Raw genomic sequence first — 144,179 nt, 5'->3', positions numbered from 1 at the left:
GGTTTTGTTGTTGTTTTTTTGCAGGGGGGAGAGAATAGCAACCACCAGCCCCCGGGAGAAGCACATGCTTTTCACTTTTTTTATAATACTATTTTATGTAAACCACTTGGAGAATTGCCAAATGGGGGCTGGGAAGAAAGTAAAGAGCAGCTGGGAGTTTGATCTATTGGGATTCAATAGCAATTTGTTGCCATTATGCCTCCATTTTTATTTCTGGAGATTTAACTGCTCAAAATAGGCAGAGATAAGAAACCTAAATAAATAAAACACATAAACACACAAACACTATGAAGTCTGGATTCAGATGATCTAAACTTTCCCACACTTCAGGGGAATGCAGATCCAAGTTTTGTTTAACCTTCATAAACAACTGAAGGCCAGGGGTGCAATTTCAGATTTATTTCCCCTTCCATAGCAAGGGTGAGAGTTTAGGCTCAGCAAGGGCTAAAGGCCCTTTCTTGAAGATGAATGTGAATGAATGAATGAATAAATAAATAAATAACCAGAAGAAGTGCAATTATTTGCGGTGTTTAATTATTCCCAAGCAACTTGATCAACTCAAAGAAGAGTGGAGAAAGTGGATAGAGAAAAGTTCTTCTCCCTCTCTCATAATACTAGAATTCGTGGACATTCAAAGAAGCTGAATGTTGGAAGATTCAGGACAGACAAAAGGAAGTACTTCTTTACTCAGCGAATAGTTAAACTATGGAATTTGCTCCCACAAGATGCAGTAATGGCCACCAGCTTGGATGGCTTTAAAAGAAGATTAGACAAATTCATGGAGGACAGGGCTATCAATGGCTACTAGCCATGATGGCTGTGCTGTGCCACCCTAGTCAGAGGCAGCATGCTTCTGAAAACCAGTTGCCGGAAGCCTCAGGAGGGGAGAGTGTTCTTGCACCCGGGTCGTGCTTGCGGGCTTCCCCCAGGCACCTGGTTGGCCACTGTGAGAACAGGATGCTGGACTAGATGGGCCACTGGCCTGATCCAGCAGGCTCTTCGTATGTTCTTATGTTCTTATGTTTTTTAAGCAACAAAATCCAACATGCACAGATAGGGCTGTCCAGACTCAAATGAGTACAGCACCACCTACCGAATCTCCATCGGTGCCAATAGAACGTTCCTCCTCCTCCTCTCTCCCCACCTCAGCACAGGCATACAGGCATGGACACACAAATTCCACATGACCATGACCCAGAATGGAAGGCAGCCCACACTTCCTATTTCCCCAATCCAGCAATGACTTTGTGGAAGCTGAAAAGCATGAAATCAGTTCTCTTCCAGGTCCCTGAGTTGGAGATGGGCAATGAGGGCTTCATGGCAATCCCTCCTTGGTGGTGTCCATGCAGGGCAGGCATATAGGCCTATGTAATTATCTATGAATAAGCCTTCAAGCTATGATTCAAAGAAGTGGACAACTAATTATGCGTACCTGTGACAGTTATGGGGTTGTGCTTCTCAAAAGAAGCCCCCATTCTACATACATGAGGAAATAATTTCATGAAGGGTTTTTTTTTTTCAAAAACAGCATGGAGCTCTGCTGTACAAAGAACAGAAAAGCAAACAATTCTACTGGATGTGCCCAAGTTAATTCTTCACATCCCAGGAGGTTAGCTGCTCCTGAATATGTGGCCCCAAACCCAGGACAATGTGTGGGGCAACTTTCACCCCCTCTCCCATACCATTACACAAATAAGACTCCTCTTTATGTTATTTGCAGTGTTTATATGCCAACTCTCATTTAAATTATACTAAAGCAGCACTGAACACACTATGATTTTACAACTGTCCAAGACAAGAAAAGAAAAATCTGCTGAGAATTGTGACTGATGCATTCTACAAAAAATGAAACCCAAAGTATTACATAATAAGAAGTATAACTATTATTAATAATCAAACTCATTGGATTAGGAATATAATACACCAGGTGCTTAAGATCAGAATTTACATTTCCATATTTTACAGAAATATTTGATTCTAAACAATAAATACTTTTCTTTAAAACCTTTCTGAGCTGCTTGAATTTATGTGACATTTAACCGCTCCGTATTAAAGGCAGGGAAGCCAAATTATCCATTTGACTTCAGTTCAAGGACAATGTACTTTGCTTGATCCAAATTAAACTTCCAAAGAATGTGATGGCTAAACAAACTAAACATGAAAGGTACCAAGGATGGCAACAGATTCTTACTGGAATGATGGGAATGGGAAGACTAAGAATGGAGGCAGGAAGGGTAGAAAAGAATCAATATTACTTTCAAGCAATAAAAGCTAATAAACCATTGAATCCCACCTGTAGGCTTTCAATGGCTGGATAAGGTGGTTTATCTTTGGTCCCTGCATGCTTTTCTTCAGCTTTTGCCAATCTACACGTAACCAAGAACAGCCAAAAGGTGAGCCCTTGTTGGCTGTTATCAACAGAAGCCACTGAAGTTGTTTGGCTCTGTGGAAGGAAGTCAGTACCATGCAGATACATGCTGTAATCCTATCCCCAGTAGCTCACAGAATATCTTGCAACACCTCCTGCTTTGATACATTTGGCATTTTTACACCTTTTTCAGAACCTTCCTGGTGGAGTTTCTCTTCCTAGTACATGTAATGAATGTGCCTGAGGAGACCTCCCACATCTGAATCACCACCACCAGTGCTTCCCAGATAGGTAAGTTACATTGAAAGAGGAGGAGCAAGTGGCAGGAGGCAGGAGAGATGGATTCAGGAGAAGGGGTTTGGAGGGACCAGGTAGTGAATGATATACAGATGTTGCACCGGTCAGAAAATGATCCATGTTGTTTCTGATATTTAGGGAAATAACTTTTCAAGCCAATAAAAAGTGAATGAGAGCAAGATAGCTTATCTCTAATACAGTCAACCAACTTAGTAAGTGGCAAGGTTTTCTACCATAGTTTTGTATAGTCATCGTTGTTGTTGCTATGTGCCTTCAAGTCAATTACGACTTATGGAGACTGTATGAATCAGTGACCTCCAACAGCATCTCTCATGAACCACCCTGTTCAGATCTTGTAAGTTCAGGTCTGTGGCTTCCTTTATGGAATCAATCCATCTCTTTTTTGGCCTTCTTCTTTTTCTACTCCCTGCTGTTTTTCCCAGCATTATTGTCTTTTCTAGTGAATCAGGTCTTCTCATTATGTGTCCAAAGTATGATAACCTCAGTTTCATCATTTTAGCTTCTAGTGACAGTTCTGGTTTAATTTGTTCTAACACCCAAGTATTTGTCTTTTTCACAGACCATGGTATGCGCAAAGCTCTCCTCCAGCACCACATTTCGAATGAGTTGATTTTTCTCTTATCTGCCTTTTTCACTGTCCAACTTTCACATCCATCCATAGAGATCGGGAATACCATGGTCCGAATGATCCTGACTTTGGTGTTCAGTGATACATCTTGGCATTTGAGGACCTTGTCTAGTTCTCTGACAGCTGCCCTCCCCAGTCCTAACCTTCTTCTGATTTCTTGACTATTGTCTCCATTTTGGTTAATGACTGTGCCGAGGTATTGATAATCCTTGACAAGTTCAATGTTCTCATTGTCAACTGTAAAGTTGCATAAATCTTCTGTTGTCAGTACTTTAGTCTTTTTGAGGTTCAGCTGTAGTCCTGCTTTTGTGCTTTCCTCTTGAACTTTCATCAGCATTCGTTTCAAATCATTACTGGTTTCTGCTAAGAGTATGATATCGTCTGCATATCTTAAATTATTGATATTTCTCCCTCCAATTTTTACACCTCCTTCATCTTGGTCCAATCCCATTTTCTGTATGATATGTTCTGCATACAGATTAAACAAATAGGGTGGTAAAATACATCCCTGTCTCACACCCTTTCCGATGGGGAACCAATTGGTTTCTCCATATTCTGTCCTTACAGTAGCCTCTTGTGCAGAGTATAGGTTGCGCATCAGGACAATCAGATGCTGTGGCACCCCCATTTCTTTTAAAGCATTCCATAGTTTTTCATGATCTACACAGTCAAAGGCTTTGCTGTAATCTATAAAGCACAGGGTGATTTTCTTCTGAAATTCCTTGCTCCGTTCCATTATCCAACGTATGTTTGTGATATGCTGTCTGGTGCCTCTTCCCTTTCTAAATCCAGCTTGAGTAAAATATCTTGTTGTTGTTTCTTAGAGTGTGGATGCCCTATCAAGCAGTAAAGTTTTCTTTTACCACTTAGACATCTAAATTAGTAATATACGGCAGGTGACACCCCCTAGGATAAATAGTGATGTGAGTGAGGAATGCCTTCAGAGCCCCTCCCACTTGTATGGTCAGCTTTGCAAGGCCATCCATTTTCCTTACATGGGGGAAAGGGTTGTGCTTCTCCTGAGTATGTCCTCCAAATTCCAAACCCCTTCTGGCAGAGCTTCTTTCTGCTTCCTAGGACTCAGTCTCACAGGTTTTCTGGTTCTGGCCTGCTGTTGGCCTTCTCCACAACTCAACACAGGAAGTATTCCTCCCATAAGGCCTGATCTCACACCCCTTCCATGCTTTTCCCTGTGAGAACTGCCAAAATAGCTCTCCAGTGGCGTCTTGCTTGAAAATCTTAGGTGGCATTGACTCATTCATTCACTCCTTAAATTCTTCCTTCAGTGGACCTAGAGTTCTTTCTGTGACAAAAACAGGCTGCCTACTCTGCCACAGAAAAGCCTTCCCTGTTCCTTCTCTCCTTACAACAAGCTCTGTAACTCTTTAAATGGGACTGTTAGAACTGATTATTTCCCTAAATAAAGAATCAGAAAGCAATAAAACTTTGCATCAGTACATGGAGAGATAGGTCTTCAGCCCATTGCAATAGAACAATGTTATGAAGGGTGAAGCCACAGCAACCTCAGAATACAGCAAAGCCACTCCTGACTTTAGCACACATTGGGGGTAGGTGGGAAAGGGCAACAGGTAGGTTTGTCTGTGTTCCCCCAAAACTGCAAAAAGCTTTTGGTATCTTACAAGCTAACAAATGCCTTCTGGCATAAGCTTTTGTAGTTTACAGTCCACCTCATCAGATGCTTGAAATACATATATACTTGAAGTACATGCTGTTGTTGTTGTTATGTGCCTTCAAGTCAATTACGTCTTACGGCAACCCTATGAATCAGCGACCTCCAAGAGCATCTGTCATGAACCACCCTGCTCAGATCTTGTAAGTTCAGCTCTGTGGCTTCCTTTATGGAATCAATCCATCCCTTGTTTGGCCTTCCTCTTTTTCTACTCCTGAAGTACATATACAGGTACATATATATATGGCTGGGTTGGGGGGTTATAAAAGTGAGATTAGAAGGGCATGAAATACAGAAAAGTACTGTTGGTGATAATTACATTGACCAGTCACCAAAAATAAAATAAAAAGCAGTAGTTGATAACATAGACATCCTGGCATTGGTAAGCCAATTAACAAATTATGAAGTTGCTTACCAGTGCCAAGATGTCTGTATTAACTACTTGTTTTTATGTATGTATTTTGTGCCACTGTTAATTAGGTACTTGTTACTTTTCTACATTGCATTTCCTTCTGACCTCACTGTTTACAATTCTCACCCCCACCCCACTTCACACATCTGATGAAGTGGACTCAAGTAATGTTTTCAGCAGCTTTGCAGTAATAGTTTCATTTGAACGGTTCATTCCACAACAGAATTTGCAGAGAACATTCATTTACTCACAGGGAGAATCTTGATTCCCCTTACTCAGAGCAACTTTTTAATAAATGAAAGAGTTTCTCTTTTCTGGTTGATTTCAGATCCACAAAGGACCTGAATGGAATAGTTTGGAGCTTCTTACATGTGTTTTGTGGATTTCAGAACTCAAGGAACAAGAGGATTGCTTTCATGAACTTTCCCTTGAACTTCGGTCACACAGTTCCTCATAATTTAAGACCTTGATTGCTTAGATTAAATTGGAACATTCTGTTTATATCCGTACAGTGCAATGCTAAACAAAAAGCAAACTTGTATGAAAGCACTCGGATTCCAAAGAGAAATAAAACAGGCCCTAGGTTTGACTTGATTGTAGTGCAAGGGCAAACAGCTTTGAATGCTCAGAAACAGCTTGGTCTCTTCAAACTGACCAAATGCTCTTGTGCAAGTGAAACACAGCACATATGTGCTGCATTTTTTCCTCTGCAAGATACTTGCATTTCTGATTGAACTTCCTTTTTGTATATCTTTTTGGATTACCTTCTGATGGTGTCAGAGTATGCAAGGCTAAGAGCTGGTTTAAACTGTCAGCAGAAACAAATTGTAAGTCTTTTCCTGGGCTGTACCACTTCAGGCTGCTGCAGGGAAAGCTGAGGGTTTGAATGATCTCCCGTGGATAGTTCTCCTTGTACATTTTTTAAAAACAGTATGCAGGACAGAAAGAAGGATCTAGCCTAACTTTTCTCTCTGATGTGCTGGTTTTCTAATCAAAGGAAGCCACTGCCACCCTTCTCTGAACAGCATTCAAATATGCAACTCCTATCCTTGTCATCCAAAGTAGTGCAGTCCAGAAGTTTTGCAGTTTAAACCTGCTTAAGGTATAAATTGGCCCTGAGCTACACAGAACTGTTTCAGAGGGCAGAAGAGAATATGGAGTTCTAATCAATTTAAACAAAGGAAGGACTAGTAATAACTGAAGATGAGATCATGCTCCCAGTTATCTCACATTAATCTAACAAATACACACTGGCTTAACTATCAAAGGCTTCTATGCAAAACAGTGGAATTGCAGTTCCAAGAATCACCATGATGGAATCACCATGATGGCCAACTCTGCAACTTAGTTCTTCTAGTATCTTTAATATTAAAGAAGAAGGACTTTTGGCTTGTGAAACTTATCATGCTAAAGTGCTGCAGGGGTTTGAAAAGCTCACCTATCAACATTTCCTCATCTATATTTCTACTACTACTACTACTACTACTACTACTACTACTACTACTACTACTGTTGACATTGTTACAAAAATAAACCCAAGCACCTCACAGAATAAAAATCAGTCAGTGGGGTCCCCTCATTAAGGACAGGTGGGGTACTGCCCACCCTTAGCTTGGAAAAGTTACTTTTTTGAACTACAACTCCCATCAGCCCAATCCAGTGGCCATGCTGGCTGGGGCTGATGGGAGTTGTAGTTCAAAAAAGTAACTTTTCCAAGCTCACCCTCATTACCCTAATCACCCTAAACCTCCAAACCTACAGCCCAGTTCCTTCTCTGTTTCTTACATTCATATTCAATACAGTACCTCACATGGACTTGTTTCTATCCACCCTCTGTTCTGGCCAATCATCTCTGGATAGCACAGCCAAGCACAATCATTGCTGTGGTCAGCAGGAGGAATCCCTCAGAAACATATTGGAAGTTCCATAGCATTAGGGCAGGGCTATGAAGAGCCTCCCCAATGCATTTCAATCTGAGCCAAGCAGATTCATGCATCTGAGTTCACGTTGCTGTTCCCTTGCTATTGCAAGCAGCAGGCTAAAGCAGCAGGAAATGCAAGTCTTTCTCTGCAGCTAGCCTTTGAAAGCAGCAGCAAAATTTCTGTGTGAATTCAGTTCGGTATTTGATTGTGCAGAGTAGGTGGGTGGGTATATGTTGCTGCTTGGGGAGAAAGGGAAAAACACAGAGTGGCGTGGGTGGGTATGCTTTGGTCCTGGTGGGCTTTTTGCTGACTGTTGGAGGGAGAGGAGGAGGATGGCAGGGGGGGGTTGGCCATGGTCCTGGCCCTCATGGACCTTTTGCTGACTGTTGGAGAGGGAGAGAAAGGAGGAGGAGGAGGAGGAGGAGGGAAAAGCAGAACCTAAATGGATCGCTCTGGGGGGGATAATTGATGTTTTGCATCTAACTGGATGTAGCTTGAAAGAAAAGAGTGGCCACTGTGTTGTCTGTGTGTAGGCAGGCAGAAGGAGAGTTGTTAAAAAGGGTTTCTACAGTTGTTCATAGCTGAGTGGGAATGTTCCAAATCCTAGTCCAGTGCTCTAACCATTGCATTTATACATTTATAAATGCTCATTTTGTTTTATCGATAATTTTATTGTCTCTTGTGGACCCCTTCTAAACCAAAGTAAGGAGCTTTTCAGTTTCTTTAGGTTCTATTTGTATAATGGCAGTGTTTAAGCATCCACTGAATCTTTCAATGCAGGAGGATGGGAAGAAAACTAGACATTGACCACACCCTTGTGACCTTGTTGGCCACGCCCTTGTGACCTTGTTGGCCACACCCCTGTGCCCTCATAGCATCCCCACCAGTTTTAGAGGGCACCAGCCACCACTGAAATCAGTAAAACTCAATACAGCAGTAAATACAAAACACAAAAAATAGAAAGAGCAGCAGAGAAAATAATAAAGGAAATCACTTCCCAGAAAGGAATAAACACACATAGCAGCAGTGGTGGTGGCTGGTACCCATTGGGACTGGTGGGGCAGAAGGCAGGGAGCCCAATAGCAGGTGGAGCCAGAGCCAAAGGGAAGCAGAGCCATCCCCTGGACAGGTTGTAAGTAAGAAAGCAGGAGAGTGGGGGCTAGCTGAGGGCAGAATGAGGTTGGTGGGGCAGCACCCTATATGCTGCTAAGGACCAGCCTCCACTGAGCAGCAGCATCCAGTAATAGATCACACCAAACAACAACATTACACTTAAGCATCAGACTAAATTTGACAAACCATGTCAGCCAAAAGCTTTCTGGAAGGGCCCAGTTTGGCCTAGCACCTACAACAGTGTAACTTGTGGGCCCTACTCCTAGTGGACATCAGCTGGGCTTCAGTTAGCATGCACCTGGAGCAAGGCCCTGGATGTATGTTGGAGCTTGTATGAAAGAAGATGTCTTTAAGTTGTTTACAGTACTGCACACTTAATTCTGAAAAAATGGCCATGACTTAAAAGGTGAACAAAAGTCTCAGCATCCTCACAAAACTAGCTTTCAGGTTCACCTACAGGAAGCTATAAAAATTCATGTTTCTTATTTAGGAATGTGGTCACAATCCTATGCCGAAGAAGATACACCTCTTTACTTTGGCCTTTGACACCTGAGATATAGATTTTTAGGACCCAGCCTAGTTTTGTGATTGTAAGTTGTTTTAAATTTTTAAACATGTTTTTTAAATTGTTGTAACTTGCCCTGGGACCTCAGGGTGAAGGGTGGGTAATAAATTTGATGATGATGATGATGATGATGTACTTTTAGGACTTATTTCTGAAAAAACGTGTAGAGACTGAGCTCTATGATTCTTAGTATGGCACATACTCTTCACTGATGCCTAATACTACACCAAATTTGGGAGTCGTGTATTAAGTGGCTATCTATCCATGTAACTCATTTTTGTACTGGGCACATGCTATTCTGGAAACTCACACTGCTTCTGAAACAGCTGGCACCCAACACACCTTGAGAATGCATTACAGAATCTTCTGTGCTGGGCTGCCTCTGTCATTAGGCAGAGTGAAGCAACAACTTAGATGGGAGATTTGGGGTGCCCTTGGATGGTAAAATGGTCAGATATTCTGTTTATTATTATGATTTAATGTGGGATAGGATGCCGTTTGGATTTCTTCTTTCAGGCACCAACATGTCTTGAGGCTAGGGATGGGTAAGAAATTCAATTCAGTTCACATCTCAAGCCGAATATGTGAAATTCACCCTTTCCAAAACAAAATGAAACCCGAAACACAGCCATCTTTCAAAATTTGCATTTATTCAAATTTTGTGATGCAGTTCACCAACTGAATAAAGCTTACAAAAATACATATGTTATGGGAAAGTGTGGTTAAAAATGCATTATATGACCAGAAATGGCTTTCAAAAATGTGTACATTACTCAAAACTCCCTACAAAAATGTGTTTATTAGGTGAAATTCACACTAAAATGCTGGAGAATTTTCATGAGGATTTTTTAAACAAAATCGCAAATTGCTGCAGAAATGTGGAGAACTGAATTTATGATTGGAAAGATGAGAAACTGACAGAACCAAAATTGACAGATCTTTCCATCCCTACTTGAAGTAGCCTGGGTTTGTGGAGAATTTTTTCTGTTTGCATAGGTCAAGCATAGGAAAACCATTTCGAGCCTGAGGGCTGCATTCCCTCATCAGCAGTTTTCAAAAGGCCACATGCCAGAGTGGGGCAGGGCCAGAACAAAAGAGATGCGGATCCTATCACCTTGGTACAGTAGAACACCCTCTCCCAACCTTTGGGTCCCCAGATGTCGCTGGACTACAGTTCCCATAATGTCTGGCCGTTGGCCATGCTGGCTGGGGCTGTTGGGTGTTGCAGTCCAGCAACATCTGGAGACCCAAACTTTGGGAGTGGTTGAAGAGGTTATATCCTAGCCATGCAAAAGTCACACCCATCTCTCTATCCAAGCATCATCACAGTTCAATGACACCTTTTAGCCAGGCGAAAGCACTCAAAAAGGGCACAGACCAAAGCTAATGAAGGGTGTGGCCTGGGGAGAGTTCTGGAGGTTGAATAGGGAGGACTGGAGGGCCACATTTTGCCCCAGGCCTGAGGTTCTCCTTCCCTGCCATAGGTAAACTTTGCCTCCACCTATGGCAGACTGATTTTGCCTTCGCACAGTGTCAGAGGATTTATTTAGTAGGTGTCTTCCAAGTCCAGTTTAAGAACATAAGAACATAAGAAGTGCCTGCTGGATCAGGCCAGTGGCCCATCTAGTCCAGCATCCTGTTCTCACAGTGGCCAACCAGGTGCCTGGGGGAAGCCCGCAAGCAGGACCCGAGTGCAAGAACACTCTCCCCTCGTGAGGCTTCCGGCAACTGGTTTTCAGAGCATGCTGCCTCTGACTAGGGTGGCAGAGCACAGCCATCACGGCTAGTAGCCATTGATAGCCCTGTCCTCCGTGAATTTGTCTAATCTTCTTTTAAAGCCATCCAAGCTGGTGGCCATTACTGCATCTTGTGGGAGCAAATTCCATAGTTTAACTATGCGCTGAGTAAAGAAGTACTTCCTTTTGTCTGTCCTGAATCTTCCAACATTCAGCTTCTTTGAATGTTCACGAGTTCTAGCATTATGAGAGAGGGAGAAGAACTTTTCTCTATCCACTTTCTCAATGCCATGCATAATTTTATACACTTCTATCATGTCTCCTCTGACCCGCCTTTTCTCTAAACTAAAAAGCCCCAAATGCTGCAACCTTTCCTTGTAAGGGAGTCGCTCCATCCCCTTGATCATTCTGGTTGCCCTCTTCTGAACCTTTTCCAACTCTATAATATCCCTTTTGAGATGAGGCGACCAGAACTGTACACAGTATTCCGAATGCGGCCGCACCATAGATTTATACAACGGCATTATGATATCGGCTGTTTTATTTTCAATACCTTTCCGAATTATCGCTAGCATGGAATTTGCCTTTTTCACAGCTGCCGCACACTGGGTCGACATTTTCATCGTGCTGTCCACTACAACCCCGAGGTCTCTCTCCTGGTCGGTCACCGCCAGTTCAGACCCCATGAGCGTATATGTGAAGTTCAGATTTTTTGCTCCAATATGCATAATATTACACTTGTTTGGAATAAGTAGCTGCAGAAAATGTTAAACCCAGCACTTCAGACGCACATCGCACTTTAAACATTTGTGGGGAAGAGATGCAACTAAAGAATCCGAGATATTGTTCAATGCATTCTAAGCCATTACAACAATCTGTATGGTTAGACCAAAAATGTATATGTATACATGTATGTAATATACATGTTATAAAGGCTAAAAGCTGTGGCTACCTACAATTTGAATCTAACAGTGTGCCCCCTGGGGGCAAGATTGTGAAAGGGGTCAGTGCAACTGCTTGACATGGAGCTCAGGCAAAAGATGCAGAGCTTGCTCATGCAACTGCTTTCCAAAGGTGTAGAAATGCAAAGGGTTAAGGCGAAACTGGCCCTCCTTTGTTGTCTTAATATATGGCAGATACTTGATATCTGGCCACTAGTATCGGCTAGTACTACTGAAAGGCATAAGGGAACTTGGTTTCTCCAACAGACGTTCACCCAATAAAGGCTATCATTTTACCCACTTTGTCCCTCTAAAAGCTAATACTGCCTGTAGCTATCAAATGTCCCTGCAAACATTAGGACAAACTGTGTGTGAGCCATAAAAGGAATGAAATATGAACATATGTTCCTTCAAAAAACATACTTTTGAGCAGCTAATTCATCCTCCCTACTACAATAGAAGGAAAGTGTTTAATACATTACATATATTCAGTTATTCCCCAATGGTATAAAATACAACCAAAGGGAGGGAGCAGAGCTCCAAGAATCTCATATATTCCTAAAACGTAATATCTATCTGATAAAAACTTTACAGACGCCCATGGAATAGAATAGCAAACGGTAAAAGCAAATGACACCAACGAGAAATACTGTCTAGCTTTACCCACTTGGGAGGAGAAGACATTAACAATTTATAGAGTGATCCCCAAATCATTGACTTGAAAGTTGTCCCATTGGGGATATCCTGTTGGGATTCCTTCTGTCCCTTTAAATCCCTACTCAAAGCCTACTTTCTCTGCAACATCTTTTGTGTAGCCACAATGTGTTATCTTTTCTATGTATTTCACTCCCTAACCCATTCGTATTACTCCTTCATTAGGCCCCAGCCTTTCAGTTCATCTTTGTCCCATCTTACATGGGGAGGGCACATTCATGCAATTATTAAGGGTCTTGGGTGCTCTGTTACAGGGATGTGTGAGTTTGTCAGTTTCAGTTTCTCATTTTTCCAGTCTTAAGGTCAGTTCTTCACATTTTCACATCCGTTTGCTAACTATATATTTTTTAAAAGTCATGAAAGTTCTTCACATTTTAGTGCAATTTTCTCCTAATATGCTCATGTTTGTATGTGACTTTGTCTAATATACACATTTTTGCAAAGCAATTTTCCATATTACAACTCAGTTTTGTAAGTTATTTCTGCTAATATTGCATTTTTATGCACACTTTACCCTAAGATATGCATTTTTGTACTCGTTACTTGGCTGGGGAACTACAATGCAAAATTGGGAATAGTGTGTATTTTGAAGGATGGCTGTGTTTTGGTTTGCATATTGTTTGCCTTTCAATGCAGCATATTGCAGGCAGCATATTGGATCTGCATAGCACTATATATGCATATACAACAACCTTCAGGCTGTGACGTTCCCAAGCTAGTCCACAACTAGACTGGCAGGGATGAATGGGTTGAGAGGCAAGAAGAGGGTCCTAGAAAAATATGTCTGTCATCTCACATAACTAAGCCATGCTGAACTCAACCAGAAGTGAGCGGCCACCATCTTATATAGTAATTCCTTTAAAAATATATTGGGGATGGAGCAGTGTCATATCTGTCACAGCAGTGGCAGAACTGAACCTATGTGATGTAATGGGCAGTGTCAGGCTTTTACCTGGGAGGCTTGAGTCCAATGACGATCATGGGGCAGCATTTATATAACAAACAAGGGGTAAATGTTTGATCTTGCAGGTGAGACTGCTCAACTGTGTTGCTGTTGCTCCATAGCTTTAGGACTTCACCCAAAAGGCAGTTAATGTGACAATGTTAAATAAAGGGACAAGACAAAGGGCACATTTAGTATGGGGTGCTTTTTTTGTACAAGCCCCATTGAAATGAATAGGAGCTATGCCACAGTCATACTGGGAGCTCCTGATCAATTCATTGGACTTTGCACTGGAAAACTCATTTAGAAAGTCTTACTGTGCAATCACCATTGCATTGGGGTGGGACCTCACAGTGCCCTCATGTACACATAACACTATGGCTTTGTACCATAGGAAGAACTGTAGTTCAGTGGTAGAGCATCTGCCTTGCATGCAGAAGGTCCCAGGCTCAATCCCTGGCATCTCCAGGTAGGGCTGGGAGAGATTCCCTGCCTGAAACCCTGAAGAGCTGCTGCCAGTCTGTGTAGACAATACTAAGCTACCTGGACCAATGGTCTGACTCAGCATAAAGCAGTTCCCTGTGTACCAACAAGCAAATGTGTGGGTTCCTAGTGAGGAGATAACAGCCGATTTGTTCATCCCCAGTTGTTTTGCTGCTCTGCTAAGCTGTCCTTTAGCTCTCCCATGCCAACCACAAGCCATAAACTATAGGATAAAACTTGGTTACAGCTTGTGGTTTGTCTGGGGAGACCTAAACCACAAGCCCAGGTTCAGATGACATACTAAGCCAAACTATGCCTTAGCTCAGCACAACACAACAGCAAATGACCAAGGAGGAGCAAAAGGGTGGGGGAGGCAGGACGAGTGAGAGAGTGTGCGAGCAGGGGCAAGAAAGCAGGGGCGGGGTGGTAGGATGAGTGAAGGAGTGAGCAAGCAGGGTTGGCCGGAAGGTGGGGGTGGCCGAGCAAGTGGGGGTGGCCGAGTGAGCGGAGGCAAGAGAGTGGGGGGGGCACTAGGAAGAGCAAGGGAGTGTGCAAGAGGGGGTGGCTGAGCGAGTGGGAGAAGAGAGTGGGGGTGGGGTGGGGGCAGTAGGATGAGTGAGGGAGTGTGCGAGTGGGGGCAAGAGAGCAGGGGTGGGGGCACTGGACAAATGAGGGAGTGAGCGAGTGGGGGGTAGGGCCAGTGTGCTAGCAGGCAGGCGGTGGGGGGAGGACAAGTGACATCTGGAGTGAGTCCAGTGATCACCCCTGAAAGCAGAAAGATCTGGTAACCCTAACACACACACAGACAGAGCTCCTCACCTCCATTCTGCTGCTACCTTCTCCTTCTCCTCCTTCTCCTCCTTCATCCTTGCCCTCAGGCTTTCTCCCTCCACTCCTTTCTTCTCCACCACTGTCCATTCTTGAAACAATTTTTTCCTCTCTGTCTCCACTCCACACCGTCTGGCTCTCCACCTCCTCCTTCGTGGCCTCCTAACACAGAGCACAAGAGCAGAGTGACCCGCACAGAAGCCCAGTATGAGGCGCATGTCTTTCATCCACCAATCACAGCAGCAGAAGACTTCCCCTGCTTCCCCCCCCCAAGTAACATCCAAAAGTAATGCCGGAAATGTTACAGTTGCAGCTCAAAAGTAATGAGATTACCACTTGTTCTGTTACAAGCAAAATGTAACAAAGTCACCCACTTGTTACTCAAAAAAGTAATAAATTACAAGTAACAAGTTATGTCCAAGCTCTGATTTTGTCAAGAGACAAATATATATAATACATACACACACACAAACATATGTATGGCAGATAATGCGCTAAAGAGCTTTGGCAAAAATATTCCCTATTCCATTCAGAGAGCATTTTTTCCCCAGAGTGGGGAAAAATTTTTCTGCTGGACAATAAAAGCTTCTTTCCTCAGAGGACCTTTAGTGTTGAAGCCATAATGTCTGCATTGGTGAAAAGTTTATTTTTCTTGCATAGCCTTAGAAGTACTACACCACTGTATCCTAGCTTCAGTATGGTCCAGGTTCATGGTGACTAGTCTTGATGGTCTTCAGGATATGGTTTTAAAACCAAAACTAACCATGATCCCAGAGAGATCTATGATTAGGATTTCCTATTCTTTTATTAACTCCACATGGCTCCTTTGAAGAACAGGCAAGTGGTACTCTGGAAGTAGGTTTTTTAATCCTTTCCTCACACACAGCCCAGTTTCAGAGGTGGGGAGGAATAGAGAGAGAGAGAGAGACTCTTCAAAGCAGCCAGCCATTTTGTTGTTGTTGCTGAAACCGATAAACAGCCACTGGAGTTATTAAAAAAGAACAACACCCCAAAAAGGAACAACACATTAAAGGCTTCCAAAGAAGAATTATAATAATAGAATTGTAGAGTTGGAAGGGGCCTATAAGGCTATTGAGTCCAATCCCCTGCTCAATGTAGGAATCCAAATTAAAGCCTACCCGACAGGTGGCTGTCCAGCAGTCCAGTGTTGGAGAGCCCACCACCTCCCTAGGTCATCGGTTCCATTGTCACACCACTCTAACAGTTAGGAAATTTTTCCTGATGTTCAGTCGAAAACTGGCTTCCTACAACTTGTGCTCATTATTCCGTGTCCTGCACTCTGAAACGATTAAGAGATCTTGGACCTTCTCTGTGTGGCAACCTTTCAAGTACTGGAAGAATGCTATCATATCTCCCCTCAGTCTTCTCTTCTCAAGGCTAAACATGCCCAGTTCTTTCAGTCTCTCCCCATAGGGCTTTGTATCTAGCCACCTGGTCATCCTTGTTGCCATCCTCTGAACCTGTTCCAGTTTGTCTGCATCCTTCTTAAAGTGCGGTGTCCAGAAGTGGATGCAGTACTCAAGATGAGGCCTAACCAGTGAGGAATTGTTTACCTCATGCCTAAAATAAAATAAAGAAAAGGTGCCAGATGAGCCACTTTGGGGAGGGAGCTCCATAAATGGGGTGCTAACCTGAAAAGGTCCTGTCTCTCTGGTCACCACTCACCTTACTTAGGTTGACAGAGGGACACTTAGCAAGACATCTGAAGCTGATCAGACTAAGACATCACATTCATGTAGCCAATTCTTTAGATACCCTGGTCTTTTGCTCAGGGCTAGCCCAATACAGTTTGCTGTGATAGGCCAGCATCATCCTCCACTGTACCTGAGGGTGGCAAGCTAGTAATGTAGGCCACATGGTACACACCACAATGTCCTCCAACTCCTTGCCACTGCTCTGTCTCCCCCGCCCCCCAGCATCCTTTTCCTTCTCTGCCTAATGATGGTGCCAGTCTTGCCCAAACAGTTTAAATTTGTGTCTGACACAGTTTATATTAGGATGCAGCAGTGAAACAGCCAGAGCCAGAGCCCTGCATGAACCCACAGTGTGCCCTGGAAGAGAATTTATCAACGTTTCTGCCCTCTGGAAGCATCCTGTCCACATCCTATTGTCTGCCACTTAGAAGGGTACTGAGAATTGTTAGGAGACCCCTATTCCCCTCATAGAGCTACAGTTCCCAGAGTTCTCTGGGAAGACAGACTGACTGGCTGTTAAACCACTCCAACTGTAGCTCTGTGAGGAATATAGGAGTCCCCAGCAACTCTCAACACCCTTCACAAACTACACATCCCAGGATTCTTTGGGGGAAGCCATGACTGTTTAAAGTGGTATAATAATGGAACAAATGTATGGTGTGAATGTTGCCTTAGACATGTTCTAGGACATTGGTCTTCAGCTGATAGGTCAGGACCCGCTATTGGTCCAAGGTGGGTTGCAACAGCAGCACTATCACCATGTAAATATATGATAAAAAGAAAAATAAGGTTCCCAAATGCATGTTTAGATTAAAGGTGGGGCTTGAGTCTGAAAAAGTTGAAAACTACTAGGACATAGTTCACCCAGGGTACTCTGACCATGCCTATTGGGTTTCTCCATCATCCTGCTTGAATAGAAAATGCTCTCTAAGACACACCCTACACTATCTGTGATTGTACAGTACAGGAGAAAAGCAAGAACATTTTTCTTGTGCTTTTGACCTTCTCACTATGGAGTTGCTGCATTTCTCAGGCACTGTTTGAAAATCATACTGCACCTGAACATGCCCCACAGTCTTTCTGCAATGTAACAACATTCTGAGGCAGACCCACAGCAGTGCTTCAGCAGGTGACTCAATGCAGAAAAGTAAAATGGAGAAAAAAGCTTGAAAAACACTATTCTTTAGAATTAAGGGGTGGAGGAGGTTCTAAAGCTAAGATGAACAAAAATTGTAAATAGACCTGCCACTTCGCCACTACTACCAGCTTTTCAGGCTGAGATCTTCTGTAATTAAGAGCTGCACAGCAGGCAGGAATTCAACATGCATAGCTTTTCTTGGCATAGAGGACATGTGATGGGCAATTTTATTGATTATGCATGTATTAAAGGAGACGGGAGTCTTGCCACAAAACAAAGATGGCTATCCTACTTGTAATATAACAGTAATATTCTTTAAATTATAGATACATAAATAGCATGGGTGCATGGCTTCAAAGCATAGCCAGGATCAACAACTTACTAAATCCAAGCCATTGTACTGAGCTAAAAATGATGTCAGCACAACAGAGGAACTTGCTTCCAGTTCACAAAACCATTTTTCCACTATAAGGTAAAAAAAGGTGTACATTTTAATTAATAATTCTGAATGACAGACCTACAATGGCAGAAATTCTACCTTACAACAGGCTAGGAAGCTAGATGGGTAAGTAGGCATGAAATTTAATTTAGCAACAATGCAAGGTAGTTGGCTAGTTTACCCCATTGAGCTGCGCCTGACTGCTGAACAAACTAATCTTTCTTAATGGCCTGGAAAGAAAGCCATTTAAGTAATTAGAAATGAGGCTAAGTAGCAATGGGAATACTATTAAGTGGTGTTTGGACTAACATGACACTACTTGGAAAACCTAGGGCTGGTTTATACAACCAGCAGAACCAAATTACAAAGCTGTTCCTGGATTGTACCACTTCCAGCTGCAGCAGGTATGTGTGCACATGGGGAGGTCCATGTGTGAATCCCCCCCTCTCAAAACAAAAACAGCTCCCTCATGGTGTATGAGGGAGAAGTGTTCAGCTTCACCTCCCTGTCGTACGTTGGTTCCACACTAGCAGTTTTCTCAAGAATTAACCTAAGTGGCTAGACTGCCAATGGGGCCCGGGGGCAGGTGGCTGACAACATGTGAGTCTCTGCTGAAACATCTAATAAGCCACCAGGCCAGGTTCAAGATTCTCATATTAATATACAAAGCCCTGGACAACTTGCGTCCAGGATATTGTAGGGATCACCTGAGCTCAGTCACTGAAATCATCCAGAGGAGCATTGTTAGCTGTCCTCAGTGTTTCAGAAGACCAACCGGCTTCAACTAGAAGTTGGGTATTTAGTGTTGCCAGACGTGTGCTGTGGAATATTCTTCCAGCAGAGGTTCAGCAGGCATCCACACTTTGACTTTCAGGTGTCTCTGGAAAATCTTTTTATGTCGACAGGCCTGTTCCATTGTTTAAATATTGTCAAGATGAGCCAATCATTTTACTGATTTTATACTGTTTTTATCGTAATTCATCTTTTATTGGACGTGGGGGGTTTATAAAGATAAATACATACATTTGTTCTGCTGGTCATTACTGATAATTCAGGTGCTGCTGCTGCTGCCATACCCATTGCATTCTAGTGCTGTCTGTGTTCTGCTTCTGTTTTTTTCAGTGACATCCTCTGCATGTCTATTCAGACGTAAATCATATTGAGCTACGGTGTCATTCCCACCACTTACTGCAGGGGCAGGGAAACTTTGCCAGCCTCAGGGCTGCATTATGTGACATTGGTGATGAGCAGGGCGAGAGGCAAGAGAGAATTGATCCAAAAACAGAGCAACGGATGTGACCACATTCCAGCCATTCAGATGGTACACACACGGTCACATACCCCTCTCCATCCTCCCTCCAGGCAAGCAAGAGGCCTTATCATAGTTCAAAGGCATCTTCTAGTTAGGTAACCAGGGGTGTAGTCTTCCGGGGTCATGAGGGGTCATAGACACATTACTTTTTTGGGAGCAAGGTCCCAGCTAGGTCCCTATGTATGAGCCAGTCAGCATGAAAAGGAAGTGTGTAGCCACTGAGAAAAGTCCTTGTTCTTTCGTGCTGATTGGAGCCAATTACAGTAAAAGGAAGTGAGTCAGCCACTGAGAAGACTCTTCTCAGCAGCTAACTCACAGCCTCCTCTTTCATGCTGATTGGCTCCTAGGGATGTCTGCTGTAATGGAGTATGAATTTGCAAGTTTAGAGGGAGAGTGAGGGAGTCAAGGGAAAGTGGGAAAGAGGGTGTGGCTGTGATGGGGATGTATCATGACTGTCATGAAGGGACATTGCACTTCTGAATTTGCCACTACGATACTGTAGGCAACATAGGTTGAGGATGGTGTGGAGCAGGGCCACTGAGGTGGCATGGCCTGAGGAAGGGTATAGCCAAGGGGGAGTCCCAAGCTCCAGACAGAAAGACCTGGAGGGCCACATTGCCTTACTTACTACCTGATATTTTTAATTGGATATGCCAGAGATTGAACCTGAGGATGCACTCTACCACTGAGCTATGGCTCCACCTCCCTCCATGGGATCCACTGCACAGATTGGACTCATTCAGAGTGCAGCTGTGGGAATCTCTGCCTCTGAAGCCATCCCAGAACAACACTCACAGGAGAGCAAGCAGCATTGTGGGGGGGGGGTTGGGGGGGAAGCATTCACTTAATACACTTTTGCATTGATAAAATCTATTCTCCTACTGGAGCACAGTAAATTCAGTACCTTTCCTGAGGGAATAAATGCACAGCCTTTTATACAGTGACCAATAATCTAATCATAGGAAACGCTGATGTGCCTTTATTTCTGCTGGTTTCAGCTCTTGCTCAGCTGACTGGAAAATACTCTGGGGTATTAACATATTATAAAATGTGTAGCTGTTTAAGCACTGCAGTCTTAGCTTCTAATGTGTCAGTGTGAACTCACTGGGCCAAATCCAGCCTTGATGCAACCCTACCAGCTGCCTTGGAATCACCCACAGTAATTATCAGAATATATCAGAAGCAGTAGTTCAGGGTGGCTTTGCCATTAGGCAGGGTGAGGCAGCTTACTCAGGTAGCAGATACTGGGAGGGGCAGCAATCCCCCTCCACCCCTCCTCCAAAGTCCTCTACGCTCACGTGCTTTGCACCCCCTAAACGATCATGCTGCCCTCCGGTACGGTGAAGGATGTTCTTCCATCACCAATGTTGAAGTAAGGTTCAGTTGTCAGTCCAGTTAGATTATGCACATGGAACAAAGGGGGCACCATCTTGTCCAGGTAGCAAAATGTCTTGGTTGGCCCTGCTGCACTTGTATAAAATCATGCATAGTACCCCTGTCAATGAGATATGCTAGAAATGTTTGGAGTTTTAAAAGACCTAAAGCTATCTTTTTTATTTCAGAAGATACATATCTGTATTGTTATAACCCAATATTAAAAGTAGAACAGGACTCAATGAGCACTTCAGAAAAAAATGCTGGGTTCCGCATCATTTTTGCCAGATGCCAAAACAGAAGCGTTTTTTCTGACACAGGCATTTTCCTTTTAGTTGCATCGTTATGCTGTCAACCTGTGCGGGCATTGGCAGGAATACTTAAACAAAAAAAGCCATACCCAATATTCTCTAACTGTCAATTAAAGCTGAAACATCAGCCAACTTCAAAGAGAACATTTTTTGCCATCAGTAGTGCAGTATAGACAGCCATTGCTCCAGATTGGAATGCTGACATCTATGCAAAGACATGAAGACTGACTCATATTTTACTCTGCTATGGCAGATACATTTTTTCATTAACTTCCCAGACCTCATGACACTTCACTTGTGGTAATTGCCTACATGTATGCATTCATTCCATATTTGACTGCAAATTGTTTGCTATGTTGTAAAATACCATTTCAAGAAAGTGCGGGCTTATCTACATATATCAGGCTTGGCAACAGTCATTCTCCTGTTCTCCTGTTCTCCTGGTGAGTAAGAATTGCCTGCAGGTAACAGGCAAAACAGATTTTCTAAATTGCAAGAGAGTTGGTTCCACATTAGAGTTGCCAACTTTTGATTGCAATACATATATAAATAAATAAAATTGTCCCCCTGGGCGGGGGATGGGAGAGCTTGGAGGTGGAAACTGACAGGTCAGAAGCTAAGCCAAGGTAGAATTTAATGGATCAGGGACAGAGCCAGGCAAGATATGCATGAAGCCTGGGCATAGGGGAGAAATTTTACTCAGTTTGCATTTAAAGGTGAACCTACCTAATTCACACTTTCTGAAACACTAAGAGAACTGAAACAAGCCGTACTTTGAAATTAGCTGGAATAGTATGTACAAACATGCATACATATACTAGAGTAAAATATGCATAACAATGCATATATTAGTGAAAATAGCATACAAAATGCATTATATTATGGAAAAATGCTCTGCTAAAAGGTGTATATTAGGCAAAATTGCACACAAAAATGTGTATATTAGAAAATCACCCTCAACCACTGGTGAATTTTCACAAGGCCTTTATATATAAAAAAAGTAAAAATTGTAAACTGATGTGGAAATGTGGAGAACAGAGCTTAAGCATGGGAAAAAAGAGAAATTAAGAGAAGCTATTTATTTATTATTATATTTATATTCCACCTTTCCTCCAAAGAGCTCAATGTGAGGTACAAGGTTCTCCTCCCTCTCTGTTTTATCTTCTCAACTAGGTTAGGCTGAGAGAATGTGACTGGTCCAAGGTCACCCAGCAAGCTACATGGCCATGTGGGGATTTGAACCGTGGTCACCCAGGTCCTAATCCAACTGACAGATTGGCTGCACTTTATTCCATTATTCCCATCCTTTCTTATCTGGTAATTTGTGCATTATATTGGACCTTTCATACGATGTAAAATCTAGTTCCAGAAATCTAATGGAATATAGTGGAAGTTTAACAATAATTTTATTTATTTATTTATTTATTTATTTATTTATTACATTTGTATACCGCCCCATAGCCAAAGCTCTCTGGGCGGTTTACAACAATTAAAACATTAAAAACAAATATACAAATTTAAAAACACATTTTTAAAAAACTATTTTAAAACACATGCTAAAATGCCTGGAAGAAGAGGAAAGTCTTGACCTGATGCCAAAAAGATAACAGTGTTGGCGCCAGGCGCACCTCATCAGAAAGCTCATTCCATAATTTCGGGGCCACCACTGAGAAGGCCCTCTTGCTTGTAATTTTTGTCATAAATAATACCAGAAGTAATCCATTTGCAAGCCTGGGAACCCAGAAGATCATGAGAGGTTTGCCCTAGCTGCAGCTGCTCATGTAACAGGCATCCCAGAATGCAATGCATTCCTGCCCTTTAGTTGGGCACCCATTTTTTTTGCCTGACGAAAATTGTACCGGCATTCCAGCTTAGGCGTGGGTAGCAGCATTCCCTTCCTCCTTTTCCCACTCACACCCCTGTGTCCAGACATTAACTCAAGCAGTATATTATGGGGAACTGCAGGGCACATGTGTATAATCAGTGGGGAATGAAAACAAGGCACTGTTCATTGCAACAGTGTGAAAGACAGTTGCGCAAAATGCCGGTATATTGGCCGAAAAAGCCATGGGTCTTTAACGCAACAGGTACTGCAGTGTGAAAGGAGTTTTAAAAATTGTGACAGAAGCGCTACCAGTTTAATCCGTTAAACTAACACAATGAGCCCCATGTCTGAATGCAGCCACTGACAGACTGACAAACCAACAGATTCACCCTTCCCTAATGGAGCCTGGTGACACATGGCATTTACTTGGGGAGGGGGGTAGCCGCAGTACTGATTTCCTAACACCTTTCAGGCAAGGAGTTTGTACTTCCCATCCAGCAGCACCTCTCTTAAAGACCTGGTTTGCTTCCTTGTGTTCTCTAACATCAGCTGTTCTTGCCTGAAGTTGGAAAGTACAAGAACAGGAAAAATCAGCTTAAGCCAGAGAGAATAAGGAATGAAACAGCTGAGGCAATGATTTCTTAGTTTTGTCTAGCACGATAAAACAAAGCTGCCAAAATTGTAAGAAACAAACAGAAGTGATTCTCTCATTGCATAGAACATGGAGCAAGGAGATGACTGGAAGGCGGTTTTCCAGTTACCAATGCTTGCAGTGGCTATCAGAAAGGCTGGCCACTAATGACTCCAAGAGGTTTCTCAGCATCTGATGCTTCATTAAAGATACTCTCTTCCCACATGAACAAGATCTGCTTAGAAGCCCTTCACTGGGTGTCTTCACCTTCAGAGGTTAAACAGATGGCACCCAAATTGTGGTCTCCCTCCCTAGACGTGTCCACCTATGTCTAGTCTCAGTGGTGCTATATCAGGGCAAGACTATGGGCTTATCCAAACGGAGCGGGATAATCCACGGTTTCCATATTCGGTTTGTCATCCGATAGTCCTCACTTTGCCTTTTAGTTCGCTCTTTCCCAATTAAAAAAAAATGCTTGTTTCCACCCGCACACGCAGTGGTAAGACCCCTACATTCTTTTCACTTTTTCCAAGCTCCGCCTCTAAAACCTCCCCTATCAACCAGTTGATCAGCAAAAAAATGACGTCTGCTCCTCTCCCCCTTTGCAATGAAGCACAATATGGCAGTAAAGGAGTTCTCGCTGCGGAAGGAAAGGGAGAAGGAGGGGGGTGGTCGGTTTCAGCCTGCCTCCAGAAAGCTTTGTCAATTTCATTCTACTTGCTGGGGTTTTTGCTTCAAATCATTTCACCGGGGGAAGGGAGAAGGAGGGGGGTGACGTTTCTTGCTTTTTTGGAGAAATAAGTGCAATTGCCAGCATGTGTATCTCCTTAAATATCCATAAAGGCAGAAAAGCATACATTTGTTTAAGCGTAATATCGCAAATACAAACAAGAAAGGGGCTTCTGGTCTGCCTGCCTCTGCAAAGCTTTGTCAATTTCATTCTACTGGCTGGGGGTTTTGTTTCAAATCATTTCAGGGTGGGAAGGAAAGGGAGAAGGAGGGGGTTGACACGTTTATTGCTTTTTTGGAGAAATAAGTGCAATTGCCAGCGTGTGTATCTCCTTAAATATCCATAAAGGCAGAAAAGCATACATTTGTTTAAGTGTAATGTCGCAAATGCAAACAAGAAAGGGGCTGCTGGTCAGTTTCACGCCTGCCTCTGGAAAGCTTTGTCAATTTTATTCACACATGCCTCCTTCTCCCACAAAACCCCAGCCAGTAGAATGAAATTGACAAACCTTTCCGAAACCGACCAGCAGCCCCTTTCTCACTTGCTGTGCATTGCAGATCTCACCCAGAGCGGCCGCCCACTTTGCAGGCTGGCAAAAAAAAAATGCATCTGTGCAGTAGTTGCAGACACCCCCCCAACACCCCACCATTGCGATGATTGGTTCAATTTTCCCGGACTTATTCTCGCACATGCGCAAAAGTGCAGATACGTGATTGGCTGCAATGAGGAGAAGGGGCAAGGGGAAACGCCCAAGAACCACCCATCAGCTGTAAAGTCCGCAGTATTGCATCCTACCTCCTGAAGGCAGAGCGGATGATTCCCGATTTTAAATAGCAAATCGCATTTTTGCTGGTATTGCAAGGAGCAGATTTAACCCGTGAAAATGCATAACAGCGTGAGACATCATTTGGAAGACCGAAAATAATGAACACACATAGCGGGCGTGTCACACATTTTGCAGTCATCTGGACGAGAGAGAGGTGCAGGACCCCACCTCAGTAAAATGAGCAGAAGAGCCCCCAAATGTAGCTGGCTTACCACATTTTGAAGTAAGTGAAGTAATATCCATTGCCATCTAAAGATGCCCCCCCATGCAGTAATAAAAATATCTAACTGCACCACTGCCTATTCTGTTACCATTTCTGTGCTAGGCCAAAACTTTCCTGTTCCCTCACATCTTGAATGTCTTTTATTAAGGTTCAAGACCCCTGCTGCTATTTTACTGTTTTCATTGCTTGTGTCACCTGGTATTATTGTATTCTGCTACAGCTTTTATGATTTAATTGCTGTAGTTTTTTATTTCTTGTATTGAACTATGCATATTATATCACCTTATTATATCACCTTGAGGCTATATGCAATAAAAGTGAGATATAAATCATATCAATTAATTAATAGGGCAACACATGAACAGAGCCTTAAGAGTTGCAAATTCTAACCAGGAAAAGTTGATAGCCAATATGAATTTGTTGCTGGCATTAAGGAAGACTTGTTTAGGAAACAGATATTTCTAAGGGCACCTCCAGACCATCATTATGTTGCGGGTGGGATTCAGGCACATACCAGAATTTTAGGTTTCCACATTTAAAGTGGATTGAAGTGATCTGGCATCCTAGTACAACAAATCCACTTTTTAAAAAGTGGACTTTTTGAAGTTTGGAAAGTGATGGGGAAATGCATTGAAATGTGCTGGATGAACAAAAGGCTAATAGCAAGCCATGTAAACATCCTGTATGCAAATCAGGGTGAATGTTCATTGTCATAAAACTGCCCCGTAAAAAACATCAGAATGAATGCTCAGTAAAGACTATATATTGTCTTTAAGCATAAGCTGTATGCTAGCAAATCAGGATGAATGCTGAATAAATAAGTCTCCTGGAGGGGCCCTGAATGAGCAATTCCCTATGGAGAAAGCAAAAGTATTTGCCCAATGAATCTGTGCAACTAAGAGCTGACTCGTAGCTGTGATTCAGATATCTACGAAGTAAGTGTGATGCTATCCTCTCCTAAGGCTGGAACTGGACTGGAGACACTTCTAGTTGTGATGAATAACAATGACTCTAGGCCCCACTCAGGAAGTATAGCAAATGCTAGGAAGCTGAGCCACAGAAAAATGTGCCTCATGACCAGATTGGGCTACCTATATGAGTAACCTGACCTCGACATGAGAGCCTGCAAAGGTTGGATTATTTTTTAAATAAAAAGGAGAGAAATCTGGCTTTATTGTTCCTCATGTTTTACATTGCTGAACTGCCATTCTAGAAAAGGACAATGGTACTAACAAACAGCATATTCTAGGGCGGTTGCCAATGGGCTCATTCTGAGGGCTCAGATACCATGGCATAAATAATAATAATAATAATAAACTTTATTTCTACCCTGCCCTTTTTCCAATAGGACTCAGAGCAGCTTACAACTAAAAACAACACCATTAAAACATACAGAAGTATACAATTAAAAAAGAATTAAACTATGAGAAAAATTAAAACCATAAAATATAGGTTAAAATATAGGTTAAATGCCTTTGTGGTTAACTAAGCAAAGCACCAATGTGGTAACCATTTACACAGCTTTGTAACTAGTCATTAGATAAATCGTCAGCCTTTGTTTTCACTCTTAATCCCTAAAATCACTTATTTTATCGCACCCAGCAACATGGTTGAAGCCAAAGCAAATTAATAAATAACGCTAAACTGAATTATGACAGTAAAAATTCCACTGCTATCAGGAAATGGCTTTGCTCTGGCCCAGCAGCTTATTAACAGCTATGTATCACTTGTTTTAATGGGGCACTGGGCTACAGTACACCCTGCGATGTTTCCAAAGCTGTTTGAATTATGGGGAAGGTTGGTTTGTCTTCCAGGAAAGGGACACATTGTGGTATTATCTGTATATTGACATTAACTGAGAAATGCCACATGTTACACAGGGGGCAGAAGTCTTCCAGAAAATCTTGACGTGGGAATAGAGAGTGTTATTTAAAAAGAGAGAAATGAAAATACCTAGCAACAAGAGGAATACACATAATACAGTCTCAACAGCTCCCTTTTTGCTAAAAAATTATTTCATCTTGAGCCTATCTGAACTACCAGCAGTGTGGTATTTGCTTGTTTTTAATACTGTCACCAAAATATTAATATTAGAATTTGGAGCAAATGCAGAGAGAGGTTTCCACAACTCTACTGCTCTTAGATTCCTGGCTTTCTTTCTGAAATCCATCAAAGCAGCTGTGCACAGTCTGGAAGTTCAGGAAATGTTGCTCATGCTTTAGAAATACTTATTCCTATATTTTCTTTAAATCATTTATATGTCATCATCTTATTTTGTATCATCACAATAGCAGACATAATGCTAAACCATGGATTTGTGTTACATGAACAAATCTAGCCTCCTCCAGGGCTTTTGCTCTCCCTCACCCTTCTTCTCCTGCACAGCCAGGAGTAGTTTAAACAAGACGGCTCAATAAGCCATATTTTGAAGTTGGCTTCTTTTTAAACTAACCGTAGTTCATGTTAACCAGAGTTTAATCAGTTGAGATGAAACAAGAAACTGTGGTTAAGCAAAAGCTTCCCAACTCTTCCTCTTGCCCATGTGAGAGGGGAGGGAAGAGTGAACAAGCCTGGGAGGAGGCTAGGCTCATTCACCTAGTACTAAACCATGGTGTTACATCCAAATGCAGCTCTTTACATCAAACCTTGTTGTTTAAGCCTGGGTAATATTACTTTTCATACCGAGGCTCATTTGCAGCTTGAATATTTGTTGACTGCCCAGCATATTCAGTGACTAAATTCCACGTTGCAATGCAGTTTAACAAATACACATGTGTTTATAAATCCTAACCCACGGTTTGTCAGCCTTTTTGAGTCAGTGGGCACATCTGAAATATTGAGAAAGTTCTGTGGGCACCAGTCACAAAATGACTGCCGTGGGGGGCATGGCATGACACAAAATAGCTGCCACATCTAAAAGGGCAGGGAAAGGGTCAGGAATTCAAAATGGCGCAAGTGTACCACCATCACCATCAATGGGGGGGAGGGGAAATCACCTACATCAGCTACAGCAATGCTTGCTCACAGAGAGAAGTTCTTTACATCTCTGCCTTCAGAAGGAAGAGTGGTGTCAAATCCTGACATCCCATGAAATGTGGGCATGTTTAAGGGGCATGTTCAATGTAGGAGAGGCCAAGTCATTGCAAACAGGAATTGAGCAGGAAGAGCTAACAGTCTCTCATGCATCGGGGATTTTTGAGGGGATATTTGCTGGGACCTTTTGTGGGTGCCATCAGAGGTACTAGTGACACACTGGTGCCAGTATGTACTGGCTTGATGACCCCTATTCTAACATCTTTTAAGATGTGCTTGACAAGAAAATATATGAAGAACTAGACAAATTTCATGAGAGAACTGAATGTGATGGGAATTTAGCTCTTGGTTCCAGGAAACACATCTTGAGCACAGAATTCTCCTGAGGTTTTGAACCAAAAGAACTCTGGTTCTTTTGAGTCTTGGTTGGAAACACTGTAATTTTGTAGATTAAATAGGAAATCCATGTCTTCTTCCTCTTTGTGACACTGTCATGACAGCCACATAAGTTTTCCTGGTGATCTATCACTTGTAATAGTGATAGAAGCAGATTGCTCCATTGTTTTCTATTGTCAGCTCTTGCTTCTGACCCAGGGAAGGAAAAATGACAGTTCTAAAAGAACCAGAAAGTTTTGTCCCCAGATATTGTCACTCTGATATTTTCCTATTTCTATCAAGCAACACAAACTTTAGAACATCAGCCATTTTAGGCCACTGTACAGTACAAATTATGCAGTGTTTAAATAAAGTTCTACTGTTACACACTCCAGATTTTTGTTTGCATCATTTATTAAGTTTCCAGCAGCAAGTATTTATAGTTTATGCACCAACATAAACGATTTACAGGCTTCACACATGTGAGACAGTTTATCAAATTTGATGCAAATTGTAGCTTCCCCATGCTGACCAAGAATAAACTGCTGAGAGAGTTGGGGATTTTTCTCAGTCTTTTACACTTCAACTGTATATACCAAAAACCTTATAAGGCAAATATTAGCAGCTTCTTGTGTACTTCATCAGAAATAACTATTTTGTTCTCCTTGGGTTTGATACGACTCTGGAAGCACGTTTACAGATGACACAATCAGAAAGTGTTGCTCAATAGTGCTTAGGCTGAGCAAGCAATTCATGCTTCTTGTCTGAAAATGATAAAAGTTTGTGTGCTTTACCCAAAGAGAGGTACAGCTACAATTACCCCATTCTTATGCACTCTGCACAAACAATATGCAGCTAAATATCTAGCATTACAGATACCATTTCACAGATACCAAGAGCTCTGTCTTGTTCAGTCTTTGTAAAATTCATTTATGATTGACCAATGCACACACTTAAAAAGCCACCCTCAACACACAGTGACTTGCAGAGAAAGCAGTGTGCATTAGAGTTGGCCGGTGGCAAAGCAAACATCTGATCACACAGTTGTGAGTAGAATTTGGATGACAATGGGATGCATCCCACCCAAATCAGCTCAGACCCACCAGAGACCAGCCCAATGATTGGCCCAGCCCCTGCCACAGCATCAGAGGTTCTTCTTGCCATTCCCCCTTATAGGAACATAGGAAGTTGACATATACTAAATCAGACCATTGGTCCATCCAGCTCAGTATTGTTCACACACCAGGGTTAGAGAACCGCAGACTGGGGCCAAATGTGATATTTTTATTTTTCTCTCTGTCCCTCAAGACTCTCCTCAGGCCACACATTTGGTACAGCATGAGATGTGGTAGGCCCTACAACAACCTCAGAGAGAGGGTGGTCTAAATAGCATGGCAGGCAGACCCAACTAATTCTAGTGTTGTCCCCAGTCTCTTCCCTGCTGACTTCTACAAGGGTATCACAGAGAAGGATGAGGAGATAGGTAGCTGGACTGGTTATAAGTACCAAGGCAGGCAGGTAGGCGCTGGCTGATGGCAGACTAAGGTTGGTGGGGTGGTGCCATATTTGGCCCAATGGACCAGCCTCCACTGCAGTTTGTACATACTTTAGAGGGTGGCAAGGCCATCTAGCTGGAAGGAATCTTTGAGGAAAGTAAAGAATGCCCTCCAGCAAACAACTTTGTGAACCTCATGTTTTGAGATTGCCAGGACATAAAAGAAGTTCCCATTGGTGGTGGCGGTGTTGTTATCTGTAGCATTGCCAGATTTTTTGTGTGGAATCCTAATCGTCAAGCTTCTCAAGTTTTGTTCAGGACTCTTGCACAGCAGGACTAGTTTCATCTCACAACCCTCCTCTTTCTCCCCTATCAATGCCATAAGCCACTTCACCTTAGGAAAGTGCCGGGAAGCAATATGGCTGTCAGAGGTTCCCAAACTGTGGTCCATAGACCACCAGTACTCTGCGAGCTTCATTCAAAAGGTCCATGGCATGTCCCCATTAAATAGTCATATTTATTTTTAACTATTTTAGTGCTTTTTATTTCTTATATTGTATTACAGTTTGAATTCTGTGGCAGGCAACTTGAAATTCAATATAAGAAATAAAAGAAGCAGTAAATGCAATTGAAAAACATACAGCATCTAGCACAGTGCATTACAATTGCTGCAACAGGCAGGAAAAAAACATTAACTGGTCCACCAAGACCATCAGCAACTTACATGTGGTCCATAGGGGGGAAAGTTTGGGAATCACTGTTCTAAGTTATTTATGCTTCTTGCTTCACAGCGATTTAATCACATCAGCTGCCCCCTAACTCACTAAATTCCAAGTGGCGTAAGGTCCCTCTCTCTAGTTCTCTGCCTCCATCTGCTTTCATGCAAGTAGGCCTCAGCCTTTTCAGCTCCAATGCATGTTTTCAGTGGCTCTGCCCATAATCCACCTAGAAAATTTAAGAAGGATCTCCTTCCTTAACACTCTGCTGCTATAGATGCTAGGGGCAAATGGCCCCTAACTGGGGCAACAGAAGCAGCAGCAAAGCCTAGAAAAAACATCCTTTCCCCAGCTATCTGCCACATATCTCCTGCTCCAGACTCGCTAGCCACATATGGATGATCTGCTACTGTGTGCTGCCCAAGTTACTGCTGCGCTGGGCAACCCAGAATTCCTTGTACTGTACATTTGTATACAAGAATGCAAAAATTCTCACAGCTAGTACAAAGGTCCTTGATTCTCACACGTGTGCAAATTCTCATATGTTTGGCAGTGCAGAACACTTGCAGCAACCCAGGGAGTGTAGCCATGACAACCCCTGATTTCCAGCAAGAAGACTGGCGCTCCTTTTTCATTGGGTTATTTGACTCCCTTTTTTAAAAGGGATTTTCTCCTTAGACTTAGTCAGCTATCACCTCCCAGGGTCTACTTCCTGGTAAAGTGACAAATAAGCTATGTAAAATTTGTTCAACAAAAGAGAGAGTCGTTTGTGCCACATAAATGCTCTTTTCTGTTTACACTGAATGTCTTATTCTGCCAGGTGGGGTCATCACATCTCGGGGGGGGGGGAAGACTATGACAATATAAATATGCTAATCAACAAAACAGTACAAATAGAGCAGCACTGTGGGCAAGTATGTGTATAAAGCTTTTTCACATGAATATACTCCAAATATCCTGCACTGGCCCTGGACAGTTTGCTGCCTGGAGCACAGCCCTGGCTAGGACCAACACTTTAAAAAGTCTTGCTGCACCATTCAGACACCAGTTCATTTTCACCTGTCCTTCCTTCATGGTTCTGAATCAGGTTGCTCCACCCTGCTCCATGACAAGGCTGACCCTCAAATACTAGCCAAGTCTAGTAATGTTGCAGACCTGTAGCCAGAACACATGCACATTGTTCTGAATGAAAGTATAGGAAATACCGCTCAAATCCACGCAGGGGAAGGCAACCTAGTTTTTGAAGGCACCTAACTAGAAAGTGTTACTGGGCCCTTGTAAGCCTACTGTGACCCTCAAGGGGAATAGAAGGGCTGTAACTCACTCACGCAGCACCTGCTTTGAATGCAGAAGGTCCCAGGCTCAGTGACTGGCATCTCCAGGTGGGGCTAGAAGAAATCCCTGCCATTGCCAGTCAGTGTACACAATGCAGAGCTCAATGGCCCAAGGGCCTGACTCAGCATAAGGCGGCTTCTTCGTGTTTCTAAGTTCCTCAGTGAGGGAGGAAAAGAGGTTGCTTTCCCCTGCCCTCTCAAAAACCCCAACCCAGGCCTTTTAAAGTACATGATAGGTGAGATGGCAAGAGGGGCAGAATGATTTTTCACTTGAAAATAACCTTTACTCTGAGTATATTTGGAGCCACAACGTAGAGCCAGGAAGAGGAAGTGCAGCTATCGTGAAATGACAAATTCAGGCTGGTGACTCTTTTTTACTTCCTGAAGCTATTTCCGTCGTTTTAGAGAAAAATTCTCTTCTCACATAATTTCCCTTTGCTAAGGGAAATTTCCCCTCACCCTGCTGAAAAGATCAAGCAAATACTTGCTCAGCCATACCCCTGCCACTTCACCAAGTGGTCAGGAAGTGGTGCAGCCTCCCCTGGGTCTTAGATTTCCCTGCTTTCTATCATTTATCCACAAGCACTATGGGGGCTGAACTGGGCCTGGCTGGATAGCCAAACACCAGATAACCAACCCTAAAAATGCACTTCCAGTGTTGTAAATGTGTCTATATAGGGGAAATCTCCAGCACTTTCTTATAAGTGTGCCATTCCTACTTTAATTTTGTTCATTATGCCCCACCTCTCCTATCTTTTGGTCATACTCTTTCTTTAAAGAAACAGAAGTAATGTTAAATAAGAAATAAAAGTGCCCTTGTGGGTATACAAAGTGCTTTTCCCATATTAAGTGAGCCACCCAAGTTTCATCCTGCACTTTTAGGATTAAAGAGAAGAGCTTCTTTGTTTGGCATATGGCAAGGTGACCACACAGGCTTAGCATCTCTCTTTTTTGAAATTATGCCAAAGACTGAACTACGCCCTTTTGCACATACAAAGCATGTTCTCTACCACTGGGCAATAGCCCATATACTTTCTGGCAGAAATTTGGAATTCTGAGGAATCTCCAGGTCAGCTTTTGTCCAATCTTTTTGGTTGGCCTTAAATAAAATGTATATCTGTTCTTTCTGTTCTCCACAGTGACACTATTAGCTCTGGTCCAGCACTAGTCACATGTAAACAAGGTGTTGATGCACAACTAGTTCTGCCAAAACATGGACAGAGATGTGTATTCAAATGCACATTTGAATGTGCATCTCATTGAAAACAATACAGCACTGTACATATGGATCGACTGCATCTTCACTCACACTTGTGTTCAGTTACACACCTGAATCTCCATCCAATCTATTCTGGCAGCTTCCATTCCACTCCAGCAAGTGATAAGAGAAGCTTGGATGGCCCCACCTCCCCCTGACCTACACAATGAAAGAATGTGTGAGGAGGATCACAGGTCTGCTGCCAATGCATAGAGATCCTCCATATGAGGGGGAAACACTGATTAGGCCAGCCCCCCCTTATGAGGAGGACTTCTTTGAGCATGCATCACTACATGGGTAGAGCCCTTTCACATGCCAGCTGAACACATGGAAGGGGTAAAGCTAGGCCAGTGGCCCTGAAGGCATGATACTGTTATCTGAAGCCCTCAGTTCATACATACAACCCCCACACCCTCTTCACACATAAAAATCTGTATATGTGCATAGATTTCCTTAGCTGAAGAAGATAAGAGGCTATAGATAAGGTTTTGGTGGTAGTGTTTTTTGACCCAAAGAACAATACATGTACATGAAAAATAAAGAGGAATATAAGGCTTTAATTATATTGTTGGAATTGCAAAGAAATGAGGAGTAGGAGTTGTCCTTCTTTGTATATATTTTGATCGTTTTCCTTATATTGTGTTACACTTGTGGTGAAACATCTGACACTGACTGGCTAAGCTGAGCATGGAATGTTTTGTTGCTGAGGGAACTCAGCAGTTTGCAGTCCAGCTTCTGTTGAGGGAAGGAAAAGTTGTCAATTCATTTGGAATACAAACCTTTCATGGGAGCAGAATGAGGACTGGGAAGATGTTCTGGACAAAAGTATACATTGGACCAGAGACAGGAAAGGCAATGCACTATTGACAAGATGGAACTAGGTAGGCAAGGAAAGTTTGCAGTCTAGGTACTATTGCCAGAAAGCCAAGGGCATATTGTTGTGAGGTCTTGGGCCTAGACCACAGGCAGCCAACATGGTGCCCTCCAGATGTTTTGGACCACACCTCTCATCATCCCAAACCATTGGCCATGCTATCCGGGGCTGATGGGAGTTGTAGTCCAAAATATCTATAGGGCACCACATTGGCTACCCCTGACCTGACCTAGGGGAATTTTGCCTGTTGTTGCGTTTACTTTCATTGCATCATTGTGACCTTGCAATCCTAAGGGGATTGCAAGATCCAAAAAACAGTGTGGAGAAGGCTGAATATTGCTTATTAATTTGAAGGTGCTAACCAGCTAATTCTTTGACTGTAAACTTCTAATAGGTGTTTACAGACATTTTGTGCATGTTTGATTGATATTTATGCCCTTCTCCAACTACTAGGTCATGATTGTTTAAATACCACAAGGCTTTGATTTTTATTTTAAAAAGTGGGAATTTGAACTGTGGAGTATGTTTCCTTTCTGTGTATCAACTTCTTTGCCCAGAAGAGCACAAAACCAATAGCACACGCAGCACAGATTGCTCAGCAGTCAGCAGTGTCCAAGAGAAAGGGATTTTCCAGGGCATTTTTGCACCATTCATCATGGCAAGCTGGCAAATGGACATACCAGTTCTGCCCAATCAGCATATGCACTTCTTTAAAAAGAATATTCCTCTTCATTATTGCCCAGGCTTTCATGGTGAAAGTTCACAGCTCCATGCCAATGTGCATTATTCCCACACTCGCTTTCTCCTTAGCAACTACTAATAGGCAAGTTAAAAATTGCCAACTGTAATTTAAAACAATGACTATACTGGAAAGACAGGAAGAGAACCACAGCAGCAAATATTTCTTATGTGGCATATGATCAATAAAAGGTCCAAAGCAAAAAAATGTGTGGTTTGGCCTAACGTAATGAAGACAAATACAACAGGCCAACCCTCATGATTTCTACTTTTTGGCAGTAAAGGTTTGGATGATGCAGAAAACATGTGGGAAAAGACTTGAGTAGCAAGGAAAGGACTAAATAAAAACTGGTTCATATGTGCACATACATTTCTCAGTCTCTTAGCACTAGGTGACGTTCAGCTGAATGTATGAACTGTCTCCACTGAAAAGTCTTGTATCTGATTTGACATCAAATGGTTTTATTTATCACATTTCTAACAAACTGTTCCTCAAATGAGCAGTGGGTAGCAAACATGGGGCCACTTCACAACAACCTATAAAATAGTTTTGAGAGAGAACAATTGGCCTAAGGCTGACCAATCAACTTAGTAGATGAGAAAGGACACAGATGAGAAAGGACACAGAAAGATCTCCCTGATACAGGTCCTACATTCTATCAAAGGCATCTCACTGTTCATGGTACTATGAAAGTTCTTTCTGTGCTTGGCAATTAACCTGTGATTACTCTGTTTCACATATGCCACAACTCAAGGAATGGATGAATGACTAAGAGAATGGGGCCATGCATAGGGATTACAGTTTGGACCTGGGCATTCACAGCCTGGATAGAGGTGAAGAAGACGCTTGTTGCTATCCCATTCCCCTACTTTTTGCTTTTACATGTCGTTCAAATTCCTGATCCCATCTTGAACTACACTGCTAGTAATCTCCCCTGCTAGTAACCAGGGCCTTTTGGACTTAATTTTGTCAGCACTAACCCTGGGAGAATGTCTCTTCCAAAAAGTAGATTCATGTGTGGGAGAATAGATATTATTAACTTGATTGACATTCACCTTTGGTAATAACAGGCCTCACTCCCTCCAAAATAAGTAAACTTACTTGGAAGGAAGCTGGTGGTTGTTTTCATGATTGGTGTCAGACTTTGGGGTACAGTGAGTGTGAAGAGTGGTTCAGTAAAAGAGCACTCGGGTGAACAACAGAAGGCCATTTTTGGAGTCAGGTGCTATAGATTATTGCTTGCAATGTGATTTAGCTAGTGTGGAGGATACATTATTTCCATTATTGGAGGAGTCTATTTTAGAAGGCAGGGTCATGAGAGTAAGATGCCTTCCTGTTCCAGGACAACCATTTTGGTCAACTGGGTAATGTTCATATGAGCTAGAGGGAGGCTTCTGCATCTAGCCATTTGTTGTTGTGATGATGATGCTGATGGTGATGATGTAGTATTGAAGTTTTGAGGATTTATTTTAATGTTATGGCTGATGGTTATGTTACTAGCAAATCCCATCTGCTTTGGGGGGGGGTAGAGCCTGGCAATTTGAATGTAGCCAGTGGAGGGAACAGAAGTCTGACTGGCAGTGAGGAGTTTCTTAGAGCAACAGGGGAGTGTGTGATGAGGGCTTGCTCTGAGGTTGAGTGAACACTGGTTAGTACACATAATCATGCCTACCATGTGGCAGTGCAAAGAAGCGAAGATGTACTTTGCAGCCACCATTGCATCTTCAAGTAACCAACTAGCAGAACTCTTTTAAGTGGTCTGAAGGCTGCTGACTCCCTCTGAGGAGAAAGGACCCCTGGAGCCTTCAAAGACCTGCTGTGACCAACTGGCTGCACATTTCGCGGATAAAGTTGTGTGATTTTGGAGAGACTTGATTCTAGAGTTGCAGTCCCAACCTGTGTCCAATGACATAGGCTGCAATGTGTTGTAGGATCTCTTTCAGTTTATGCAGCCAGTTGATGTGGACAAGATGCTTGCACCTCTATGCCCAACCACGTGACCTTTTGACCCCTGTCCTACTTGGCTTGGAAGAGGTGGTAGTATGAAGCCAGCTAAATGAAGCCAGCTCTGGAGCTGTTGGTCCGGACAAACCATCAAGCAGTCATAAATACCCCCTTAAGGGAAAGTGGCAGAAAGGTTTATTAGCAAGGTAACTACATGCATTCTTGGATTATATGGATTGCCAAGACCCATTCCAATCTGGGATCAGATTGGCCTGGTCATGGGACAAAACCAGCTTTGGTGGATCTGATGGATGACCTTTATCAAGAGCAGGACAAAGGGAGCACAACCTTGCTCGTCCTTCTTGATCTCTCTGTGGCTTTTGATACCACTGACCATGATGTCTTCCTGGATTGGCACTGTGGGATGGGTACTGGGGTATTACACAGTATTAGAGTCCAGAAATGTATACAGTTCTATGGAGCTGAGTCCAGAGTGCTTTTTAGCCACCTGGCAGTTATGCTGTGGGGTGCCACAGGGCATTATTTTATCCCCAATGCTGTTTAGCATCAGCTGTTAGGGGTGGTCATTAGGAGATGTGGAACAAGGTGTTATTAGTATGCAGATGACACTCAGCTCTGTTTCTCTGGCTGGGGCTGATGAAAATTGTAGTCCAAAATATCTGGAGGGCATCAGGCTGCAAAAGCTGGAGCATACTCACCTTTAAATGTTTGTCTTATCAATTTTGTCTTATCAATTAGCAACATGAAGGTAATTTCCACTCAGGTTCAATGAATAATAATAATAATAATAATAAAAACACTGGAATAACAGGATTCAGGAAGACAAAACCCCATGAAAGGTTATTTGGGTCTAATGGGTGCTTAAACTGCTCTTTTATATCTTAGTAAGTGAGAGCTACTATAGTTCATTTTTCCAAACAAGAAAATGCTAGCTTGGCAATATGTTATTTTATTTCAGAAAGAGAGAAAGAAAAAAATGAGGTGCAGCTGACAAAGTTGGATAATCTGATAGAGCAGCAGGTTTTAAAACAGCAATGTGTTTAGCTCACAGACACGTGATATCTTTTGACATATCTTCAGGGACTTGTCAGTTTCTTATATGCTGTTTCAGAACCCGGGGTTATCAGAAAGTGAAAGCATTGCTCTTTTAACTTCGTGCTGATATGCATCAGCACATAAGAGCCTTTAACCTCTGCCTCATGCACTATAGTAACATCTAGGCTTGCCAGGTTCATGGCCTGAGATTGATCTTGTATCTTTAGGAGAAGATAAAGTCAGCCAAGTGCAGGTCTTCTTGCTACACGGTAATGAGAAAAACCACAAGGTGGAATTCTCCCTTCCCCCTGTACAACTTTTAAAGATACAGAAGTCCTCTTGGTTGCCAGGCCCAGCCTCCCAGAAGTCTTCTGTATCTTTAAAAGTTGTGCAGGGGGAAGGGAGAATTCCACCTTGTCGTTTTTCCCATTAAAGTGTAGCAAGAACACCTGCACTTGGCTGACTTTCTCTTCTCCTAAAGATACAGGATCAGTCTCAGGCCATGAACCTGGCAACCCTAGTAACATCTGACTTGTGTGGAGAGCAAAATCTTTGCGGATCCTCTCCAAAGAAGCTCTGAAGCTCAAGCATATTAACAAAGCAGGCAAGCAAAATCTAAGTCATAGAAATCTAAGTAATAAAAAGAATCCACCCATTTTAGTGGCATCCTCACCTTCAGGGCAATCTTTCCACATCTTCTAGTCTACCAAGGAACCTCTGCATGTTTCAACGCATTGTAGGGTGCACACTGCACACAAGGTGCTGATCAAGCCAACTGGAGCTCATAGTCACTGAGCACTATCAACAAAGTCAATGTTTGGTTACTTCTGTGCATTTCTGAAGATCAATCGTGGTAGGCTATTTCAGGGAAGCTTGTTCCCCATTACTGTTATTTTAAGTGGGGTACCTCTGATAGAACTTTCAAGTTCACTGGAAGACAATTTGTAAACTATAATTATAGTTCAAAACCTTCTTTGCTATATTTTAAACAACTAACTGATCATTCTGCTTGGCTGTATATGCCCCAATTGTTCCACCTGATTGATCATCCTTATTCTGGACATGCACATTGCTATATACACATTTGTTTTGCATGTTTCCTTCCCCACCGCCAGTTCATTATTTTAGAAACCATTCTACCATGGGAGATGTTCATGCCCTGCAGATTTAAATAATACTTCTGCTAATATCTCAGCTGTCTTACTGCAATGGGGTAAGAACATAAAAATAGCCCTTCAGCATTGTACTGAGGGGTATGCTGCCTCTGAAACTGGATGCTCCATTGCTAACATAGCTAATAACTCTTGAAAGATTTTTGTTGTTGTTGTTGTTATGTGCCTTCAAGTTGATTACAACTTATGGCGACCCTATGAATCAGTGATCTCCAAGAGCATCTGTCATGGACCACCCTATTCAGATCTTGTAAGTTCAGGTCTGTGGCTTATGCTGTCATTAAAAGTCAGATGTGATTTTTAAATGGGTCCCATCTACATCTGAGGTCATTCGTGTCTCTTGGAGAACTACTATTTTGTTTTTAAGATAAAGATGTTTTTGTGTTTAATCATTTGTTTGCCACCCTAAGCTCCTTCTGGGAGGAAATGTGGGATACAAATTTAATAAGTAAATAAATACTATAATATAGTGGCTAAGCAATTGGCCACTGAATCAGGAAGTCATGGGTTCAGTAGGTGACCTTAGGCAAGCCACTATCTCATAACCTCAGCTATCTGTAATAAGAGAATAATACTATTTATGTAATCTGATGCCCCTTGAACTCTCTCTAAAGCACTACATGACTGGTAAGAATTATTTAAAAGAGCTAGAAATCATGGGTGCTATTTAATGCTACTCAGAATAGACCCATTGAAGTTAATGGACATTACTAACAGATTCATTAATTTCAGTAAGTCTATTCTGAGTAGGACTTGGCTGAATACAATCCCATTTTAGCATAACTGCACTATGTGCCCACACTGTTTTAGTCTCTCTCGACAGACAGACAGATAGATAGATAGATAGATAGATAGATAGATAGATAGATAGATAGATAGATAGATAGATAGATAGATAGATAGATAGATAGATAGATAGATAGATAGATAGATAGATAGATAGATAGATAGATAGATCCATCCAACTAGAACATAATGCAAGTGGGTTCACATTACAGTGAAAGTCAGAATAGGAAGCAGTCCTGTAGATCAGATGTTGTCTTGGATAGGATTGCCTCAGAGGCAGAATAGTAACAGAATTAGTCCAAAGTATTGTAAGTCCTTTAAATTCTTTGTTAGCATTTTCTGTGCTACATCCTCCAAAATCCTTTCTTTCTTAGTATGAACAATCAGCAACTTGGAGTGTTTCTGGGCAACTTCCTACTTTTGAAAAAATGAATGTGTGTATACGAGAGGCAGCATGATAATTCAGCATATGAACGAGTTTCCCATCTCTCCTTCATTGCGAGGGTGTATTCAGGTCCCAAAGGAGAGACCTGTCCCCCTTTCCATTTTTCATGCAATTGAGAACTCTCCTAACAGTGTGATTTTCCACTCAGTCACATCACCTGGAGGAACATGGTATCTGGAGGAATCAAATGCTCTTATCCAGTGAGCAACCCTGCTGTGGTGGAAATATTGGTTAACCTGAAACCATACCTTAGCTTTAGTTTTTTATATATACAATTCTGACCTTACTCAGCTACCACAATTGCTATAGTTTCTTTATTATGGGGATGGTGGCTTTGCTAGGGTCATGGGCACCAATTAAATTGTACCCATGGCATTATGTGCAAATTTCTCTCCCACTTTATTCTCACCATTTTGTGCCCCCCACACACACACACATAGTAGTAGTGTGCATCGGATTCAGACAAATCCCAAATCCTGAGGTGCAGTATGGTGCCTCCAAGGGATGTTTGACTTGTCAAGAGGCTAATCAGGATTTGTACAAGGCAGAGATCCCCTGAAGCACTGTGGTGCCATGGCACCCTGAACCTATTTGTCTCCAGTTTGTCAACTTTCTCACCCTAGAGCACCTGTTTTATTTTATGCAGTTTTGAGACCAGTAGCCGACAAAATGCTAGGGAAGATGAAGTGATCCCCTTTTTACTCACCCTAAAACTGTAATAGTTCTCCTTGTGGGAAATATAATGCAGCTGTTATTCCGATATTTGGCAGGAAAAGGTGACCTCATCTGCAATTTTCATCCAATTCTGCCCCAAAATAGAAAAACCAGATGTTTCCTCTTTTCAAAAAAATCTAACTTTAAAGGTGCCCAGCCCAGCCCCCTGTATCCTTTTGCCTGTAATTTGGCAGGCTTTATCCACTCCCAAAGAGCTAACATGTCTGCAAATTTCATCCACTTTTGTAAAAAAAGAAAAAAGCTAGACTTTTTAAATTTCCCAATAGTGAATGAGATGGGAATGAGGGATGAAACAAATTTAGACAGCCTGAGCCAAATCAGTCAGCCTATAAGACTCCTCAGATCAAGACTGTTTTCCAAAGCACCAAATTGGGATCCAAACTGAATCTTGGTGGTGGTGTAACACCACCACCACATAACACAAAACTTTTCCATTTCTGCCTTTTAAAAATTGTTGTTGTTGTTGTTGTTATTGTTGTTGTTAGCTGTGTGCTCCATCTGTGCATAAGGAAAGCCACATCCTGTTCTTACCCTCTTCTGTGCAGGGCTCGTCCCCACTGGATAAATGTTGCCTTCTTTAGCTAATTCAAGAGTTCTAGCTAACATGCAAGCATTATTCTTACAAAAGTACCTTCCACCTCAAAGGGCCCTAGGATATTGTTTTATCTATTTAGCAAATATGGTTTAGTTAAGCTGAGACAGATATAGTGTTGTCATCTGCCTTGTTCAAACCATTCAGGTTATCTGCAATCCTGATCAGATGGTAAAGCTCAACATCTCATTGTCTTCATCAGGCACGCAGGCCCAAGCACTACAGACAGATAACCCCCTCAAGGCTTCTCTCACTGAAAAGTTGCTCGGAATGAGGGAGTGCAGCAAATCTGAAAGCTTTATAACATCCAATGGCAGAGGACTGGTTCACTGGAATCATGTAATTTCAAGACCCAGGAAGAACCTTTGTTATAGTGCTACAGTCCCAGAAATAATTGCCTGCAATTCCTTGTACCAATCAGTAGCCTTATTGGTGTATAGGTGAGGGAACCAGTACCTGCCATGTAGGACTCCTGGTTCAAGTTCCATTATGTCTGACACCCTGATATTCTCTCAACCTTTCATATTAGTTATTTTTGTAAAGTGTTTTATAACAGCTCTACCACTTCTTTGTGTGTGAGAACACAGATTATTTTCTTCATCTGGGACAATATCCAACAGGTGCCTGAAGCACAGCCACACCAAACCATATGCCGGCATCTGTTTTGCAATAGCATTGGTTGTTCCAATCTTTGGATCAGTTTTGGCTTTTTCAGGTTAGAGCAGCTTTGACCAGAGATTGTGACAGGACACAAATAATGGACATCTGTACCACAGACAATGATGGTTCTGCAGTATCACCTACAAGTATTTGGACAGGTATCTGACTATAATGACAGAACGTATCTTCTGAGACAGCCATCCAAGGCTCAGACACACCTGGCAAAGTCAGAGTTGAAGCCACAGCTCAAACTCCAGAGAGGGAAGCCCAACACTCAGGTGCAACTCTAGGACTAGAAAGTGAACCACCTGACAAGCACCTGGAGGCTCCAGCAGAGGATGGGAGCAGCGTATGGGAGATTGGGATTGCAAGAAGCCATGAGAGACTTGGGTAGAAGAGGAATAGGGACAGCAGGGAAGTGGAACAAGAAACTTCTGCTAGGAAGGAAGTGGAGGCAGCCCAACTTCTTCAGGCTAACCTCTAAGAGTTATAGGCAGATGCTACTTCCTCCAGAGCCTGAGTCACCAAGCCTCATTGTGAGACTCTGGCACAAAGGGTCCGAGAATAGGGGGAAAGAGAAAATCTAGGAGGTGCATCTTTCCCCTCCGCAGGCTCATGACTAGGGGGTGGGCACTTGGACACTAGAAGTTTGTCTGCAGCTGGACCAGATTTGGGCTCCTCAGAGAACTTAGCATGTGGCTGCTTCCCAGTTCAGCAAACAACTATAAACTCCCAGGCTTCATTTGACTTTTACTGTACTGCATTCTGTAGAATAGAACTACAGGTAACCATTTGGTCCCTGCAAGACTCGTATGCTTCTTTCATTTTAAACAAATCTCTTCTACATTTACACATGTTGCCATTGGATATTCAAAAGTTGCACCAACCTTCCTCATGCAATTGGCCATTGTGCTTCATGACAAGAACAGGCATGCTGTGTTCAGTTAAGCAGAGTGGGATTTGTAAGGCCTTGACTGGTATAATCTGGTCTATTTTAGGCCCTGAGTAGCTCTCCCTACAGTTAATTTTCAAGATACATAGGAATGAAAACAAAAACCTGGCAACAGCAGATAACATCCTAATGGTTAGGACCTAGCCCTTCCCAGATCCAGACATTGTTCTGATTTGGACTCTATATGTTTACTCTCAAGATTAGTTATTGCGGCAGTTTAAAGTCATATTTCATTCATCACACACAGCCCTTCACTTGGATCGTTGATATGCTTCTGTGTGCACAACTACTCTACCCTAGCCTCCCTTCTTGACTCATAACAGCTAATTGTGAAAGACTGGCCAGGTTGGCAGCAGGATAGTCACTGCCTGTTTTGGGGTGTGAACTGGCACCTAGAAGGAGGCAATGATTCAGCCCAGTAAAGAAACCCCCATTATACCCCACTGATCTCATTAATTACAGGACAGTCTCACATTTACAGTTTGTAGGCAAGGTAATGAAGAGAGCAGTGATCAGAGGACTCCAGGTGTTCTTGTATGATGCTGATTTATCTAGATCCTTTTCAGTCTGGATTTAGGGCTGGTTTTGAGAGAGACTGCTTTGGTTGGTGGCCTCTGCTGAGAAAGAAACAGGGAACATGACATCATTGGTTCTCTTGGATTTGGCAGCTCTATCATCAACCACAATGAACCACCTTTCTGAGATAGGAGTGGAAACCACTGCTTAGTGGCAGTTTCATTCCTTCATGGAAGGCAGGTTCAGGTCCCAGGAGGTTGGACTGGGAGATTGTTACTCCTCGCCATGGGAATTATATGGGGTCCACACAGTTTGATATTGTCTCCCATGTTTTTTAAACATCTACATGAAACCCTTGGGAGAGATCATCTGATAGTAAGTATGGAGTGAGGTGTCACCAGGATGTTGATGAATTTCTACTTTTCATCAGAACTAGTGGCGGTGATTACTTCCCAGAAGTTTATATGGAAGTAGTACTGGGCTTAATGAAGGTGGATAAACTGAAGTTGAATCCAGAAAAGCCTGAGCAATGATCGCTGGGGACTCACTGAACTAGCTAGTTAGGGAAGTGCCCATTTTGGATGGGCTCATACTCTTCCATGTGGAACAGACTCATGGTTTGTGATACTTGTGGACTCAGCATTACTGCCAGATGTAGATTCACAGACAGCAACTGTGATCCACAGTGTCTTTTATTAGCTTCAGCCACTTCGCCAGCTGCCACTGGTGCTGGAAAGCAACGACCTGGCTACAGTCTGGCATGCCCTGGTAACCTGTAGATTAGATTACTGAAATGTGCCCTGAATAGGACTGCCTTTGGAAATAAGTCCAGAGCCTTCAACTTGTGTAGAATGCTGCCACCTGCTTGTTCAGGTGTGTGCTGGATAGGACACATCTCATCAGTTCTGATACTTCTGCACTATTTACCTGTTTCTAAGCCCAGTATAAACTGCTAGTTTTGACCCTTAAAGCCCTACACAGCCTGGCTCCCAAGTATCCCAGAAAACTGCTTCTCCCATATAAGTAAGCCCTACAGGGCTTAAGATCTGCCAAGGAAACTCTGCCCCAAGTGCTGATATTAGGAGCAGGGCCTTTTTACTTGTGATTCTGGAGCTGTGGAATGCAGCTCCATCAATAGGCCAGTCAGTACTCTTCCTTGGCCTCATTTTGGAGTCAAATGAAAACTTGTTTACCCGCTAGGGTTGCCAGGCTCAGGGCCTGAGATGATTCTGTATCTTTAAGAGAAGAGAAAATTCAGCCAAGTGCAGGTTTTCTTGCAACACTGTCATGGGAAAAACCACAAGGGGAAATTCTCCCTTCCCCCTGCACAACTATTAAAGATACAGAAGATCTCTTGGTTGCCAGGCCCAGCCTCCAAGAGATCTTCTGTATCTTTAAAAGTTGTGCAGGGGGAAGGGAGAATTTCCCCTTGTGGTTTTTCCCATGACAGTGTTGCAAGAAAACCTGCACTTGGCTGAATTTTCTCTTCTCTTAAAGATACAGAATCATCTCAGGTCCTGCGCCTGGTAACCCTATTACCCACTAAGCATTTGGGAACTTGAAGTCTGTTTTCACTGTTTTTGCCTTGGAACTGTTATACTAAATCTTCATAATAATGGAATGCATTCTTCATTGTTTTATTGCCTGTAAACTGTCTTGGGAACATTTATGTTAAAAGAACGAACAATAATGTAGTAAAGAAATAGAACAAAAATATTTCAATCTTTTAAGTAGAGGAAAAGATGAAATGATAGCAACATTTGTGTAATATATTTAATATCAGCCTTTACCAAAAGACCATTTCACTGTAATGCTCACTTTTTCTATCCCATTCCGTTTCCCTCCGTTTCTCGGGTTCATCTAAACCTCCAAAGGACATACCATAACAAGTGAATTTCCCCAAACTTCATTGTGTATGTAATACATCTGTACAATGAGAAAACCATTATGTAATAACTCAGGAAAAAATTGAAAGACTGTTAGTGGAATAGCTAAATTAATTTGCTTTGCTCATAAATTATGCACACTGGGTTGGATCCATTTGTGAAAGGACCAAGATCCCCCCAGAGGGTCCCACTGCAAGAATGGAGACGGGTTTTGCTGATTCCCTCTTCCCCCTACAACCCTCCTTGCCACTGTTCATGAGGGCCTCCAGTTCCTCCAGAACAGCTTTTTAGGAGGGCACTGTGAGCGGCACGGAGGAGGAGGAACTGGCAAAAAATGGCTTCCCTCTTCCTTCAGCAGGAGCATCCTGCAAAGTTCCACTCACAGCAACTCTGGATCCTACTCATTGTTCTCCTGAATAAAGTGACCTCAACACAGGTCATTTAGAACCCTACCCACTGACACAGGATTCTCCACACCTTAAAGGGAAGAACTGCCAATAGGAGCCAGATAAATGGCTCACCTAAGTCAATATGGTGTCTGGTAACAACCACCCAACAAATGCCTCATGTAGGTTTCCAAGCAGGGTATGCTGATGATATCCAACTCTGGTAGCTTACCATTCTGGCAGAGTCATAAGCCATAGGCAAAACAGGACTGTGGGTCTTTGGGAACCTGAGCTGGAGCCCTGCTGCTTGAGCCACCGCACATCCATGGAAAACCATAGGCCTCAATACCCCAAGTAGCTGTATGGCTCTTTGCCTTGGTCTCTGCCCTGCCTCATGATTGGTTGCTGCCTATTCCTGTCACTATGTGAATTTTCCTTTCCTGATAGTGGCTTATTATGTCTGCTCGACAAAGCATCTACAATGTGCAGCTCACAGACAGCTCCTTGTTCTATTTAATCTGCTCTTGCTTTGTTTCCTGACTTTGCAAGTCTTTCCTTACTTACTTGACCCCACTAATCTTGCTACCAACTTCTGTCTCCCCACTCACCTGGATTGCCTTTTGGGAAGGGAACTGACCTTAGCTTGCCACTCTCATCTTGTTCCACCTCTTGGTTAGATGCCTCAGGCTGACTCATGCTCTGACAAAGCCCTAAAACTGGGTCCTGTCCAAATGTTTTGTTCTCTTAACTCCCATCAGCCCCAATCAGCATAGGATGTTGTAGTTCAAAACAATGGGAGGGCACCCAAAATGTGGTAGTCAGAGGGTTATTTTAATCTCTGAAAAAAGAGGGGTTCATTTTTAGCTACCATGGCCAGAACCAAGTATTTTTCACTGCCTGTATGCAAGGAGAATTAATCTAAATAAGTTGGCAACCACTAACACTTCAAATGTTTTTTAAATTATTTAACTTTTATTACTGTTGCACCATTTATACAATTACATATAATTTCAATGCATCCATTGTACATTTTGCTTTTTCATTTGTTTTTTTTTCCAATGAGTGGTGTATTGGTGTCTGTGACACAGAATGGAAGAGAAACTGGAACTGCAATGAATGCAGACTTTTTTTTTTTCATTTTCACTGACCAATAAACAGAACTACAGGTGCACCCAACCACGGACATGCATTAAACTCGTCATGAGAAATCTAGGTAGGCTAAGTAGGATGAGAATGCTTTTATATATTTTTTTAACTCCCAAAAATATTTGGAGAGGAAGAAGAATCAGAGGATTGGCATTGAGAAAAAATGTGGACAGCTACGTGAGTTTTGTCTGAAAGCTGCCATCCATCCACTGCATAAAAAATACAAAATAAAGGCTGTAAATAAAATTTAAAAAATACAACCCACAGGAAATACTGTTTTCATAAAGATCTGATTGGTGTGGCACTGGGCCCAGTGGGCAGAATCATCAATTACATCATCACTCCCAAACCCTCATTAGAGGAAAAGAAAAAAGGGAAAGATCGAAAGATTGGTGGAGTGCATTTACAGCAGTTCAGGTACAAAAAAGAGGTACTGCACTTTCAGACATCTGGGTTGTCTTCTCATTTTAACTATTGATTGAAATACAGGACTTGGTAAAGTTGGCAGAAAGTATATTAGATATTTCCCCCACAAAAATACTATTTGGATCCCCCCCTCCTCCACCACAACCAGCACCCCACCCCACCCCCTCCCTCTCAACTTAATGGGACAACCAATTTTTTAAAAGATGTTTTTCCTTTTTTTATTTTTCCTGGGCAAAACATATTGTTATTTCAGATCTGAAATGAGTTAGTAGAGCTGGGGAAAAAAAGATAATAATAAAAAAAAGACACAGGTTGTTTAAAGTGGTTAATTTGTTGTTGTTGTTTTGTTTCCCAAGAGGCTGTCCAATTTAATCTTTCACTGCTATGGTTTGATCCGAATTAGTCGCCAGAGCTTCAGATGGTTTCGCTTCCTCTGGTGGGGCTGCAGGCTCTGAGGCCTTAGGAGTAGAACTAGGTGCTTCTGTTGTCGCCGGGGTCTCCTTGGAAGAAGGCGCAGCCTCACTGCTGCTAGGTTTTGAGTCTGAAGCTGGGGCCACTTCACTTTTAGTTTCTTGGGGGGCTGCAGGTACTGCAGGAGCCTCAGTCTTTTTGGCTTCCCCTTCCTCCTTGCCCTTGTCATCTACTTTACTAGTAGCTGTGGCTTCTGAAGGCTGGGAAGCTTTTGCATCACCGCTGGGCTCAGAGGGTTTAGGCGCTTCGCTGCTGGCTGGAGGAGCAGCAGTGGCTGAGCTGGGCTCCTCCTGCTTGGGCGCCTGCTGCTTGTTGTTCTTCGGAGGCTCTACCTTTGCATCGATGACGGTCTCCAGCTTTTCTGGCTCAGGTTTCTTGGGCTCTTCCTGGCTCACGGCCCTCTCTTTATCCCCTTCTTTTTCTTCTGCCTTGTTGGCAGCCGCCTTGGCATCCTTGTCACCTTTTTCCTCCTGGTTATTCTCCTTCACTTCTGTGGTCTCTGTGGTGGTCTGCTGGCTCTGCTCATTCTCTTTTGGAGCCTCCCCTTCCTCCGCAGCTGCCCCCTCGGCCTTCTTGTCCTTGTCTTTGGCCTTCTCATCATTCACATTGTAGCCCTTCTTCTTCTTGCTCAGTTTGCCTCCCATATTGGAGCTCTGTGAAAAAGAAAGGGGGAGAGACGGGGTTACCCAAAAATAATGCCACCTTGTTTCAGCCAGGAAAAACAAACACTAATGAGCTTGTTCTTCTCACACAATATGAAGGGCAGAAATGGAATTTGCTACAGAAAGAGGGGGATAATGGGTGGCTTTTACTGCTGCAGACTGAGGGCAGATCTAGAATCTATATTACAAACTCATAATGGTTTTGTACTTGTTTAACTGCCATGGCTTCCCTAAAAGAAGCTTGCTATTTAATGATGGTGCTGAGAATTCTGTTAGAGATTCATAGCCGCCACCACAGCTACAGTTCCCAGAATTCCTTGGGAGAGAGGAAGTGATATTAAACCAGTTTAAGCCTATGGTGTACATACACCCACAGTAAACTCAGCTATCTACTTGAGAGACAAACATCTGCCAGCATATATACTCTGCTCAAATGCCCCTTTCTGTGTGTGAGCCTCTTTTTTCCTTCTTCCTCCATGTACCATTGAAGCACTAACACTAGCAGGAAACTAATATTCCCTTTCAGTTCCCAGCAGGAGCAGTAGAAGGAAGTACTTGTTCCCCCTGCTATAGGTATAAATGTATACAATGAAACATAGGAAGCAATCAGGCCATTGTTCCATCTACCTCAGTACTGTCAACACTGACTGGCAGCATCTCCCGAGGATTTCAGATGTGAGTCTTTTTCCAGCCCTGCTTGGAGATGCTGGGGTTTGCACCTGAACCCTTCTGCATGCAAAGGATGTGCTCTTCCTCAGAGCTACCTACAGTCCCTGCCCATGTATGCAAATGTCATGATGTAAATATCATTTGCATAAACATGTGCAACCTCTCCACCACACCCCCAAGAAATTCAACAATCTATTTATTTATGTATTTTCTTACATTAGGGAACTCAAGGTGACATACACTTGGTTCTCAAGCAGTCACCCTGTCAGGCATTGACCTCACACAGACCTGCTTGACCTCTGCAAGATGGTGGCTTCATGTACCTTCAGACCATTCCCTGGGACTAATCTTATCTACTTTCCTTTTAACATCCCTCATAATTCCTACCGGTGTTCAACTTGAGCAGAACTCTCCATATGTGCTACATATTTCACTTCAGGCAAACTTTAGTGGAGGTTCCAGAGCTAGCATCAAGAAGGCCTTGGAACACAAAGGTTTGACTATTGCAACCTTTTGTTCCTTCATGTAACAGCTTACACAGTATGTCAGTATGTCAGAACTGAAGTTCTGATTCTGTCTTGTTAAGAACATTTTGAGCAGGAATACTTTGGCATAGGTAGCTAGATTAGGAAGCAGGAAAAATAGTAATCAACAACAGAAAGTAAGCCTCTTGTTACTTTTCTAACTATCATGGTGGAGGGCAGGGAGAGCCAGGCTCTGTATTAAAATCTGCGCATAGCTATTAGACAAAGCATTGCATCCAGTATCCAAACAGAAATGTAATGGAATACACGCACACACGAAACTGTGGGTAACATTTACCATACCATTATTAATATTTGGTAGGGATAAGAAAATTGCTTTGTAGGCCAGGCCCATGTTCTATTGCTGGGTATCATTATCCCAGATAATCCCAGTCCCATAAAGTGGGCATTCCTTATTTTTAAACCTCATATTTCTATAAAACACAGTCTACAGTTTCATTTTTAAAAACCTCCAGACGACTACAAAATGTGTGACACGCCCACTATGTGTGTACATTATTTTTTGTTCGTCCAAATGACGTCTCACGCTGTTACACATTTTAGCGGGTTAAATCCCCTCCTTGCAATACCGGCAAAAATACAATTTGCTGTTTAAAATCGGGAATCATCCGCTCTGCCTTCAGGAGGTAGGATGCAATACCGCGGACTTTACCACTGATGGGTGGTTCTTGGGCGTTTCCCCTTGCCCCTTCTCCTCATTCCAGCCAATCACGTATCTGCACTTTTGCGCATGTGCAAGAATAAGTCCGGGAAAATTGAACCAATCATTGCAATGGTGGGGTGTTGGGGTGTGTGTCTGCAACTACTGCACAGATGCATTTTATTTTTTGCCAGCCTACAAACTGGGCGGCCACTCTGGGTGAGATCTGGAAAGCTTTGTCAATTTCATTCACACACACCTCCTTCTCCCTTTCCTTCCCCTGGCTAAATGATTTGAAACAAAAACCCCAGAGAGTAGAATGAAATTGACAAAGCTTAGAGACCGGAGAACCATAGAGAATGAAATTGACAAAGCTTTCCAGAGGCAGGCGTGAAACCGACCAACAGCCCCTTTCTTGTTTGTATGTGCAATATTATGCTTAAACGAATGTGTACTTTTCTGCCTTCATGGATATTTAAGGAGATACACACGCTGGCAATTGCACTTAATTCTCAAAAAAAGCAAGAAACGTGTCACCACCACCCCTCCTTCTCCCTTTCCTTCTCTTGGCGAAATGATTTGAAACAAAAACCCCAGCCAGTAGAATGAAATTGACAAAGCTTTCTGGAGGCAGGCATGAAACCGACCAGCAGCCCCTTTCTTGTTTGTATTTGCGATATTATGCTTAAACGCATATATGCTTTTCTGCCTTTATGGATATTTAAGGAGATACACACGCTGGCAATTGCACTTATTTCTCCAAAAAGCAAGAAACATGTCACCCCCCCTCCTTCTCCCTTTCCTTCCCACCGTGAAATGATTTGAAGCAAAACCCCAGCCAGTAGAATGAAATTGACAAAGCTTTCTGGAGGCAGGCTGAAACTGACCACCTCGCTCCTTCGCCCTTTCCTTCCGTGGCGAGAACTCCTTTACAGCCATATTGTGCTTCGTTGCAAAGGGGGAGAGGAGCAGACGTCATTTTTTTGCTGACCAATTGGTTGATAGGGGAGGTTTTAGAGGCGGAGCTTGGAAAAAGCAAAAAGAATGTAGGGGTCTTACCGCTGTGTGTGCGGGTGCAAAAAAGTGTGTTTTTTTAATTGGGAAAGAGCGAACTAAAAGGCAAAGTGAGGACTATCAGATGACAAACCGAATATGGAAACTGTGGATTATCCCGCTCCGTTTGGATAACCCCATAGTCTGGAAAGACTATGCCCATATGTGGACATCCAAGGCTTCCTAAACTATGGTTTATAGCCACGGGCAAGCACCATGACTATGCATTTCATTGTCCTTCTCCATCCCCACTCCTGTCCCTCCTGCCACATGCCATCTTTGACACAATGATCTTGGCTTACATTGTCAGATTACATCTGAGCCGGGGACTTCTGGTGTAACAGTCCAAGAAAATAAACCAAGATGCAAATGGGGTGGGGTAGGGTGAGAGAAGCAAGGGAGCGTGCAGCTACAGCACTCATCCATGGCTTAAAACTGTATGTTTACTTAGCCTTGGACTATGAGGGCCTATCTGTGCCCTAGAACAAGGGCTGGTTTACCCATGCTTATTCTTCCTCATGCATCCTGTAACACAAGGGGAGGAATTTGTGGCCCTCATCTGCAGTGATATTTGTGAGCCCAAGATGACTTCAGTCTTCACTGTGGGGACAATAATCTGTATCCCTTTATTAAACAGTAAAAAAAAATTGATGCACTGCTTAATGCACTGGTCCTCCTGACATTAGTTACATCACAGGTGGCAATTTGTCTTCTTCGGACAAAGAGTTATCAAGGGAAGAGATTTTATGAGAGCTCCTGTATTGTACATTGAAATCAAAATGGCCACATGCCACAAGAAAAGAAACCAGCCACACTTTGCTCAGGAGCACAGTTACTGAAGCCCTAATAACATTAGAGTCACCTCAGTTCTCGCAACTCGCCCATGTAGGTCACGGTGCACTTATTATATAAAGGAAATGAAGTGCTCATGCCCATCCAGTCACACTGCACTTCAGAGCAGATTTGCAAATCAGTAGGAACAAAGATTTTAAACAATAGCGAGAGCTATATTTGCTTCCAGATAGCCAATCCCCAATTAAGCCTCTATTTGTTTGCCTGGTAAGTCTTGGATAATACAAGCATGCTTTTGTTTGATGTGCCTCTTCCACTTTTTCTCCAAAGCCTTTTGCTTTTGACATGACCAGCAAAATGCCTGTCATTACGAGCAGGATGGGGAGAGGAAGGCCAAGTAGATCTTTTTGTGTTTTAAGAGAAGGGGGCACAAAAAGTAACTGCTTTGCACTCTGGAGATATATTGCTTTCCCATAGGGTCATGGTCAGTGGAGGCTGGTGAGTTGCCTAGTGTCAGGGGACCAGGTTTTGCCACTCCTGCAACTATGCCACAAATTGCCACTTCCCAGTGAAGCATAGCACCTAATTCTTGTCCATAGGAATGAATGGAAACCATGCATTTGATCAGGATAAAGCAGGGATAGGAAACAGTTGCAGCTAGTGACTCCATGTCAGTGGGGCAGTGGAATCCGCTCTGGATTTTAGTCCAAACTTTCAAGAAGCGTCTCCAAGGTTTCTTGGACAGCTTCTTTAAAGTTTGGACTAAAACCTGGAGGGAATTCCACTGCCACACTGACATGGAACCGCTAGTCACCACTGATAGGGAACCTGGTCTACATGCAGACCAGCAACATCAGGAACAACTCCTAACATTCCTGGCCATCCAGGTTGGAGCTGATGGGAGATTGGAGTCCAACAACATCTGGAGGGGCACAAGTTTCCCACCCTTGGGTAAAGTAAATGGGACATATGGGCACACTGTTGGGTTGAGAGCCAAACTTCTGCTTTTGGTGACTACACTGTTTAGAGTTAAGGGTGGGTGGGGTCTCCCACCTGTGTCCCATTCTAGGCCCTTTCCTTCTTTATTTCATGTATTTATTCAAAACCTTATATTCTGCCTGTTAGCTCAAACATGGCTCTTGTGGCTAACAGCTATTACCCATGGCCCTCAATGGTCCCCACTGAAGTAAATATATGGAGGGGTTGCATTCAGGAATCCACTTGCGCAAAGGGGAAACATTAGTGTCATTACAAGCCAAGAGGGAGGGAGACATGACAGGTCAGATCTCGTACGTGCATTTCCATTGCCTTCAGCAGCAATGCTTTCAAAGCCAAAAGCAACTTGTGAAGCACTGCTATTTACAATTGAAAGCAGTCACTGCATGGCTCAGGGCAATCATGCTGTGAATCTTCTGGGTCTCTTCTGCAGCTGCTGGGGAAGTGAAGCAAGGGCACAGAAACTTACAACATTATGGCCTCATTCCATGTAATAACTCTTTCCAAATGTTATAACGAGGGGAAGAGCATACACCATGGAGGCGCCACTTTTGATAGTGTCTCTAATGTGTCTCTAACACGTGCCTCTGTCGGGAACGATAGTAACCTGCAGTAACTGTAGAAATGAAAAGATAGGAACGTAAGAATGAATTGGGCCATCTAGCCAAGGATTGTTTGCTCTTACTGGTCTCAGGCACTGGGATGCCAATTATGTCAGCTGACCAGACAATTAGATGCTTGTTATTTTGCTGCAGTCAAACTTTTCGTGAAGCAAAAAATTCTCTTATATATGTGGAAGCCTATCTTTTTGTTGTTGTTTTATCATGGAATCATCTGATCAGATCAGAATCAGACTAATTCTAATACCCAGAATTAGCCAGAGTACTAATGCATGCACACCACTCCCCCCCTCCAATCAAGGCACATAACCCAGCTTCTGCTGTTCATGTGCTGCAACTTGTAGGCATTTCTGAACAGTAATATAACAGTCAGGAGGGAGTGGGAAGCAAACATTCACAAGCAATCATCACAGTGGCATCGGTGACCCAGGAGTAAGGACCACCATGGTGGTGGGGAGCAAGAATCTTCAGATGGGCCTGTGGCATGGGAATGGATTTTAGTATTCTCTAGAAAACAGCAGGTTTTTTAATTAGCATTTTTCTGTTTTTTGTTACTCCAAATTAGCACACATGCACAGCTATTTTGGACTAATCAACTGACAATATATTTTTCTTATTTTAACTAGTCAAAAAAGAATTGGAGATGCTATTACAGATGCTTTTAACTAAAGATAGCAGAGACTGTATGCATCATGAGTAATAGAACTACACGTAGAAAGACTCAAGACCTAGAAAGGTAACAGAAAGTGCTAGGACAGGAAGTCAGGGAGAGGAGGACAGGAAGTCAGGGAGAGGGCCCCACCCTTGCTCCCTCTGCAGCTTGCTCAGTGTAGACTGGGTTGTGAGCCCACTCACAACTGAAGAAAGATCTTACCTGTAACCTAAAGCCTGCAAGTGCTTTGTCTAATGACACACTGTACTTGGGACTTTGCTCATTCATAGCATATGCTCTAACACTGAGTAGTGGCTTGTGCCATTATAGAGCCTACAGCATGTTACCTTAGCCAAACCTGCCTCAGCTGCTTAGTCTCACCAGGTAACAGATCAATCTTGCACCAGCCTCCAGTACCCTGGTAAGCTCTAAAACTCACAGGAACTTGTGCAAGCTTCTCTTACCAGCCACCTTCTCCCCAAACCAAGGTAAAGGGCATAATGGGCACATTAGGGCCAATAAAAGGGCTGAACACACACACACACCCCACTTGTGGCTGTGAAAGACCCATCCATTTCAAATGGCTTCCTAGCACACTGCGGCATGAAGGAATTCATATGGAGCTGATGGTGCATTTTTGAGATCTGCCAGCTGAGGGGCTATAGGAATTGACAGATGCCCTGCCATATTAGCGGAACTTATGACAGCTACATCATCAGAATTCCCTGCAGGTGCCAGCCGTCAGAGCTATTCTGCTGGCAAAGAGGCCAATGGAGCAGCCAAAACCAGCTGCAGTCATGGACAGCATGGGAGAGCACACTTATGGAAAATCCAGCACCTGTTTGTGGCAACACCCATTTATTGGTGGAATTTTACATCACTTTCCCACCTTGTAAAGAATTTCCCTCCCACTGACTTCAATGAGAGGGGGGAAATCCAACATATTCCCACCACCGACACCCTCCCCAATCACATTACCATGACAGAGCATGGGTTATGGTGCAATACAGCAGCCAATCACAGCACACCCCACACAGAGAAACCACAAGTAGGATGACAGGGTGTGTGGCATGGGTCTATATATCTCTGGCTCCATATTATGTATACTTGGAGCCCACAAGGGAGAACTCTTGTGAGGGGAACTATGGAAAAGGGAGAGTTTGCACAAATAGCCTAGCTAGCCCCACAACACACGGGGTAAGCACTTTGCTAACTTATCTCTGCCAAGAACCCTAACAGGACCCTTGCCTGGAGACTCCAGACACAAACACGCAACACCAAACTGCATTCCAAGCAGTGGAGAGACCAGGACAGAGCACCCAAACAGGTTGGTAAGGAAAAGAAGGGAGAGACATGGTGTAATTATTAACTGCCTCCACTAACACCCCGTTTTCCTCCCAACATCCTCTTTGAGTTATATGTGAATATTGTGTCTTGCATACATTCATCCCCACTGTCAGGTAAGCAAAGGCCAGGCACCCTATATCAACCGTTGCTGCTGCTGGCCAAACACTCATGAGCACTTTTGCCTTGCAGGATGACAGCCTGGTTGTGTGGAGAAGAACAAACAGCCACTGCATGGCAAAGCACTTCACCACAACCCCAATGAGGGAAAGATGCTCACAGTCATGCCAGTCTTCCCCCTCCACCCCTATCCTGGTGAGAGACTGAGGCATGAGCACTTTGTTCACAACACACTGCCTTTTCTCACACTCCCTCTTCCTTCTCACAAACACTTATTGTGCATTCAGGTTCAGGGACTGTATGTTCTAGCTATGGATTACTGCTCACTGTGTTCTCTTTCTCCCTCCCTTTGTTCTCCACAGGCCACTCTCCCACAGGTAGAGGATTCATCCCACACCCTGTTCCATGCAGGCCAGGCCAGAGGCCTGCCCCACAATCAGCGACAGTAATCAGAATGTTCCTGGCTGTCCCCCAATACAGCAGTTAACTATGTATACTACGGTCCTTAGCACAGGGCCACCAGTACTTTAGAACACTGCTGTCATTGAAATCAGGTAGCCAATCCTGATCATTTCACTGCCTGCTGAAAACATTTCTGTTTTTAGAGAATTAACCTGATTTAACATTAGCCATTTGTTCCACATTTTATTACTTAATAATTTTATGTTTTAATGCTTGTGTTGTATATCACCATGATATTTTTTGAATGAGATGGCTGTTTAGAAATACTCTTATAAAGAAATAAAATCATGCTTGCTCCAGGCAATGATTCTGAACCCTTGCAAGCTCCATGAGAGACTGTTGTGCAACAGGTAAAGGTGTTCCTACCATAGAGTTGGTACCACAAGCAACACTGAACCTGCTACCTTGTTTGTTCTCTGTAGACCCACTGTCAAAGGAACAGGAGTTCTGCTGGAGTGACTGATTGACAACCCCATGTGTGTCTTTCCCTTTCAGGATACCATCCATCATGGGTGCTGTTCAATAAATGCTTTGATTTTGTCACATGTGTTGTGGCTTTTAAAAACTTTATGTATTTGCCAAAAAAAACCCTACACCGCCAACATTAAGAAAAAAGTAACATGGCAATGACAGCATAAAAATCAATAATAAAATTACAGCCATGCAACAAATATAAAATCTATCACAAATCAATAGTGATTGAATGGTGGAGATTTATTTCTTGCATTAACGAGGCAGATAGTAATACCAAGATTCCCAAGGTTTCCTGCAATATATGGATTTTGTAAAGGTGAATATCTCTTTTTTGTACTATACTTTTTCTTTGTATTTAGGGCAGAAAAACTTGCAATTTTCGATATACTTTTGCTCATTCTTTATACGATGTTAAGATATTCTTAATTTCCTGTTTGTACACCCCGTTGTTCTGTTTGTTTAGTTATCCTTAAAATAAATAAAAATTATTAACACACATACCCCAAATCAATAGATCAGATGAATACATGAACATAGCTGGGTCATCTCTCAGGGAAAGTCTGGGTGAACAGGCCAGTTGTAAGCAAGTGTCTAAATGCCAACATTGCAAGTGCCTTTATTACTAAAGAATGGTGGATAGGAATCTGTTTCCTAGCATGATCCAGCTTCCACTGGCCTCAAGACTAAGAAGGTGCAGGGTGCTTGATGGGCTCGGGGACAATGTCCTCTCCTCCTCTCTGGATTGTTAGGGGGAAGGCCTCAAGTTGCTTAAGTGGGATGCTTGCTGCTGCCAGTTGGGGGTGGGGACAGTCAAGAAGAGAGGAGGAGCAAAAAATCCTGCTAAAATGCTACCTGACAGAGCTTGCCTACCAAGCAACACATTGATCTTTGAGTGGATTGCTAGCAGGAGGGCGGACCTAAAGGGCTGGTTAGCTCATGCAGGGACCAGGCTCTTGGTCCATGTAATGCTCCTGCTGATTTGACTCAAGAAGTGCAGGACTGGACCTCTCCCCTCTCCTAGTGTGGGACTGTCCTCAGGGTTTGAATCCAGCAGCTTCTGGGTGTAAAACATAAGCTGTTCCTACCAGACCAGGGTTTCTCCTGCAGCTCCTGCATTTCTGGCAACTTTGTATTTACCAAACTAGGTTTTCCGTTAAGACTTACAGGTGCATGGAATATTTAAGGTGTTCCCCAAAGTAATTTAGCAGAGAGGTAAAGTAAATGAAAGAGATTCCTTAAATTGAACATTATGATCCCCAAACAAAATTAAGCAGATTAAGTGCAAAGCAACACTAGCATGATACCTTTATAAAAGTGAAATAACAAAATAAAACATCACAAACTAATGAGCAAGCTTTCAAGTTCTTAAATTGCTTCGTCAGCCTGGTTGTTGAACAAAAAATAAAACAGCAAGAGGAGAGAAAAAGTTGCTGGCCATGATGAGAGAGTCTGCAGTTTGACATAGTCAGGTACCATATGGGGAATATATCGGTTGCTCCATGGGGCAAACAGTAATTGTGAAAATGATGTTGAAAAATAGCTAACACCCCACTCCCACTGTGCCATGGTCCTAATTTAAATTGGGGGCCCTATGGCTGCTGCTACCTGTTGTCTAGAGACCCTATTCATGGATTGTGCAACAAGACTTTACACAGACTTCAGCTATGTTTGATACAAAACAAAGACCCGAAACACAAAGAAGAAATGGCTACTTGCCCTTTGTAGGCCTAAATGCCAACCGTTACTCATATCTGTCTCGTATCTAACACTAATCAGAATGCATGGGTACTTTGTATGGCAGAAAGCAGAGCTTTAGAAAAAGTATTTATTTTAAAAAGGTTATCACCCCATCGCCAACCCAAAAGGTACCCAAAGCAATATAAATATATCCTGATAACCTAAAAACAAAATATGCAGTTTTCCTAATTCTACCAACCAATTCTACCAATAGAAGCCAAATGGGACACTTGTACCCATGAATTATATTAACCCACAGTAGTTATAACAATGAACATGTATTAAAACAAACTAGCCGCTCTTCCTTGTGACATAAAGGCATAGAATGAAATTTTCAACCCTACCTAGGTTTCTGAATTGTCTACAAGAATTTAATTTTTTTTATGATTATCAAGGACATTTTCTGAAAGGCTGCCATCTCTCTTTCTCTCTCTTACACACACACCTATTTGTATTAAGTACCCTACTATCAGCAACAACTCTCATCTTAAAAGAAGCTAAGAGTTGTCCAGTGCTTAGGATTTAGGGGACATGGTATACTGGCCACTGTGCCAGTACAAGGTTTGCTTATTTAGTAAGAACATTTACAATTTACATTTACAATGCACCCTTCAAGCAACAGTGGGGAAAAGACATACATATTAAAACAAATTGAAGAATGAAAAGTTAAAGCAAAATACTTCGACACTGATAGTTCACCATAAAATCACAATGCAGTAAAACCACAAAGCAGCAGAAAAGACGTTCTCAATACTTAATGCACCTCACCTATCCCCAAAGGCCTGAACAAAGAGGTGCATCCTCACCTGTTGACAAAATCAAAGCAAAGGTGTGGCAAGACGTGCTTCAGCGGGGAAGATCTTTCCACAGACATGGAGTTGCCACAGAGAAAGCCCTCCCATGGATCCCCACACCACAGAATTCATTAAGCGTGAGAGGCACCATTCCCTTATGCTATCCTGGAAGCACATAGAGGATTGGGGTGCTTATACATCAGGATATAAATGGTCCCTTTCGGGATTTAAGGTCAGTGGCCTAGGCAATGACAAGTAAACAGCCAGGGAAGCATCAAAGCAGAAAGTTGTGAAATGCAGAACTTTGCAACCATATTAGTCAACATCTTTCCAACAGACCAAGTGGGCAGTTGAAGTCTGTGTCAGAATGGGAGGGCAGAGATCCATCCCGCTTCCTCAAAAGACAGGCAAAGCCCATATGTCAAGGAGGCTGTCAAGAGTGGTGTGCTTCTTTGGGCAATGCTTGAAAAAAAGATGTTCAGAGTGCAGAAAAGGAAGAATGTTGAGGAAGTGGCAGACTGTTAGAGGTGCTTAAGAACCACCTGACCACTCTCATTTAGCAGCTCTGGCTAAATGATGAAGCATTTGGATGGGGCACGTGAGGTGGACCCTTTTACCTGACCTACTGGCTTTGCGGTGCAAAGGGTGGGATTGCTTGGCACCTGTCAGCTCAAGTGATAAGGGACTACAGTTCTCAGCAGCAGCCACTCACACAAATATAACTGAACAAAGGAAATGGCAAGGAAAGCAAAAATTGTCACGTCAGTAGAACATGAAACCTCCTGTCAGCAAACTACTCTGTCTGAAATTGGAAAATAAGAAATACTTTCTTGCCTTTGGCAAATCCTTGACTTCCTTTTTTCTTGTTCTCTCTTCCATGGTGGGTCTGTCAGGCTACATTGCTCCATATCCTCTTCCACTCGTTCATTACACATTAGTATGGCCTCCCTTTTGGTTTCCTCCTGCTCACCTTTTTCATTTGCTTTCCAAAATAATCAGAGTCACTCCTTCCCACATACTGAAGCCTCATCAGGTCTCCATTTTCCATCCTCCTCACTTATGCCTCCCATCTTCACAAAAACATTGCCGTTTGAAGCATCATACCAGTTACATACCAGTTTCTGCGGCTGCCAACACAATAGTTGACAGAGGAAAAACAGTTCACTTGTTTTATCTTTCGTGAACAGGGCAGCTCAAGCCGCAATACTAAGCATTGGGTCAGTATCCTATAAAAGGATAGGTTTTTAATTATTGTTACTTTCTGGTCTGCAAGTAGGTTGTTTAAAAGGGCCAGTTTGAGAAGAGGGCTACAGGTGAGTAAAGGGTCCAGTCCCCAAAACCTTACAGCTAATCTTATGCATGCTGTTTCCTGGGAAATAAACCCCACTGAGTTCAAAGGTGCTTACCCCCAACTAAGTGTTTAGGCATCTGGAGAGTCAGGACCAAATCCAGGACCAAACATTTTCCCTCTGTCCCTCCAGTTTATACTCTGATCCCCAAAAGACACAGAGACACACACCATTATGCACCTTATCCACTTTCTCCCAAGGTGAGACAGAATCAACAAGTTCTTTAAACATCTCTCCTGAAGAATGGACAGCAAAAAAGTTGTGATAGAGCCTCCCTCCTATTACATACCTCAGCTGCTCCCTCTTGACTCACTCAAGCCAAGAAATAGGAAACTAGGACAGCTAAAATGGCTACGAAAGTCTATGTTACTGTCGTTCACATTAGGAGAAAGGGGATTAAGAGATGCTTGCCTGTATTTTGGCTTGTTTGGAAGTGAGTCAGTGGGTGGAGCTAATACTGCTGCCTCTTCAGCTCTTGTTCAGTCAAAAATGTGGCTCCTATCGAATATTGGCTGCTGACTATGGGGTTCAGAGTGAGCTCAACCAGCATGGCTCAGCATTGGCTGAAAAGCTCTGAAACCTCCCTGTATAATATCCCCAAAGGGTTGCTAGTAGTGAGTTTCCCCCTCCCTCCATCATGGGAAAAATCTGATCTATCACTCTGCAAATGATCTAAAACGTTGCCTTTGCACCCTTTCTGTTGTAGATGTAGCATTCCCTTCCTCCCTTCTATCAGGATTTGCCTTTGACTCTGGCAATTGTCCCTTCTTTTCTCCGCAGCAAAGAGATTGATTAAGCAGCTTGGCTTATTTAAGTGGAGCTATAGATTTTTCTGTGGCTGTTCTGTTCACCCTGTGTCACACTTCAGTAGATGTGTCACTGCTGTTTCAGATACTTGGAGTGTGCTGAGTTTATATACAACTCTGTCTTTTTAAAATAAAAAAATATTCATTCCTTACGATTTGGTACTATACCAGGTTACCCGCCAAGAATGACAGGTGGAGAAAGGACCAAGATGACCCTTAAAGCTTAAAGTGGGGTACTGGCTTTTCCCCTCTGCCTTCCCTTGCCCCTTCTAACCTGCCATTTTATAACATACCAGCATTGTCCTTTATCTTGTTCATTTAAAACAGCAGGGTCGTGAAGAGCTGAAGGGTGGCAAAATGACAGGGAAACTATGGCTAGAACCCACTGTTTTCCTGCTCCACAGTTCACCACTCCCTATAGACCAGAGATGGGGAATCTTTTTCAGGCCAAGGGCCATAGTCCTTCATGGGGAACCCTTCAGGAACCACACGTCTGTGGTGGATGTGGCCAAAGGCAAACGTGAATGAGGCTAGAAGCAAAAGTGGGTGGAGCAATGGATGTGACTCTTACCTTTGTACAGGAGGCCACATTCCACCCACACAAAAGTCAGAGGCATTATCACAGTTCAAGCCATGTTCCAAGCCAGGCAAAAGCACCTAGAGAGGGCTCAGAGCAGGGCTGGCAAGGGGTGTGGACCACATCAGATTCAACCAGTTATATTATGCTTGTTTTTGTATAGAGCAGCTGGTTTTTCTGGCAGATCACTATGACTAAATTTAAATGCAACACAATAAACCAAGGTTTGTTGCAATACAGATAAGTGAGTGCAAGCTTTAGGTCTGCATGGTCCTTCCTCCCTTTACTCCTTCTTGTACACATGAGAGAAAAATATTAGAAGCTTCTGCTTCTAGTTAGTGTGGCAAACCTTAGCTGTCCCATAAACTAGGATATCAAGCCCAAACTGTGGTTTGGGCAAACCATAGTTTGCTACTTAGATGCAACAGCAAATTATGATTTGCCACTAACTAAAAGTGGAAGCTTCCAATCTCATCCCCTAACATGCATAGGAATAGGGGAGTGGCAAAGGGAGCATGCACACTCAAGACTTATGCCTGCTTTCCTCCTAATGACAAACTACTGAATTCCATCTACATTTTACTCTTTGTATTTATATTATTTTAAAAGCTGGCTAGCGCTTCTACCCTATGGCCTTCTACCCTGAACACACCCGATCTCATCTGATCTTGGAAGCTAAGCAGAGTCAGGCCTGGTTAGTACTTGGATGGGAGATCGCCTGGGAATACCAGGTCCCGTAGGCTCAGAGGAAGGCAATGGTAAACCACCTCCAAATACCTCTTACCATAAAAACCATATGAATATATCCAAAAAAGATTCATAGGGTCACCATAAGTCGTAATCAACTTGAAGGAATATAACAACAAGCGCTTCTACCCATTATTGTGATAAAAAATAATTGCTAATACAGTAATGCTGGCATCTACACTTCATGCTAATAGCATCCTGGAGGAATTTGACGTAAATGGTTTTCTGGACTGAACCAGAATGCCTGTGCTTCGCAGACATTTTTACAAAATGGTCTGGACTTTAACACAGAAAGTTTACAATTACAGGATGTCCCCAGTGATTTCCTAATGAGATAAGGGTTAGTTTCCCATAACCGTCTGGAACATGTGTTCCATTTTATGATCCAGATGCTGTATGTAATAAAGTTTGCACCAAGAGATATTGCCATTTGTGGGGCCACATTTCCCAAGTAAGCTGGATATTTTTTGCTGCAGCAGGATAGAAAGATGAGAGGCCTACACAGAGTTCTTCCACATAGCAGCATAAATGGTCAAAAACTACAATCTGATAAGTGCAAATGTCTCAATGTCATCAAGAGCCCATATCAAATAATTATAGTACTGGGCAAACACATTTTAACCCTAAAGAATTCATAAAAGTAGGAGTTATGACACTCATCAATACATGATGCCACTTACCAGAATAAAGCAATTTGGCAGAACTAAGTGTATCAACAGTCATACCATGTAAGAGCATATGTTGGTAGTAGGTATTAATCCCACATCCTGAGAACCTCCCCCCACTTTTTTTTAAAACAAAGTTAAGTTTCTAGCTCTTAAGGCTACAAAAGTGTACTTGGAAATGTGTGAATAATTTTAGCATGTGTTTTTAAATTGCTTTTTAAAAATGTGTTTTGAAATTTGTATATTTGTTTTTAATGTTTTAATTGTTGTAAACTGCCCAGAGAGCTTCAGCTATGGGGCGGTATACAAATGCAATAAATAAATAAATAAATAATATCTGGTGTAATATCAGAAGCAGCAGTACTTCCAGAGATCAGGGCTATGCACGGTATTTAAGCCCCTTGCCCCTTCCCAAACCCTGGCCCTGCTATTGTAATGGCAAGAAATATGTTTTAAAAAGTAAGAGAGGGGGCAGGGGAAAGATGAGGATGGGCGGAGCTGCTGCTACAAAGAGGATTGGTGATGGCAATGGGGGGCATCAGCAAGAGTGAGCTGAGGACCCCCACAAGTCTAGTACTCGCCCTTCCCCTCCTCATGAAGTACAGAAACAGAATGAAGTGTAAATCACGAAGAGTGGCACCTTAACAGCTAACAAATTTATTATGGTGTAAGTATTTGTGACAGCAGTCCACGAAACCTTATGCTGTTAAAAAAAATGTTAGTCACAAAAGTCTTTAAGAAGTTTTTGCTGTATCTGACTAACCCCCTGGCCCCTGAGAATCAAATATGTAAAACAGATAAATAGATAGATGCAAACACAGATTTGCTTCATTTGCATTATTTTTAGATTACAGAAATTGAGTCAAATTCTGCTTTTGGTTCAGATTATACTCAGTGCTGACCTTAGGCAGCAGAAGATATAGGGCTGGGTTCAGTCTTCACCCTCTGTTTCAGAAGCATCCCCAGAGTGGAAGACATTTTCCACCAGAGGAGAGGAACAACATTTGCCCACAGCCTTCACCCCTAGCCCCACGTCCCACACTGGTCCAGTGCATTGGGAAATCTTCCATAACGGCGTAGAAAGTGGCAGAAAGGATGCTACAAGGGGAATTGACAAAAGTCACCTCACCTCCTTCCCTGCCCTTCTGCCAGTGGGATCCCTCTGCTGCCTCAAAAGCCACCTGTGGATGGAAGGAGCCTTTCCCTACATGGAAAGCTAAGTCTAGATCCAACACATAAATTTCAAACTCCTCAAATCCACAATAATTATGGCAGCGTTGTTATATATGCAGTCTGTTAACAGGTCTCACGCACACTCCAGAGCAATAGTAACATTGGGAGATAGGAAAATGTGAAATTGCAAAAAGGGTAAGGCATTGCAATAGATGAATTCGGTGGACCAGCATTACAGCAAAGTGGAGAACTGAATGCCATCAACCCCATTCGGTCATGAGATGTCACTACAGTGATGATCAACTGTCCAAGCATAACAGAACAGGCGTGACAGCAATCACATTGCCTTCTGGAAATTTTCACTGGTTTTAAAATAAAAGGATTACAACAACATAGCAAAAATCTTGTAGTGGATATATGACCATCAATATACATGGATGGTATGTTACAGAGTAACCTTAGCAAAAAATACCAGCCCATGTCCCAAAGAGCTTGCACTCTCAATTTAGACAAGTGGGGAGAGAAAACAGGGCAGGAAAAGAGAGGAAAGGTAACAGGGTGGCCGCATTCACATAAACCAGGACATGCATGAGCCATATGCACCAGCACACAGGTGCTGTGCACCTTTCTTCACATGAGTGGCTGAAACTAACCAGGGCTCAGCACTTAGTTATAACTTCCCATCATGTGCAAAACCAGAAACTATGGCTAATCACAGGGTGGAGAACCTGTGGCTCTCCAGATGCAACTGAACGACAACTTCCATTATCCCTGACAACTGGCTACACTGGCTGGGATTGACAGGAGTTGGAGTCCAACAACATCTGAAGGGCCACAAGTTCCCTACGTGGTTAACTGCTTCAAAACAAGCCAGGATATTAGAGCCAACTTCAAACCAAGGCTTCTGTTAAAATGTTCAAGGCAGGTTACAAAAGCATCTTTTCCCAATGGTAAGATTGTAACAAATGCAGGAAGCAATCACAGACAGGATACAACAGCAATGATGTGCACCCTTTTGTGGGGTGCAGCTTCTGCAGTGCAGGCCCTTACCTGGGTCAAACTGGGACAAGCTACCACACGGGGGGGGAGGACTCTGTCCTCTGATGTTACCTAGGCTGCACAGAAAAGATCCATCCCATGATAGTTCCCATGCAGTGAAGGTGATGTGACAAAGTGCCCCAACTGCTTTTCTTTGGGGATTTAGTTTTGAAAGAATCATCTCCTTTTGTGGTTCCCCAAGCTTTGCCATCTTGTTAAAATTCATCTTGTGTTTTCCTCAGCCCTGAGTGATAAACCTACAAATCTTTTTTTGTTCAATTTAGATTTCAGACTATGGCTGGCTTCCAGTTCTGCATTTCAGACCTTTCCCACCAAATAACGAGAGCTCTGGAGTATGAGTGAAACTTGACATAACATGGAAAAATATGAAAATATTAGTACTGACAGCTATAAATAGGAGACAGTAGAAATAATATGGTTCAACAGGACAAAAGTGAATAAGCACGACTGAGCCAAGTTAAGTCCCATTGATTTCAGTGGAAAAGTTAAGCACATGTTTAACCTTCTTACGCTGAAATCAAAAGAGACTTTAAATGCATTTACTTTGGTTGGATCATGCCCAGTGTTAGGAAATGATGCATGCAACAACAAAACGCAACCCCCTTCTTTCCTTGGAATTTCAGATCTAAATTCTGAATGTGGATCTCCAGCTGTGCTGTAAGAATGTTTATACGCCAAGAAAGTCAACACTATTTAAAAAATGCTTGTTTACAGAGAACATTTGAATAGGAGTGGTTGAGCAAGAGGAAGTTCAGACCAGCTTAAAGCATCCATAGCCAGCACATTACACCAAGTTAGGAAATTCAGTGCTGATGTTCTACAGCAAACAGCAACGCTTCTATATTGCATATACGTTGGCCTGTTTCTTTCCCTACATGGCATTCTGGGGAAGGCTGCCACAAGCTTGTTCTAAGAGTTTACTTTGAAACACAAAAAGCTTCAACTTCCCAGTCTGAATTACTAGATTCTCAGTCATTCGAAGCCATTTTGCTGTAAACATGCCATGGAGGATTTAGTTTTGTTTGAAGCTGCATTCCCATCACAGCTTCAAAACAGCAGATCCCTTCTGCAGCTTCAAGCAGCGTTGGGAGTATCTGTGCATGTTTTCCCACATGGTCTATCTTTAAAAATCCTTTTTAAAATCTAGTCTTACCCATAATTCAGGGGATCTCTATATTGATCATTAATATCCATGATTGGTCAGGAAATGCTTTATTTATATTATTCATTTCCTACACCCTTGCTACCTTTTCTGCCTTAGATAACTTCTGCCTTCACAATTCTCTTATGAAGCTGCTGAATAGCAGAGCTTCAGGGTTGAATTCCAGAAGTGTTGCTGTGAGTCCCACTGATTCCATGGAAGTGTACGGAGAATTGGAGCTGATCAACATGATCTTATCCTCACATCACACCCACTGGGTGGGGCAGGATTGCTCTCAAGGCCACACACACTGACATGGCGCCACCAGCTGCCACTGGTGTGTACAGAGCCTCTCCAATGCAACCCTTTACAGTGGATGAGTGAGTGTTGTCTCAGTGCCTTCAGTATTTTCCCAAATGGGGGATTCCTAAACATAGGCATCAGGGGAACTGCCAGCGGGCAGAAAAGTTGAGTGGAACTAGAATGAAAAAGCACCTAAGTGATAGCACCCTTCCTCACTCATCTACACACTTAGTCACAGATAAGGTAGTTGTTGTTTTAAGGTTATGATAGGTTTTGTATATCATGTGGTTTTATTATGCTTTATGCTTTATGTTTATTACATTGTCCCCTGCTCTGGGGTTGAACTTAATAAAGAGCAGGCTAGAAGTGCCTCATATAAATTAAATTAACTGTCTGTTACAGCTGCTACCCATTACTCATTACCCTCCTTGTGTTGCTGTTGTTTTTTCACAGGCAACCAGGCTATTCAGTGTTAATTTATTCATTTCTTACATTTTTATCCCCCACCCCTCCTACAAGGAGTTCTGAGTGGTGTATATGCCCCCTTCCCATTCTATCCTCATAGCAACCCTGTGCGGTAGGTACGGATGGAAGGATTTCAGTCCTTCAGATCAATTTCGATTCTCTCAGTTTCTCATTTTCCCAATCTGTAATTTGGTGCTCCACATTTCTGCAGCAATTTCTGAATTTTTATTTTAAAAATCCTCAAGAAAATTCTCCAGCATTTTAGTGCAAATCTCTCCCAATAAACGTTTTATGCAGTTTTGACTAATGTACATATTTTTGCAAAACAAATTTCCCCAATATAATGCATTTCTGTATGATACTTTCTCTTATATATTCATTTTTATGCACACTTTCCCCATATATATTCATTTTGTACATATTGGTTGGTTGGAGAACTGCAACACAAAATTCAGATAAGTGCAGATTTGAAGAATGGCTGTGTTCCAATTCTCATATCATTTCAGAAAGTGTGAATTTGATCAATTTGGCTCTAAATGCAAACTGAATTGGATTTCTCCCCCATCCCTAGAGGCAGGTAGGTTAGGAGGAGAATGACTGGCCCAGTGTCACTCACTTATAGCTGAGTGAGGACTACAACACTGATCTCTTCAGCTCTACTCCAGCATTCTAACCAAACCACAATAGCTCACATGCTCAGAGGCAAGGATCTATCTTGCACCCCATGCCATGGAGACCAGAAACAAAACAACAGTGACCAATATTAACCAGATGTTACATTGTGGGGTTGCAACATTTTTACTGTAGCAGGACTCACAGAGTGCATGATGTGCATGTAATGCAACAGCAACAGCATTAGTCAGCATGGACATGCTATCTGTGTCTTTCATGCCACCTCTGTGTGAACAAAGATGTTGGTAACCCTATTTGTCTCCAGTGTAGTCAGAACTCACCTGAAGCTGCTCCATAAATGCTGCGACTACTTAACTATGCCTTTCCTCTGCTGATGTTTGGCAGATGCCCCCTCCCACACTTGCTCACTTCAGTTATCTTCTGGGGCATACATTTTAAGAAGGTGGTAACAGGATCACCACCACCCGACCCTACACATAGGGCTCAGGGTCTGTATCAGGGTAGGGAAACCTTTTTCAGTCCAAGAGCTGCATTCTCTTTGGGGCAACCTTCCAGGGGCCACATGCCAGTGGTGGGTGGGGCCAGAGGCAAAAATGGGTGGAGCAATAAATGCAAATTTTACCTTTGTACAGTGGGGTAGTTTTTACACACACACACACATACATACATACACACACCTCCCTCCAAGGAAGCCAGCTCAAAGACCCCTCCAGCCAGGCAAACACACTCAAGGAGGGTGTGAAGCAGGGTCAATAGGGGTGTATGGCTGAAAAGGGGGTGTGGCCTGCAGAGAGTCCAGATGGCCAGATACAGAGGCTTAAAGGACCACATTTGGCCTCTGGGCTTGAGGTTCCTCACCCCAGTTCTACATCTTGCCCACATCTTTGCCCTTGAGGTACTAGCAAGGATGTGGGGTAGGGGAGATCCCAGCATCTCACTGTCACCCTCATCACCCTGATGACTCCAGATGTTGTAATTAACCTAGCAGCTGGGCTTCATGAAGTGGAGTGGGGAGATGGAGAACTATGTGTCCTGAGGAAATTAGGAACACACACTGACTGGCAGTCATCCCAACAAAAATGGGAGGGGCTAGGCAAAATGTAAAGCATCAGGCAGCACAACCAGGTCTGACCATTTTTTGACTGAGGCTATAGGTCCACCTGCCAGCCATTCTGATTGGTTATCACACTGCACTCTCAGATGCCTCTTTCCCTGGGAAACAAAAATCAGTGAGCAATCCCAGGACTTCTCATATGTGACACCTGTACTCTGTACTGTAAGGTTCCGCATAGGATGCCTTCAGCACTGAGCTATATGACTTGGCCAATTTTCTACCAATGTCTTATTTAGTCAACAGCCTTCTCAGTAATGAAGTTTGTCACTTTATCTGTCTACCAAATTCTTCCTAAACATCTTTTTGTTTTTAAGGTTAGGGTAATTTTCTTTTTCTCCTATTGATTGTGTTCAGCTCAGCAGCATATCGACAATCAGAAGTGCAAATCAATGCAGCATAAACCTGTGTTCAGTGGGGCTTTCTCTCCAGCAAATGTGATCATTTCTAAATCAGTTTTCAACTTTCCCTTTAGATTACAATTAAAGGATGCAAGGGGAGTTCATAACCCATCATATCCTTTTGAAATCAATCTATCACTTAAAAAACAGAGGTGCCATCTGTTTAAATGAAAACATTCACATGAAGGGATAGAAGAGAAGAGGATGTATTGTTTTTCAGTTTGGTTCCTCAAACACACGTGGTGCATGTTCTCGAAGCCTCATAGTTACACAACATGATGTAATTATAATAGTTTATTATGACTTGATCAACAGGACCTACCTCCAGGACAAAGAGCAGGTATTTAAGGAAGAAGAGGCAGGACAAATAGGTTGAGGGTAGCAAAGCAATCCTGGTTTGTTGACAAGCAGATTGACAGCAGGCCATCTAGGTGTAGAGACACACTTACTATTCTGCCGGTTCCAGTGCATCTCCATCTCTTTTCTGAAAACGGGCACATGATACTAATCAAACTTCACCCCTTTTTACTCTAAAACCTCTAATCAGCTCAAGTGTTTGTTTTTTTTAAATCCGCTTCAGACAGATTTTGTTAATGATTGGTAGATCAACCCATTGCCCCTCCAGGTGGGGCCAATGGAAACACTTTGCTGTAGGCTCCGACAGAGATAGTGACTGGTCCAACACTTTGCTTTAGGCAGTCCTGAAAGATCTGAAGTGGGGAAGGGAGGTGTGTCCATCCGAAGCCACAACTGCTTCAAAATGCAACCAGAAAAAAATCCTGCTTTTTTTGAAGTGACTAATATGCACACAGCCTATGACTGGCACTGCCCTCACCCAGAAATGTATATGGGGCTTCCCCATCCAATTGGAATGCTAAGACTGGAACCAATCATGGTGTCTGAGGAGGGAAAGATGAGATATTTCTGTTACTTCATAACCCTCCTGTGTTTGCTGAAGTGCGGGTGCTTCTGTCCAAAAGATCTCAAGCTTTGGCCTACTGTGGGCTATTAACTGGTAATCCTTCCCCATAATAGATTTAAAAATGGGAGAGAATGTCACTAAGCCTAAGACTGCAGAAGTGCATCATCTAAATTGCATCACATTATTGACTGGACAACAGAAATACATCACACCCAAAATGCTCCAAAAGCACAGCCTGGCAATTCTGCATAATACTTTGGTGTAATAAATTTGTCTGCAAAGGCAGAAATTCCTACCTGCAGTGAAGTATTGAATGCTGGTCATTGCCATAGATATTTTATGGGGGAATTGTTTATTGCAAGCCTGTCCCACTATGACAAACACCAGGGCCAGATAAGCTCTGATTAGAAGAGCATGTTTATGCTTGTTACAACAGCACCCAGATAAGAGTGTTACAGCAGCGTAATGGATCCCAAGAGCTGAGGGAAAAAAATAAGAATAGCTGAATACTTTAAAAAGTCAGGAGTGAATCATATATCCTAGTTACCTGCCTATTGTCAAGCTAGGCTTATCATCTATCTCTGACTGATGTTTATCTTGTAGCTCACACAATGTGAAAAGCGATACCCACACCACATAGATTAAAGCACCTCCAGGACAGACCTGATGATAAAAGAGTTCTGCATTCCTGAAATCAAAGTAATCACATCCACAAATTCCTCTCCTCAGACTGATGGGCCACTATGATGAAAGAGTGGCCTTGCAGTGCTTTCCTAGCTTAGCCAATGGCTCAGCAGTGTGGTCTAGCCATTTCTCAGTGAAGAATCACAAAGGGGAGATAAATTTTCAGATGTACTGGAGTATAAACCACTGTGACTAATGAATGCCTGAGCAACAGACTAATGGCTTGATCCAAAAGCTGTGTCTGCTCCTACCCTCTTACCGTATTTCATTCTCTCTTGCCCTGACATAATTCTTTCCTCTTTTCACAGAATTACGCACCCAAATTTGGTTGCTATCATTAAATCAGTATTTGCTAGATTTGCACTATTGCACTCTTCCATTCGCATGCCCTCCAACATGTTTTATGCAGCCTGCGGAAAACAAAGAGGGAACATGAACCAATTGCATAAAAATCTTTTATCTTCTCAGTTAAGTGCATGATTTTGAGCACATTTACACTGCATTTAGGTGTGTACCAGCTGAACTGATATTGCTACCCACAAAGAACCCTGGAAATCATAATTTCACAAAGGCTCTCTTCTCAGTTCCTATACAGATATTCAGATTCTGGGTTCCCTAGCAAGAGACAATGACTTCTAAACCAGACAGATTCTGTATGCAGATATACTGTTTGAAATATACTATATGAAAGAAAATAAGGAAATAGAGCTCAAACAGTGACAGAATTGTGGGATGTGCAGCATGCTTGCTCCTCACATTAATATTAAGTGGCAGGTGGCATGATAAAATGCTAGTGTGGACACAGCTTGTGATTTGCTGTGCCTTTTCTTCTGATGTTTGCATAGACAAATTTATGGAGGATAAAGCTATCAGTGGCTACCTCCATGATGGCTGTATGCTACCTCCAGGATCAGAGGCAGTGGGGAGCATTAGTGGAAGTGGACTATTGCCTTCATGCTCTGCTTGTTGTCTTCCCAGAGGCATCTGGTTGGCTGCTGCAGCAACAGGCTTCTGGACTAGATCGGCCTTTGATCTGATCCACCGGGGCTTTTTGTTCTTATCTTCTTAACAGGGTAAGATGCACCAACAGCGAGGCCAGTCCAAATCCATCAAACATGACAGCTAGAACCATGATTTGAGGTCAGACTGAACTTTTCTTTAAATGTAGCTTTTCAGAACAAACATCATTTTAAAAAAAGGATGTCAAATATCTAGACTGATGTTAGGAAAGTGAAGTCTTCTTTAAACCAACAGAAGTGGGATTCTTAAATACAAATTGTAATGGGTGGATTACAGTCTTGCCTTGCCGATGAGACCCCCTTTAAACTATGTAACAAACTATTTTAACAAGGTGTCAGAAACTTTCATTCAGTGAGAAGTATCGCTCTTTGAAACTAGCACTGCTGCAAATGCCTTCATTTACAAAACATGGTTATTATTGCCAACCTTGCAGAGATGGTGTTGTGGGTAGATACAGCATTGCACATGTTTAAAACTGGAGTCGCAGCCTTATAGCAAGCACACATAAACCAAAACATTTGCCTTGAAAACAATTGAGTTTCAGAGGCTACAATCCAGAGAAATGCAGAAGTGATCCACAGAGTCACAGGCACAGAATTAAGCATTTAAATCCCATTTATTCCTTTTGGTTTTCCACAAAGTTTTTCTGCATTGTGCCCATTGTCTCCTAAGGGATGGTACTCACATCCTGAATATCTCACCAGGAAGTAAATTCCAGTAAAATTCATTGGACCTACTTGCAAATAAGAGCACAATCCTATGCGCATCTTCTGAGAAGTAAATCCTACTGCACCCAATAGGACTTACTCCCAGGTAAGTGTGTATGGCAGCCTTCACCAACCAAGTGCCCTTCCGGATTCTTTGGAGTATAACTCCCATCAGCCCCAGCTGGAGTAATAGGAGCTGAAGTCTAAAACATATGGAGGACACCAGATTGGTGAAAGCTGGTGTACAAGATTGCACTGTAAGTGTTCACAATGAAGGTGGGTGTTAAAATCAAACCAAGTACTTGTGGATAATGGGGTGGGCTGCATTACTTTATCTGTTCTTTTCAGAAAAAATAGAATTATTATCTTTGAAGTAGTGCCATGTAAGATAATAGAATAACAGTTTCCTTTACAATGTCTTCACACTAGGTTGAAACAGAAACAAAAAACATTATTCAGCGCAGTGTAAAGTTTAATGGAATGTACAAGAAAGTAGCCGGCTTCCTCCCATCCTATTAAAACTAACTCTAAAGTCAACATTGAAATATCAGAATCTCAGAAATGAACTTCAGACAGGTTGAGAAATCTGAACAGCATCAGAAACAACAAAGACATGGGTGGCACCTTAAAGTCTAACACATTTATCATATGGCATAAGCTTTCATGCTACAACAAATGTGTTAGTCTTTAAGGTGCCCGAAGACTCCTTGTTCTTTTCGCTGCAGAAGACTAGTACGGCTACGCTTCTGATCAACATCAGATCACTCATCACACATTCAGCCAGACCACCCAGTTCCTCAATGCCCTTGTCAGCTCCCAGAACATACAAACTCTGTGTGTCCTATATAATAAATTCTAATGGCCCCTGTGTACCAGGGACAGACACTCCCAATTTTCTAGTGTCTGTCCCAGGTAAATTACTGCCCTTATTTTGCCTTTGGGGAACATGTGAGCAGTGCATTTTTTCTGTATTTGTATGAGTCACTAGCACATCACCTTTAGACATTCTTCAGCTTTTTAGCCTCTTTCTCTGTGTTTTTAAATAAAGTAAAATAAAATGGAAAGCACTTCCCTTTCTATCTAGGGATGATCTGACAAGAGTAGCCTAGTGTGTAAGTGTGAGGAGGGCTTGCACTCAAAATCCACTTGACAAGGATAAACTAACCTCCTTTAACTATACTTTTGGATACAAGATCAGGACGATTAAAGAAAGTTAAAGGGCATGCAGAACAGGAACATTTGGCAGTTTCACTCAACAGCTCCATGACTACTTGCTCCAAATGCATCTCCAGAGAGTTTCTACTCTGGAATCTGTCGCAGAAGTGCAACAAGAGGTAGGAAAAAGGGCAAGCGGGTGGATGAGTGAGAAGGTGAGAGCGAGAGAGCGAGTGGTGCTTTGCTAGTGAAGCTGAGGCCAGCAACTAAGCAAGGAGGGAGGGAAAGTGAGCAGATGGAAGAGAGAGGAGGCGAGACCAGGTGGAGAGCAGGAGAACAAGCAGCGGGAGGTGGCCTGGGCAAGCCTCAGAGCGACAAGCTGGGGCAGCCTTCCTGTGTGGCCCACCTGGGGTGGCAGAAGCCTTGGCAACCTGGGGGAGGGGATTGATGCATGAAGCACACAGGGGTGGAGCCCCTAGTTCACTAATATACATATGTATATGCACACTTTACCCTGGTATATGCGTTTTTGTACACTTTATTTGGCTGGGGGACTGCATTGCAAAACTCAAGGAGTGTGAATTTCAAAGGATGGCTGTGTTTCGGTTCATGCATTATTTCAGAATGCATGAATTAGGTAGGCTCATCTTGAAATGTGAATGGAATCACACTTCTCCCCCATCCCTAACCCCAAGGCACCTCTCCTCTTCACCACTCCTTTTCTACTTACTTCTTCCCCATGGCTTCTCATATGATCGTCCCCCCTCTTCTCCTTTATCCTGTTACCTCTTAACTGCTAATGTGCTCCATAATACTCCCTTTTACCAGGCTTGCTACTTCTTCTCGTTGTCAATTCCCTGCTCCTTTTGCCCCCTTCATGGTTCAAAAAGGGTTTCACCGTGGCTCCATTTCCCCAGAGAAACATGAAGCCAGACTGCGCTTGTCCTTTGACGTTTCACTTCTGCCCTGTTGTTGCTAGCCACCGTTCTCATCCGTCTGTGGCTGCAAGGGCCATCCTTGGTCCCAGATACTAGACTGATGCTGTGGAATTGTAAGCAGGCCTCATCCGCGTTAGTGCCTTTATGGGAGAGTGCTTGGAAACCACATGTACGCCTCTCTGAGCCTCTGAAATAAGCTGAGTATACTGAATAAAGGACCCAAGGAGGAATGGAGTAGACTTTGGCTCACATATTCATTTGGTCTTTCATTTTGGAACATGCCAATCCCTTTGTTTAGTAAAGGAAGGGGGTATCTCAGGCCCAGGGCCTGAATGTCACCCTCCAAGCCTCTTCATCAGGCCCTTGGAACTTTCTCCAGGACGTATTGCCTCTCCACAGTCACACCCCTCACCGGACCAGCTTCTTACCCTGATTGTTTAGCATTCCTTGAACTCCTATTCATCTGGATCAGAGCTTGGAAAAGTTACTTTTTTGAACTACAACTCCCATCAGCCCAATCCAGTGGCCATGCTGGCTGGGGCTGATGGGAGTTGTAGTTCAAAAAAGTAACTTTTCCAAGCTCTGATCTGGATAGAGGATAAAGAGAGATGTGCGAGTGTGCGTGTAAACAAAGCTAAAATTTACAATCAGTGCTCCACCCACTTTTGCCTCTGGCTCTGCTCACCTGTCTGCCCTGCATGTGTCCCATGGAAGGCTATCCATGAGATTATGCGGCCTTCAGGCTGAAAAAGGTCCCCCACCTAGTAGGAATAGGCTGAGGGGAAACTGTGTTGAAGAAAGGCCATTTCTGTCAGTTTCCAGTTTCTGTATTGCTCCATTATTGAACAACCATTGTATTTGGTGTAACTTTATCACTCCTCTATAACAGAAGCCTAAAAGATATTCTTTGTGAATGTGGGCTATGCGGGAGATATGCTATCTCCTCACATACATTTCACTGATGTGAAAATTTTTATTCAATGTACTATTGGTAGGATTTCTGATAAGGACATTTTTAGGTCTGCAGTGCAAATCTGGGTATTTTCCATTGATGTTAAGTTTTTGTGCATGTGGGAAGCCCACAACGCTTCCAGATTTCTTTTGTGTTTAACTTGTCAGTTAGGCATGTTCTCCAGTTACAAATGCCAGGTTTTTTTCTGGGTTGTGGTTGAAACCACTGCCTGTTGCTTACACCCACAAAAGAAAAGAGCAAGCTCCTCTCAGGGCTGAGGAACCTAGCCAGAGTTCCATGCTTGCACTGAAACCAGGTGACTTTTTTCTTTGTTTTGTCCAACAGCAACTCATAGAGAATCTAATTCCTCTGTTCATTTCTCCTTTTCCACACATTAGATTAAGGTTCATAGTCATCAATGGGCTTAGACATTTCAGGCATTGGGTATTGAATATCAAGCTTATTAAATGACTTACAAATACACCTGGGCAGTAGAAGATGACTTGGGATGCCTGCGAAAATGTGTGTGTGTCAAAAAAGGCAGTTAAATGATATAACAGCTTCTACTGTGGTTGCAATACTAGGTGGTGCAGAAGGTCTGTAGGTGGTGGCAGAAGCCCCATCATGTGAATGACATACCGTTCCCTTTGGCAACCACATAACACCACACTGCTGCTACGTGAGAAGAGTACTACCCTCCCCTTTCCAGTCCAAATGAGGCTAGCTTCCCAACCCATTTCTAAAACTCATACAATGATGTGTATCTTTTGTCACTTACCTCTCAAGCTGCTGCCTCCCAGCACCAGTTATTCTGGTCATTTTTGTCAGCTCCTTTGTGCACGAAACTGCACAAGGATCTGTAAGTGGTCTTTGCAGTATATGTGAGATTAGTGTATTCACGAAAGTGCCACGAACAGGCTGCATTAAGACTGTGGGAGAAGCCAGTCACAGAGACTGCTTCTAGAAGGCCAGCAACCATTCTTCTCCAGTGTTATAACACACAGAGAAAGTATGCACATGCAGAAATGAGACAGAAGAAAGCCCATCTGAACTCACTCTGAGGCTAGCTTACTTCAGTGGGGCTGTTGTGAGCCTCAAGATTGTCATCCTAGCCCCCCTTACCTGGGAGTAAATTCAATCCCCCACAAAATTCAGTCGAGTGGGTATGGTAAGGATTGTGCTGTAAAATACTATGCTGTACATCTTGGAGGAATGCAGTTGTGATATGTAAATCAACAAATGCCCATGGTTCACAGTGATGCTAATCATAGGCCCCATCTGCACTATACATTTAAAGCAATATTATACCACTTCAAACAGTCATGGTTTCCCCCCAATAATCCTAGGAACTGTAGGGTGCTGAGAGTTCAATTCCAAGAGTAGTTCCAATCCTTCTTCCCATGGAACTCTGGGAACTGTCGCCCTGTGAGGGGAATAGGGGTCTACTAGCAATTCTCAGCACTCTTAACAAACTACCATTCCCAGGACATTCCTAGGTGCCATTAGACTACAGCTGTCATGATCTCTGACCATAGGATGCGCTGGCTGGCATGGATGGGAGTTGTAGTCCGACAACATATGGAGAGCCACAAGTTCCCCATCCCCAAGCTAGGCTGCATAAGCAATTCAGCAGTAATCTCAACTGCAGAAAGAAAAACACGTTCTGAGCACATCTGTTTTATCATTGTCGGCAGCAATAAATGCATCCATTCATCCCTTGTTCTTTAAAGAGATGGTCCTATTAAGCTTGATGGTCACATGGTGACATAAATCCAATGGCAAAGAAAAATTAGATTATGGGCAATCAGGCACACACTTCCAAGAACGACTCACACACGTTTGCTCCTTATGTTGCACCCTTATGGGAAGGGTGCAACTAAACACAGTTACTATAAGCCACTGAATAGTGTGTCAAAGCTCCATAAGGGAATCTGAGCATTCAGTCTCATTAAAGGGAATAGAAATGGGATATTACTCCCCTTCTGGTTAATTTTTTTTTTAAAAAAACCCAGCCATAAAATCAAATGCAAGCTTTTAGTCTGGGAAGTTAATTTATCAGACAGCTCAGTTGCTTCAGAATTCAGCACAAAAGAGATTTCCATTTGCAGGTCACTTGGACCTCATTTACTCTTCTTTCTGCTTAGCTTTCTACTGACATTTATCAGCAGCTCATGAATCACAAATATGGAAACATGTGAATGCTAACTAGTGGGCTCCTACTGGGAGGAAGGGTGGGATTTAAATTTAAATTTAAAGAACAACAACAATAATAATAAACTAGAAGGTATTTGTTATTTTTGGTCTTTCATTGGTTCCAGTACTCTTGGCATATTGAGGTATCACTACAATATTACCAGTGTGGTGCAGTAGTTAGAGTGTTGGACTCGAATCTGGGAAACCAGGACTTGGCCATGAAACTCACTGAGTGCCCTTGGGCTAGTCACCATCTCTCAGCCTAACCTTTCTCACAGGGTTGCTATGAAGATAAAATATGGAGAGGGAGAACCATATTTGTATGCCAACTTGAGTTCCTTGGAGGAAAGGTGGAATATAAATTCAATAATAAATAAATACGTAAATAAATATGAACTTTGATGTTCTGGAAGAATTAATTCCAGTGGCTTTGTGTACAATGACCACCTTCCATTGTCATGAACAATCTAGAGATTTTTTTTAAAAAAATTGAGAAGCTAAGTTCAAAATCCATGCATCTATTTAACCACAATGCTACACATATCAGGATGGATTCAGGTGTTATTAACATATCAACACAAAATGGTCACTCTTTCAGTCACTTCAAAGTGAGATACACACGGAACTAAATTAGCTAATATCGTAGCTAAACATTGGGACTGCTGAGTTCATTCCGTCTGGTAATCTGCCCAGTACACTAGACCAAAGCTCCCATTTGATCTTCGCTATGCAGCGAATGCAAAAATCATGTGCAGTGAGTGACAAGGTTCTCCCACTCACATTAGCAAACAAGCTCAAATAAAATGCACTGTATAAATAAGCAGAGTTTGGAAAAGTTATTTTTTTGAACTACAACTCCCATCAGCTCAATCCAGTGGCCATGCTGGCTGGGGCTGATGGGAGTTGAAGTTCAAAAAAGTAACTTTTCCAAGCTCTGTAAATAAGTGGTCAAGCCTATTTGGAGGTCAATTTCTTTGCTGACACCTTGCTTAGATGAAGGGGGGATGGGACTTAGCAGTATTACAACTCATTACTGTGTCCAAAATTTACCTAAAGAAGGAAGCAGAGAGGGGAAAGTACTACAAGGATTTTCTATTAATCAAACAAGAAGTCTGTTTAATCAAAAGGGAATGCACATGGAAGGTGGACTGTTCTGATTCAAATAACAGTAATACTTAGTGACACTTCACACATTTCATTTTTATAGGTCTACACCGAAAATGTAAAGCAGGAACAAATGCATGTTTGCAAACATGTGCATCACATGCATCTATCTGTTAGGAAACCAGGACTGACTCTTGACTCCCTGTCAATTGAACAAACAGTGGCAAACCTGGTTTTCCCACACAGCAATGTTTGAAAAAGTGCTTAGGGTATGCCCAAGACTCACTTCAGCAAAACAAAAGGAGAAAAAGAAATGAGAGCTTATTGTGTAACAAGGCTTTTCACAGGCCTGGCTGGGTTTTTTCTTTTCTTTTGTTTGTTTCTTTAATTTTATTGTTTGAGTAACTGTAGAAATGAAACCATTTGAAAATTGGATTCGGCCAGGCATAGGAGCACATACAAAGGCACATACAAGCCCAAGATTTACTCTGCTCTTCTGGTTTAAGCAGGAATCACCCGAAAAGCCCTCCGGTGAGGCACATTTGCCCTTCAGATGGTTTTATTTTTTCTTCATAAGACATATTTGGTTGAGTATGTATTATGTTATTCTCTTCAGGTAAGTCATTTCAAGTGGGTTTTTTTCCCTTATGCAAGGCTTAAATAAAGTTTGAGGCTCTCTCCTGCTGTTTATAAGGGGTTGATCCAAGCCCCCTCACACATTGAAAGAATCTTTGGGTTACAGAGCCACGCTGCACCACACCACTCTGTACTGCCAACATGCATGCTGGCCACGCCTATTTGGTGGCTGAGTGAAGGGGTTCTATGCATGCATAAGAGGTACATGCATAGAGCTCCTCTACACAAGGGGAGCTCCTGACTGGCCCAGAATCTCTTCTTGCCTGGAGGAGCTCACAGATATATCTGTACACATGCACAAGACATATTTTCACTTCATCTGAATGGGGGACAGGCTAGCATCAGCTCCTTACACATTTGAGCTCCTTGAACATGTGAGGAGGGATCATGTGCAACCCCTTATTTGGTCATCTGAGCATTCTTCATGCAGAAGAGAAGCATTTGAAATGTAAGCAACCCAATGCATTTGTCTGTCTGTATTTATTTATATACTATATTTGTATATTGCCATCTGATAACTTTGTTCTCTTCCATGTAGGCCTTACATTTGCATTACAAACTGACTGAAGCAAAACCACTTTCAGCTTCGTGTGTGAAACCACCCTTCTTGCTTTGATATTTTAACCACCATATCAGTCTATTCTAGATCGGTTAATTATCATCCAAAGGAGTATTTTCTTTCTCTCCCTCCCGCCCCCCAGTTCTGTTCTTGAACACATGAAGCTGCCTTATACTGAGACTGCATACACACAGTACATTATAAAGCACACAGGAAGCACATTCGCCTCCCCAATGAATCCTGGGAACTGTAGTTTGTTAAGGGTGTGGGAATTGCAGCTCTGTGAGGGGTAAACTACAGTTCCCAGGATTCTGTGGGGGGGAAAGATGTGCTTTCAATGTGCTTTAAAAGTCAGACCGCTGGTTCATCCAAGCCCATCCACTGTTGCCTACTTTGACTCACAGTATCTCCCCAAGGAGGAGCGAAGTCTCGTTTTCCCAACCCTGCTACCAGAGACCCACTTAAATGGGGATAGCAGGGGTGGGAGGATAAATCTGGGGTCCTTCTGTATACAAACAAGACATGTGCTTGGCAACTGAGCTGTGGTCCTTTTGTTTTGTTCTTGGCCATTTTCCCCTCACCCCATTCACAGAACTATTCTTCAGAAATCACTGAGGCACTTTTCTCTGGCAAATATGCCAATTAACAGAAGAATTCTTACCTTTTCCCTTTCGATCCTGTCCCAAAGGAAGGGTGGGAAAGAAATGGGTCAATTGAATTCTCCCTCCCTCTCAGTATTCCTACTAATTTGAGCTAAGCCAAAGCAGTGCCCCAATCTGTCATGGTCAGAAACAACAAGAATGCCCTTCCAGTCTTAATGCTTCCCTTCTCGCTTCCTTATCTGATTTTTGTGGACTTATTTTAATGTGTTTACTGCCATTTCTGAGAGGAAAAAAATAAATCTTGTACTGGCATCAGCACAGTTCTTCCATGGACTTTTAAAAAGGCACCCCATAGTGGCCTTGCAAGATTAGAAGGTTTATGCACTCCTGTTGTTTTTAATAAGGAGACTTCTGTTGAAAGTGGATTAACTTTAAATTTAGAAACCAGGCACAGCCTTGAGCTTGAACGGTGAAGCTGTCCGTTTTGGGCTGACTTTGCTGAGAGAGAAGTACAATTCTCCCACTGAGTTCAACAAGTGCAAGACCAGAGTTCACAGGACACACAACTGAGTAGTACTTCAGGTGCACTGGTCCTTTCAACAGCATTTTTCACTTACAACTCTTATTGCTTGCATCTTCACAGTAGACCAACTAGGCAGGTCCTTAAATATTACCGTTCTACAGATTCAGAGTAGAGGTTTAGAAATACTGAATTGCACAAGGCCACCCAGTTAATCCAGGGTAGGGCAGGGTTATTAGTGTCCCCTTTTGTCTGGCAGAACTCCTGTGCCTTTAATTACCATTTGGTGTGCAGAACTTTAGGAGGTAACTTGATTCTTATCCCTTTTCTCTATGTCAGGAAAAGTTTCTTTGCTATATGTCAACCAATTAGTCAGCTGTTAAAGACATGGGAGGGGGGAGATTGGCACCCATAGTCCCTGGACTGAAATTTCAGCACAAATCTGTGGAAAGGCAGGTTTATCCTCTGGTTGTCGTCAGCATGTGGAGGAATTAATGTAAGTTTTGTTACAGAATTTGAGAGGACCTTATAGGCCATCCAGTTCAATGTCCTGTTTGATGCAGGAAATCCAGAGCTAGAGGATCCCAACAGATCACCTGCTCCTCCTTGGCCTATTGCTTAGCAAATGCCAGCAAGAAAATGCTTGCCTCCATCATGGGCTGAACACGTTTGAGCTGCTCAGCCCCACACCCTTGCCTCAAAGGTCCTCAGTGGGAGCTGTTGCCTAGGAATTGCCAACTGCCAGCAAAGAAAGGCTTGCCTCTGTCATGGACTCATCAGGGTCCAGCTCTCAGTCCCACTCTGCTTGGAGATCCTCATCAGGCCTGCTGCCTGGCAACACCAGGGATTACCAAGAACGGGGGGGCAGGGACAGATGTCTAAATCAACCTAGCATCAAGCTAGTTCTCATTATGTGTCCAAAAACCTTCTTGAATGTGATTGCATTGTGCAAATCTTTTGTGAGCCAATTTGAGAGCCTCTTGGGGCTATAAAGAGGGGTAGAAGTATGCTAAATAAACACTGCGAATATCTTTGGTGAAAAGGAGGCATTTCTTGAACACTTGGCCTTTCACCTTGGTTTGGAATTTGTAGGATGAAGGCATTAATGGTCTTCCTGCTCTGACCATAATACCGCTGCCAGAAGACTGGAATGCTTGGAATGTGTTCCAAAATACAGTCCCTAAAACACAATTACTGATGATGGTGTCTATTTAAGAACAGGGGATGGTATAGCCCACATTCCAAGCATTCCCATGTCAAAGCATTAAGTTATAGTCCACATTAAGCAACACACTGCTGTAGAAGAGCCTTAGGTGGAGGATCATTTGAAGACTTCCCGGATAATTTGGGAGGGGGAGAAAAAGAGAGATCCAAAAGAAAACGTAATAGGTGCAAAATGGGCTTTATTGACAAGACAGGAAACCCAATACATTTTGAACTAGAATATGCTCAGTCACAGTCAGAGAGCCCTTTACAAGAGCTGTGCTTCTGAACAGAAACTTTGTTTGAACAAAATATCCCCCTGATAAAGAGCGTATCCTAAGCTTGGAATGAGCTGGTTTTCATATGGGGGAGAGGGGGATTCAGTGTTGGACCTTTTGACATCTTCTTTTGATCTGGAATGTCATTTTCTTTTGATCGGGTTTTGATTGGGCGCGACCCACAGGCAGGGGGATGAGGGACAAGAGCCCAACTCCATAACCTAATATTACCAAACAGTCACAACCAGGTCCCACATGAATGTTGCTTATTTTCCACTTTAGGAGATTCCATGATGTCACAACCCATTTCTAAGGAGGACCAACCCAGACATGTGCCTGCTTATTAAACATGCATTTGCCTATTTATCTAAGGAGTGAGGGGGATCCTGCTTTTTATAACAAAATAAGTGCAGGGGGGTGGGACTAAAACTGGTCCTGACCATACTCAGATGCACTCAGTTGCTTCAAGCTGTTCCCCTCCAGCCCAGCTTCAATCCACATATGCACTGCCCCCCCCAAAGGGGGGGAAATGCATCACCAAAAAAAAAAGAGGACAAAGATTTGCATAAAATGTGCAAATGCTAATCTGTATGCACGGATGCAAATTTAGACATTATTACTATGATTTTAAAAAATACATCTTGCCATAGTGGGGAAGACTGTGACCTGTGTGCCTGCTCAATCTACTGTTCAGGTGCTAGCTGTTGATGGGCAACTTCAGCACCCCTGTACTCCCCTCTTATGGGTCTTTATCTTTAAACAAGGCATGGGCAAGATGACCCTTCAAATAAAGGATGTCTTCAAATAGTGGAGTGTCCTCTGTAAAGTAGGGCACATGGCCACCTTAGGTGAGAGTGGACTTCACTCCCCTGCGCTCTTATTTTGATATTAAAACTAGGCTTCCCACAACTCCTCCCCTCCACTTTATAGGTAAATGATAAAGAACATAAATGGGCAAAAACATATTTAACAAATATGTAGATGTCAGGGCTGGCCTGAAATTGCTCCCATTAGTGGGATCCTTAGGAAAATACATGAGGAGCCAGAGAACCAACGCTTGAGAAGCCATGAGTGATTTCCAGACTTGAAACTGATCTCTGCTAAGTGCCTGTTTCCATACAATACGGAAATGGAAACATTCATTGAAACAGCAATAATATTTAGTGCTGGAGCCCTATATACCAGGGGTAGGGAGCTGGAGCTGGCCAGTGGGGCAGTTCCTGATGTCCCCCGATCTCATGGGTCACCTGCCAATTGCCTAATGTCGCCATGATGTCAGATGAAGTGTTACTTTGCCCTCCTAATTTGACTTCAAACCATGCAGGCAAAGTGTTCCCTGAGGGGCTTGCTGTAAGCACCTACCAGCTAATTGCCACTTAGAACAAGCCCCCTTTGGGCAGGGATCGGTTGCACTAAGGAGTTCCTAATAGGAAATTCCATAGTGTAGCTGATTCCTGTGGGGCTTACTACGGAGCACTGTAAGTACTTTAAGACTCTTAGGCTGCAATCCAATCCACACTTATCTGGGAGTAAGTCCCACTGAACCCAATGGAGCTTACTTCTGGGTAGATATGTATTAGATTGCAGCCTTAATTGTTCTTTTGGAGATGCATTTTTACCTATCTTAACTTACGGTCAAATGTGGGGCAACTGGGCATGGTTTGAGGAAAACAGCTTTGCAGGTCAAATTAGGACCCCTGCTGGACCTAAATCCCCATTCCTGCAATACCCAGTTATCTGCAACTCATAGTAGTGTAGTGGCAAATTCAGAAGAGCAAGGTCCCTTCATGTTAGTCACAGCCAAGCCGCCTTCCCCCTTTTTGCTGCTGAGTTGAGAATGAGATTCTCCCACAGCAGACATCCTTAGGAGCCAATAAGCATGAAAGGAAAAAGTGTTAGCTACTGAAAAGAATCTTCTCAGTGGCTGACTCACCTGCTTTCATTCTGATCACACCTAACTCACACCTCCTTTCACTCCAGTCAGCAAAAAAATGACAAGGAACTCTTCTCAGTGCTAACACATTCCCCTTTCATGCTGATTGGCTTCATAGGATGCTAGAGACATAGGGACCCTGCTCCCAAAAAAGTAAGGGGTTTAAGACCCCATGAGACACTGGACAACTGCACCCCTGTCTGGGAGCGAGTCCCCCTGAACTCAATAGGACTTATTTCAGAGTAGACATCTATATAGCATTGTACTGTTAATCTAAGCATTTTCACTAACAGGTTATTTCTGTTTGCTTGTGATCTTATCTCAGTGTTTGTTTTTTTATATAACATAAAAAAGTTTTCACTTTTCCCCCAACTCATCTTAACAACAGCACTTGAAATAGGTCATTACAACAGATTCTACTATGTGTCCTCCATGCTAAAAAAAATACAATTCTAGGAATGGCCCATAATTCAGTGATAGTGCACATGCTTTGAAAGCAGGTGGAATGACCTGTGGAGAGGCACGGCCAGTCAGAGTAGACAGTACTGGGACAGACAGACACATGGTCTGGCTAAATAAGGCATCTTCATGTGCTTAATTCCTGTTTTTCATATGAGAAGTTGAAGAGCTATAAACATCAAATGAGCCCATAGTTAAGATGGCATTTCATCCAGATCTCTCATGTCTAGGAGGATTTTTCTTCTTGGAACTGTATTTGAATGCTATTTTATTTGTCTGATAGCTTCCTTGAGGACTGATGGCGGAAAGATAGGGTATCAATGTTTTAAATAATAAAATAAAAGTTGAACACCTGTATTCACTGGCTCTTAACTGCTTTGCAATGAAACACATCTTCTATATATTTAAGTATTATTTAAATGTCTGCATTTTCTAAGAAATTCTAAAATGCTTTTCAGTGGGAACTTGTCACTTAAGTGCAGATTAACATTTTCACATTTGGCATTAAAAAGTGTCTTTGAAACTTTCTCACACTGTTTCAGGATCACCTCAATAATGAGTCAGTGGGGGTGGCGGATTATGTTCTCCATCCATCATCCACGAGGCTTCCTGCTGCCACTACCACTGTTACTGTTGGGCTGGCTTTTTGGCTGGTTGCCCACCCACTATGGGTGGCTCCACCTGCTGTCACTTCTTGCATGGAGCACTTCCTGGAGTACTTGCATCTGGCCATTCACCCACCAGCCATAGAATATCATTAGCTCAGTGTGGAAAGCAGCCGGTGGGGCTCCAACAGGACTGAATCTTCAGAGCACTGACTAGGTGGCTGCTCACCACTGGGTCTACCACTCTTCACTTTAAGGAAGGAGTCACCGCTGAGGACCATCCTTACCTCAATGGAGCGCTCTGAGGAAAGGATCCTTAACTCAGGGTGATGCATTGTGGTAACAATAGCCACAGAGATTGCCTGCACCACCAATGCTGTGCAAAGTGGTGTTGTTGCAGGTAGCCTCCATGGCAGCCTCAAGTAGTGGTGCAATGTACCATGCTGGCCCTACATTATTTGTGCCAAGGGGGAAGGATTTATTTCAATATGGGATTGAAAGCAAAAGAGAAGTCCATATTTAAATCTAATTTACAGGCTAGCAAACATAAGTTTTCATTATAAACTGATTTAAACAAAATCTGATTTAAGCCTTATATATGAAGACATTCTTGGAATTAGGGAGCAAACTAAAAACCCAAAATAAATAATGCTGCCTTACTAGGTTTGTTCCTCAAGACCAGAATGGAACCAGACTGCTGGCACTTAAAATTAAAAAGGTAGCAGAGCAGCTTTTAAACTGACTGAGGGGGGAAACCCGACAGGAGCTGAGAAAGGTCCGGTTCGGAATAAACCTCCCCCCTGGGATAAAAACCAAAGCAATGATGAAGTTTTAAAAGGGGTAGGCCTAGAAGTAGGCATTGTGAGAGCAGGGGCACAGGATATAAATTCAGAAGAGCAAAATTACCACAGGCCTAACCACAAGTGCCAAAGACACTTGAAGAGAGACACTGCTTACAAGTGCCTGTACGCTAATGCTAGGAGCCTCCGAACCAAGATGGGAGAACTGGAGTGCTTGGTCTCAGAGAAGAGCATTGATATAGTGAGCATAACGGAGACCTGGTGGAATGGAGAAAACCAGTGGGATACGGTTATCCCTGGATATAAACTATATCGGAAGGACAGGGAAGGACGTATTGGTGGCGGAGTCGCTCTATACGTGAAAGAAGGCATTGAATCCAGCAAGCTCGAAACCCCAAAAGAGGCAGACTCCTCCACAGAATCGTTGTGGGTGGTGATACCGTGCCCCAGGAGGGACTTAATACTGGGAACGATCTATCGTCCCCCTGATCAAAATGCTCAGGGAGACCTTGAGATGAGATATGAAATTGAGGAAGCATCCAAACTAGGAAATGTGGTAGTAATGGGTGACTTCAACTACCCGGACATAGACTGGCTGCATATGTGTTCCAGTCATGACAAAGAAGCAAAGTTTCTAGATATTCTAAATGACTATTCCCTAGACCAGTTGGTCATGGAACCGACCAGAGGGACGGCAACCCTGGACTTAATCCTCAGTGGGGACCGGGACCTGGTGCGAGATGTAAGTGTTGTTGAACCGATTGGGAGCAGTGACCACAGTGCTATTAAATTAAACATACATGTAACTGGCCAATTGCCAAGAAAATCCAACACGGTCACATTTGACTTCAAAAGAGGAAACTTCACAAAAATGAGGGGATTGGTAAAAAGAAAGCTGAAAAACAAAGTCCAGAGGGTCACATCACTCAAAAATGCTTGGAAGTTGTTTAAAAACACTATATTAGAAGCTCAACTGGAGTGCATACCGCAGATCAGAAAAGGTACCGCCAGGGCCAAGAAGATGCCAGCATGGTTAACGAGCAAAGTCAAGGAAGCTCTTAAAGGCAAAAAGTCTTCCTTCAGAAAATGGAAGTCTTGTCCGAATGAAGAAAATAAAAAAGAACACAAACTCTGGCAAAAGAAATGCAAGAAGACAATAAGGGATGCTAAAAAAGAATTTGAGGAGCACATTGCTAAGAACATAAAAACCACCAACAAAAAATTCTATAAATACATTCAAAGCAGGAGACCATCTAGGGAGACAATTGGACCCTTGGATGATAAGGGAGTCAAAGGTGTACTAAAGAACGATAAGGAGATTGCAGAGAAGCTAAATAAATTCTTTGCATCTGTCTTCACAGTGGAAGATATAGGGCAGATCCCTGAACCTGAACTAACATTTGCAGGAAGGGATTCTGAGGAACTGAGACAAATAGTGGTAACGAGAGAGGAAGTTCTAAGCTTAATGGACAATATAAAAACTGACAAATCACCGGGCCTGGATGGCATCCACCCGAGAGTTCTCAAAGAACTCAAATGTGAAATTGCTGATCTGCTAACTAAAATATGTAACTTGTCCCTTGGGTCCTCCTCCGTGCCTGAGGACTGGAAAGTGGCAAATGTAACGCCAATCTTCAAAAAGGGATCCAGAGGGGATCCCGGAAATTACAGGCCAGTTAGCTTAACTTCTGTCCCTGGAAACTGGTAGAAAGTATTATTAAAGCTAGATTAACTAAGCACATAGAAGAACAAGCCTTGCTGAAGCAGAGCCAGCATGGCTTCTGCAAGGGAAAGTCCTGTCTCAGTAACCTATTAGAATTCTTTGAGAGTGTCAACAAGCATATAGATAGAGGTGATCCAGTGGACATAGTGTACTTAGACTTTCAAAAAGCGTTTGACAAGGTACCTCACCAAAGGCTTCTGAGGAAGCTTAGCAGTCATGGAATAAGAGGAGAGGTCCTCTTGTGGATAAGGAATTGGTTAAGAAGCAGAAAGCAGAGAGTAGGAATAAACGGACAGTTCTCCCAATGGAGGGCTGTAGAAAGTGGAGTCCCTCAAGGATCGGTATTGGGACCTGTACTTTTCAACTTGTTCATTAATGACCTAGAATTAGGAGTGAGCAGTGAAGTGGCCAAGTTTGCTGACGACACTAAATTGTTCAGGGTTGTTAAAACAAAAAGGGATTGCGAAGAGCTCCAAAAAGACCTCTCCAAACTGAGTGAATGGGCGGAAAAATGGCAAATGCAATTCAATATAAACAAGTGTAAAATTATGCATATTGGAGCAAAAAATCTGAATTTCACATATACGCTCATGGGGTCTGAACTGGCGGTGACCGACCAGGAGAGAGACCTCGGGGTTGTAGTGGACAGCACGATGAAAATGTCAACCCAGTGTGCGGCAGCTGTGAAAAAGGCAAATTCCATGCTAGCAATAATTAGGGAAGGTATTGAAAATAAAACAGCCGATATCATAATGCCGTTGTATAAATCTATGGAGCGGCCGCATTTGGAATACTGTGTACAGTTCTGGTCGCCTCATCTCAAAAAGGATATTCTAGAGTTGGAAAAGGTTCAGAAGAGGGCAACCAGAATGATCAAGGGGATGGAGTGACTCCCTTACGAGGAAAGGTTGCAGCATTTGGGGCTCTTTAGTTTAGAGAAAAGGCGGGTCAGAGGAGACATGATAGAAGTGTATAAAATTATGCATGGCATTGAGAAAGTGGATAGAGAAAAGTTCTTCTCCCTCTCTCATAATACTAGAACTCGTGGACATTCAAAGAAGCTGAATGTTGGAAGATTCAGGACAGACAAAAGGAAGTACTTCTTTACTCAGCGCATAGTTAAACTATGGAATTTGCTCCCACAAGATGCAGTAATGGCCACCAGCTTGGATGGCTTTAAAAGAAGATTAGACAAATTCATGGAGGACAGGGCTATCAATGGCTACTAGCCATGATGGCTGTGCTGTGCCACCCTAGTCAGAGGCAGCATGCTTCTGAAAACCAGTTGCCGGAAGCCTCAGGAGGGGAGAGTGTTCTTGCACTCGGGTCCTGCTTGCGGGCTTCCCCCAGGCACCTGGTTGGCCACTGTGAGAACAGGATGCTGGACTAGATGGGCCACTGGCCTGATCCAGCAGGCTCTTCTTATGTTCTTATGTTCTTATGTTCTTAAGACATCAGTTGTGGGGTAGGCTTTATTATTTATTGCTGCCCTGGGCCCCTGTTGGGAGGAAGGGCAGGGTATAAATCTAATAATAAATAAATTGTTTTTTAAAAACTCTTCTGTCCCCACAATTTAACCCTTTTTGTTCATAGACATTAAAGGAGAAACATTTATATGTTAATACAATTCCCCCTGCCCCACTCCACCCAGAATATTAGCACTACTTCAGCAAGACAGGATGTCAGTGAACTAAAAATAAGTATTTGAAGTTTCTATTCTATTTAAGATTATCAAAAAGTTTCAAAATAAATGGCAGCCGAAGTTTACGCTTCAGAGAAAAAGAGGAAATAAAAAGGGAAAGTGTTTTCCATAAAAAAATGTTATAAGCCACTTGACTGCCCCCTCACACATTCACTAAGTAGCCCGGCTCAGCCTTAGCTTAGTATTTCAAGAGCCTCTCCCCCTGCCCACCACCCACCCCACAATAGGTTCTGTCAAGCCAACGGCTGGTCCTGGGAGAACATCATGGCAACTTGTCAGCAGCAGCAGCAGCAGCTGTGGGGATTGCTCTTGTGACTGTTCCCACATGCAACTCCTTTACTTTGTACTAAACCCCAAGTGCTCAGCTCAGCAAGAGCCACAGGAGCAAACAGGAAATTTATTGCCATAACCTGTGCCCTTGTTGGAGCCCACCAGACTCTGTCTCCTGACCTGTCTCTCACTCCTCTCCCTAGCCTCGTTGAGATGTCTGAAGGTTTGAAAGCAAAAAGCTGACAACCTTAATCACTGCTGCTACAGGCTGTACAACGGCAACAAAGGATGGATGGGAAAATCATTCAGAGGCAAGGCTAATTCCACCCCTTGGGGCACCTGATGAGGCACCAGAACTGTTGGCGCCTCACACACACATATCTCCAGATGTCCTTCAACAGCCACAAAATGCCGTCCTAGACCATGTTTAGTGTTGTGCCTAACAACTGGATGCTCGCCTATAACTTCCAAATTACGAAGCCATGGTTCTCAGTAGTAGGAAAAGAAAGGGAAAGCTGCTCTTTTTAGAAGAGATTCCCAATCTTCCATAAGCAACAATTTGCACTGCTGGGATTGGTCTAGTACAGACTTAGCTTGCATGCAGTTGTCACCAGCAACCCTTCAGCAAAGTATCTCCTGCCTAGGCACCCTGAGATGCTTGGGGCCACATTGGGGATGCCACAATCAGAGCAACAAAATGGTACACAGCTACAATGATGCAGCCATTGCCCCAGCAACCACTCTGGCTGACGTAGGCCACTAACTGCTAGACGTTTCTGTCTTGCAGGGTTTACACGGTGGTGGGATTATTGTAGAGCCTGCCAGGGATTATTCAAATTTAGAAAGGTGCAGACCAAAGAACACTTCCCTGGATCTCTCCAACCTAAGAGGAGGGTGCATGCAAGGAGGAAGAACTTGGTGTCAATAAGCCACAGTTTTACTGCCTTGGCAAAGTTCTGTACTTGACCCTCTACTATTTATACATTGTCCCTGGGTAGCCTCATCACATTCCATGGCTTTCAATTCCACCTATATGCTGATAACACCCAGTTCTATCTCTCCACAGCAGAACTTTCTCCCTCCCACCCATCTCTACTGTCTCTGATATTTCCATTTGGAGGCTTCATCATTACTTCAAGTGCTAAGTATGTCCAAATCCAAACTTCTCATCTATCCTTCCAAGCACCTCCTTTCCTCATTCACTTCTCTAATGACATCATTATGCATGTTGTTAATCGGCATAAAGCCTTGGTTTTCTCTTTGACTTGTCTCTCTCTCTCTGCTGCCTCCCACATTCAGTCTGTTACCAATTCACTTCTCCCTTTTCAACATTACAAAATTGAGCCCTTCCTCTCTGTCCCATCAGTGAATACTCTCATCCGTGTCCTGGTCATCCTGTCATCTTAACTACTGCAGTCTTCTCCTCACTGGACTGTTGCCTCACCTTCGTCCACTCACATCCACCTAGCTCTCTGCTGCTAAATGTATTTGCCTCTCTTGTTACTGCGACCATGTGACACCCCTCCTGAAATCCATATACAGGCTTCCATTGTCCACTCCCAGATCCTGCACAGGCTTCTTATCAATACCTTCAAAACCATCCATGACTTTGCCCCCCCTTTCCTCCCCTGTCTCCATTCTTACATCCCAACACATCCCTTCCTGTGACCTTTGCTCATCTAGCCAATCCAAGGCCTTCTTCTCCCTGAAAGTACTCCACTTGCTAGCCCTTATGCCCGGTACTGCCTCCAATAATGCCTCTGTGTGACCACCTCCCTAAGTCCCTCCCCAAAACTTAACCTTTTCCAAGAAGCCTTTTGGAACATCTCCTGAGCCTCAGTATAGCATGGCAACTAAGCCAACAGGGCCGGCTCTAAAGGACGGCCAGGTGGGGCCCTGTCCGAGGGTCCCGCAGCCCACAGGTGCCCCTGAAGGGCCCCTCATTATGGTGGGGGAGTAGTGCTCCCCTTCCACAGCAGCCTGCCGCGGATCACAGGGAGGGAGCTGCCCACCCAGTCGCCAGCCCACCCGCACCCGCTCACTTTCCCACCTGTGCCCACTCACTTGCCCGCCATCCCGAGGGCCCCTCGTTATGGTGGAGAAGTAATGGTCCCCTTCCGTGGCAGACTCCCTGCCGTGGATCTCATGGAGGGAGCTGCTCACCCATGCACCCACCCCTCCCTTGCTCACTTCGCCCGTCTGCCCTCCATCCCTCACTCTCTGCCAGCTCCCTTGCTCCCCTCTCCCCCCCCATGCGCTTGCCCAACCTCCTGCCCGACCTTCCACTCCTCCACTGGCCTGGTGGGTAGATAGGCAGGGCGTGTGTGTGTGTGCCAGGGTAGGCTGGTGCCCAAGGGCCCTGGTATGTCTGGGGCTGGCCCTGTAAGCCAAATACATTACCTGGAATAGCTGCACATGTGTCCCATTTCCTTCTGCCTCCCTTCCCTGGCCTTTCCAATGCTGCTGTTCCTGTGTCTGTTTTAGACTCTAAGCCCCTTGGGGTAAGAAGATAAAGAAAGAGGAAACAGGGCTCAGCAGAAGGCTTGGGGAGGTACAGAGCCTCCTGCTGAGTCAAGCCACAAAGAGCAAAGCCTGAAGCCTCTCCCCTTGCCCAATGCAGAGCTGTAGCAGCTATTAGGGGTATCCCTCCCTGGACTGCCTTCAAGTCGATCCCAACTTATGGCGACCCTATGAATAGGGTTTTCATGCTAAACAGTATTCAGAGGTGGTTTTACCATTGCCTTCCTCTGATGCTGAGAGGCAGTGACTGGGCCAAGGTCACCCAGTCAGCTTCATGGCTGTGTGGGGATTCAAACCCTGGTCTCCCAGGTCATAGTCCAACAGTCTAACCACTATGCCACAGGTGTTTAATTTTAAAAAATCAAATGGGGTTTGGGGGTGAAAGTGTAGGCTGCAAAGAAAGCAGAGCTGTTGCTTAAAATGGCAGTCCCAAGGTCAAGTTCCAACCTCCCTGCAATATCATCTACTTCAATTTAGGTCTTGTCCCAACTTCATTACATTGTATGCTTTTCCACACCCGTTCCAGGTCCGTGTTAGGATCAGTGACATGATAGTATTGGCACAATATAAGTAAGTTGAACTGAAATTTGTTTTTGAGATGTTTTTCTGTTCACCTTGTTGTAAGCCGCCTTGAGCACAATTTGTTGTGGAAAGGCGGCATACAAATAAAATGATGATGATGATGATGATGATGATGATGAATGTTACAGAATGCAAATGGGGGACTTGGCACAGAGCTGCCGCTTTTGACAGCAGCACTCTGTTCTTCAAAATATGTAGTTCTACAACTAGGACGCATGAATGTACTTTGAAGTCTGCATGCAGTCCATGCTCTGTATGTTGCCTGTCCTTTGGGAACCTCAAGAGAATATAATCAAACAAAGGCAAGGAACCACCCATTCATTTCTTCTACCAAAAGTTTGCACAATTTGTGATTCACAAAGCGTCAGCCATGTATTGTGGCCTGAGGAATGCTTTAGTTTCCCTCCCCCTTTTTTTTGCTATCCGAAGCTGATAGGAAAAAAACAGACTTTACTGTTGTACTGAATGTCTTCCCATTTCAATTTTCTGGTCAAATGTATTATTTGGGGGAAGGGCAAGATATTTTCTGAAAGAACGCTTTAGTTTTGAGAGTAAATTTTTTTCCAGTCCTGTTTGCAGTTATTGTTTCCCCTATTTCCTGCTACTTTGGCACCATTTTTTCTTCTAATTACTACATCTTCTTCCTCTTGCAGTCAGATGGGTGACATCAACCAATCATGCAGTGAGCATGATGATGTCACAATTCTACAGAGGCAACTTGATTTTATTACACAATGACATCACTGAGAGGAAATGAAGCCAATCAAGAGTCATGCACTGGTTGCTATATCAGTCACATGGATGATCCAACCAATCAGGGATCACTTAGTGAATGGGATGACACCCAACACTACATAGCCAAGCAGAGTTGGCTACATGCAGCTATCACCACAGGCAAATGGTAAATTCAGAGTGAGGGATGATGCTTCCTGAATAGGCTGATACTTTCAAAGCAAATTGTTTAAAAAATCAAAAGCGAGCAGGATCCTTTAACATTTCTGAAAATAGTCTTGAAAAGTAGTGAGTACTGGCTGAGCCCTAATGTGTTTATCAAGCTGCTGATGGGCTTCCATTTATGATTGGTGAGCTTTGTCCACCTTTGTGGATTGCAAGTCATGAAGAAAAGTTCTACGCATTTTGAAGCTGTTCATTTGCCTTGCAATATTTTATTTTACAACTAATATACAGTAATGAATTGTATTTTCAATATTAGCTCCAATGACTTCTTCCCTCTCTGGCAAAACAAAAAGGTAAGTTAATATTTAAAAATGCATTGATTTTTTAAGATATAAATATCCACAACTCAAGGTCCTGGCACACAGACATACATGGCAAATGTAACAATAGCCAGACAGTGGCTGATACATTTAGAAACACACAAGGCAGTGACACAAAACAGATCCGTACTGTTTGGAATTCTGAGTTGCTTGCTACTGAATCTGCAGAGCAGGTCAATGAACCACAACTGTTTGAACAAAGTGCACCAGAAAGGGTGTCAGAAGGAATGAATGTGTGAATATAAGCTAGCAATTAATTTCTGAATTAAAGAAATCAGCTGATTCAAAGTGGAATCAGTTCCTCAAGAGATGCAACTTGGCATTGCTAAGATTTCAGCAAACCTGCACACACTGAAAAGGTCTGACATGACCAACTCTTCAAAATAAAAACTTCTGTTCCTAATAAACCTCAGAGTACAAACTACCAGGACATTCTTCTGTGAAAGAACCATTGAGATCAATGGCAGCCGGGCAGCTCAACCCAGGAGATTCTGATTAAGACTGAATCCTGAGTATGACTAGCCATTGTTAATAAGAGTGTCAACATAACCATGGTTAAGGCTGCCAGGAGGGAAAGAGTCAGGGAGGAGGAGTGTGTGGACTTGCAGCTCTTTCCAGATCTCTTACCCATGATTAATGATCCAACCACATTATGTTGGCACTGGCCCTAAGAGTAGATGATTATAAAAGAAAAGCTTTTGTGTCTGCATTTATTATATTAGTTTAGAAAAGCTTTCAAGTTACTCATAAGTAAGCTTCATTCTGCTATACCATTTTATACAAATAAATCACTGTTAACTTCACAAACTGGTCAGACCAGGTAACTTTGCAATTCTTTTTCCATACAGAGAATGAGACGCGTGCACACACACAACATTTTTTAATGTGTGCAACATTCTTCAGGCAATGCTTCAACACAGTTTGAGGAAAGCCAAGCAACCAAAATGAAGCAAAGAGTTTTACAGGAGAAAATGTATTTCTACCTCTCTAATTGGGTAGACACATCAGCCCTTGTTAGAGCACCTCATTAAATAAGTTGTTCTTTATTGAGGCATGTGCTGGAAGATTTTATTGGCTTGCTTTTAGGGGTCAATGACAAACCTTTCCCCACTGAAATCAGAAATGAAGTTGTCTTTAAAAGGCTTTTTGATAAACATCATTTGCATTTAACCCACATTGGATGCATGCTGTATTGAGGTTTGTGATGTTGTCCTCCTAGAAAACTGAAAATGGTTCTTTGTATCTCTGTCAGTAATTAGCAATTAGATTCATACTGACTTTGGATAAAAAATTAATATAGCTTGTTTAGGGTTGCCTTTTTTTACTGCCTTTGCTCCTCTGCTTTTGACAGCACCTTAATACCCAAAGATTAGCACATGCCAATTTCCACATTCCCACATCATCTCCAAACTGTGCAAAGCTTCACCTGATGATTCCTATATATCTTTTTTTAAAAGCATTTCTTAGATGAAGGCATGAACGTTAAGATTTAGAGCTCAAAGATTAATTACAACATACTTGCTACAACTGTCATTTTTTTTTGCAGTCACCAAGGGTAAGAATTCTTTACTATAGGTTCTCGATGTTCTATGCCAGCCTTTCCCAACTAGTGGGCCACCAGATATTGTTGGACCACAATTCCCATCTTTCCTGACCATTGGCAATGCTGGCTGAGGCTGATGGGAGTTGTGGTCCAGCAACACCTGGTGGCCCACTAGTTGGGAAAGGCTGCTCTATACAATTAAATGTCTTGGCCTCTGTTAGATTAATTGAGTGACTTTTCCTCCAGGACTAAGCTAAGCATCTTAAATAAGTAAGCAGATGGTGAAAAGTGTCACTCTCACCAGATGTTTATTCAGCCATCACAGCTGGATCTTGTATAGCAACATACTCCACTCCCATTTTCATTCAGTCTGAACCACAAATTCAAATTGTGCAAAAGTCAGGACTGTTCAAAATATAAAGTACTGATGCGTTCATTGCCAAAAAAAGAAAGAAAGAAAAGAAACTGAACAAGACGACAATATTCATCCCATTTTCTCTTGTGGAGTTCACCAATTTTAATCAGACACGGGATAACAGAATAAGGAGGTTGAAGACTTCTATCTAAATCACAATAGGTTAGGCTCCTGAATATGAGATCACTGATCTTTGATAATTCATTCAGAGTCATAAAAATCCTATGATGTACCATAGCAAAGACTCTGAAATGCCTGCTCATATTCACATTCACTTGCAGTGTAGGGGCTCGTTCTTACATTACAGAAGTGTTGTTGTTCCCATTCCCACATAGATCCATTCCATACTGCAACATTTGAACACCAAAGGGCATGTCTGACAGCCATGAATATGGTTATTCCACATATTACGTTGCCATGAGAAGCAACCATGTTATCAGGCCTCCCACATCATCTTTGGAATTCAAATCTTACCAGAGTGGTGTAGGATAGAACCACATATACTTGGCTACCACATCAGTCCTGTACTTTTAAGATCTAACCCTCAGTGAGAGCAAGGACTGAAAGAGGGTCACAGCCCATTATCTTTTAGAGACCCACTTCTCAATCCCCCTCCAAGTGTTGGCCACTCATAGCAAGGACATCCAAAGGGATGCAAAGAGACAGGAATGTACTCTTTCCATTTATTTCAAAGGAAGGGTGTGTGTAGAAGCTGGGCAGTGGTAGCAGAGTAGTCGTAGAGCTCTGATGGGAGGAAATAGAGGGTCTTGAATATGATTCTCTCGAGCTAAGCATGTCTCAAGATATCTAAGAGAGAGATTGTGCAATCTATCATAAGACAAAGGGTGAGGTTTGCAATACCATGGAGAAAAATGTTAGAGCTACATGGTAGAGTCACTATACCCACCAACTCACTCCACAAAACAGTTGCTGTGCAGGACCACATTAAACAGTCTCCATTTGACTGATGATTAGTGTGCCCAGATTCCAAGTATAGTATGGCTCATTGGATAAAAAGTTAGACTTTGGTTAGGAAGACCTGGGATACAAAGCACCCCACTTGAATTCCGTACCTCTGAAGTGGGCATAATGGTGGCCTCCATTGCCAGGTTTTTATGTGAGCACATATATATTCCTAATGAGGGGCTTTCTAGTTTAGGATCAATCCATAAAAGACATTTCCAACTGAAGAAAGAAAGGTAAATTCCACAAATGGGAAAATAAATCTTTGGTATATACTCAAATATTCACTTTTAATGCTATCTGGGGAACATAGTTTATTATATATGCTCTTGAAAGTCCTTAAAAAAATCAAGGGTCAAGGAAACCTCAAAAGGCTTCAATACCTTCATTGTTTCTGGATGAAGACAGACAACTTATCAAGTTGGAACCTACCTAGTGTATGCATTGAGACCATTGGAAGCTGGACATTTGTATCATCCTGTGCCCAGCCCAACTATCAGACTGACTTCTTTTGAATATAACTTAGGCTGCAATCCTAACCATACTTAATATAGAGTAAGTCCTTTAAGCACATTAGAACTGAGTCAATATGTATAGGATTGCACTGGTAAAGCACATTACACAAAAGGAGTGGGATTTATAACAAAGGGCTCATCCATACCTCCTTTTAGTCTGCGATCTAACCCCCTTGTGTGTCCATTAATTTGCCAGCATCCATATGATGTTCCCCATCATTTCTGACTTTCTCTATCCGCACTTTCCGTACTCTGCTCTAAACCGATTATTATTTCTGTCCCAATTATTAACTGCTCTAACCTCTGTAGTGAGGACAGTTTTCCCTGCATTTTTTATTGTGGGTGGATGACTGGGTTAGATCCCTCCGTCTGTCCACATCTCCTCCTCCTTCATTACAGTTCATTCTTGCTGCCAGTACTGAACCAGGGTATTTCCTCCTCCTGGCTTCTGTAGTTGTATCACATTGGTGTTTCTTTTAAACTACTATTTTGCAATCAAACATAAAATCGAATGTTTAATGAATATTTCCACTTAAAAGCTATTTTGCAATATTATGCAACAATTCATTGAAAACATAGAATGCACCTCTGTACTAATAAATGTTATGTAGTATGTACTATGTTATACGTAACAGCCCAAACAATGGTACTTTATTTTTAAAAAGTACAGAATGCGGCAGCACGGTTGATTAAAAACAGCCGCCACCGGGATCATATCACCCCAGTGCTGGAAGATCTGCACTGGTTACCAGTTGTGTACCGAGCCCAATTCAAGGTGTTGGTGTTAACCTTTAAAGCCCTATACGGTGTCGGTCCAGTTTATCTAAAGGAGCGCCTCCAGCATCACCAAATATGCCGCCTGATGAGATCTGCCTCACAAGACCTTCTCTCGGTCCCACCAGTTAAGACAGCTAGGCTGGTGTGGACCAGAGAGAGAGCATTCTCAGTTGTGGCCCCCACCCTCTGGAACTCTCTGCCATACGACCTTCGCCATGCCCCCTCCCTGGTAGGTTTCCGCCAAGGATTGAAAACTTGGTTGTTTCAGCGGGCATACAAGTCTCCTAGATAATTTTAGTTTACAGTGTATAGATGTAGGTTGGTGGATTATAATTGTTTTATATGTTAAAACTGTATTATATGTTGTATTTTTAATTATGTACGCCGCCTAGAGTGGCCGTTCATTCGGCCAGATAGGCGGCCTAAAAATAAAATTTTATTATTATTATTATTATAAAGTTTGTTAATAATAACAAATAATAATAATTTGCGCCTTCAGCAGTTGAAGGAATTTCTATATAAACACAAACCTGAGCATGCACATTAATTTTTTTAAAAAAGATATACACTTTTGTGCTCTTCCGGAAAGGTGCATGAAAAGCAAACCACCATCATGGACCAATCACCATAAGGGGGTGGACTTAGGGACATGACAAAATGCAAAAGCTAATTAGAAAAAAAAGCCCACAGGTATGGATGTTTGAAAATCAGGGTTTAACAAATAAATCCAACCACAAACAAGACATGGTATGGATCTCAAGGCCACCAACTGAATATGGAAAATGTGGATTTTGAGGTTAGGTATGGCTGGGCTCAAAATGTTGCAAGTATATCCTCTCCCCTAACAGGAGTGTTCCTACTTAGTGTTCCAGCCCCCCATTCCCTCCAAGCAGAGCATTCTACTCCTACCAACTGGCAACTTTACTCTGTTTCCTTTCAGTTCTGATCTGGTATGCAAGTTCACTGAAATTATCCTCAATTCCTAGAAGAATGATAAACAAGAAGAGTTTCCCAAGGGCTCAATTACACACTGGAATAAATTACCACTCAGTAAATGGTTATCTGCATTCATCCTCTGCTATTTTCTATGGCAGCCTTCCCCAATCTGGTACCCTCCAGAAGTTTTGGACTACAACATCCATCATCCCTAACTGTTGGTCATGCTGGCTGGGGCTGTTGGGGGTTCTAGTCCATCACATTAGAGGTCATCATATTAGGGAAAGTTGTCCTAAGGCAATCAACTCCCCAAACCTTGGTTTGAATCCAGAGCAAACCTGATTATTCTACTGCCATCTTGCCCCTGTCTTTTCAGAATGTATACACCTTCATTGAGGGGTTGCCAAAAACTACTTTCATGGAGTATGTACTGAAATGAGATGATAAATATTTAAAATCTTTAAAACAACCCAGTAAAACAGGTCACTACCATTACCACTACAGCATTGGTAGGAATGGCATTAAGAGACAAGTGGCTAGTTTTTCACCACTTGGGGGGGGGGGGGAAGCCACTTATCAATTTATTCACAATGGTGTCACCACATACCCTAACATGATTGGCTAAGTAACATTGTGGTGTCATCCCATTTACTGCATGATCTTTGATTGGGTAGGCTCACCTATTTGATTATTCCAGGAGAATATTAAAAACAACCAGAAGACAAAATAATACTAAACACGTTCAGGTAAAGGGAAATATCCACACAATCTTAAATAGCTGGAAATAAAAATGCCAGCCCACTCACTTTCATGCACCTAGAGAACAAAACTTTCATGCACCTAGAGAACAAAAACAGACAATACCTGCCTAAATCATGTTATTTTATGAATCAGGCCCCAAGTCAGTAAAAACTACTATCCTAAAAGCACACTGCAAATTGCCAATATGCAAACAAAAGTGGGCATGAAGGTTAAATAAATGCCACGTCTACTTCAGGGACAAAAGGAATACAGGTTAAGCCAGTTGTATAATATCCACAGAAAGGATTGCTCTGAAACTGGGGAGCTATCATTTGAACAGTCCACCTGCACGGAAAGTGGGCCAGGCAGAGGTGTTTGCATTGCCAAACATTCAGCCTATTCAAACAACTTAGAATGCAGACAAACCATTTGATTCTTGCTTCAAGTTCAGCCTTCAAAACTGGACTATTTGACCAGCCATATGCTTCGAGTGTTTGTACACAGCTTAGTTTTCAACAACCTTGTTTCTCCACCGATGTTTGCATGACTACATTTCCTCTGGATATCAGTTAGGAACACATATGTATTGTTGCTGCTGTAAATCATATAATGCAATCTTTTTTTAAAAAATAGACTGGTTTGAATCACCAGGCCTTTTCTATTGAGATCAAATTATATTATATTTCAGCCACAGATTTGGGAATAAACAGTAAGATTTAAGTAACCATCTTTAAAAAAAATTAATGCACCTATATATAGAAATCAATAAAGTTGGGTGTGGCAAACTTTTCCACGCATTCTTTGCAGTAGGAATATTAGTGGAGGTTATGTATTTTGTTGCTGTATCTTTTGTTTATTAATGATACAGACTTACTATGAACATTTGATTTTTCCTGCCGAAATCTGATGACTACCTGCCATAGCTGGCATTGGTGGGAGATAGGCTTTCTAAAGAGATGCAGATAGTTGCCAAGGAAAATGTGAACTCCTGTCTTCTCCTTCCCAGCCCACAGTCTGTGTTACAGAAAACACAGGATTGGTTTTCTCTCCATCCACCCATCACAATGTCTGTAGCTGCCCAGCCTACATTTTGTCAAGACAATGTGTATGTGTGTGTGTGCTATCATGAAAAATTTGGACATACTGGAAGGCCCATATGACACCGATCCCTTCTGTTTTCTTTTGATTTGCTTACCCCAGAGGTTGACAGTTGAGTCACGGCATCATTTACATGGGGTAAAATCCTCACCTTGAATGGTATTCAACTAAATCCTTGCACTAGCACAAGGATTAGCATTAGCACAACAGGATTCCCTCCCCTCCTCATCCCACACCATCCCCAAATCTGCTCCAGAGGGTTGGAGGAACCCTCAGAATAAATTTAGGGGGTGCATGGGGGGATCAGAGAGAACAAATGCTCTGTTGTAGGAGGAGAAATCCTTGCACTGGCAGAATGTTCACATTAGCACTACTTTGAATACAACCCTTGGAGATGATACCACTTCAGTGTCACTCAGTGAGGCGTTGTTTGAAATAGGCATCAGATGGAAACATCAGAAATTACCATGCCAGATCATTTTCTCTGAAATTGTCTTTCAGTTACCTACATATAGGCTCATAATACCATACAAACATGTGAACATGATGCAACAAAGCCAAGCCCCATTTAAATAATAATGTACATTCCCAATCCTAAATGTTCAGATTTTCAAAATTCAGTACAGACCAGCAGAGATGTGGAATACATTCCTAAAACATATTGGGTTGCATCCAACTAAGTTTCACTTAGAGTAGACCTATTGAAATTAATGGCCCCAAGTTAGTCTTGTTCATTAATTTGAATAGGTCTACTCTGAGTAGGACAAGCATTGGATACAACCTATTGTATCACCTCAAACAGGTGAAAACTGGCAGAAAAGCTCCAGTGTTGGATACACATTGAGTACATGCCAAAAACAGGTAAAAGAATGCTGGACTAGGAAGAACTTTGGTCCAATCCAGCAAGACATTTCTCATCTTCTGAAACAAGAGTGCATACCCAGGATCTTTAGCAAGGATTAGTTATTCACTAACAGGCAAAAAAGTTGCTGAGTGTGCACTCTTACCTTCTAAATTTAAAAGACAAAAGGTTGGATACAGAATTGCCCTTCTGTTAACAGGTTTCCTTCCAATTACAGCAGGGACTGGGATCCAGTAGAGGCTCCTGCTGGAAGAAGGAAGAGAAATGCCCGTTTTTGTTGATTCCTAATTCTTCCTTCCCCCCTACAGCCCCTTGCCTTCTCCCAGAACAGATTTTTGCTAGATACAGGAAGCTGCGGGAGGGCAGATAAGGAAATTGCAGGAAATTGCCCGGGGGGGTGGCTTCCGCCAGTGAGGGTGTCTCATGAGTGAAGATCTGCTTACAGGAATTCTAGACCAAACCCAATGATGGGCCATGGGGATTCTAGAAAATAGATAGTAGATCACACAGGATTGAAGCCATCCTCCCACCCATAACCCACCTTGATATACACCTAATGAGAGAAAAGGTACTTTATTTAATAATATTAATAACAACTTCAGATAACAGATTTACATAATGCGGAGTTCTACCATCTCGTATATTTGCTGCTCCAGCCATATCTAGACTCTGTCACATTTTAAAAAGAGGGGTGTTTAAAAAAAAAAAAGCTGACAAAATCATGCTAACCAAAAAATAATGTGAATGGCAGACTGGAGAGTGTTATATTTCTTTTAAGTGCAACAATGTTGCTTAACACTGCTAGGGCTTTTTAAAAGGTTTGGGATGCAATTCTTCATGCAGTTATTTGAGCATTACTTATGGTGAGCCTGCATTATGATCCAAAACCCTATGCAAGCATGGGCCCCCCACGGCCCAGAGCAGACAGAGCTCTGCATATGCATGGGACACTCTCCTTTGTCCTTGACAGCAGGGAGAAGACTTCTCCTGCGCTACAGCAATGGATTGCAGAATATATATTGGAGATATGTGTGGATATAACCAGCTGCGCTACTGTACACAGCTCCCGTTCGTTTCAAAAGGGCTTGTGCAGAATCATTTTCAAGTGCATTGTGTCACTCTTTCCTGGATATTCAGCAATTGGCAGAATTTACAGCATTTGTTCTCATTCTATTTGCCAGAATCACTTCCTCTCTCCCTTCAGTATATGCATTTGAAATTGAAATCAATGCTATCTCCTTTATAGTAGCCAACAGTGCCATTGACAGATGCTGAACCAATTTCTGCTTTTGGGATAAGGCCAACTGCAGCAAATATGATTACATGCGTACCCTTACTAGGGGGTAAGTTTTATCCTGCCTTCCTTTAGTTTCTGTGTCTCTCATAAGCAGAAAGGGAAGCATTTGCCTTGAAATGGTCATTACATTGTCACCCTATCAGGTGCTGAGGCTATATCCACATCACATCAGTCCTTCATTTGGACTGTGCCACCAATGCTGGTCCTACTAATACCCTGGGTAGAGATGGAAACATCTGTCAATTTTGGTTCTCTCTATTTCTCATTTTTCCAATCTTAAATTCAGTTCTCCACATTTCTGCAGCAAGTTGTGGATTTTTTATTTTAAAAACCTCAAGAAAATTCTCCAGAACTTTAGGGCAACTTTCTCCTAATGAACACATTTTTGCAGGCACTTTTGACTAATGTACACATTTTTGCAAGCCATTTCTTGCTATATAATGCATTTTTGCATTTTATTTTCACTCATATATACACTTTTATGCACACTTTCCCCTAATATACGCCTTTTTGTAAACATTGGTTGGTTGGCGAACTGCACTGCAAAATTCAAATAAGTGTGAATTTTGAAGGATGGCTCTGTTATGGTTGGGCTCATCCAGATGACTGCAAAATGTGTGACACGCCCGCTATGTGTGTTCATTATTTTTCGGTCATCCAAATGACGTCTTGCGCTGTTATGCATTTTCACGGGTTAAATCCGCTCCTTGCAATACCGGCAAAAATGCGATTTGCTGTTTAAAATCGGGAATCATCCGCTGCGCCTTCAGGAGTTAGGATGCAATACCGCGGACTTTACAGCTGATGGGCGGTTCTTGGGCGTTTCCCTTTATCCCTTCTCCTCATTCCAGCCAATCATGTATCTGCACTTTTGTGCATGTGCGAGAATAAGCCTGGGAAAATTGAACCAATCATTGCAATGGTGGGGTGTTGGGGGGGGGTCTGCAACTACTACGCAGATGCATTTTATTTTTTGCCAGCCTGCAAACTGGGCGACCACTCTGGGTGAGATCTGCAATGCACAGCAAGCGAGAAAGGGGTGGTGATCGGTTTCAGCCTGTCTCGGAAAAACTTTGTCAATTTCATTGTACTTGCTGGGGTTTTTGCTTCAAATCAGAAAAGCTTACATTCGTTTAAGTGTAGTATCACAAATGCAAACAAGAAAAGGGCTTCTGGCCTGTTTCAAGTCTGCTCCGGAAAGCTTTGTCAATTTCATTCTCCATGGGAAGGAAAGGGAGCTCAAGGCTGCCTGGGAACTTTCCCCAAATCCCCAACTTGCAAGAATCTGCTTGGTTCCACAGTAGTAACTGCAAGGCACATTGCAGGCTCTGGTCTTGGTGGCCTTGAATGTAGGGGTGGTTAGCAGGGAAGGGGAAGGAAGGGCACCCTGCCTGCTTCACACTTGCCCTCGGCTCAGAGCACTCGTAAACTTCCAGGGCAAAGGAGATCGGCACAGACCTGGCCCTGGACTCCACGCTCTACCTGGCTTTTAAGAGCAGTTCGGTTTTTTCCCCCTTTTCTCTCTCTCCTTCCCTTTTATTTTGCCCCTCTTAAGGATGAAAGGAGTGTTTTTTGCTCTCTGCAGAGCTGCAGAACTGCTGCTAATGCCTGCTGCCAGTGCTTGTTAATTTCACACTTAAGTGGAAATTGTTTCAAGGGAGCAGATACATTGTATCCAAAACAAAATAGTTGCAAAGCATAATAATCCGATCCCTTTATGTCCATTTTGCAGAGCTGCTGCTGCTAGCTGCTGCTTGTTAATTTCACATTTAGGGGGAAATTGTTTCGGAGTGAGCAGATACATTGCTCACTCACCCTCCTCTAGCTCCCTCGCTCGTCCTCCATTACAGCAACTTAAATTCAAATTTCCCACTCTTGCATCCAAGCACCTGCGTGTGCTTCGGTGCAGGGAGCACACGTCATATTCTGTGGACCAATTGGCTCATAGGGGCGGAGTTAGAGGTTGGACTTTGGAGAAATCCGGAAAGAATGTTTGATGTGTGGCCGAAAAAACAGTGGTTTTCTGGACATTTTAAAAAGTAAAAAAAACAGACAAAAAAGCGGGGGGGGGGAAACAGAAGTGAGGACTATCCAAGCACAACGCGAATAGGCAAAATGTGGATTATCCAGGTGAGTTTGGATGAGCCCGTTCTCAGATTGTTTTGTAAAGTGCGAATTTGATAGATTCAGCTTGAAATGTGAACTGAATGGAAATTCTTGCCCATCCCTAGCCCTGGATGTACAGTTTGGACCAACAAGAATCAACACACACCTTGCATGATATTGGGAGGGGGGTGTTCCATTGCACTGAATGAATGCATATCATTCCTGAAAAATCCTCCATCTGATAGTGGCCTAAGAGTGGAATGAGTTACTCTGTTCAGCTTCGGTATAGCTTGAATTAGTCTTCCTAAAATACCACAGCAAATTATACCATCTAGAGGGCTCCATTCACTTCACACTGAAATAACAAAAGCATGTGAAGGTATCAAAGAGATGGATTGCAATCTGAGGACATGATCCAGCTGAAGCTAAGCATTCTTAAGTGTCAGTTTTTCCACTGGAAGAGTTAAGCACCTGCTTAGCTCTCCTTCCCTGCAACTTAAACATACTTAAACTAGTGAATTGTGCCCTCCTATTGTTGAAATAAAGAATTTAGAAGAATTCAAAGATCTCCTAAACTCAGCAAAGATCTTTATATTCTATTAATATTTATATTTGACATTCTTAAAAAGGTCCCAACTCCAGGAAGTTTATATATTGAGGTTTCCTAGGACAAGAGGAAACTGAAGGAAGAGTTCTCTCCAGTAAGATTTTAAACTGTAATCCATAATCTTATTCAGCAGAGTTGGAAGACAGAAGCTTTCACAGGGTATTCTGTTTCAGCTTAAATCAGTCACATGCTATTCCATCATGAGGCTAGCCTTGCAAAAACGTGTACTCAAGGCAAGATGATGACCAAACCGCAACGTTTATTCAGGATTCATGCAGAACAAACTTTGTCATTTGCACACCAGTTTCTTGCCACATGTTACTTAACACAGACAGCACAGTATCAGCCCCAGGTAACCCCTGGGATATATTTCAGTTAGGGTTGGCCCAAGACATTTTGGTGCCTGGGCCAAAGAACCCAAATGGCATCCTACCTCTAAATCACTGGGCCTAATTAGGTCCACCAGGCCACTGTATTTAGCCTGCAAGGCCATTTTGACCATGCCAACCCACCCTATACCTGATGTTATCTATGATGTCAGGAAAGGACCAGGTAAAGATGTGGGTGTGTCAAAAAGGGGGTTGCAAGCACTGCTTAGCAGCTTATTGGTAATGCCTGCAAATCCCTGTGCAAAACACCTGGCTTTGCAAACCCTGACAATCCCTGTGCACCTAGTTTTGCATGCTATAGCGATCCATTGATCATCAGGTTTCGCAAAGCACCGTGCACATCATTTTGCAAGACCCAGTGATCAGATTATCATTGGCAGTTTGCAGGCTGGGCATTTGCCTGTACAGTATGATTTCAAACCACATGGGCAAAAACAGGTCACCTGATGTTGTTGTGACATCATGTGATTGACAGATGGGCTGCCCTGCTCACTTGTCAAACTTGGCCCATGGCGGGGGGGGGGGGATAAGAATCTGGCCTACCAGCTGGATCCAATTCCCCACCCCGCTCTAAAGGCAAATATATAAACTATTTCCAATTTGCTTCCCTTTGATGGTACTTCAAAATCTGCCACTGTGGCAGCCCACTTCACACCTGCCTAATGGTAGGCCAGACCCTCAGTAGTATAGGTAGGTGTCCAAAGTTCTCACTCTTGTGTGCCCTCAGAAGTGGGTGGGATATATGCGCGCTTGTGAACTAAGGATGCTTCAGACATGGGGTTTATTCAGACCAGGTAAGAAATAATCAGAATAATGTAATAAAATGCAATGTGAAAGCAGCCTAAAACTTGTGCCTCTGAAAATCCTAATCATGTGAGGCACTGGAGACATTTTACAAAAAAATAAAAATGAAGGTATGATTTTTTTAAATATAAAGACAAGAGAAAAACAACAACACAACGCACAAAATCTTGGGCCCACTCTGGCAGTGGTGATTGATTGAAGGAGGTCCAAATGGGGCCTATTTACTGGACAGGAAGAAGCTGATATGACTGGATATGGGTGATAATTGTGTCTCTGCTTAGCAATTTATCACATGGATATCTATCCCCTCTCACAAATATTGCTCATACCTTGACATCATGGCACTACAAACAAAACTAAAAATCTCAAAGGTGATTTGGTTGCACTTTTTCCCAGTACTGCTTAGCATTACATTTCAACAAGTCAGGGAAGAGTAAAATAGAATATTGTCTATAATATACCAAAATGGAGACGAATGACTGACCTGACTATTTTTTAGAAAAGAGAATGTGTGCTAAACTGCCCTTGCCCTTATGACCAAGTGTGTTGGGGGGGAGGCAAGGGCAGGAGCTTCCCCCAAATTCTAAATGTAATGGTGAGTGAAGTGGGTTGCCAATGACCTGTAGTAACAATTCATAGACCTCCCCCCCCCCCCAAAAAAATTGTGGACACTCTTGCCTGTGCCTCACTGTGCTTCAGTGAACATTACCCACTCAATCTTAAGTACAATTAAGTCCTATTGATTTCAATGTGGAATTAAGCATGTTTTTATCTTCTTTTCCTCAGATTCAGGCAAAGCTGTTGAAGTGCTGAATCAATATCTGAAATCAGTGAATGGACTGAGCCAAGCAACTAAAGCTCAGTCCAGGCAAGATGGAGGTATTGCTGGTGCAGCCTGTTCTGGAGGAAGTTGTACTCCCCCAAACGGATTGGGTTCACAGTCAAGAAGTGCTGTGTATTTAGGATATTATTTATTTAGAAAACATATAAACTGCTTGCTCAAAAAAAATTATCCAAGTGTTGTACAAGTCTAATTATATGTAAATCTGGCCTTGTCTTTTTGAGTCCATGTGGCATTCAGGGCACAAAGCATCTTTCACCAGCTTAAGCTGGTAAACTAGTTGCAGGGATAGCGTGGCTACAGTAGTCCATGCAACTGTAACTTCCCATTTACTAGTCCCTGCCAAAGTTACACAATTCTAATTCCATGTATTTTGTATGGGATTACTGTATATCAAGTGCACTGACCACTTAAAATGTACTATATAAATAGTAAGCATTATGAGATAGTAGCAACAACTGGGGGTTAAAAATGAAGCAACTTTGGCTGGATTGTGCCTTAGAGTTGCAAATCATAAAACACTAACTTTAATGTAGTTTAAATTACCTACTGTAGATATATCTAGAATAGATTACTTCTATGTAGAGGAGCCAGTGTGGTGTAGTGGTTAGAGTGTTGGACTATGACCTGGGAGACCAGGGTTCAAATCCCCACACAGCCATGAAGCTCACTAGGTGACCTTAGGCCAGTCACTGCCTCTCAACCTCAGAGGAAGGCAATGGTAAACTCCCTCTGAATACCGCTTACCATGAAAACCCTATTCATAGGGTTACCATAAGTCGGGATCGACTTGAAGGCAGTCCTTTTTTTTTGTCCATGTAGTGAAATGTAATCCATATTTTAAGACCATTCAGATCCTTTGTACAAGCCAAATAATTGCTAAACTGGTTTAACAAAAGAAATACCATCTTTCCGTTGCTAACGGATGATTGTACAATTTGTCTAGTGCAAAAGTCCTGATAAGACTTTGGATGTACATCAGTATGTCCCAATGGCCATTCCTTTCCTTAGAGAGCAATATGACAGTGATGATTTTCCCCTGAAACTATTTAGTCCTCCAGTTTTGTATAAGATGGCTTGAACTCTGGTTGGGTCACTAGAGTCCCATCTTCACTACACATTTAATGCAGTATTATACCATGTTAAACAGTCTTGGCTTCCCCCAAAGAATCCTGGAAAACACCTGTAAAGGGTGCTGAGAGTTGTTGGGAAACCCCTATCCCCCTCCAAGAGCTACAGTTCCCAGAGTGGTTTAACAATCAACCCCACTTCCCAGGGAACTCTGGGAATACTGTTAAAGTGGTATAATAGTGCTTAAAATGTACAGTGCGGATATGACCCAAGATAGTGCCAGGCAACTCCAGAAGCAACTATGTGAAGGCTGTTTTTATGTGTGAAACAGCCCCCAGGATTATAACATAAATACATCATGAGCTACAGGGCTTTACCTCAGCATTTGTTTTTTGGCTCTGTTTCAGAGCCAAGTGGATAATTTGGGCCCAATCCTTCAGAAGAGTGCTTACAAAGCCTAGACAATGCAGAATGTATCAGTATCCAAAGTTTTGTTAGCCAAAAGGAACACACAGTTTTGTTTGGCTATGACACCTAGGTAACAATACTTTCAGAAAAGAAGCTGGAAGAGAAGTGTTAGCATTGCGAAGGCAAGTTCCAGTACTTTAACACAATCACTGCCAACCACAGAGAACAGCCTTCCAACACAGCAACATCAAGATATGACCGAGAGGATAGTATGCCTTAATGGACTCTGTCAATACAGGCATTGTTTTGGCCAAGTTCTGAGTTGCCACAAGAAGCCCTGCAGTTTAGTTGCCATCACTATCAGTAATTTGTTGAGAAATCAGTTTGTCTGGAGAAGTACATGACAGCTGAACTCCCGGTGACCTGGTAATTATTCAAATGCCTGTGAAAAGCTACTGTGCCTCACATTTTCTAGAGACTCGTTGGAGTCTTTTATGCAAGGTTCTGTGAATGGAATTCCCAGAGCATATTTGAGTCTACTCACAGCACATCACTGTCCCTGCCAGATAACACTGAATGTAGCTTCTGAAATCACATTATAAACACAGTGGCTCAGAACGTTTCAGTTAAGGCAAACCTTGCTGTAATTTTTCTTAATAACCTTTAATCCACCGTTCTTCAGTAGGTTGGGGTTGGAGGTCTAAAAGTGGGTCATGATCAGATGGCTTCATGCCATGTTCTATCTCTCGGGCTTTTACAGAGAAGAGAGAAAAACAAAAATACAATAAGAAGAGAAAGCAGGCATACACAGCAAGAAACAAAAAAGAAGCTGGTTCATTGTTGCAGGATGAAGGTAAAGGTGAAATTGTTCAAGCTATTGTGATGGTATTGGCCAATATAATTTTTTTCAGAGTCAAATAAAGACACGCATCCAGAAGTTTTATCTTTTGAATCTATATTGCATTAGTCATAGGCCATGGCAAGTACATGTCAAAAATGTTATAGCATTTCACTGTGTTTGCGGCAACAATAACTTTAAAAAAAAACTTTCATACTCAATTGTGTTTTTAAAAAATGTCATGCTTTAGGAATGTAATAACATACCTGCACAAGTTGCTGAAAAACTGTTGAAGTCCCCGTCCCATTTCAACAGCAAACATCTCAGAAAATAATTGGACAAGGTATGCATCAGAACAATTAACTTTCTAAAATAAATATGAACCATGGCTTGTACATTTTGTTGTCAATTTCTGTTTTCATTGTTTGCCTTCCATTTGCAGTTTTGTTTTGATGTACCTCAACCCCTATATCTGATTGATCCCTGAGATCATCTGCAGGAGTGGCTCTGGTTGTCCCTCGAGTTGGCGAGGTTCATTTAACATCGACACAAAATCAAGCCTTCAGTATCATCGGCCCACTTCTCCAGAATGCTCTGCCAACAGAGACTCAGCAGGCACCTTCTGTTTTAATTTTTAAGTGCCTGCCAAAAACCTTTCTGTTCCACCAGGCTTATGCAAGCAATTAAGAAGATTTTTTTTGCAACAGTTGACCCTTGTTTTCATTGTATTTTTAATGTTTTTATTCTATGGTTGTGGTGGTGGTTTTTAACATGTTGTAAACCTCTTTGATGTTTTTAATGAAATAGTGGTATGCAAATATTTTCCTATATAAATAATCAAGGAGAAAAAGGCGCCTGGTGATTGACACAGGTGTGGAAATGACTCTGTATAGAGGACACTGGCATTTGACAACAGGGTGGATGGAGATAAAGGCAGCTGGGAGTGGTCAACAGAAAAGACTGCCAATAGCAGTCAGCATAATCTAATAAATGATTCATTCCCTTAGAAAATCATTGCCGATTTCATATTGAAAAGAAACCCTCACCTGTTCCTTCTCTGCCCTCTGGCCTATATTATATGGATGCAGGCTTCATCAACTACCATGTGAGACAGAAGACACAGAGAAGAACAAACTCTTCTCCAAGGAGCCTTAATTAATCTTTGGAGTATCTGCTTCCTGGATTTCAATAGAGTATCCTTCCTGCTCTCTGTCTGTGGTTTGATCATGGGGTCCATTTTGCTATTATGTAAACTGAGCTGATAGGGATGTTTTGAGCACAGTACTTCCTGCTTCTGTGCAGGTTACAGAGCTAAATGACCCATGAGGCCCCTTCAAGTTATGATTCTTTACATGTGCAGGAATCAGACAGAAAGGAAAGAAATTATTTATGTTCTTGACAGCATCATTTAAGCCACATGCAGAAAAATCTTAACATCCATTCTTTTCAGACTTTTACTCCCACTGTCTTCCAAATCAAAGGTATGGCGGGGTCTGTGTGTGTGCCCAGAGCCATGACCAGGTTTATATTCTTTTCATGTACAAGAACAATAAAGTAAACACTCTTAGCAACCCTAATAATAATTTTCCTAGGAAGGTACCATGAAAAAGAAACCTGACATATATACAGACTATTTCAATACAAGAACGTTTGACCCAAACAGGATCTGTAGCAGTGACTTCATCAGTTTCCATTTGCATCATCTTGTTATTATATATTCGTCATTTCTCTCTCTCTCTCTCTCGTCCCCACACTATCCTCATTGGCTTGGATCCTAAGTTGCTCCCCTGTTCACATAAGGACGTGGCTTCTGCCAATTCTCCTTCCAGCCCTCCTTTCCCTGTACCATATCACATACCATTTCTAAGAGTATCCCAATTCCCAGGAGCAGACTTTGGGACTGGGGATGGTGGTATCCACAAGGCAGGAATCCGTAGAGGAAAGGCAGGAATGCTTCTTTCTATGAATGTAAACTCTTATTCTGTTTTCAGTTACAATCCAAGTCTTCCATCTTTCATATGCAGATCTCTAGATGTAAGGAGCTACCTTATTATAAGTTGTACTATTAGTCCATCAAGCCCAGTACTATCACCTCTGACTGGCAAAACAAAAAGGTTCTTTGCTAGCCTTACTACCCTTTCAACTGGAAATGTCAAGAACTTAACCTGGAACCTTCTCCATGCAAAGCAATGTGCTCTACGTGGGTCTGCCCTTGAAAACAATTCAGAAACGTCAACTGATCCAAAATGTAGCAGCCAGATTACTGGCTGGGGTTCCCTTTAGAACTCATATAACACCTGTTTAAAACAGCTGCATTGGTTACCAGTTCATTTCCGGACCCAGTTCAAGTGCTCAAATTAGTGTTTAAACAACTTAGTGCCCTAAACAACTTAGGTACCAAATATCTGAAAGACCACCTCCTTCCCTACAGATGCTCTCAAGTGTTGAGATCAGCAAAGGGGGCTCTTTTGGTAGTTCTGCACCATCAGAGGTTTGCGGGGTGGCCTGGGAGAGGGCATTCTCTGTGGCAGCCCCTAAGCTGTAGAACTCCCTCACCACTGAGGTGCATCTGGCAACCATTGTACAACTTTCAGTGAATGCTGAAGATGCACCTCTTTACCCTGGCCTTCAACACCTGAGATGTATATTTTTAAGAGCCATACTATTTTCTGTGATGTTGTTCAGGTTGTTTTTAACTTTTTTAAATTATGTGTTTAAAATTGTTGTAACCCGCCCTGGGTGAAGGGTGGGTAATAAATTCTAATTCTAATGATGATGATGATGATGATGTGATGTAGCACAGGTGCAAGCCTGTGGCATCTCTGTTTTTCTATTTGTTTGTTTTGATGCTTTTGAATATGATGTATTTGTTCCTTCATGCACTGATTATTAATAAATTTTGCATTTCTAGTTTGAAGCAACTGACCACATTTCTGCAAAGGGCAGAAAAAATCTACATCTGCAAGTGGATTGTCTACTTTATAAGTATTCCAGTCCTATGGATACTTGCAGTAAACAAATCACTGGCTGGGATCCAAACAGCTCATTTATGTGCAGCTCAGGTCTGCAGATATTTTTTTTTTCTGATCAAAGGGCAGATTTCTCTATGCCATATCACAAACTCCCCTCAGTTTCACAAAAGGCTTGCCATTCTGTTCAAGAAACATACGCCCAAACTTCCCTTCACTGGGCAGAATGAGGTGTACGGTTCTTTGGATCCAGATCACTGACTGCCACAACTACAGTGGAGCACAACTAGCTGACTTTGCCCCTGCTTTGTCCCACACACACAAAACAAACATTTGCTTTCCAGAAGAAAACACTCTGCTGCGCAAAGAAAAAGAGGAGAACACTGAGGGATTTAATGCAGATGTGTGTCATATTAATTTCCCAGCAGGACCTCCCTACCTCAGAAGTTGTTGTGCACTTACCATTACATGATATGTGCAGATTGAGCTGCAATCCGTACACACTTCACCAAAAGCAATTTTTTTGTTGTTATGTTTGTATCCCATCTTTCCTCCAAGGAGCTCAAGGTGACATACATGGTTCTCCCCCTCTCCATTTTATGGTCACAGGAGCCCTGTGAGGTAGATTCAGCTGAGACTGTGACTGTCCCAAGGTCGCCCAGTGAACTTCACAACTGAGTGAAGATTTGAATTCTGGTCTCCCAGATCCTAGTCCAACACTCTGACCACTATACCACACCGGCTGCACTCTGTAAGGATCCTCTCAGCCTACATTCTCAACAAGCCACAGTAACAAGGACAAAAGTGAAGATGGGTTTGATGCAAGAAGGGGGGTAGGTTAGCTGACAGAGTATGTGGCTTTATTATGAACTTTACAGCAGTAAATTCTGATGATGAATGCAGACTGAAGTGATACACTTGAAAAAGTAAGCACCTTTCAATAAAGGGAGCAGTGTGGAAGAAAGCAAATTAGGAGGAAAGAAAAATGCAACAAAGGTGGTCAATAACAGATGACCTCTAATAGCGTGTGGCACAACAAATGGAAGAAAAGCAGCTGCGAGGTAGTTGGAACGTAAAAGAAGAGAGTGTCAGAGGATGTCTACGCTACAAAGCATATCAGTTATACACCACTTCATGGCTTCCTCCAAAGAATCCTAGAAAATTATAGTAACTTACTCATTTCTGAGAACTACAGTTCCCAGTATTCCCTGGGAAGATGGAAAGACCATTAAATCGGTTTAAGTATGGAATGTAGATATACCCTTTGCTGAAAGAACGCCAAACTTGAAACAGAAGGAAAGGAGTGCAGAGAATAACTATAGTATTTAGCAAAGGCGGTATGAAGTGTATGAAGAAGAGAGATGAAAGGAGAGTCAGCAAGGAGGAGACCAAAGTAAGGAGGGCCAGCAAGGATGAGACAAAAGATTGCCAAGAATTTGAGCAACAGCAGAAGAAAGGAAAGAGATTTTTGGAGAAGTTGAAAAAATAGAAGCAACAACATTTGTTTAGAGTCTGAAAGAGGTTGGGATGGAAAGGGATGGACTGCAAATGCCATCAGAGTTGTATGCTATGGGCAAAGCAAGAGGAGAAGCGGGAGGGAGAGAAGAAGCTTAAATAAACAGACACAGAGCTCCCTGTTCACCATGCTGAATTTGGGATGACAGCAAGCCATCCACCAAAACAGCAAGAAAAAGGAAGTGGAGGCAGATTCAAAGAGGAATGCTGTATTCACGTTAGGGCAATACCTATACATAGGTTGCTGTTCCCACATATGTGTTTGTGCACCTTCACCCACACATGAACACTTTCCATTTTTTGCCTCTGAAATCGTTCTCAATGTTGCCCATCCCCACTAGTGGGTGGTGCCTGATGGGATGTATTTGCACTGTGTGTTATTGTCCCACAACTAGTATTTCCCCACCCACCACAAGTTCCAGAAATCTAAAGTCCATTGTGGGCTTGCACAGATGTATTTGTTTACCCATGCATGCAAATTTAATTTTTGAAATGCATGTTTTTCGAAACACCAGATTTGCACACGAGAGCACTCAAAAATAAAAATATGTGTGTCACTCTAGGCCAGACAAAGATTTGGAATCACTCCCATGAAAGGCTGCTGCTTCCTTTCCTCCCCTTTTCCTTTCTCACCTCCTGTAGCTGCAAGGGCAAATTTTATTTTTTTAATAAAGTTATTTTGTGCAAAAGCAGTTCTGTGCAAAAGAGCTGTTTTAAAAATAAAAATACTCTGAACATGCCTTCAGCAACAACCAGTGGGAAAAAGCAGGCTGCATCCTTTCCTTTGGGCTGATGGAAACAAAATGGAAGCAGGGGATGTAGGAATAGATTGCATGCAGCAAAACATCACCACACATATATTTAATTATTTATTTATTATTTATTACTGGCATTTGTTAGTCGCTTTTTTCCAACAGTGGAACTCAATGCGACTTACAACAAGAAAAACACAATAATTGAAATAACTTATAACAAGAGCAAACAATTGCAAAACAATTTCAAACAAAATAATACAACCATAATAAAAAAAATCCAACCAACACTATGCATTTCAGTGCACCCACAGTTGGGTAGCATGCGATTTTATATTGGGTTTTTCTTCCATGATCAGATTATCCACAGAGGAAATCTGAATTTAACAGGGGAAAATGCAAGCTACCACTTGGATGAGGAGGATGTCATGTGGATGGCACAAAAAAAAACACAAAAAAGAGACTCAAACAGCTTCAAATCCAAATGAGTCAAAATAGTGGGATGGGGAAAGAAACAGAAGAGGGTTAATGTGTTTCATGCTAGACTGGGTCAGCTTTATTCCTGAATGACCTAATGAGAGAGTAATAAGATATTAGAAGGAAAGCCTTTAAATGTCAATCAAAAAGGGAAAAGGTGATGTCAAGAATGCACCTGAGTTGGCCTTGACAATGCACAGAACTCCAGTGATTTAAGTCAATTTATTAGTCCAGATTTTCTTGGTATAATACAGTGTCAATCAGAAAGTCCCCAGTCAAAATCACACAGCAGCCATAGATTCACAGGAGGCTTCTGATTAGCTGATATCTCTCAGCCTCAGAACCCTACTTAACTGACAACTTAAACACATCCTTTATGCTCTGTGTCTGTTTCACTTATTTGGAAAGTAATACAGGGAATAGTGGAGGAGTTACTACGTTTTCTACCACAATGTGAAGGAGGCATCTACCTTTCAGTTATCAGGCTGACACCTGATAAATCCTTTTTAAAATGGATTCCTTGTCTGAAGAGGTCTTATAGTTCCACTACAGAAACTTAACTTGAGCCAGTAATCTACAACCACACTTCATTGGAGCATTAAACCACCGTATACACCTAGCAAGAAAAGGGCCAACAGTTTGTCAGTATGGCACGTTACCAAAATCTACGCTGTCATCAGTCACCTGGATGGTGGAAATGGGAAGAGAGACTCAGTGTGAAACCTCATCATGATTTCCATATATTTATACACTTCAATGTTGCTGCTGAGTTTTGTGTAAAAGCATGGGAAAACAACTAATACTGCAGCACACAGATAGTCAGGTTGTGTGTAGTTTGGCCAACTGGACAGCAGGGAATCTGGCATCTGGTGCAAAAATCTGTGGAGAACTTTCACTGTTTTTCTTTCTCAAGGCCTTGTGGCTTTTGAAGAGGACATTGAAAAACACATGGACACCGTGAAGAAATTGTTCAAATGTCACAGGGAGCTCTGTGCAGACTTCCTAGATCCTTATGATTTCTCCCAGGAGGTACAACCTACATTACATGTATGGGTGTGCAGCTAATAATTTTATGGGTACACATAATAAACTGAACAACATAAACATTCATTTGTAAACCAATGTATCATACAAATATTTTCAGCACAGAGCCAGGATTGGCCATGGATCTCTGCTGAGCATCCAGTGGGTGCAAACCCAGATTTGCAAACACATAATATGTAAAAGGACTCCAAGTCTCTTCCTTTCCATTGCTACTTCTCCTTCCTTCTTCTTAACAGGTAACTGTATCAGGGCTTTCTCCCAAATCTAAGGGTAGACAGTAGAAACACACTCATTGTTCTGCTGGCTCCAGTGGGTCTTCCACCTCTCTCTTTGAAAACAGGGACACATGACACTAGTCAAACCCTGTCCCTTTTTACTGTAAAACGTGGTGGGAGCAGCTTGAGTGTGTCTGTTTTAAATTCAGCTTCAAAGAGATTTTGCAACTGATCAGCAGATCAATCTGTCCCCCTCCAGGTGTGGCTAATGGAAATGCTTTGTTCTGGCAACCAGTGTGTTTACAGCCTAAATAGATGACCTCAACTCTCAGCAGTCAAAATACCACTTTGCAAAAAACTATGCACATGATTTTAATTTGCATTCTCCTTTTCTCTATACAGCTTTTTGTGAGTGTAAAATGTAGACTTTTTTCACATAAACTCCATTTAACTCCATTTGTGCTGCCAGACCCAAAATTTGCTTTGTGTTGAAAACTTGTTCTCTTTCCCATGGGAACGTAGAAGTCAAAGATAGAAAGAAGAGAAGCTATATTTCTTGTATTTTGTTGTATGTCTTAGTTAATGAGTAATGCTAAGGAAAAAGCTTCCTAGAGCAGGTAGAATCTCCTTCCTTGGGCTTTTAAAATAAATGGTTAGGCAAGGACCTAAGAGGAATGGTTTGTAAGATACCTTGTCCAACACGCTAGCCACTACATTGCATTTGCTCCCCTTCTGTTTGGCCAACTTCCCATTAGTTGACCATAGGTAAATACCATCCAATATTCCATGAAGTCAAGAATATCTGGAAGTGGCAGCCTACTCTTCATGGCACCATGGGGGTTATCTGATTGCAAAATGAGGACCTCTTTTCTACACAGCCATGAAGTGTCAGCATTGCACATTTCTCAGTTAGGAACAGCACCAACCATCCAAAAATCCTGGAGCTCTCTACCGAGAGTTACTGCCTTCTCCCCTCCCGAGTTAACCAACACAGCCTAATTTCAAATACTGTCCATGTGCTGTAACTAGAGACATCTCTCAACAGGGACACAGATTCCAGAAGGAAATAAACGCATACAAGCAGTCCTTGCAATTTATCTGTAGCAATCCTGTGGATACACAGCAGGGAGTGAAGAATGAAGCAAAAGTGCAGAATCTATGGTTTATGAGAGCCACATTTGCTTGGGAGGAGGAAGGGAGGGAGAGTTCTGGGGTGTTCTATAAATATTCATGAAAAAGCAAGCCTTAGAAACAATATTTCTAATAAATCTATTTAAGAAGATGTTATAGATCTTTGCATTTTATTTATTTATTTGTTTAAAAAAACCATCCTCTGTCTTCTAACTTTTGTCTAAACACTGCTAGACCCCATACTGGCATTTAACTACTGAAGGTGATTGAGCTCTATCATCACCATCATGGTGGTACAAAGTGACTAGTGCCCAAGAGCCAGGACTACCACTCAATCCATTGTATTTGCTGCGGAAGAGGATGAAGAGGAAAGTTCTCCATTTGATCTGGTATGAACTCTGTAGCTTCTGGGAGGGACTGAGCTATGGAGTCTTCTAGAAATTAGTAGCTGTGGCCCAGTTGTCACTGAGGCAGTAAGCCTGTCTCTGGAGTGTACTACTTCATACTGAGGTGAGGGGGAAGGCTCACATGACCTAATGATCCTCCATACAAAAAAGTCCCCTCTGTACAGAAAAATACAATTCAAAGAGAAAGGTTCAAGTCTTGCTTTTTTATTTTATTTTTCTTTCAGTAAAGGGCCCATCCATCATGTGAACCTCCACTTGCAATCTGAATCCATATGGATGCCATCTTTAAAAAAAACTGGGCATAATCAAGCTAAAAGTAAAAAAAATCCAGTCCCACTGACTTCAGTGGGAGAGACTTAATCATCTATCCTGTTTAGATTAAATTAAAATGTACTTAAATGTGTCTTGATTCTGACCATTCCTAGCAATTAGCTACAAAACTTTGCATATTGTTGCTTATATGCTCTGGCCATTTCATACACATGGGGGGGAAGCTAAATATTCCTTGTATCAACCTTACCAGATGTCAGGAAAAACTGAAAGAGCCTTATATTTCAAAAGCAGAAAAAAGGAAAGGTGAAAGACATTGTCTAAATAAGAACAGTTTCTGATTTCTATTTCTTTGTTTCATTCATTCCACACATACAATTTGTAGCAAATAAGAAGTCTCTCTCTTGAACTAAGATGTTTAGATGCTATCAGTTTGCAGAAGACAAGAAAGCTGGGGCACATGTGATATTACACTGCTGCAAGGGAGAGATTCATCTTACTAGTGCTTTCCATTCTCCACAGACATTTTCTCATACCATATCTTGAAATCATTTCTTAATGCATTAAGCCTCCATTATATTGCATATGGTTTCTATTTTCAAATCTCTGATGCTTTTAGGAATTTGTTCCTTGCCTTCATTCGTTGTTGCCTGGTGTAGTTCACATTGATTGACAAGAAAAAGGCCAGCCAGCTCTCTCCCTTACCCCACTCCCCAAATTTTCTATTTCCTGATTCAGCTCAACAACTTAATCCAAAACATCCATCCTTTGGAAGGGATTGTTGTCTGGGAGGAAGACATCTTCTCTAGCCTTTTCCTGTTCTGCATGTGTTTTTTTCATAAGATGGAGACACAACCAGAGAGAAAAGGAAAACAAGTATATGTTTATTATTGGATAGGATGCAAAGCTATTATCAGTCTTACTCCATAGGATGTTTTAAAGATTTGTATTTGGCTTGTCAGAAGTATTTCTTTTTGCACCAGAAACAGTGACTTTGCATAACTTTAAGATGCTATACAGTAAGTAACACACATACCAGCAAATCTAATATGGAAAGCTGCTAGGGATGATAAAACCTACTGCAGTGATTCCCACACTTGTGTGCCACAAGAGAACTGATGGTGTGGCATATGAAATTAATTAATTAATTACTTAAAGGCTTCTGTGAGCCCAAAGTACCTACCCACTGCTACCTCAGAGCCTGAATTTGCTGCTCTCTCAGCCTGATCACTTTCCAGTTGGCCTTTGCTGGGGTCAAATAATTCTGTCTCATCTTAGCCTTGGTTGTGATTGGATCGTTCCATCACACCAAGACACAGATTCAGCAGAGGCTCCTGACTTCAGAGGAGGCTGCCCACTGTATCTCTGACTTATTCTATCGAAGAACAATGACTCACATACAGCTACAAAGGGAGGGGACGACTTCCTAATGATAATCCTTCCTCTTTCAGCTTCTAAACATTAAACTTTTCAAATGTCCAGAATGAAATAAGCCTCAGCTGTCAGAAGTCTGGAAGCAGTAACTTGTATGTATACAAACAGTAAACGCCATTATGTTACCATACTGATGTTAACTATGGGTGGAACTATGAAGTGCAAACATGCCTGTGTCACCAGTGCCCAATGTCTGCTTTTCACAGGGAAAAGCAGCTTTTGAAGCAGAATAGCGGCAGGTGTAGGAATGCTTCTGTTCCAGATTACCCCCCCCCCCAGCTGCTTCTCCACACCCAGGGGGATTCCAAACACAGGAAAGGCAAGCACACTGTAAGTATCCTGTGGGGGTGCAAGAGGCTTAGAGGGCAATTTAGAGCAGGGAAGTGCTGGGTGAGGCAAGGATTAAACTCTCCCTCTCTCCCCACCAATGCTTTGCCATTTCAAAGACACTCCCTACTAAAGCTACTGTTCTGGAAGAGGAAGAAGGCACCGCTGGGCTTTTGTTATCCACCATCACATAAAACATGCAAGCAGAAGGACCTATGGGTTGTATTCAACTAAGTCCTACTCAGAGCAGACCCATTGAAATTGATGAACCTAAGGGAGCCATGTCTGTAAACATCAATGGGTCTACTCTGAGTAAGACTAGCATTGAATACCACTCTCTGTCTACGGCACTGTTCACCATATACAGTGTGTTTTAGAATTCTTATCCCCTTTACTCTTACCACAGTAAGAACTCCACCAGTCTTTTTAGACTGCAAGTCTGCAGGCAGGTTTTGTTGTTTTTTATCTCGTTTTAGAGTGCTTACTGTTTTGAGGTGTTTTATAAATAATAAACTAGGGTTACTACCACAGGTGAGGCTCATGAGTGGGGCCGGGGCCCACAGCACCTTTCTCCAGTCCCACTGAGGAGGCTCCCTTCTGCAGTTGAAGACAATTGGTATCTAAAGCAATTCGTTCTCCAGTGCCATTTTCTGACTTTACTCCTTAGGTTACTGCTCTGCTCTGCCTTCCCTTGATATTGTTCTAGAGTGTGAGTGGGCAACCACTAGTCACCTGCAGCACACATTTTGTCACATGGCAAAATCTTCCTTCCCACTTGGCAGAGCAGTACAGATAACCAAGCTAACGTAGGACAAGACAGCTCACCCCAGATAATATTAAGTATATGATCACCATCAAACCATGGTACCAGCACCACCTAGGCTCCAGCCATCGTGTCCAGCCAAACACACTAATCAGGGATATCTACCTCTCAAATGAGGGCCAGAGCACTCATTACAATTGCTACGTCAACTTCTCCATTCCTCTGCTGTGGCATATATAGGCCTTTACCTCATGGAGGGCCACCATCACATTGAGAGTTTCCATATTCTGGCAGCTACTATTGGTAGTATGAAATTCCATTATGGTGGTGCTCTATGCAATAAATGTTGCAGAAGAGGACTGAAGGACATGCCATGGAACACAGACTGTGAACCTCCCCTGGTATCTATAATGTGCTCTAACCCCAAGGCTAGGCTTCTTCTCCCCATTTATCTTAAAACTGGTAGCAATAAATGGGCCTCTTGTTGTGATGAGGATTAAGGGGAAAGAGAACAATTATTATTATTATTATTATTATTATTATTATTATTATTATTATTTATTGCATTTATATACCACCCCATAGCCGAAGCTCTCTGGGCGGTTTACAGTTTAGTCATTCTGTCACTGGATTAAGATTATATTGGAGAGATATAGAATTTAGGGCATGCTCTAGAGAAGCTTCTGAATGCATAGGCCTGCATAAGACACATGCATTGAATCCATGATTAATTTTTAAAGATAAAAATGTAGGAGGGCTCAACAATATCTCAGATTTCAAGTGTATGTAAGCTAGCTAGCCCTAGCACTCAGTAATGGGATAAAGGAACTCTGCACATGCCCAGAAGCATTCTATTGTTATTTCATGTCCTGAGACAGAGCATGGGAGCTGGAAATCCTAAAGTGGAACTCTGGTCAGATTAATGCATACATAAGACCTATTTCAAAGCTTAGCCATATCTTTCTAAAGTGGTGTGGTTGCACCTAACATTTATGACAGTGTAGAGTGCAATCCTGATGGCAACGGGGCATGTAAGGAAAGCAGCAATAAGGATACAATGGCAGCCTTATCGAGGTTCTTGTTCTTAAAATTTAATGGAATGTTTTGTATGCCCCTTATTTTAGAACAAATCAGTTACACACTACCCATAATGTTTGAACTTTTGATCTAAAAATTCAGGTGATAAATAAAACCATATAACAAGTTTGTATTTTCATTGGGTAAGTGGAGTAGCATTCTGCACACAAGAGAATGTTTTTTATCAAGAACAGAAAGCCAAGAATTTTGTGTAGATCCCAAATGCTATCTGTGGGTCACTGCACTGGGAGTGGGGTGGGGGGAGAACATAGGTGGGCTTCTCAGCCCATATCACTTTCAGATGTTTAATTCACTGATTAGACGAAGCACTAGATGTATATACAACAGTCACATACTGTATATGTATTAGACAGGCTACAAGAGTCTCATGGGTCAGTCAAGATTCATTAGCTGACACTACCAGAGGCCCCAAAACAGGGTTGGTAGTACTCCACACTGTTAATTCCAGATGAGCCAGAGGTGATATTGCAAGGCTCCATACTCAATTGCCTGCCCTTCCTCATGGGAGGGGAGTTACATCAGGAGTTGAACTCGAAGGAACAGTTTATTGGTACAGGAAGCAACTCACTCTGCTTCTGGACAACACCTATCTCTGTGTACTTTTTCCAGTTTGCCCACTCTTAGGCCTTCTCTTTCCAATCGTTCCCTCAGCTTTTCTCCTTCTCTCTCACACACACCCCATCTTCTCGGATCCACTGCTTGCTTCCTTATATTCAGTAGCCACTGCATCCACCCTTGACGTCTGCTCCAACCTCTTCGTCATGTCTCCTACCATGAGCTGTTCCTGGCAATACTGAGGTGCATTTCCACACTCCATTTTAGGAGGATCATTCATCCCCCTTTACAAAAGGGAGAAGAGAGTACTACACATTTCTGGGGAGCAGGAGAAATATCTCTACGTTTGATTGGGGTATGTGGGAAAGGGTTTAACTTCTCTTAATTAAATCCCTCACATGTTAAAACATGTTGCACGTGGCTACTCAAGAGCAAGTATGAAGTGCACCAGAACATCCGCATCCTGCTGTGGTTCTTGCACTTGGTGGCCAGGATGCACTTGGGAAAGTTCTCCTGGATATTTTGGGCTGCCTCCAGCAGGAGGCCCCAACAGGGCCGGAAGGTTCCAGCATGCCTTACACTTAACTGTGGGCGGCCAGGTGATACTTTTTTTCAAAGTTTAAAAGTATATACTGTCACCACCTCGTGCACGTAAGATAAACCAAGCCCTTACACACACACACACACACACACACACACAGAGAGAGAGAGAGAGAGAGAGAGAGAGAGAGAGAGAGAGAGAGAACTCTTGCTCACCCTCTAGTTTTGTGGGTGATTTCTTTTCACTCCTAACTCAAGTTGCTGGAAAACACAGGGCCAACATTTTTTACCTCAGATCCCTCTTCTCTCTGTTCTTTGGGAGCTGCTTTGCTTCTAGCAATCCCTCCATCTGCTCATATGTACCAAGAAACCCAAACTCTGCCTTCTCAGTAAATTACACAAATGTTTCAACTGACATAGGAAGGAACATGGGAAACTGTTACATACCGAGTCAGGCTATTGGTCCATCTAGCTCAGTACTGTCTACACTGACTGGCAGCAGCTCTTCAAGGTTTCAGACTAGGATCCTTCCAAGCCCTATGTGGAGATGCCAGTGATTGAACCTGAGACCTTCTGCATGCAAAACAGATGTTTTGCCACTAACCAACAGCCTTTCTGTCCTTACATGCATTTGCTAGATGTGCATGATTATACAGCCACGAGAGTGACTGTATACTATAGTCAGCACGGATTTTTCACATTCCGCAATATTAAATTGAAAATACCCCCATGCCATTCTGATGCTTCCCATAAGCTCATTTAAAAACAAAACCTTACAAAACGTATAGTCCTGAACTCAGAAATGCTTGCTTAACAACCCTGTAAATTTTCATGGTGATACACAAAACAGTCAGAGAGAATCAAGAGTTCAAAATGTAAAAAGAGAGAGAGAGAAATCAGACCCCTTTTGGACTTTTTTCTCTGAGAGTTCTCATAATCTGTTGAAACCCTGAAAAAGAATGATAGTGTTCACAGTGTTTTCCTTTTGGAAAGGAAAGGGGCTTCACCTCTGCCCAGTGCCCACCCATCCAATCTCTTCCCCTCCCCCTTCCTCCCTCCCCCTCCCATTCCTGTGCTCCTCCTCCCCTCCCTGCCCCTTCCCCAGGTCAGTTTCACCTATCCTAAGCATAATTGCACAGCAGTAAATCCTACTGAATTTAAAAAGCATGGAAATGATCAAACCCCCTCCCCTCCTCCTCCCTCCTATCCCCTCCCTCTTGTCCCTTCCTTCCTCCTTCCTTCACCCCTCCCTTCCCCTCTCCCTCCCATCCCCTTCCAATTCCCTCCTTCCCCCTCATCCTCCTTCCTCTCCCTTCCGCCCTCCCCTTCCCCAATGGTCAGTTTTACCTATCCTAAGCATGACTGCACTGGAGTAAATCCCGTTGAACTCAAAAAGCATGCAAATAATCAAACCTGCCCTCCCCCTCCTCCTTCCCTCCCATCACCTCCCTTTTCCCCCTTCCCTCCCCCTTCCAATCCCCTTCCCTTCCAATCCCCTACTTATCCCTCCCCCTCCTTCTGCTCCTCTCTCCCCCTTCTTCCTTCCCTCTACTCTCCCCCTCCTCTCCCCCCATAGTCAGTTTTACCTGTCCTAGCCATGATTGCACAAGGGTAAATCCCACTGAACTCAATAAGCATGCAAATTATCAGACCTGCCTTTCCCCTCCTTCCCCTCTCCTCTCCCTTCCTCCTCCATATGCTCAGAGGCACGTTACCAAATTCTTCCAAGCTACACAGCAAGTGGATTGGACTGTGAAAGACCAACCCAAATGGTGTTTGCATTTTGACAAATTTGTAGGGCAGTGCAATATCTCAGAGAGGAGGTCAAGTCTGCTGCTCCCCTGGTGCATTCACTATAGCTGCCCTATTTCCCTGCTTTTTAACGTTTGATAGAAATATCTGTTGGCTATAGGTATGTTCTTAAACTGAAAGGTTTTCTGCCTATTAGTGAATATATTCTGATTGCAAAAAAGAACAAATTCACAGAATTTCAAAGATTTTATCAAGAATGGTAAGGGCAAAGGACAAGGAAAAATGGCTAATATGGTACATGAAGGCAAAAATAACAAGGAGATAACAGGATTTAGGGGGACAGAGTAGCTATACCCCTTTCCTAAAAGAGTCCCTATCCAAGGCTTCATTTAGTTTCTGATCTTTCAATGGCATCATTTGCACAAACTCTTACTGGAAACTGTGAAGGCTAGGAATGTGACCTAACAAAAAAGTGAAAGCCCTAGACTTTCATCAGGTGAAATTTTGCAAATCAAGATCACGCCTGTGGAATAAAACATTAGCAGCCCAACCCCAACCAAGTTTACTTGGACAAAAGTCTCATTGATTTACATGGGATTTAAGCCCAAGATTGCTTGGAAGTGTGCCTTATTCACACTCATTTGGAAGTAAGCAAACCTAAATATTATGTGAAATCAAGTCCCACTGATTTCAGTGTGATATACTTCTGGTTGCTAAATTAAGAATGTGAGTGCCAATAATGGACATTGTTAAAGGGGTAAAAAGAAGTTATCATGTGACAGGAGGATTCCATTTTATACCATGGGTTTTAGCAATAATTTAATAACTAAAAAAAACACTTCTGTTTTCTACAGAAGAGACGTTTGTAAAAGTACAGTTATTCACTTGACGAAACAAAATGCTTAGTTAACAGACTACAATGTCAGTTTTAACAAGGGACTGCAAGAAAGACCAAAAAAAATACAGGATACTTCAGAGTATACATTTTATTTGTAGGAGTTTCCAGTTGCTGCCATTTTTGTAGTGGGCAATGGCTTCAGGGAACCCATAGATGTGGTACAGCTATGGTCTGAAGGCATAGAAGGCTAGCTCCTTGCTAAAACTAAGCAGGGTCAGGTCTGGTCAGTGATTGGATGGGAGACCACCTGGGAACCATATATAAGCTGCCTTGGGTTTCTATCATGAAAAGAAAGGTGGGGTATGAGTGTAATACATAAGTAACTTAGGAACTATACTATGTTTTAGGACACTTTAACAAGAACTGAAAGATTTCTTATCTTACAGTACTTTTGATACTTGGCAGGGTGGGAGGGAGTATTTCAAGCAGAACATTTGAGCAGTTTGTCTACCATTGGAGCAATATTTTTAATAGCATGCAATAAGGGAACAAATAGATCTGTTTTGCAGAGCAATGCTGTGTAACCTGCTTCCCCAACAGTTATTTCACTAACAAATTTCCTGAGTTACCCAATCAGCTGTTTTGACATGTTAACATGTGCCAAAGTGAGGGGGTGGGGGAGAGATATGGTGGTTTCCTGTTAGCACTCTTACTTGTCTGTAGAAAGTAGCCTTCTGCACCTAAAAGTAAAACCCTCTACAGGTAAAGAGACATAGTGAAAGATGGGGAAATAGCCCCTTCCCCATTATATACGTCTGACCAACTCACTGGTTCAACATACAGTTATTGGGCCTATACACTAGGTATGCCATAAGAGCAGTTATTTATTTATTTATTGTTTTGAGGGCTTGGGTTGTGTGCATTTTTGCTGCTGATATATTTTTTAAAAAATTAGGCGACTGACCTGCAGTGATGCAGTTGCTGCATATGACAAAATGTAAAAACATAACCACAACAAATGCTGTTAAAACATGCTACTTTTTGTAATGTAATAAATTCAGCAGTGGGCTTTTAAATTTGCTTGGAATCTTGTCCCAACCTTTAGTAAAATACCTTCCCCCGCACTGAAATCTGATGGCTTTCAGATATATCCTGTCACTAGTTTTTTTTATGTCCTGTGGTCAAGGCAATAAACTGTTGATGGATGGATTCCAAGGCCTGTGGATAGAGGTTACCTAATCAGCATTCCAAGAGATAGCAAAATCCAGCATTTAGCTGGCCAAGCTTTTCTAAAACATTTATTTTAATTGGGCCTACAAGTGGTAACTCTCTTCAAATGTGACAGTTCCTCTTTTTCAGCAAATTCTTGAATAGATCCATGTCTGGTTAAAGCTAGAAGTCCAGCTAGTTCATTGATATTATATCCTCTAGCATGAATACACCTATACAGAGACAAACTTGCCCAGGGCAATTTTGATTATTTGTATCTGCCTCCCGTGTGAAAAGAAGAATTTTAACACAGAGAGATGTATGATAAAATGGTCATCTCAATCCCCACATTGTGTGCAGATTTTTTTGTGGGTTTTGTACCTCTCAAACTGTTGTATCTAAGCAAATCTCACTTGTGCAAATCCTTTTCCCCTGCTCTTATTAATTGAAGAATTTGTATACTACGATACCGAGATGTTCACCAGGAACCAAAATGCAAGCCAACACCAATTACCAGGTCTAAACTCATCTGTATTATCCTGCCAAAGTGCTATGGAGGATTTTACCACACTTCAGTTGCAGATGGGGGGTTTTGGGGGGAGGGGGAGTCATCTATGTCCCCTGTGCATTTTGGGTAAATCCCATTCCTTGCAATGAGTGAAGAAGAATGAGCCAGATATCAAGAAGATATCATCTAAATATGAGAGATTTTTAATGCCCCTCTTCATTTTCCCCTTCCAGAGGAAAACATCATAGGAAAACATATAGGAGTCTATCCTCCTCCAGGTGGAGGAATCTGGCAGGCAGTGTCAGCCTGAGTGCTTCCCAAAGCGATAGCTTCTTCATAGTATCATTAAAAGTGGAATTTAATTGTACTAGGTACACTGGCGTTTCCTAATTGTCGTCTTCTAATGGATCAACTTAATTAGTGCCCCCTAATGTTTGCAGACAAGATGGCTAGCTTAGCAGATACCAGGCGGGCAGTGGAGGAACACAGTGAAATGGTTGCCCCCATTTTCAGTACAGTTGTCTGAAGGCCATTTTGTAAGATAACTAGAGAGTGAAGATTTTCCAGAGCCTGCACTCACGGTAGCCTTTTCTTTACCCTTATTTTCATCCATCTAAATAGCAAATTAGAAGCATTTTGTTTCTGCTACAATAGAAAAGGAGTTGTGATAGTAACATCAGTCTTCGTAATTCTAAAATGAACAGAGATGTCGTGTCCCCACCCACCCCATATTAAACAGAATTTCATTCACGTGGGATTGTAAATTTGATGCTGAGACTCAGTGCTCCTTCTCTCACCCCTTTAAAACCACTGGAGGATTTAACAATGTGCTTAAGCATGATGGGACTATTGGGGAATGGATTCCCTCAAATGCTGTCCTACAGGTCTTGAAAGATTATGATCTCAAGATGCCTGCCTTTGTTCCGCCAATTCTGATAAAGAGCCTGACTAACGATGGAGGGACTTGCCTCGTCCCTCTTCCACACCCTGCTCTCCTACGCATGCGCGAGACGAAGACAAAGGAATAGGCAATTACAGGAGAGTTTCATTCATTTCCCCTGCAGTACTGCAAAAGGGAACACCAACTGGAAGGCTTTCTCACCCCACCGGCCCGAAGTGGCAGACGATGCGTGAATGCACCGACATCAGTGACGGCTGCTTAAAAGCATCCGAAAATAAAGCGTGGTACCTGAACACTAAATTTCTAGAGCCACTACAGAGCGCACATAGTATGTGTAGTGATTCTGTTAATACACAGCAGAGGGGTGGAGAACGAAGAGAAACTGCGGGATCTATGATTTACAAGAAGCCACGTTTGCTTGGAGGTGGGGAGAAAGAACTGCTGGGATGTCGGGAGGGGGCTGTTCTATGAATGTTCATGGCAGAGGGAATGAAACCATGGGGATCCATGCAGTATTTCTAATCCCAAAAAAGGTTGTTTTAGAAGATGCTTTGGATCTTCGCATTTAAACACAGGCGCGCGGGCACGCACACAGGCTTCTTGTCTTGCAGCTTTTGCCCGGGCACTACTCATTTGCATTTAACCAGGGTGGGAGATTAAAATGATTGTGGCCACTGCTGTCATTTTTTCTTCTTCTTTCCTTCTTTTTAATCACATTCGTGACTACTAGCAAAACTATAGTCTTTTCTTTAGGATCGTCTAAGCAAGAACAAATACAGTTACATGCCAGAATGGTCAATATTGGCAGACGTCCACTTATGCAAGGGCTGTATCTTTCGCCTTCCCCTGCCCGCCTACTCTCTGCTAAAATAAGATGCGAAGGGTTAATTTTTATATGTTTAACCAAAATACACGCACAGATCGTTGGGAGTTTTCTCCAAAGAGCTCCACAGGTAATGCTGGGGGGGGGGAAGCATCCTTTCAAACCGAAGCTGAGACTATCGTTCCATGTTATCTCGCTATGCGCTCTCCCCTCCTCCCTCTTTCCCCCTCCCCTGCATGATCTTAACATGGATGCATTCCCCCCTCCCCAATATGCGTTTTTCATGATATCCATGATATGCAGTCTTTTAAAAAAGAAAGAAAGAAAGAAGAAAGAAATCTGTAACATTGCCCCCCAGGAAAAGGAGTGGTGTTTTTAAAAAAATTAAATTCAAAAGCCCTCCACCCCGATTTTCCCAAACATGCTCACTCTCCATCATGGCATCTCTCCAGTCCACGGACGTTCCATGTACAGAACAGATTTCAGTACATATGTATATACTTCTTACGCATATCATACCGTGTAATTTCTCCCTTTCATAGGAACCCATCCTCGAGGCATGTGGGCTACACAGATCTTACGTTTACCTGTACTACTATTCTCTTTAAAACAAAATGTGTATCAGAAATATTTCTCTCTCTCTCTCTCTCTCTCTCACACACACACACACATATTAAATGTTTCAGATAACAATGTGGAAATGGATTTGCGGCGGCAGAAAAGAACCGAATCGACCAGCTGTCTGTCGTGTAAACCAGTCTCAGGTCTCAGATGGCGACGAAGCTGAGGCTCTTACCTTCTTTCTTCGCTCCTCTGTCCGCTTTTGGGTGGGTGCTTGGGCGGGCTGGGGTCACAAAGAGAGAGTCCCGGCTAGCCCTGTGCCCGCTGAGTCGCCGGAGATCTCCCTCGCTCGGTGCCTGGTGGTGGAGTGGCTGGAGCTGGCTGATTGGAGCAACGCCGGCGCCGCCGCTACTGCTGCCAACGCTGCTGCCTCTGCATTTCTCTCTCTCCCTCCCGCTTCTCTCTGTGACAGTCTGTGGGCTGTTCAAAAGCCACACATGCACGCGCGCACGCGCGCACACACATACATATACAAACACTCAACGGGTTTGGTTCCCCCTTTTTTAAATTATTTCTCCCCCCCCAAGCTCATCTGCTGCAAAAGATGCCTTCTCTCGCCCTTAGGGGGCGTCCTGAGTCAAGGTTTTAAATATAGGCTTTGCCCGCTCCAAGAGGAGTCTTGTTTTGGAAGGTGCATAAACATACCTTGCGAGCTTCAAACCCCCACGTGAAGGGATCCCAGGGAAAAGAAATTCTCCTGGTGGATTTTTCCTCCTTTCCCGAGAGATCTTTCAATTCTTCAGAGGTAATTTGTACTCTCCCCAACTCCGTATTAAGTCTGCATTTGGGGGGGGGGGTGATAATTATTGCTGATATTCTGGCACCATCTTTTGCTACCGGATTGGAAAAGGGACAGAGACGCCAACAAAAGGACTTCCACGTTCTCCTGGCTTCTTTGGAAGAGCGACAGCCACAGCCAGGACAACAAAAAGCGGATCACAAGGGGGGGCGAAGAGAAGACCAGCCCGACAAGTCTCCACGCTGGAACGCGCGACTTGCTGTGTTGGGTCGCAGCAGCTGAGAGGCTCTCCGGTTGCAGGCCGGCAGGAACGCGTGCCTGAAAGTTCCATCTGTACGGGGGAATGTAAGACATTCTTCCTCGGGTGATGGGACATCTGGGAGACGACGAAGGGAAGAGAGAGGGAGAGAAGTGTGTTTTAATCTAAAAACCCTGGAGGCACAACTCTTCTCTAAGAGTATGAAAAGGATGGAGGATAAGTGTGTCTCAGGTCTGACAGGATTCTTTGTCATGCTCAAAGGCTTGCCTAGTCTATCTGATAGATCAGCACCCCCTTATTCAAATCCAATAAATTGTCTCCAGATACTTCATAATCTGGCGTCCTTCCCCCCTTTCAGTAGATAATGTGGAGGCAACGACTTTATTTTTCTAATAGAGCAAAGACTGCATGTGTTTAACATGCCACCAAAGAAAGAGAGATGCTTTATTGGCATGGAGTTCTCATTTGTAATTCTGTGGCGCCCTCTGCTCTTCAAAAGACTGTGTAGCAGGACATACTTTTAATGATTTTTTAACTTGAAATATATGTTTTAATATATATATATGCTGTATTGGTGCTCTGGGTACATTATTACAATCACAATGCATAGTTATGACTGCACAGTAAAGAGCAGGAATATTGTGCAAACATGTTTAATTAACCTAAAGCTGATAAACAAATTTGTACTAAGAATTTGATCTAGGGCACCTGTTCCATGACCAGCATGTGTTACAGCAAATGCCCACAAAGGGTGGTTTCACACATAACAAAATACTTGCATTTCCTTCATCTGTATTGCGGATTTAAAATTGGCTAGAATGTATATTCAATTTTGTCCCTCCTGCATCAACAACTTTCACATATATGCACACAAATCGCACAAGAGGCTTAGAAGTTCTTTGTTTGGCATGTTTACTCGGAAGCAATTTCCATTTTGTTCAAGGGGATTTGCTCCCTAGTAAGTGTACTTAGGAGCCTATTCATGTTTCACTTAGAAGCAAGTCCTACTTTGTTCGACAGGACCTCTTCACAGGTAAGATTTGCAGCCTCCATGTTGTGTTGTAACACAGCCTAACGTAAGTGCTCTGGAAATCAGTGGGATTTACTTCATTGGCTTCTGTCAGTGGCCTACGATGAAAATTTGCAGCCCTACGCAGATCCAGCATAAAGATGATAAGGCACCTTTCATATCAGAATGGGGAGAGTAATGGAACAAATAGGTCACTTCACTTTCATAAACGTAGGCTTCATATTCATGTGCTCCAGTGTATACCATGCACAAAGAAAAATGGTCAGATATGTTCTGAAAATATTTACTTGTGCTTTGGTAAGCAGAATCAGTATAGAAAAATAACAAATGATCAAAAACACAGGTTGTTGGACCTCCTTCCAAATAAGATAACATCACCACTAAGTATATTAGAAAATGAAGAAACCGCTTCTATTGTGGAGAGGAAAGATTTACTGCAGTTAGAAGAGTGCAGCTGAGTTTTCTTGGAGAGAGAGTACTAGAAAAACAATTAATTTCCCTTCTGTAATAAGCATGCTAGACAAATTCCAATTGCCCAGAGTTGTGTTAAGAAAGCAATGTATATCTAATCTGGTATCTAATAATTTCTTCTGGAATTATGTATCAGTGTTCTGAAGAAATGCAGACAACCAACTAGCTCTATTGAAATATCCTCATTCACATATATCCACTCTGATTAATCTTCCTCTTTATTTTAGAATCCACTATGCCACATCATTCCCCAAAATTCACACGGACTAAGTAACTGGCTCTGTTTTCCTGATGGAGACAGCAAGCCCAGGAGCGTGACTGGAATATAGATCTACTCGTTGCTATGGAAACGAGAGACAAAGCCCACATCAGGATTAAGAAATGCAAATCCACCAGAATGTGGTTCATGCATTTCTGTTAAGCTGTCCCTACACAGGCTATAAAAGAGCCATAATATATTTATGTACAACTAAATGACTGGTATGAAGTGATAAAATGTTAACTCCAATATTCAATTTATTGTAAATCAGTGCTTAATGTCATTTATTTGTTTTAGCTTATCATTACTGTACAGTCTGTAAAATCTCTTCAGAAGTGTTCCAAGCATGAATAGCTAACACATTTATGTATTAACATACTAGAGAGAGATTTTTCTGTAGCCATAGTTACAATCCACTGAGATACATTTCCGAGATACATAGCTGCATTTTCACTTTCTCCTTTGACAGCTAGCCATATTTTGATGAGTTTCCTGTGCTCTGGCTATGCTACCCCATTTATCGCAAGTGCTTTGAGGAGTCTAGTCTAAGGCAGCAATCCGATACCCACTTACCTGGGAGTAAGTCCTATTGAACTCAATTGAACTTACTTCTGAGTAAGCCATGCGTAGGATTAGCACCATAACAACAGCAACAAAAAAAAGTTTCTAGGGATTCATGCAATTCCACATATACCAGCAAAATGTTCATCAAGTAGTGGGAACACGAACACACACACACGGGGCTCTGCCCCTGCTCACTTCATGCACCAACCCCACCTACTGTCACCAGCACTCCCCCTTCCTCCCCCACCAAACAGGCCATCAGCACTCCCCTTCCTCACCCCCATGGGTCACCAGCCCTCCCTCCCCCATGAACCCCCTTTCCCCCACAGATGTTCTCCTCCCATAATAATAATAAATAATAATAATAATAATAAAATTTTATTTCTAGGCCGCCTATCTGGCCGAATTAACGGCCACTCTAGGCGGCGTACATAGACTAAAATATAACATAGAGTAAAATATAACATATAATACTAAACAAAACCCCAGTAGTCTATAGACATCCCGAGCAGCAGGTTCACACACACATACACACACACGGTCTCTGGCCCCTTCAGCAGTTGCTGCTTTTGTAGCTGGAGAGAGACAGGGCCCCGCCCTTCCAGGCCAGGTGGAAATCAGCCAGAAATGCAGGGAGCAGGTCTTGCAGAAACTCACACAGGTAGATGGTCTCTGGCCCCTTCAGCAGTTGCTGCTTTTACAGCTGGAGAGAGACAACAACCAACCCACCAACCAACTCACCGAGAGCCAGGCCCAGCCAGCACAGCTGCCTCTGCCCCTCTCGCTTGCTTGCTCGCTCACCTGTGCAACACCACCATCACCACCACTGGGAACCCCAGGAACCTCACACACTGCTGCCATCACCACCGCCACCACCCTGCCTCACCTCATAGTGTCAAGCTACTCGTGAATGCTTTTGTGCAGGTGCACGCTATGTTCACTGGTAGGGCAACGCTTAGAAAAATATTATATAGTAATACATATATATGCCCTGGGCTCCTGCTGGGAGGAAAGGTGGGATATAAATCAAATAATAAATAAATAAATAAAATAAAAAATAATTTCTGCCCACTGACTTACTGCCACAGGGGCCAAGAGACAGAAAAAGGGCCCTTTAATCCCTACTCAGAAGCTCATCTACACTTCTGCCCTTTATGCACGGACAGCTGTTCACTCCCGTTCAGCTAATGCAAGAGCATGAGCAGCTGAAGTGAAAAAAGAATTCTTGGCTGACCTTGATGGGGGGGTTACACAGAAGAAGTGTGAAAGAGGCTGAGCCCATCACCCTGTTCTCACATGCTTCCCTGTGTACAGTGAATGTGCAGAGGAGACAGAACCTGTCCCCAACTCTGCCCCATCCCACTGGGCTCATCCCTGACATCCACATATTGAACTGAACATTGGAAAAGGGGTGCCTATGGGCTTTGGCAGTCTGTGCACCTGGGACTCCCAATTGTGCAGGGATACCAATTGCATGGAAACCCCTTTGCCCAGATTAGTGTGCATGGCCAGCAGGGCATGGCAATGTCAAGGTATGGCTGGCAGAGCATGATCCCACCCACTCCCTCCACATGTTTAGTGTACATGTGGAGGTGCATGTGAATAAGATTTTTTGTGTCACCTTTGAAATACCTGAAGTGTATAGTAGAGGGTGTATAAGGGCTTGCAATCAGGGATTGCACAGCCATAACATTTCTTCCCAGCTTCAGCTTCCTTTCTGTGTCTCTGGCTGCAGCAGCAGTTCCTGGCCCACTTGACATGCATCTACTGGCCAGTGCCCATCATCAGGGCAATGTCAGGATCTTTAACATGGTGGCTACTATACATTGTGCTGAATGAGCCCAAAGCTGCAGTGGTGGCTCTGGCAGTGAAAAGGTGTGGGCCCTTCTGGGGCTACGGGACCCTGGCATTTGCCCCACCATGCTGGATGCCAGCATTGGATCTGTCCATATTGTTGACTCTTCGTTCTAAGCCTGTAATGCACAGTAATCACTCAGCACAAACTATAGAATTTGCTCCCACAAGAGATTGTGATGGCCACCAATGCAGATTGTTTTAAAAAAGGATTGGACAAATTCATGAAGGATAAGGCTATCAGAAGCTACTGGCCATGATGGCTATGTTCTACATCCACTGTTGGAGTCAGTAAGCCTCTGAATACCAGTTGCTGGGAATCACAAGTGGGGAGAGTGCTCTTGTGCTTAGGTCCTGCTTGTGGGTTTTCCATAGGCATCTGGTTGGTCACTGTGAAAACTAGGTGGGCCGTTGGCCTGATCCAGGAAGCTCCTCTTATGCTGTTAATCCTTGTCTTCCACCTTAATGTGAGATGTGTTGATCGCTAGGCTTGTAAAAACTGTCTGAGATGAGGCTGGGGATGGGTGAAATTACTATTGTCACAAAAAAACGGTTGGTTCCCTAAAATGGGAGAAAGGTGCTATTCTTTTATTTTTGCAGTTCATAGGCAGAAGGCTCATTTAGAAGAGTGGGTCATAGCTCAGTGGTAGAGCATCTCCCTAGCATGCAGAAGGTCCCAAGTTCAATCCCTGTCATCTCCAGGTAGGGCTAGGAAACACTCCAGCCTGAAACCCTAGAGAGATGCTGTCAATCAGTGTAGACAATACTAAGCTAGATGGACCAATGGTCTTACTCAGCATAAGGCAGCTTCCAATATGCTCCTCAAAATACTGCTTTTAGTTTTGGCTTTTATGCCTCTCCCACCCATGCCAGCAAAAGAGTTCAGGAGAAGGCAGGCCAACAAACAGAGTTGTGGCGTATTGTTATAAAAGATTTTCAATTTCTAGAGGGGAAGTGGTGTTACTCTCTGGCAGCAAATACAACAAAGAGTCTTGTGGTACCTCACCAGCTCACACATATATTGTGACACAAGCTTTCATGGATTAGAGTCCACATCATCAGACGCATGGACTATTATCCTGAGTTGCAAGTCCATGTATTATACAGCCACAAGAGTGGCTGTATACTATAGCCAGCGTGGGTTTTTCACATTCCGCAATATTAAATTGAAAATCCCCCCATGCCATTCTGATGCTTCCCATAAGCTCATTTCAAAATAAAACCTTACAAAACTTATAGTTCTGAACTCAGAAACACTTGCTTAACAACCCTCTTAATTTTCATGGCGATACACAAAACAGTCAGAGAGAATAGAGAGTTCAAAGTCTAAAAAGAGAGAAAAAAAACTCCAGAGCCCTTTTGGTCTTTTTTCCTTGAGTTCTCATAATCTGTTGAAATTCATTAAAAATCAGCCATATTCACAGAGTACCTGTAATCCTAATACTGACGTTGCCCCATACTCTGACCTTCATCTTCTGCAGTTTAAAAGTTAAAAAAATGCCTGGCTGATTTTTAATTAATTTAATAAATTTTGGCTGGCAGCCTATGATAACGTGGGGCATGCTCAGTAAGAACCAACTGTCAGAATTCTAAATGCCAGACTCACAGCTGCTGGGCTTGCCTAATCAGGGTGACACACCCACACCAGACTTTGATTTCACTTGAGACAGTCATGGCATCCCTCAGAGAATCCTGGGAAGTGTAGTTTGTGAAGGGGAGAAGAGACTCCGGTTCCACTGAGAGAGCTCTAGCGGCCAGACTGGTTTAACAGTCAGCCACTCTGACTGAAGGTCTGTGAGGGGAACAGGGCGTCTCCTAGAAACTCTCAGCACCCGTCACTAACTACACTTCCCAGGATTCCTTGAGAGAAGCCATGACTGTCCAAAGTGAAATAAAGGCCTGGTGTGGATGTGGCCAGGAAAAGCTTTGGTTTAAATTTGGGTGGGAGGCTACATGTGCCTGATGTAGAATAAAAAGGTGGGGGAAAGCCTGAAAAAGAATGATACTGTTCACAATGTTTTCCTTTTGGAAAGGAAAGGGGTTTCCCTTCTGCCCAGTGCTCACCCACCCAATCTCCTCCCCCTCCGCTCCCTGCCCCTTCCCTGGGAGTGTTGGACTATGAGCTGGGAGACCAGGATTCGTATCCCCACACAGCCATGAAGCTCACTGGGTGACCTTGGGCCAGTCATTGCCTCTCAGCTTCAGAGGAAGGCAATGGTGAAACCACCTCTGAATACCATGAAATACTCTGAATACTCTGAAAACCCTATTCAAAGGGTCACCATAGGTGGGGATCGACTTGAAGGCAGTCCATTTCCATTTTCAAACATGATTGCATAGAAATAAATCCCATTGAACTCAAAAAGCATGCAAAAGATCAAACCCTCCGTCCCTTCTCCTCCCTCCTATCCCCTCCCTCTTGTCCCTTCCCTCCCCCTTCCTTTACCCCTCCCTCCCCATCCCCATCCCTTTCCAATCCCCACCTTCCCCTTCCCCTTCCCCCTCCTCTTCCTCCTCCCCATGGTCAGTTTTACCTATCTTAAGCATGATTGCACGGAAGTAAATACCACTGAATATAAGCATGCAAATAATCAAACCTGCCCTCCCCTCCCCCTTCCTTTGCCCCCCTCCAATACACTCCTTTCCCTTCCCACTCCCACTCCTCCTCCCCTATGGTCAGTTTTTCCTATCCTAACCAAGATTGCCCTCCTCTTCGGATGCACACCTTAACGTGGTGAGGGGGGTTGAGTGTGTTGAAGAAGCTGAGAGCAATGCTATCAGGAGTCTAGACCAAGGGCTCATCCAGACGACTGCAAAGTATGTGACACGCCCGCTATGTGTGTTCATTATTTTTCGGTCGTCCAAATGACGTCTCATGCTGTTACACATTTTCGCGGGTTAAATCCGCTCCTTGCAATACTGGCAAAAATGCGATTTGCTGTTTAAAATCGGGAATCATCCGCTGTGCCTTCAGGAGTTAGGATGCAATACCGCTGACTTTACAGCTGATGGGTGGTTCTTGGGCATTTCCCCTTGCCCCTTCTCCTCATTGCAGCCAATCACGTATCTGCACTTTTGTGCATGTGCAAGAATAAGCCCAGGAAAATTGAACCAATCATCGCAATGGTGGGGTGTTGGGGGGGGTGCAACTACTGCGCAGATGCATTTTATTTTTTGCCAGCCTGCAAACTGGGCGGCCGCTCTGGGTGAGATCTGCAATGCACAGCAAGCGAGAAAGCGAGGGTGGTCAGTTTCAGCCTGCCTCCGGAAAGCTTTGTCAATTTCATTGTACTTGCTGGGGTTTTTGCTTCAAATCAGAAAAGCATACACTGGTTTAAGTGTAATATCGCAAATACAAACTTAGAAAAGGGCTTCTGGTCAGTTTCAAGCCTGCTCCGGAAAGCTTTGTCAATTTCATTCTCGGTGGGAAGGAAAGGGAGAAGGGGGGGTGACAGTTTCTTGCTTTTTTGGAGAAATAAGTACAATTGCCAGCGTGTGTATCTCAAATACCAATAAAGGCAGAAAAGCATACATTCATTTAAGCATATCGCAAATACAAACAAGGCAGGCGTGAAACCGACCAGCAGCCTTTCCTTCCGAGGTGAGAACTCCCTTGCAGCCATATTGTGCTTCGTTGCAAAGGGGGAGAGTAGCATACATTATTTTTTTGCTGACCAATTGGTTGATAGGGGGAGGTTTTAGAGGCGGAGCTTGGAAAAAGAGAAAAGAATGTAGGAATCTTACCGCTGCGCGTGCGGGTGCAAAAAAGCGTGTTTTTTTTAATTGGGAAAGAGTGAACTAAAAGGCAAAGTGAGGACTATCAGATGACAAACCGAATATGGAAACCATGGATTATCCCGCTCCGTTTGGATAAGCCCCAAGAGGCTAGACTCCTAGCAGGGGCACCCAAGGCGGAATGGTCAAAGCTGAAACACCAGATAAGATGCATCCAAACTCAGAGGAAGGCAATGGTAAACCACCTCTGAATATCACTTACCACGAAAACCCTATGAACAGAGTATCCAAAATGCAACATGAGATAGTGCTGGAAGATGAGACCCCCAGGTCAGAAGGCACTCACCAAGCTACTGGGGAAGAACAAAGGACAAGGACGAGTAGCGCTGTGACTAATGACGCAGCCCAGAGACTGATGCGCACAGATGCGAAAGGAGAGTCCGGAGTTGTACAACGCATACAATAGGAACATGGAATGTGAGAAGCATGAACCAGGGAAAGTTAGAAATTGTCAAGCAAGAAATGGAACGCATCAACATTACAATACTTGGTGTGAGCGAACTAAAATGGACAGGAATGGGACATTTCCAATCAGGCAACTATAAAATATTTTAAGCAGGAAATGAGAAATTAAGAAGAAATGGGGTTGCTTTAATAGTGAGAAGTGATGTAGCAAGAGCAATTAGGAGCTACAACGCAAGCTCTGAGTGAGTGATATCAATGAGATCAAATGGGAAACCTATCAACATAACCATCATCCAAGTCTGTGCTCTGACAGCAAACACAGAAGAAGTGGAATTGGAGAGATTTTATGCAGAAGTACAGGAAGAAATTGATCACACACCAAAACAAGATGTGCTGATAATCATGGGGGATTGGAATGCAAAAGTAGGGAACAGAGAAGAATTAGGAATTGTGGGAAAATGGGGCCTAGGAGACAGAAATGAAGCAGGAGAAAGACTTATTGAATTCTGTGAAGCCAATAATTTGTTTCTTGCAAACACATTTTTTGAACAACCGAAAAGACGACTGTACACATGGACATCACCAAATGGTCAATATAGGAATCAAATTGATTATATAATTGGTAGCAGAAGGTGGAGAAGTTCCATACTTTCTGCAAAAACAAGACCAGGAGCAGACTGCGGTACAGATCATGAACTGGTCGTATTGAAAATCAGAGTAAAGCTAAAGAAGACCAACAAAGCAATCATAACGCCAAAATACAAATGGTCAGACCTGGTTTTCCCTTTCTTCCCCTCCCCTCTCCCTTCCTCCTCGCCTCCCCTCTTCCTTCTTTCTCCTCCCCTGCCCACTGCAGCCCTCTCTCCCTCCCTTCCCCCCTGGTCAGTTTTACCTATCCTAAGCATGATTGCACGGGACTAAATCACACTGAATTCCAGAGCTTGGAAAAGTTACTTTTTTGAACTACAGCTCCCATCAGCCTAATCCAGTGGCCATGTTGCCTAGGGCTGATGGGAGTTCTAGTTCAAAAAAGTAACTTTTCCAAGCTCTGCAAATTCAATAAACATGCAAACGATCAAACCTGTCCTCCACCCCTACCCCTTCTGCCTGCTCCCCTCCCAGCCCTCCCCTCTGCCTTTCCACTCCTCACTCCTCCTCCACCACCCTTCCCCATCCCCTGTGGTCAGTTTCACCTATCCTAAGCATGATTGCCGGGGAGTAAATCCCACTGAACTCAATAAGCATGCAAATGATCCATCCATTCTCAGCAAACTTGCCGAGGATCCCATTTCTTACCTCCTGGATTAAAAAGCAGGGAAATTCACTAATATGCAAAAAACCTTGTGGTTTAAGAACATACCTATAGCCCACAGCTATTTCTATCAAACTTAAAAAGCGGGGAAATTGGGCAGCTATAGTGAATGCACCAGGGGAGCAGGAGACCTGAACTCCTCTCTGAGATACTGTACTGCCCTAGAAATTGGTCAAAATGCAAACACTATTTAGGTTGGTCTTTCACAGTCCAATCCACTTCCTGTGTAGCTTGGAAGAATTTGGTAACATATAACAGACCATCACTTCTTCACCAGTATACTGCTAGCCAGGGCATTACCTCTAAGAAAAACCAGGCCCTGACTGAGAAAAACAAACCAGAAATTCTCCTGGACTTCTTTGCCCACAAATCCAGAAATGTCAACAGCAGCATTTTTGGTTTTCAAGAAAATTCATCAATTGTAATTTATGTGCCAAAGAAAGGAAGGACAATTGATTTTCCTTTCCTCAACACATAATGAAGCAACAATCCCATACAAGTATTCTAAGCCTTGAATCATTGTTTTTTTATAATAAAACCAAAAGGAGCATGGGTACCTGTGTCAAGATGCTCTCCACATCCACACCCAAATGGTGGCCCATAGTGTGTTCCCCCACCCGGGATGTAGTACATGTATATTGCCTGCTTATTTGGAAACTCAACAACCCATGATGGAGATAATGCCCCAAAAGACATCTCTTAAGAATTCTGCCGGATCAGGACAACGTCCCATCTAATCCAACATCTTGTCCTCACAGTGGCCAACCAGATTCCTATGGGAAGTCTGCAGGTAGGACCAGGGTAAATAAGACCTGTAATAAAACCAGGGTAAATAGGCCTGTAAATAAGACTGGGACTGGAGCCTGCAAGTAATGCAACAGCACTCTTCCCACTTGTAATTTCAAGCAACTGGCATTATTTATTTAATTAATTAATTATTGGATTTATATCCCGCCCTTCCTCCTAGCAGGAGCCCAGAGTGGCAAACAAAAGCACCAAAAACACTTTAAAACCGCATAAAAACATACTTTAAAATAAATTAAAACAAAACATCTTTAAAAACTTTTTTTTAAAAAACCCTAACCAAACCAAAAATAATATTGCATATTTCAAAGACATTACTGAAAAACAGCCTGGCTTAACTGCTTCAAAAACAAACCAAAACCCTGTCCTGAGTTCTGGAGGCAGAGGAAATAGTTTACAAAAAATATCAACACCACAGGTATTGTTTCTAACCATGGTACATTGTCATTTTGGTCTGTATGATGTTTTATTTTGAAACGCAAACTCAAAATCAATTATTGTAAGGTGACATTGGTTTTATGTTGGGAAATGTTTGTAAGAAACATTTAAAAATCCTGAAACATGTTGCTTGTGTAAGTATTCAACCCCCACACATTAATATTTGGTAGAGCCACCTTTCGCTGCAATAACAGCTTTTGTATATATGTTTTTAATGCTTTTAATTGTTGTAAACCGCCCAGAGAGCTTCGGCTATGGGGCAGTATACAAATGCAATAAATAAATAAGTATTTTGGGGTAGGTATATACCAGCTTTGCACACAGTGTCGGAGGGATTTTGGCCCATTCTTCCTGGCAGATTCAGTCCAGGTCA

The 144,179-nt window shown here is 42.7% G+C and overlaps 1 protein-coding gene and 1 pseudogene across 6 annotated transcripts; one reads left to right on the top strand and one right to left on the bottom strand.

The window, feature by feature from the left end:
* Positions 1-47,089: 47,089 nt before the first annotated feature.
* BASP1 (brain abundant membrane attached signal protein 1) lies at positions 47,090-132,305 on the bottom strand. 6 transcript variants are annotated; one of them, XM_061589785.1, is made up of 2 exons: positions 132,052-132,305; positions 47,090-48,835 (listed from the first exon to the last, which is right to left on the bottom strand). In XM_061589785.1, the coding sequence occupies exon 2, from the start codon at positions 48,824-48,826 to the stop codon at positions 48,080-48,082; it is 747 nt and encodes a 248-aa protein (XP_061445769.1). In that variant the 5' UTR covers positions 48,827-48,835; positions 132,052-132,305; the 3' UTR covers positions 47,090-48,079. The 6 variants fall into 6 exon arrangements, with proteins under 6 accessions (XP_061445769.1, XP_061445791.1, XP_061445777.1 ...); XM_061589807.1 differs by lacking the exon at positions 132,052-132,305 and adding an exon at positions 61,381-61,405; XM_061589793.1 differs by lacking the exon at positions 132,052-132,305 and adding an exon at positions 60,858-60,967.
* LOC133375790 (5S ribosomal RNA) lies at positions 63,100-63,217 on the top strand (annotated as a pseudogene).
* Positions 132,306-144,179: the final 11,874 nt, after the last annotated feature.

Source organism: Rhineura floridana, chromosome 1 (assembly GCF_030035675.1).
Source record: "Rhineura floridana isolate rRhiFlo1 chromosome 1, rRhiFlo1.hap2, whole genome shotgun sequence".
Taxonomy (NCBI): Eukaryota; Metazoa; Chordata; class Lepidosauria; order Squamata; family Rhineuridae; genus Rhineura; species Rhineura floridana.
The sequence above is the reverse complement of the archived record's forward strand: the minus strand, read 5'-3'. Positions and strand labels throughout refer to the sequence as shown.

What these genes read in the sequence shown, in the direction of transcription:
- BASP1 (XM_061589768.1), bottom strand. Translation starts at nt 60,790, where the DNA reads ATGGAAAATGGAGACCTGATGAGGCTTCAGTATGTGGGAAGGAGTGAC. An exon ending in TTGGAAAGCAAATGAAAAAG is followed by an intron (nt 48,836 to 60,712) that starts GTGAGCAGGAGG and finishes TCTTTTTCACAG; the next exon opens with AGCTCCAATATGGGAGGCAA.